Source organism: Gobio gobio, assembly GCF_949357685.1.
Source record: "Gobio gobio genome assembly, chromosome: 5".
Classification (NCBI taxonomy): Eukaryota; Metazoa; Chordata; class Actinopteri; order Cypriniformes; family Gobionidae; genus Gobio; species Gobio gobio.
In genome coordinates, this window is record NC_137101.1 from 36,686,472 (window position 1) to 36,830,650 (window position 144,179).

The following is a 144,179-nucleotide window of genomic DNA, read 5'->3' on the forward strand; positions in this document are numbered from 1 at the left end:
AACGACCAGTGAGCTCATCCCTCGCTCGCACTCTCTCTGTCTTCAAAATGAGCATTCTTAACTTTCTAATGTTTCACATTTTACGTTAATCAAAATCAAAATGTCGGAAGACCGAATCCATGTTGCACGTGGCGCTATCAGACAATGTTTTCCTTTAATTACCGCTGGGTGTGAAATGCGCTCAAAAAACATTGATTGATTCTTTGACCAGCTGACATAAAGCATACTTTAAATAAACAGGAAACAAATCCTATCCGGTTATGAAGTGTTTTCTGTGTCTTGACAAATCTTTCGCGATGTTCTAAAGATGGGATTCACACACAACGCGTCTGCTAATGTCCGATTCGCCACCTAATGACTCCTTTGAACCGAATCATTTTAGCGACTGGTTAGAACAACTGATCTGTCCAACACTGAACTCACGAATCAGTTTAATCATTTACTCAGAACAACACCTGAAATGAGAACACAAGTGTACTTACACAATTTAGCAAGAGTGGATAGTAAGAATTATTTTTAATTATCAACAGTCTTTCAGCTTATTTATGTGGACAATGTGTAGTAAAATAAATAGCCTAAAATCATTTAGTTTAGACTGGAGTGAGGTGAACCCAGAACAAATTTGTTGTTAGCTAGCTGATTGCATATGGCAGAAAATTAGGTTATTTGTTAATTTTTTTAATACTATTTTTTTAATATTGATATGATTACCAAAACAAGTATCAGTAAATAGTGTAAAAATGAGGAACAAAAACAAACATCAAGGTATCAAAATAAGATAAGCAAAAGTTACAAACTTTCTTTGAATTTATTGTCAGTATTGCGCTTGCAGATCAAGTGGGTAGGGTATTTTTTTTTTACCGTGCGTATGTGTGTGTGTATGGATGACCATGTCTGTCAGCCACCACCGAAGACCATTTTTGACCCAGGAAAAACCCTGAATATGTATTGTGAAAAGCGCTATACAAATACATTTTAATTGAATTGTTTTACTTACTTTTATTGGCATTAACTATATATTATTAATGTATTATTTGGCAGGTCGCAAGATGTATTTTATTTTGTGAGACTTTGCTGAGGAAGTATTCTTTGGCTCAGTCTGAAAAGGCCCAGAAAAGAAACACTATGAAGAACATCACACAGAACCGTCAGAGAAAGAGACGGGTAAGTTAAGAAACCGGTTAAGCTTTTTCCCTCCAGAATGTTACTATACTCCTCTCTGAGTTTTAGTGGTTAATTTACTGTCATGTTTTGCAGTTGCTGGAGACCAGGTCCAGGGTTGCACAAACCAACACAGAACCTGTGGAAGACCGCAACTATAGACCTGATGAAGATGAAGATGATGCTGTTGTTGATGGAAGGCCAGTGTGGATGGTTAGGCTAGCTACTACAAACCAGACTAGACTGACCCACACTACATGTCACATCACCAGCCCATCATGCCAGTTTGAAAAAATGTTCAAAACTCAAACAACATTGTGTTAGAGTTGGTCACAATTATTTTATAATTATAATTTTAATATTCAATTGTTCCATTTTATATTTTCTTTATTCCTATGTTTATATACTTATACTTTTATTGGTTCCCATATATAGAACATTTACATATATTTTATATACACTTTTTAATTTATAGATTTCTTTGTCTCGTTTTATATTGTATACTTTGTATGTTTGTTCCTTTTTAGATGTCCATGTTGCTTTTGATCTCCATGTTTTGTATTGTTGTTCCTCTTACGTCGCCTTCCTTTAGATACATTTTGTTCACTTATCTTTTCCCACATTCATTTTAATGTATGTTTATAATGCTCTTTGTTCTTTTTACTTGGTTATATTGTTTACTTGGAATATTTATGTGTATTTTATATACACTTTTTTTTGTCTTATAAATTTATTGTTCTCATTTTATATTGTTTAATTTGTATATTTATTCTTTTCCTTTTTATGTTCACTGTGTATTTTATTCCTTTACATCTGTCTTTTAAATGCATTTTGTTCATTTTTTTTTTCCCTTTTTGTTTCTTTACCAATTCATTTTTAACGTATATTTATGTTCTTTGGACTGGTTATATTTTTACATTTGTTCCTTTACATTTTCATCCCTTTTAAATACATTTAGTTCACTTGTTTTTGTTTCACCATTGTTTTAATGTTCGTTTATAATGCTGTTAAGAATGTTGCTGTTAAGAATGTTGTTGTTTTTTTATACCTTTTTAATAAATATTTCAGACTTTCTCAAATTGTTTTGTGTGTATTTTTCTTTTGGGAGGGAGAGGGGATTATTTTTTATATATTATATATTAATGAGCAAAATCTGCATAGCTGGCCTATAACCAATCAAGTCCCTATGCTACAAAACCTAGCCCACCCTTAGCCTTAGAAGTAACCAATAAAGTCACTTGACTGGGTTTTCAATGCGTCCTGTCCTCCAATAGCAGTCTGGATTTTGGGAGTTGTTTTAAAAAAACAACCAATCCAGTTTGAGATGAAGGACCAATAGGGGATGGAAGGCAAAGCTGTTTAGAGGTGTGAAAATGTCTCCTGGGAAAAACTTGATGGGATTATTTGCCATGGCAACAAATGGCTGTAGCATGGGAGTATACGGCCACAACATACATCCGATTTGGTACCATTTCGGATGAATACGGACATATACGGATCCATGGAATTTGACCTATCCGGCCAGTATACTCCTGGATTCTTCCGAATTTCAGCAGTGTATACAGGAGTATCCTGGTCCGGATACACCTTTTTTCATGCAGTGTCAAGCATCACAATTTTATAGGTTTGGCTGCGAGAGCAGCGTAGTAACTTTTTGACCTTACTCAGTTTTCACATGGCAGGGTCTGTGACTCTGCCAAGGGTAGGACTCTCACATGCCTGTCCTGTCTCGTGTAGCACATGTGGTGTTTTTGTTATTTACCTGTCTCTGTCTAGATCCCACCCCCCTTGTTATCTTGTTATTGGTTTCATTTGCCCCACCTGTGTTCCCTCATTCCCTGCTTGATTTGTCCCCTTTATAAGTCTCTTTGTGTTCAGTCTTCGTCGGATCGTTGTTATGTCTGTCTCCCGTTTCCCCCGTGATTTCTGTTTAGAATGTTTTCAGTTTGTTTTGTTATTTCTAGTTTATGTTGCCCCCTCGTGGGTTTTGTTTTGTATTTATGTTTATTTTTATAAATAAATCCTTTATTTCTGCTCTTGAGTCCTCGCACCAGTTTCTTCTTGTTTGTACGTGACAAGGACTCATGGGGTGGGATTTGTGAATTTTGGGATTTTGTGAATTACCATGTTTGCTGTAACTGTGACATCTCAAAATAAACAATCAAAAAGATAAGACACTCGTTGCAGGTCACGCCGGTATGTTATACTTTTTTTCCAGTTTTTTGTCGCGTTGCACGCCGGTATGTTGACGGAAGTTTGGGGATTTCATGTGTTGCGTGTATCTCTGCGCCCAAGTAGCAGTGCTTCACCCTAATATAGTCCCAAGTTAATATCTGCCTAGGAAATCGCCAAGTCTTAATCTGCATCGCTATTTGTATTCATTGTGAATACGCAGGCCACAAGAAGTAATTAGGTGGGGTTTTTTTTTTGGATCACTTTTACTCGGGCAACATAGGATTCCATTCATTATGCTAAGCTAAACTAGTGGTGACCCTACCAAACTAGACAAAAAGGCATTTGCCCACATATCTAAATGTAGGAAAGATAAGAATAAGCCCTATTTCTAAAAATGGTTGAGTGTTCCTTTAAATGCCACTGGGATTAAAATCACAGTTTTTTTTCAATGGGGACATTTTTGTCCAAAAGGCGCTGAGAGGAAGTTTTTAGTGTACCTAGTGCAAAATAGTTTTTTTTTTTTTGTTAAGGAAATGGGGGTGAAATATTAAAATTCCAATAAAAATACACACCTGTGGCAAATTTTATGCAGTTAGCATTAACACAGGCAAAGTTATCAAAAAAACTAAACTAAAAAAGCCAAAAATGTCCATAAGAGAGTCCCGGCAAGCATTATGTGTTCATTCTATCGTGGCACCATTGAAAGCATCTTGACCAGTTGCATTACGGTGTGGTTTGGTAACTGCACCACCTACAACCAAAAAGTCTTGCAGTGCATAATAAATGCAGCAGGAAAAATCATTGGTGCCACACTACCTTCTCTCAAGGACATGTACAATATACGATTAACCAGGAAGGCACCCACCCATCCCTCACACAGCTTTTTTAGTCTTCTGCCATTTGGGAGGAGGTTTCGGAGCCTCCAGGCCACTAGACTTAAGAATAGTTTCATTCACCAGGCTGTCAGGAAGTTGAACTCTCTTCACCCTCCGCATTGTACTAACTTTCTACCCTTATAATACACACACACATGCATACACACTGAAACCTGGACAGGTAGTCGGCTACCACATTGAGCCTGCCAGGTCGGTGTCGTATCTTGAAACGGTACGGCTGCAAGGAGAGGTACCACCGAGTGACCCTGGTGTTATGGTCTTTCATGGACTCGATCCAGGTTAGAGCTTGATGGTCAGTTTCAAGATCAAACTCTCGTCCAAAGAGGTAGTAGCGCAGGCTGTCCAGAGACCACTTGATGGCGAGACCTTCCTTCTCGATTGCCGAATATCTAGTTTCCCTGGGCTGCAGCTTATGGCTGAGGTAAAGAACTGATCTTTCTTCTCCAGGGGTTCCCTGGACCAGGACCGCACCAATTCCTGTGGCGGATGCATCAACTTGTACCAGGAACCTCTGCGAGAAGTCGGGACTCTGCAGGACCGGGTTGGAGCACAACTTCTCTTTTAAGGTGATGAAAGCTGCTTCACAATCCTCGGTCCACGGAATAGGGTTCATCACCCCTTTGGACAACAGGTTGGTCAGGGGGGTCGCGATGGAGGCAAAGTTCGGTACCAATCTTCGGTACCAGCCCACCAGTCCTAGAAATGACCTCACTTCTTTTTTAGTCTTTGGCTGAGGGCTCTTCCGGATGGCCTCCACCTTGTCCACCTGCGGTCTCAGTTGTCCGTTGCCCAAGTAATATCCAAGGTAGTCTGCTTCTTGCCTGGCCCACTCGCATTTGGAAACGTTCAACGTCAATCCTGCCACCTCTATCCTCTTCAATGTTTGTTGGAGATGTTGACAATGTTCCGCCCAAGAGTTGCTATGGACTACCACGTCATCCAAGTATGCTGCAGACCAGTCTTCACCTCCTTGGAGAACTCGGTCCATCAGCCGCTGGAATGTGGCTGGTGCCCCGTGCAAGCCAAAAGGAAGGATGGTGAATTGATATAGTCCTAGTGGGGTTCGGAAGGCAGTGTAGGGTCTGGACTCTGGGTTGAGGGGTACCTGCCAGTATCCCTTACACAGGTCTAGCGTGGTGATGTACTGGGCCCTTCCAATTTTCTCCAGCAGATCGTCTATCCTTGGCATGGGGTATGCATCGAACTTAGATTGGGCGTTCAGCTTGCGGAAGTCGATGCAGACACGCAGGGATCCGTCTTTCTTGGGTACGATCACCATTGGGCTACTCCACTCACTCGTGGAAGGTTCTATCACTCCTAGCTCTTTCATCACCTTGATTTCTTCCTTCAAGGGTTCCACCAGCCTCTCAGGCACCCGATAAGGACGTTGGCGTGATGATGTTGGATCGGAAAGGTGGATGGTATGTTGGGTCAGCTCAGTCCGTCCAGGCCTCTGACAGAACAAAGCGGGAAACTGGCTCAGGAGGTGCTGCAGCTCTTCCCTCTTGGAGTCTTCTAGGTGTACTAGGCTCACCACAGACGGCTGTCTCTTTACATCCTCCGATTCCTCTTCCACCTCCACCTTCCTCACCATAAGAGATGTTTTGGGTCTCTTATCGGGTGGCTCCTTCCACTCCCTCAGCAGGTTCACATGGTAGGTCTGCCTGGTCTTGCCCTTGTCCGGATGATGAACTTCATAGGTGACTGGCCCCATCTTGCGGACCACAGTGTATGGTCCTTGCCATTTGGCCAGTAGCTTGCTCGCCGAAGTTGGCAACAGGAGTAACACCTTCTGCCCCGGTTGGAATTGTCGTAGCCTGGCATGTTGGTCATACCATCTTTTCTGTGCTTGTTGTTTTTCCTGTAAGTTCTCTCTGGCTTGTTCTCTGTACTGCTCCAGGCGATCGCGCATCTCTAGCACGTACTGCACAATGCCACCTTTCTCCTCCGTCTTGGATGTAGGTTCCTCCTCCCAGCCTTTCTTCAGCAGGTCCAGGGGTCCTTGTACCTGCCATCCGTAGAGGAGCTCAAACGGTGAGAATCCCGTTGACGCTTGGGGTACCTCTCGGTAAGCAAAGAGTACAAACGGTAGCCACTTGTCCCAGTCTCGTCCTGTGTCTGCAACAAACTTCCGCAGCATGTTCTTGAGGGTTTGGTTGAACCTCTCCACCAGACCGTCCGTCTGCGGGTGATAGGGAGTTGTTCGGATGGCCTTGATGCCCAACTGCTTGTTCAGCTGCCCCATCAATCGCGATGTAAAGTTTGTTCCCTGGTCTGTCAGAATCTCCTCGGGTATGCCGACTCTGGAGAAGAGTTGAACCAGGACGTGGATGATCTTGGGTGTGGTGATAGAACGGAGTGGGAAGGCCTCAGGATACCTTGTGGCATAGTCGCTGACTACTAAGATGTAGCGATGTCCAGTACTGCTCTTTTCCAACAGCCCCACAATGTCCATGGCAATCCGCCTAAAAGGTGCAGAGATGACAGGGAGAGGTTGTAGGGGTGCTCTGCGCTGAGACACAGCACTCGTCTTTTGGCAGATAGCACATGTGTTGCAGTGTGTTTGTACGTCAGTGTATAGTGTGGGCCAGTAAAAGCGTGAACTAATGCGTACGTATGTTTTCTGTTGGCCCAGGTGGCCAGCCCATGGAACCGTGTGTGCTAGGTGCAGAACAAGAGGACGACAACAAGATGGTACAATTAGAGTCACATCATTCATCCTCATGTACAACACACCCTTCAGCACTACATACTCTTCATTGCACAGATTTAAGTTTTGTTCACATTCAGCTTTGATAAATAATGGTTTTAACGTTTCATCTTCCCTTTGAAGTTGTGCTATGTTCCCTGGGACCTTCCAGCCATTAACTTCAAGACCTCCCCCTGAGGCCTCAGAGGCTGGGGTACCCAGGTACTTCTCAAGCCGCCGTTGGCGTCGTGACTTCTTAGGGCCTCTAGTCCCGCCCTGCAACAGACTACCATCCAAGTCTGGCAGTGGCTGCAGACCTGCCCTAGCTTGAGCTCTAGTAAGAGCAGGACATGACAAATCAACCATGGCAGTGGCAACCGAATGTTCAGAGTCCTTGATGGTGGGTTGCAAGAGTTCATATAATACTGGCAAGTCTCTTCCCAGAATCATATCCGCTGGTAAATTGTCCACTATGGCAACATTAAGTAAGTACAGTTGCTCCTGTACCTCCACCATTACCTCAGCTCGGGGATACTGCTTTACATCCCCATGCACGCATTGAACAGAGGTAGTGTTCACATAATTGGCATTATTTACCCAGCATGATTTCAACATTGACAGAGAACTTCCTGTGTCCAAGAGTGCTTTTAGTACATGTCCATTGATAATTACCTCATATAGATTCTGCCCCTCCCCCACAGAGTCAAAATCACAGTCTCCCTCTCTAGGCACATAACAGAACCCTGTAAGCTTAGCTTTGCGAGCAGGACACACCGCTGCCTTATGGCCCTGCTGCTGACAATAAAAGCATATCAAGTCATTGGTCCTTGACTTTGGACCCTGTGCATTGTCAGACAGTTCAGCCTGCCCTCTTCCAGACCCAGCGTTATGTGGAACCCCACGTACAGTACCTTTGAGTGGTTGAGTACGGAGACTTCCTCGATGAGCATTCAGGTACTGCTGAGCCAATCTTGCTGCTGACAGTCCTGACCTCGGCTCGTGCTCTCTCACCCACGTGCGTGTGTCGTAGGGTAGGACCCGGAGAAGCTGCTCCAGGATGATGGCTTCGCTAATCTCCTCTTTAGAGTGATCCTCCGGTTGCACCCACCGCTTGTACAGATTCTTTAGCCGGTGGTAAGTCTCTGTTGGTGACTCCCCAGCTGGGAGTGTAGACAATCGGAAGCGTTGACGGTAAGTCTCTGGAGATATGTTGAACTTCTCCAGCAGTGCGTCCTTTAGGTCAGCGTAGACATCAGCCTGCTCCTCGTCCATTGCCAGGTACGCCTCCAATGCTTGCCCTGTCAGCAACGGAACCAGGCGGTAGCTCCACTCCTCCTCAGGCCATCTCCAGGTCCTGGCCAGACGCTCGAACCGCCGAAGATAATTCTCTATGTCTTCCCCCTGCTGGAAGCTCGGCATCTTCGGATTAGCCCACTGCATCGTCTCTCTCGGTGCTGGGACATTCGGGGAGGAGTTTTGGACATAGGCGGGTCTGTGTCTTGTGGATACCTTTGGGCCTGGAGTTGGTAGCTCCATGCGTACGCTATCGGCGTCCAGCGAGGTCTCCGCAGGACGAATCGCCTGCGAGATGGACTCACGAAGACCTCGGAGCTCCCGCAGATATCGATCCTCTCTCTGGTCTTGAGTGTTGAGAAATCTGCGCATCAGGGATATCATCCCCTCGCCAGCTGTAGCGTCAGGAGGGTTTGGCTTGGCTGGAGGTAGACTGGGCTTTGGTGAGACTCTGGGAAGGCTCGTGGCTCCCTCCTCATCTGTAGTCTCCGCATAATTCCAGGTCTCCTCCCCTGACGCCTCCTTCACTTGGGATCGTAAACCCGCCCTGGGTTTTCTACCTCTCGGCGCTGTCTTGCGAGTCGCCATCCCACCGCTGCCACCAAATGTGATGAAGACGAGCCCACCAGCTCGCCTTCGGGGAAAATGTGAGTCCGTAAAGGGATGTAAAAATGATGGCGCACTCGCAAAAGCACTTCGTGCAAGGTGGAATTTATTTACAGTGTCAGAGAGGTTCGTCCACAGTGAAGAATATGTACAAGTGTCCAAAAAAATGCCAAAACAAACAAATAAATAAATAGGTATCCACAGTATACGAAGGATTTAGGTTTTCCTGAGGCACCACAGTAGGACTCATCGACTTGGTAAAACAAGTCCTGTCTTTAGGTTTGGCCTGGGTTTATATAGGCCAAACCCCGCCCCTTTTGGGCCACACCATTTACAGGTACATATAACATTTAATGCCTACACAAGTACCTCATCTACTTGCCATCAGTTATAACCAATCACTAATAACCCATTCCCCATGTATAATTATAATAATAAACACATAATCCCTTCATACATAATACACTTAACACATAATCTTGACCATTGAATACTGACACAAACACCTATTCATACTTAACAATGGTTTCGTCAGCTTCCGGTTGCACTGCGCTAGCCGTGACGTCATAAGTGACCACCGCTCGCTCGTTTGGTTTGGCCAGCGCAGCTTCCCGCGGGAAGACTGACTACACCCACACAGACAAACAATACGGGACGAAACGATAAGACGGTGCAATGTAAGTGTATGAAATGACCGGGACATAGATATGGATGAGGGAATGGAGAAATGGGGGAATGTCCATGTGCTATCAGTATTGCGTGTGCACCCGCGCTTCTGATAGCGGCAATGGCAGGGAGGAACGAGACGGGGAATGAATGAAATCAGTATGTATGTGCGTATGTGTGTGCCAATGCTGCTTCCCCAGCGGTGGCAGCTAATGTCACTTTATCACACACACACACACACACACACACACACACACACACACACACACACACACACACACACACACACACACACACACACACACACACACACACACACACACACACACACACACACACGTTTGTTTTTGTAAAATGTGAGGACATTCCATAGGCGTAATGGTTTTTATACTGTAAAAACCGTATTTTCTATCCCCTTACACTGCCCCTGCCCCTAAACCTAACCCTCACAGGAGACTGTGCAGTTCACTTTCTGTAAAAAAAACCTTGTTCTGTATGATTTATAAGCATTTTGAAAAGTGAGGACATGGGGAACGTCCTCATATTTCACCCTCTTTTTGTAATACCTATGTCATACCAATTTCATTATACACATTTGTGTCCTGATATTTCACGAAAACATGCCACACACACACACACACACACACACACACACACACACACACACACACACACACACACACACACACACACACACACACACACACACACACACACACACACACACACATTTGATCATTTAATGCATGAGGCAATGTTACAACTGCTGCTGTCTTGTTAGAGTAATGTTGGCACTTAATAATATAAATAATAATATTCCTTTAACTTTCATGTTTTTTTTAAATACTTGTCTTTTATGTTGTTGTCGTTTTTTTAACACAGTGGGTCTGAGGGAAACGGAATGGAAATGGAGTCAAATTATAAATGATTATACATATTGATTTAAAATATGATAATATATATAATACTCTAGATACCTTATTATTCTACTTTTTTTTTTGAAAGCGCATTAAAAAGCACATCCTTAAAGCTGCATGCAAGCTGTGTGAAAAAGAAATTGGGAGACTTGCTGAATGAAAATGCAGTTTCAATGTCTGACAATAGCTTTTGGAACAGCAGAAATATATTTACCCCGGTTCCCTCTGTAAACAAAGTAGCACTGTGCTTACAAACACTACTTATTAGGCATTATTTGTTGGAACTTTAACTAGCCAATTTTTATGTAACTCGATACTGAGGCAAGCATCATTGAATTTGCACTTCCTTGGCACTGAGTTAAATAGCTTAATGCATCTCGCACATTTATCATGCAGGGCTTCCTGCATGTGATCACGATCCATGCACTTGAGACGCTTCCTCGCGTCACCTCATATCTACGTATTAATTAGCATCAAACAAATATAATCCTTATTCTCAGTGAATAAATATTACTTATCAAACAAAAAGATTGAAAAAATGACTGCACAACCACCAAATAGGTGGTGATGTGCACTAAGTAGGTTATGTAAATCGCCATTAAACCAAAGAAGAAGAAGGAAGTAGAATGGCGCGCTCTTTCTAAGCGTCTGTTTTCATGGGGAATTACTGATTCGTCGCTCTGATGAGAATGTCTTGAGTGTTAACCAGGAACATACTCTGAGTTGTCTGAACTTACACATGGACATGCTTTTGGAAACAGCATACATTGAGTAAGCAAGGTTTGAGTTAATCAACCGAGAGTTGAAGGTATATGTGACGGTAAGATAACCTTGCTTTCTGGAATACCCCCCAGGCCTTGAATCTGTTACGTCCAGAGCCGTAAGGTTCTGTTGTGGGCCAAGCTATGCTTTGTTGGTCTCTCTCCCCATAGCTGTTTCGCAATTCAGGGGATGCAGCCTACCTTTAAATGTAGCTAAGTATTGGGTTTCAACTTACTTGAATAATCGAATGATGCATATGAAAATAAAAAATACACATAAAGCAGTTTGAATGTTGACTTATACGTTGCAATAAATATAGTTTATTCTCTTGACCATGGTGAACATATTTAGACAGGTTTTCAATCCAGTTTTGTTTTTAGGCAATTGAACCATAAAAATAAAAAAATAATACAAATAAAAAAAATCCAGGACAAACATTACTGCAGCTTATTGTCGGCAGCTGTCACAGTTGCTAGGCAACAAGAACAGTCCTCCATAGGTTAGTTAGCAACAATTTGTTAATACATTTTGTTAGTTTCATTTTCAAAATAACCAGTGGTTGACTGTAAGAAACTACATTTGTTAAGTATTCACGTACAAATGTAAAGTAGGCCTACTGAAGTACTTTTTTCCCCCCTCACAAGACAGCAATACTAGAAAACATGCTATTTCACAATATGATGCATTGTTGTACATTCAACTACCCAACAGTATATAAAGTAGTTTAAATTTAACAACCTTCAACATATTCAGAAGTAAAATGCAACATACACCGTAGTGCAGCAGTAATATTAATGCTAAACCATCATTGATTTCTCAATTTCTCTTTTCCTTCTTTCCCCAAATCAGACCAGACCCCTGTACTGCAGGATTAACCTCAACGTCCCACTGCTGGATAGATTTTTTAGTGACTGTGACACTTTTTTCGGCTGAGCAGGGAGGCCCTGACAGTGCTGCTGGATCTGTTGAATGAATGGCAACATGGATGGATGGGGCTCCACAATCGAGACCTTGGTGTTTCTTTTCTGGCTGGCATGTGGTACATCATACAGAGTGGTCTCCAGAGCGTTTGACATGCCTCGTTCCACTGTCCACCGCATTGTCCACTGAGTTGCGGAAGAGGTGGTGGCCATTCACCACCAAGTAATTCACCTCCCCAACACCCCAGAGAAGCTGGAGGCAGTTTGCCGTGGGTTTGCAGGGCTGGCAAGACAGAGCTTTCTTGAAAGCTGCAGGAGCAATTCGGCGGCTGCCATGTCCGCATCAAGCCACCAAGTGGCTCCTTCATTGACACCTACGTGGGCTGGTCGGGGTCAGTGCATGACGCACGAGTGCTCCGCCACAGCCCACTGTACAGGGGTCAGTGTACCCTCCTCCAGGGCACTTCATCCTGACAGACGGAGGGTACCCGTGTCTCTGACATTACAGAGTGTGCTTTTGGGATGATAAAGACCAGGTTCAGGGCTATCTTCCTGCAAGCACTGGAGGTGCACCATACATCACTTTTGTACCTCACGTAAGTGAATTGAAAATACATTTTAAAAGTACTGAAAAAGAAGGGGATGGGGGGAGTGTGCTTTGGAGGCAGTCAGTGGTGCTCCGTGGTGTGACCAGCTGTCTGCAGGGGTGTCTGCCCTGGAGGAGGTACCAATTGACCACGACTATTTGTTACAGGCAAGTAAGAATTGATTTATTTTATTCTTCACTCTTTCAGAAAATATCTCAGTGACCTGGCAGCTGTCGATTGAGCTAAATAGCAAGGTGATCAGGGAAAAGGAGGAACAGGTGTGAGATGAGTTCAGCGTGGTCGCTGATTAAGATAGCAGACAGCTGTGCGAGAGCTCACGAGCAGTACAGAGAGAAGGAAAACCAGAGGAATGAACCAAACTCCTGACAGTAAAGATTGGTTCCACCCAAGGTGCGTTGGATTTCAGAGTATTGAGGATGTTGCACTGATTTCACCATGGCTGTGTCCTGACTGTTGCATAAAGAAAACAAGTAGACCATTACAGAGGACTCAACTTCATTTTGACAATCCTGATCAGTCTTTCAACACTGAAGCATTGGAAGAGGAAGAAAAACATGAGAGTGAAAGAAAGGTACAGACTTAACAGTGCCCCACTGAATTTCAAATAAAGCTATCAGACGATGAGTGGAGCAAAATAAAACCCACCCAAAGACAAGGCTACAGAATCCTGCAGCACGACTGGACAGATATGCTGTCAGAAAAAAATTGGTCAGATGATCAACTGTGTTCTGGCTTTCTCATATAATAAAGAAATGCAGTCTCAGTCAAGAAAGAGGCTGTGCCCATACTGGCATGGAAAGGCCAGTTGTTAATTTCCAGGATGTACCAAATTTGATTTATAAAAAATGCAGACTGCGTTTTGGTTAATGTGGAAGTTTCTGGCCAAATAGACCATTCAAAAAGCCTTAAATTTAGAAGACGCACTAGCCGTAGTGAAAAGGAAACATTAAAGGTGAAGCTGAGAGAATTCACACCTATGCACCTTCACATAAAAAAAACTTGCTGCTGCAGATGAACCAAAGTGAATTGAGGGAAACAAAAATGAGGTGCCTCCACTCACAATACTGCAAAAAAAATCTAAAGTGAGAGCAATCTTGAGAATAGAATGGACACAAATCCATTTCTGGATTGTGTCAAAATTCAGAAAGAATAAGACAACATTTCAGTCCTCTACAGCAGGGTTCCTCAAATCTTACCCTGGAGGTCCAATGCGCTGCAGAGTTTAGCTCCAACCCTAATCAAACACACCTGAACATGCTAATCAATGTCTTCAGGTTCATTAGAAAACTACAGGTAAGTGAGTTTGATTAGGGTTGGAGCTAAACTCTGCAGCGCATTGGACCTCCAGGGTAAGATTTGAGGAACTGTGCTCTACAGCATCAGTATGTACAGTTTGTGGCAATTTCCCCTTTTATAACCCACATGTACTCAACTGATCAACTCCAACTAGTAAGAGACATGTAGAAGACAAATACTCTTCTTCTGTACCTGATGCAACAGGTACTGTTGTGGCCAAACCTGAAGATTGCAAAAGTGAACTCTATTATGCACTTTGCTGTCCTGTTACATCAAGCACAGGAACAACAGTTGTCGCAGTATCAGAGATGCTCTCCTCTGATCAGAGCACACCTTCTATCCAGCACTGGCCGGCTAACCTGTTTTTCGTGTGATTTCTTTAAAATGTTTAAACAACACCTCCAGCCCCAAAAGGTTGATTCCAGCTGGGCAATGATTCATGCATGTGTACACGCTTTCTGCCAGAATGACATACACTGACCAGAAGACATCGCTCCCTGTACATGTGAAGGCAAACAACAACGCTCTTTCACTGTTGTGCACATTTGTGCTGCACACATGATTAAAATACTGTGCTGCAATGTAGCAAAGGTGAAGTGTGTGAAGCAAACAAAAGACCTATTTCAAGCTTGAATCTCATCACTAGATGAGATTCAAGCTTTGTTAACTGCCATGTGTGCAGTTTTTACTGAGGAAGCAACTGCAAACTGCCAGGAGAGTTTGAAAAACCTGCAGACTCTACTGTCTGCATCTTCTGTTAGAGATGTGAACCCATACCCTTTTCTGTTGCGGCCTCATTAAGGTCCTTAAAGGACATGGTGGCAAAGCTGCCAAATCCAACCAGCACCTGGTCTTCCTGGACTGGTGTGCCATAGCCCTTGCTGACCCGGCGCTTGCTGATGGCAGCCTTCATATCAGGAAACCGCATACCGCAGCAACGCATCCTTGTTGCAGTCCCATAACAGCAGACCGGGTAATGTTGCCGCCCTCACTCTCCCGCTGATGCGCAGCCAGCACCATGGCAGCGTAACCAATGTCATTGGAAAGCAACCATTTAAAGGTTTTACAACGTTACTGACCAAACTGCAGGGCGCTTTCACTCAGTACAAGCTGGTGATTGGATGTGTCCCCTCCCACACGAGCGATGGCATCCTCCTTCACCCTTGCAGCAGGCCATGAGCGTCCCAGAGTGAGATTTTTCCTCAGATGAGGGTTTAAGGGTGAGCTCACCAGAGGCCTCCATGCGGAACTGGGCATCTATCTTTAATCTATCTTCTACAAGACACAAAAGAAACAAATGATACAGTCCTATTAAAACACAAATACACTTGTCTGATCTACAGTAGTGGCCAAAAGGGATGTCAAAGGGGACATTTGCAAACATTTGCTTTTATTGACCCTACAAGTTTAATTATACCTTCAAAATATAAGGAATATGTTGGTTAAGGTTTTTAATTCAATATTTGGTAAAAAGGGCTAAAGTTTATCACAAAATATGGGTTTGTTCCACTACAGTATGTTATAAATGCATAATGTTTTGCTGTCTGTCCCCATAGACTGTAAAAAAAAATATGGATGTAGTGTCGGTGACATCACCCATAGGATTCTGAAGAGCAGTTTTCAAGAGTAAAGTAGGGACGAGCTGGCCGTTGCCATCTTTGCAGAGCGTCATCGCGCGTCACTCCTGGATAACAGAAAATGGGCAAAGAGGCGGGACGTGGGCGGAGCTGAAGTGACGCGATGACTAACAGAATGCAGATAAATGGCTATCCACCTGTCACTCAAAGTGGCCACGCCCTTAATTATGCAGAACTTTAAGGCTTTATATAATGTAAACGAATGAGTTATACAATTCACCCCGTCACAGTTGTCATGAAGGGCAAAATTAGCCGTATAGACCAAAACCACAATTTCACAAATAAAGTTTTTTATTCCCCTGATTGAGGACCTCAAAATTCTGGAGCAGAGAGGTGTAGTCACATCTGATGGCATTGTACTAAAGGGCTCTTTGGTTAACATTGCAGGAGACAACCTGGGATCCCATTCTATTGGGGGATGCTTGGAGAACTTCAGTCGGTCTACTTATTTTTGTCGTTACTGTGAGGTGTGTAGAGATGATTTCCTGACTAATCCTATATTGTGTGGTACCAAAAGAACAGCCCAATCATACGCAAGTAATTTGTAAGAGCAGGAAACTACTGCCACTGACTCTGTATGCGGCATCAAGTTTGACTCTCCTTTCAATCAGCTTTCACATTTCCATGTTTGCCAGCCTGAGGGAACGAGGGAAGACAGGTGGGGCAAATGAACCAATAATCAGGAAACAAGGTGGGCGGGGTTAGACAATAGACATGAGCACATGGCACAAAGAAACACTTGATAAGACATGTGCTCACACCAAACGTGACATGAACATGCAGCTAATGAGAACTCAGCTGCATGTTCACACAAAACATGACGTAGAACGTAGCCAGTGAAAAAACACCAACCACGTGCTACACAACATAAGACAAAACATGAAAGCACACGGCCGATGTAAACACGAACCGTGTGCTACACAGAACACAACACAGACAGAAGAGCACACGCTCACAGGACAAAACAAACACGCGGAGCATGAATGTCCGAATCCCAACACAAAACTGAAACCCAAACTAGACCGAAGTGCTGGGATCCGAACACCATGCCCGCACACAAAACACAAGGACAGAAGAGCACGCACCTCGAGCATGCTCAAAGCTGCGCGCTCACACAAGACAAGACAAACAATACAGGAGTGTCAGGGCTCTGTCACAAAACCATGAATAAACTAGACAGAAGTGACAGAACCCTGACAGCAGGAAGATCTACTGGACTACTATCCTCTTTCAGCATACAATGTGTATGACCAGTCCCTTATTGCTCTCCACCATTCTTTTCCAGAGGCAGTATGAGCAGGGAGTAAAGTGAGGATACACACATTTTAAGCGTGGTTCTTTCCTTTAAGTAATCCTTACATTAGCTGTATGCTTCTGTCGTAAGTGCCACAATGGTGACATGTTTTCTAATTATCCCACCCACATTTTCAGGAGCCATCCAAAATCATTTGGCAACATTGGCAAGCACGGTGATACTGCTGGAGACGGATGTTTCCCCAGCACCCCGGCACATAATAATAATTAAATTTGTACAGCCCTTTGTATCTTAAGCAGATTGCAAAGTGCTTATAACACATAATGTTGTATTTGTTCATTTCAGGTGACATGATGAAGCCCTCTGGATGGCTTATATCAGTGGTTCCCAACCACGTTCCTGGAGGACCCCCAACAGTGCACATTTTGCATGTCTCCTCAATCAAACACACCTGATTCAGGTCATCAGCTCATTAGTAGCTACTCCAAGACCTGATGTGGGTGTGTCAGACAAAGGACACATCCAAAATGTGTACTGTTGGGGGTCCTCCAGGAACGTGGTTGGGAACCACTGGCTTATATCCATCGAGGGACATGTCGTGATGGGCCCACACCCTTTCTTTTTACACTTTCTTCAGCAGCTATTATATATTCAATCTTGAGTATCCTGCCGCTGGATCTTCGACGCTGGAGTTCATTCAAAGGTATTTTATAAAGATCACATTTAATCTTGTAATTCACATTATAGTACAGGTTTCCAATTCAATGATTGTCTTGAGGTCGAAAATGCTGACAAACGAGGTACCTGAGGCTAGCCTGGTGAGACCATCCTGATCTCGCGTATTCATGCAATTTCGCTCTGCATATCAGTCTGGGTTTCCACATGTTATGCTGACAAATACCTGCCGGTCCAATCACAGCTATTTATTTTGTTTTGGGGCAGGATATGTGATGATGATTTCGAAACGTGTATTGCGAAATGCGAATGTATTGAATGAAGTAGATTAAATTTTCTTTAAAAGCAGAACAAAATGCTCTCAGGCCCTTAATTGAAAAGGATGTGTTTGTCATACTTTCAACAGGGTTTGGTTTTAATTTACCAACTGGCCAATTGCGTGAAGAAGCATTTCAGTGGCGGCGCATGTTGATATGGCCTCTCATAGTAGAAAATCAACCACTCTGCCTTAGGCAAACCTAACCTGAAGCACCATGGCTAAAAATGGCAAAAAAAAATTATGGTGAGAGTAAGATCTAACAAGTTTGGATTATAAATCTATTAGGGTTTAATGTGGGGAAAAAGCACAGCAAAAAGCACACCTTGATAAATGCTGTCTGCAATACATACTGTAAGTCTATTTAAAATGAAACTATTTTTGCTTATTAACAGGTGCTTGCTGGGCATCAATCCTGAAAGAGGCTCAAAGACCAAGAAGCGGACAACAATGAACCCTCATGTGAGCACCCTTTTGAGGAAACTTATTGACTTTGAGTGGGCATCATAGGTTTTTTTTGCAGCGATAGTTGTCAGGCTCAGTTTTGAGTAGCCTTGTTCCTTTTGTAATTTTTCAAGACAACTTTGCACTACAAGATTTTTACACAATGCTGTTGCGTGTGGACTCATTATAATGTTTGAGACTGAGAGGAGTGCCTGACCCCTTTACGACATTCCTTCATCGCTCTCTCCCTTGCTCGCTTATCTTGCCATGAAGGCCTCATTCCCATCCTGTCCATTACTGTTATTGTGACACAGCTAGTTGAATAGTTGCATTTTGAGACAGGTAGTTGAATTGCAAGTTTGCACAATTTCTCTGCATTTTAAGATGGCTTTTATGACTAGAAAGTTGAATTTCTTGAACTCTTGAAGTTCTTGGCATCTGCTGTACATTGAAAAATATTTATTTGTTAATAAATATGCCATTGGGCTAACGTTGACTTTACCTCAGAGTTGTTTGTTGGGGGGGGGGGGGGGGGGGGGGTTAATTGTACAATGATTGTAAATTCACAGTAAATGGAAGTTATTGGAAAATTTTAGCATGACTTCCACAGTATACATTGTAAATTCACAGGAAATTATTGTCAACTTGTACATTACTTTCACAGTACACCCTGTAAAAGTACAGGGCCTTGTTGTAATGCAGGGGTTAAAGCAAAGAAAAATCCTGCGCCTGAACTTTTTTTTCCAGTGGGGTTGGGGGCTGGGTGAGTGAAAAAATACGTTATTTGGCAAACAAAAGAAAAAAACAACAGTATAATAATGTCAGGGGAGATAATAATGTCAATATCTGCCAGGGGAGGAGCCAGATATTTTAAAGATTCGGGGCTTAGCCCAAATCTAGTTTGTTCAATGACATTTTAATTTGGCTTTATCAACTTTACTGACTTTGAGGAACATTGTTGTACTAGACTGGAGTAAAGTTCATAATGATCATGATCAGTTTTTCCCACATGATTTTGTAAAGCTATGTAGGGTGGCATCTGTCCCTCTATCGGGGTTCGGGGGAAGCCTGTTGTGTGTTGGAGAGCGCCAAAAAATGTTGATGACAAATAAACAAAAATCTCAGGAAATTGGATCAAAACAGGTCAAATACATTAAAGAGAATTAGCAAATATGACTAAAATGCCCAGGTGGAAACTGTCAAAACGGCAATCAAGAAGTTAATTGACTAAACCCTCAGAAAAACATCCTTTTCAATGTCAACAGTAAGAATAAGCCAATTTATGTGCAAAAAGTACAAAAATAAGAGATCGGAAAAAACAATGTAATTCGCAATTAACACCAGGGACATAGCCACGAGGCCCCTTCATTTACATGTCCTGCCCCCCAGATTACTGATTGCTTAAAATAAAATAATGGATTGAGTGCACAAGCACACATCCCTTTTTCACAGACATCGCTGGAAGTTTGAAGTTCAGTCGGATATTTTAAACATTAATTGCTTTGATGTCGTGCCTGTGGAAGCCGTTTAGCTTTAGCCTTCACAGAGGAGCAGCGGACATGCACGGAAGCATATTAAATTATTATTATTATGATTAGGCTACTTTTATTATTAAATTAATATTAGCTAGGCCTACTACAATTCATAAGCCCCACAATATTTCACAGCGCATCAACGCAACCAACATCCTGCTACTCATTTAAAAACAACAAGTTGAACACGAAATACTTCTCGATTCACGAAAATAGATTTTTTTCTCCACAATAGGCCACTAGTGAAATATAAAAAAATAAATTTGATTAACCTCTTGTCATCTCTAATAGAATATGTGCCTGTAATGCAGCGTCAGATAAACGGTTAGTTTTTTTACTTTCACTTTGAATAATTGACTGGCGTTTAAGGCCCTCACCGGTATAACTCTCGCCAAAGTTTGCACATTGCGATATGATATCCACTGGCCTGCCCTCATGGTTTAAGATGCAAACATTTTCAATATTGACGTGGCATTTTTCTTTATGGTCACGCAAAATGATGGACAGACAATGATTCACATTTCGAGCGCATCATTTCCCGTGATAACAAAATTAAGTAGGCTAATATATATGTATATATATATATATATATATATATATATATATATATATATATATATATATATATATATATATATATATAGCCTATATAATATATAGCGGTCCCCTATTTTTTAGATGGGACCCTTCAAAAATAAAATTATGGCTAAGCCACTGTTTCACACACGTTAATTCACACACCACTGCCAAAATGCGTCATGCATTGATCAGTCAAAACTGAATAATCATAGATTCAAACCTCTTTCAGCAGCTGTGGGGGATGAGTACAACGCAGTCTACGGTTTAAAACTTGCAGATGCCCTGGTCAGTGTTAGGCCTGTCACGATAACAAATTTTGCTGGACAATAAATTGGCCAAGAAATTATTGCGATAAGCGATAATATTGTCGTTCTGAGACCATTTTCATCTAAAATAATGATAATGGCATAATAATGCAGGTACACCTTTTCAAAGATCAATAAACTTTTATTTCTAAAGAATATTTAACACTGAAAATGGAAAGCATTTTAAATATCCACAATAAATGAACAAAACAACCAAAACAAAAAGCAATAGACTCTCAGTCTGTTAACAAAAAAATGCACTTGAATAAACAGCTGGGAAAACTGCAATGGATGATTGTGTTTAAGGTAGTGCTGGGAATCAATAAAAAAAAATTAACGAATTAATCAAATTTTTTTCTGTAATTAATCACGATTAATACGTTTTTAATGTTTTGATATTGTAATAATTTCAGTTACTCTCCAAATTAATGTAGAAACAATTTATTGACAGCATATTTTAAATATGTATTGTATGGTCATGTTTTTATGAATGAAGGCCAGTATCACTGATACTAATGTCTCTATGAAACATTAATGACTTTACATTACAGTATAAGTGAAGGCTACCAATTTCAACATTTATTAGGCTTTAAATAAACAACTTTTAATTTAAGTGAACTTGAAACAATTTTTACATAAACCCATTATAATAAATGTTATTTTTACCTGTGCCTTCCCTGTTAGACATGTACAGAAATGCAATAGTTATCAAACACCTTTCTTAACTGCATAAATAATAAATTAAATATAGATTTATCATCATTAAAGCTACAATTTTCTCTGTTCCCGTTGTTCTTTGATGAACATTAATGACAGGCATCATCAGTGCTCCTGTCACTTTAAGAACGGCTACTGACGAACATGACGCGGATCTGATGCGCTGTCCCGCGCTTCTCATTTCCTCACAACTCTTTAAGTTCATTTAAGACGTTATTGAACTAATTTAAGACTCCTAATATGAGAATCATCAAAATTATCGGTGTTGTTGTTATTGTTTGTTCATGAGCAAAAGAGAACTCGATGTGAGCAGGAGACTGACGCGAGTCTGTCTGTGCGTCGAGTGTGTTTGTGTGTGTGTGTGTCTGTCAGAGTGTCCCTCGATTAGCTGACATGAGACACAGCCACACAGATAGGACACTCACACAGACAGGACATTGACATACAGCGCATTCTCTTGTGTCTTGTCGCGCTTAGAAGCATTTACATGTATAAGAGTGTGATCATATGATGTAACCCTCTGCAAAAATGGATAAAAAAATGGACGCTGGAAATTATCGTGGCCGGAAAAATTATCAAGCTCATTTTTTTTATCGTGCGATTAATTGATTTATTGACTATCGACAGGCCTAGTTAGACTATTGACAGGCCTAGTCAGCACACGATGATGGACAGGAGTCATAGTCACTTATTCGTCATTCAATTAAAGCCATTCAACTGTGCTCTCTGAGTTGGTTATGTTAATAAAGAGGTGTAATCCACACTGGATCACTCTCCCACTCTTTACTCTAATACAGATACAACTTCTTTTTGCAGATACAACTGTATATTTATGCCACTTTAGCATTGCGATCACTTGAATATACAGCTACAAGATATTGCGCTAAAAACCCTTCAGTCATGAATGAGCGCATCTGCCTGTTGATCACTGATTGGCTGGAAGTGTGTGCTCGTCGGCGACGTCAACACCAATGCCAGATGACTCTGCATGTTACTCTCAAACCATTGGTAGGCGAACTCATGAACTCGAACGTGATATCAACACAGTTTTGTATTGTATATTTATGCCACTTTAGCATTGCGATCACTTGAATATACAGCTACAAGATATCGCGCTAAAAACCCTTCAGTCATGAATGAGCGCGTCTGCCTGTTGATCGCTGATTGGCTGGAAGTGTGTGTTCGTCGGCAACGTCAACACCAATGCCAGATGACTCTGCATGTTACTCTCAAAACATTGGTAGGCGAACTCATGAACTCGAACGTGATATCAACAGTTTTTTATTTATAGAATTTTTATCCGCAGCCAAACGCTGCACGCCGGAGATCCGGCACGGTGCCAGAATACTTTAAGCCCTGTGTAATGATGTACAGAAAAAGATTGTAATTCCCCAGTAATGTACTGTAATATCACAGTAATTGCTTTGTCATTGAAGCTGTGAAGTTACAGTATACAGTTGTGCTTTTACAACAATGCATTGTAATATCACAGATATAAAATTACAGTAAATTGCTGTGAGTATATTTCACAGTATATTGCTGTAATCCTTACTGTGAAAGTCTTGCAAAATGTATCCAATTATTAATTGTAAATTTACAACAAAAAATGTTGCAGTGTACTGTTTACTGCACTTTTCACTTCTAGTTATTTACCTATAGCAGTTAATGAATGAGAAATCTCGCACATTTAAAAAAAAAATGGCTTCCTTCCATGTTGTAAAATAAGGTGGATATCAACATCACATTAACAGTTGCGTCTTTCTCAACAGGCGTTCCTCAGACCACTTGGACCCTGTGGAAGATGGTTTACCTGCATCTCTTCCCACATATGAGGACGTAACGTCTCCCAAATGAAAATATATATTCCAGATTAAACTAGTTCAGAACTTCAGACTTCTGTTCTGGAAACGTGTGTATATTTAATTATTGTTCAAGAAGCAGTGTCACTTGGATATACGTCACAATAGGGAAGGAAACACTATAAATATATATACACAAAAAATAAAAAATACACAAAGTAACACACAAAAGTCCAAGTTATCAGAATAACTGTTATCCGTATGAGAAAGGTGTGCGTATTATCAGACACCATTTGAATAAAGCCCCTTGAGTCGTGTCTGTCCTAGCTACAGAAATCAGGGGAATATAATAATCACAGTCAACTGAAAAAAGCATCAAAAGTTGATCGAGAAACATCAACAAAGAACTAGCTTGAAGATGATCGCTTGCTGTGAATGCTTTCAAGCAAATGACTAGCATGTGTCATTTTAGCATCTCATATTATGATTCAAAAAGACATCGGACAAGGCGACTGCAGTGACAACACCATAGCCTCTTTGAAAACCATTACAGATCATTCAACATATTGGAAGAGACACAAGAACAGAAAACAGTAATATTTGTAGTTCAACACCAAAGACGCATAGTATAGATTCACTTACAAGTTGTAATTGCAAAAGTATATAAAATGCTTTAGAAAAGTCAGATGATCACTGATAGAGTATGTGTTGCGTTTATCAGCTATGGCATCAGTGAATAATCTATTAACTCAAAAGCATGATCATATCCACTCAAAATCAGCCTAGCCCATGATTCTAGCACTAAACTGAACCGCTGTAAGAAATCACCCGTGAAGCTTCATGATAAACGTACAGCCAAATGAGGTTATAAGATTTATATTTTTAGATTAAGGCATCACGTTATCACCATTTCTAACACATCCTGACCAGTTTAGCTTCGATTTCGACCCCCTTTTGGCCGCATTTGTGCTTTGGAAGAAACTGGACTGAACGGCATGGACTTTTACAAATTAACTTTATCTTCAACAGGACTATTTAAAATAATGTCCCATACCTGCTGTATCACACAATGCCTGCACTCCACCCAGTAATGGGTCCCTATCGGTCAAAAGCTGACTTCTAAACCCTCCAAACCAACTGACACCCAGACAAACATAAAATCTCATTCTTACTGCAGCAGGTGGAGAGTTGGTGGGCCTGTCGAATATTGGAGAAAGGAGCTGGCGGAGTTCAGGCGTACAGAGTTCCTGAGGGCATTCTGGGATACTGTTGGGACTAGGTGGACTGCAGAAGGACAACTCTTTTTCTCGATTGCGAGCACCTGTTAGGGAGATGATAGTGTCTCCAGAGTGAGGTGCCAGCTGCAGCAACTCCTCTGGGTTCTCCTTCATCTGGAGGAAGAGCTTTGCAGAGTTGATCTCCTCCATGTCGGAGTTCTCTTCCTTTTCTTCATCCTTTTCCTCATCCTCCAGCACATTTGCCTCTCTGCTTTGGGCTTTGGTTTCTCACAGGTCTGTTCCAGTGATAACACATCTGCCTCTTCCACGCCACTGCCAGAAAGAGATAAAAGAATTACTCCTCCTTTCACACCAAGGTTTTAAATTAAATGAAATAAAATAAAATAAACAACGGAAATAAAATGAAATATACAAAATAACTTAACCTATTATAACATAGCCTGTTAATGGTCACTTTTTTGTGCATTTACGTATTGCTTTTTTGGCAATCTTCATAAATTAGCTATAATTCGAAAGCTTTGTTGTGAACTTCTGTTGTTTCTTGAAGTAGAGACCAGGGGGGTATTGCACAAAAGCAAGATAAGGGATTAAGCTGGGATTTTCCAGTTATCCTGGCTGAATTTAGCCCTGACTCGGTTGCATGAAGGGAGGCTAAATTAATCTACACTAAGGGTGTACTCACACTAGCCAGTTTGAACCGTGCCCGAGTGCGTTTGACCACCAAAGCGCGGTTCGTTTGACTAGTGTGAGTGATCCGAACCGTGCTCGGTAGGGGTGTAACGATTCGTTTTAACAACGATTCGATTCGTATCACGATTTGAGGTTGTCGATACGATTCAAGGACGATATTGGTTCATTTAGAACGATACGATCCGAAACGATTCAGTGACTTGAAATCGATTCAGTAACTTTTTAGCCAAAAATTGTGTGACTGAAATAAATATCTGGATACTGGTCAGTGCAGGTGAAGTTTCCTAGATTCCTGTTGTTTCTTGTAAGGGAATCAGGTATCAATTAATTATGGATATAAACAAACAAGTAAACAACAATTAATGGCAAATGCATTCAAATTTTATTTGAATAAAATGCAACCAACAGTTTAGGTTGAATTAAAAGGAAGTTAACCTTTTCTGCTCTCATTTTCAATTTTCAATACATTTTCAATAAAAGCACAGTAAGTGCAACCAACATTTCAACAGTTAACCTGCTACTTCTGCTTTTGTTTTCCAACATAAAAATATTACAATATTAGTATAAAAAATAAAGTGCAACTAGCTACTCTTCAGGTTTAATTAATAGTAGGTTTACCTGCTACTTTTGCTGTTGTTTTACAACATTAAAATAATACAAATACAATATTAATATCAAAAATAAAGTGCAACCAACATTTCTTCAGGTTGAATAAACTGGCTGAACCTGCTACTACTCTCAGTTTAATAAACAAACAATATTTAACAAAGATAAAATGTAACCAACTACTCTTCAATGACTCTACAGATTTCTTTTTCAAAAATATCAACATGATCTGACCGCAGAACACTTCTCTGTGCGTTCACTATGTCGCCAGCAGTACAAAAACTCGCTCTGCAGGCACACTGGTGTCAGGAATTCACAGGTAACATTTAGCAAGGGTTGAAAGTACAGGTAAAACGTTACTAACTTAGCTCTTTCTCCTGGTGGCTTGATCATTTCTCGCACGTTGGCTTCTCTGTCATCCGCCATGCTATGTTTTGTTTTGTTAGCGCTGCTGCTGGTGCGTGCGTTGCGATGATGTCACAGATAGGCAGACTTAATCGAGTAACGTTTAATGGCTTTATCATTAAAAGTGCTAAGAAAAAATATCCATATAAAGTCTGACGTGCTTAAATCCAATGCGTTATTTCCCATGATCGATACAATCGATTGATTACCTTTTAAAACGATGTTAGATCGATATATGTCGTCCGGAAGGCCATCTTGCCGAGCACAGATCGATGTAGTTAGATCATAGGAAAATAAATCGATACATCGATGTAGTAGATGAATCGTTACACCCCTAGTGCTCGGGCGCGGCTCGATTAGCCGGCCCTGGCCCGCTTGGAAGAGGTGGGCCAGAGCACGGTTCAGTTGGACTCGGGCGCGGTTCGCATGCAGTGTGAGCGCTAACCGTGCTGGAGCACGGAACAGCTGCGCGCTACTATCAACATTACAACAGCAAACACCAAACTATTACTACTTGGATACACTTTTCAATTAATTCAATTATATTTAGGTTTATAATGGTTCTGGTTCTCACCTTATTGATGAACATGAATTTAAGTTTGCGGGTAAAGCTGCAAATTCCTTCGTCAAAGTCAGCTGCCTCCATAATAATCTTCTGATATGTGCAGTGCAATCAAGTGAAAATCGCTGCGCGGCATAAATTATAAATGTATTAGGCAGTCTATTTGCGAAAGCGCATTTCTTCCTGTCTTCTTCAAAACAAAAATTTGCATCGTGAATGACTTAAGCGTGCTCCGGCCCGGTACGTTAAGTGCAATGTGAGTGCAGGCCAGCGGGGGAGTGGGGAGGGGGGACAATCGCGCTCGGGCACGGTACAAGGCAATCGTGCCTAGTGTGAGTACACCCTAAGTTACTATGGAGATTTACACTTTGCAGCTAGCCTGCTCCGGAGCAGGCTAACAACCAGGCTAAGATTAATCCTAGTGATTTATCGGCTAGTTCCTCCCTAAATCCTACTAGATATTAATGTGTTTTAGTCATTTCATGGTCCTGCATTAAAAAATTATGATTATTTTAAAAAAGTCATTCATCTAATTATGCGTACTGTTATTTTAGTTATTATTGAAAACTGCTGTTCATTTCACTGTCAGAGGTTTGATGAATATATATATTATTCGAGATTTAAAGCGTTTATTGTCATACACCCAGTGAGGAAAGCAGATTTTCCTGAGCAATTATTACTTTGCTGTCCACAATGAATGCCAACACAGTGTAAAAGAACTATACTATAAAATATTAGAAATAGAATATAGAGTATGTATATCTATATATGGAAGTATAGAGTAGAAATGTACTGTTGAATGATAAAAAATATCAATATATTATATTTTATTGCAGTTGATGAGATAAGAAATGGCTCATGAAGTTGCAAATGTGGTTTCAATTAAGTCCGTAACGAGGTCAATATGTAGTATATATAGACTAAAGATTTGTGTGTTTACTATTCACAATGGCTTGCCCTTTGTTGAATGATGTAGTTGATGAGGAAGTTTTAATATTCAGACGAGCATTCAGGCATGAAAGAGTCTTCCGAGATAGGGCAGACCCATTGGCCTTTTCAGACGAATATCTGACTGAGAGGTACAGATTCTCAAGTGATGGCATCAGATATTTGTGTAGGCTGATGGGTCCAAACATACAGCACAGGACAGCACGGAGCCATGCTCTCACTGTCCCACAGATGGTCTGCGTAGCACTGCGATTCTTTGCAAGTGGCATGTTTCTGTATTCTGTCGGTGATGCAGAAAACCTCAATAAAGCCACTATTTGCCGCACAATAAGAAATGTAAGTCTGGCATTGAAATCTTTCGGGCCAGTAGAATTTACCAGAGACTCTCTCTAGGTAAGCCACCCCATTTTTTAAGCACCTTGAACATCAAGAGTACAGTACTTGTAAGAATTATGTTTTGTATTCACAGGTGAGTTCTCTGGTGTGCTGCTGGGGGACAAAGGTTATGCCTGTGAGACATTTCTGATGACTCCCCTTACAGACCCCCAAACCCCAGCACAGCAAGCTTACAACCATGCCCATGCCAAAACCAGGGCTCGAATTGAAATGACCTTTGGCCTCCTGAAATCACGATTTCAGTGCCTGCACCACCTGAGGGTCTCCCCAGACAGAGCATGCGACGTGACTGTTGCCTGCACAGTGCTGCACAATATTGCCAGTCTAAGAAAAGAAAGGGCTCCCAGAGTTGCTTTGGATGTTGATTGGGACAATGCTGCCATATTCCCAGATAACAGAAATGTTAGACTTGTTACAGAACAATACATTGCAAATTATTTCAGTTAATTTAGTTTTGATTTAGCCCATCCCTTAATAAAGGATAATGTAGGCTATATAACTTTTTCATGTGTACATGCATTTTATTTGGCATCAGTAGCACACACTGTGGTTATCTTCCCAAATTCTAGTTCTACTTCACTGGATCAATAACTATAAAGTGTACTTGACTTTTATTATTTTGCTGTTATCACTTGTCAGCTTGGAGCTCTGGAGAAAAGAAATTATGATGATTAATACATTGTGTTACAGTCATGGTTACAGTATGAACTGAAGTCACTTACTTCTCTTTCTAGTTTCTGGATTTCCAGTTCTAGTTTCCTCAGTGTCTTGCGTTTAATTTGCATCTCAAGGTCCATGTCCTGCAGCTTTCTTTTATTCACATCAATCTTGACTTCTGTCAGCTCGATCTGTCTCTTAAGATGTGTTGTGTAGAGATATCTGACCGTTTGTGAATTCTGTGAACACCTTTTAGTTAGCATAGCAGAATTTTTGCATAATGTAAATTTACTTTAGGCAATACTCACTATGTTACCAGGCTGCTTATCAGGCTGCCCAATGTCAGGATCCTTTAACAAATGATATTTTCTATTAGTACCACTTCCCTGACTTCTTATCTATTATAAACTAAAAAAATGTGTCTATTTCCACAAAATTGACATGATACCTCGAGCCTTCTGGAGTCCAGCGACACGGTCTCATCATCGGCAGAAGTGCACTCCACTGCTGTAGATGTGGCTTCCCTCTGCCATATTCATTACTGGTATTGATATTTTTGACAGAACATGCAAAGCCTATGATTTAATAAAGAATACTCACCGGCGAATCATAGTCTGGTGGCTCCAAAAGTGTAAGGGTGTTACCAGCCACTGCAAGGTAAGGCAAAGTCACACAGTCCACATAACAAAATATAAATGGATTTCAATATTTATATGTGCAGTAGTATGGCAATAATGTACATTGTATGAAGAGGCCAGTATCCCGTGCTGGGCCAGAGTCAGTGGCTGTCCCTCCCTGGATCCCTTCAATCACTGGCTTCCCTTTATTTAAGTCCAGGGCCAGCTCCTCTGCAGGGGTGAAGTCTTGGGTTGGAGGGCCACCCCCCGTACCAGTAATATGTTTTTTTTTTTATTGCTAAAATCAGCACAGATAATAAAATGTCAGCAAACATGTCACCTATGTTCTCAGCAAACAAGTCACTTACCAGCCTGCAAAATATTCTTGTATTTAATCTTGACTTGCTGCCAAGTCCTTTTTTGGCCAGACATGTTTGTTCTTTAAGAGGAATAGATAGATACAAATGATAAAATAGATTAGATGGATAAAAATAGAGCAAATGATCTGATTATAGATTACACCAAATCAATTAGAAACAAAACCTACATACAAATAGATAGTAAATAGTAATAGTAAAAAGATTAAACAGATTAGAGACATAAAATAAACTAAATATATCAAATATATGTACATAGTGGGTAAGTGTTTGCAATTATTCTTCATGTTAAATGCATGTCCACTGGACACATTTAAGGCAAAGTATACAATTATTTTTGAAAATGACAAGTAACTGAAAAAGAATTGTAAATACAAGTAAAATTAATTGTAATTATGAGGGTTTCAGTGGAGCACTGGTTATTTGGACTACTTACGCATTCAATCGGTCCGCTATTGTTTGCCAAGCATTCTCTCTTTGCTTTATTACAGCAGCTGTATTGCCTTTTTTACAAATTATATGTTTCACTTCTTCATACTGTCAGGGTTGCTGAATGACACAAACAGGTAAGTTGAAAGGATATTTATTTAACACAAACATATAATGGTCACGGCAGACAGGAAGAAGTGATGAGATAAACTGGAGCGGTAACTGATGAAGTGTTCTGAATGAGTCTCTTATCTGATGCAGGATGGAAGTCGGGATGGTGAAAGTTCAAGGCTGGTGATCTGAAGAAGGCAGGCTGGTTGAGGAAGGATCGTCGGATGAAGGAACACAGGTAAGTCTTCTGAAGGTAAGGATCGAGTGAGTGAGTCAGTATGGCGATGTAGTATCGACGAGACCTGACAATGACTGTAGGAACTGAAGGTGCTCATAACAGGAAGTGCAGTGATGGGGAATTAGGGACAGGTGATGAACACAGGTGCGATGAATCAGAACTCGGGTGAAGCGGAGCGGATGGGCGGAGTGTAGAGGTCTGACGCTGATGCATCTGTGACAGTACCCCCTCCTCCACGGCCAGCTCCTGAGGGCCGAAAGACCCGACGACGGGGCCGACCTCGACCTCTCGGCGCCGGACGATTGGGATGAGATGAGTGAAAGTCCTGTAGGAGCATAGGGTCTAGTATGTCATCACGATGAACCCAGCATCTCTCCTCAGGTCCAAAACCCTCCCAGTCCACGAGGTACTCCAGTTGATTGCCCCGTCGTCGGGAATCGAGAATGCCCTGGACCTGGTAGATGTTCTCGTCAGCGGGGTCCACGGGAGGAGGAGGTACCTCATCAGCGCCAGGCTCTGAGGAGAGAGGAAACAAAGGATCAGTATAGGGTTTGAGCAGGGAGACATGAAATGAAGGTGAGATGCGGTAGTGTGCAGGGAGTGATAACCGGTAGGTGACGTCGTTGATCTGCCTCTGTATTGCGAATGGACCTATATATCGGGGACTCAGCTTACGACAGGGCTGACGGAGACGGATGTCCCGGGTGGAGAGCCAGACCTTTTGCCCTGGTTGATACCTCGGAGTCGCAGATCTTCTAGCGTCGGCCTGACTCTTGTGTCTCCGAACAGCCCTTTGGAGATGAACATGAGCTGAGTCCCAGACCCTCTCGCTCTCCTGGAACCAATGATGGACTGCTGGAACATCTGAAGGCTCACCTGACCAGGGAAACAGGGGCGGCTGGAAGCCGAGTATGCACTGAAACGGCGTGAGACCAGTAGTAGACTGTTGAAGGGAATTCTGTGCATACTCGGCCCAGGGTAGATACCTGCTCCAGCAGTCTTGATGGTCATGGCAGTAGGATCGAAGATACCGTCCGACCTCTTGTATCTTCCGCTCAGTCTGGCCATTGGACTGGGGATGGTATCCTGACGTCAAGCTGACTGTGACTCCCAGAAGGTTGAAGAAGGCTCTCCATACCCTGGATATAAACTGAGGTCCGCGATCGGAGACGATATCTTCTGGTAACCCAAAGTGACGAAAGACTTGGTTAAATAATGCTTCTGCCGTTTCGAAGGCAGTGGGTAGACCTGGCATAGGGATGAGTTTACAGGCCTTCGAGAAACGGTCAACAACCACCAGTATACATGTTTGAGATTGAGAAGAAGGGAGATCGGTAACAAAGTCTATCCCCAGATGGGACCACGGCCTGGTTGGAATAGGCAAGGGTACTAATTTACCTTCTGGGAGCCGACGAGGGACCTTGGCCATGGCACAGACTGAGCAGCCCTTAACGTACTGGGACACATCCTGGCTCATACTGGGCCACCAGTACCGACGTTGAAGGAGCGAGAGGGTCTGTTGACTGCCTGGGTGCCCAGAGCCCAGCGAAGTATGGACCGAGTCCATGAGGGACGGACGTAGACGCGTGGGAACATAAGTCCGTCCCACTGGCCCTCCCGGCGGAGCAGGTTCGGTTCGGGTGGCGTCGGCTATATGGTCATCTATACCCCACTGGATGGGACTAACAATCAAGGCTGGAGGGAGGACAGGTTCTGGTTCTGGAGTGAAGGTATCGGGTTGATGTATACGAGATAGTGAATCAGCCATGACATTTTTGTCCCCTGGACGGTATGTTACCTTGAAGTTGAATCTTGTAAAGAAAAGGGACCAGCGAGCTTGACGAGTGTTGAGTCTTTTGGCCTCTCGAAGGTATTCCAGATTTCGGTGGTCTGTGATGACTATAAAGGGATGTTTCGCTCCCTCCAGCCAGTGTCTCCATTCCTCCAGAGCTAGCTTGATAGCCAGCAGTTCCCGGTTGCCGATATCATAATTCTGCTCCGCCGGGGACATCTTCTTGGAGAAGAAGGCACATGGATGGAGTCGAGGAGGCTTCCCCTGCTGTTGAGAGAGGATCGCTCCTACCCCAGTGTTGGACGCATCCACTTCGACGGTGAAAGGAAGATCTGGATTGGGATGCACAAGGGTAGGAGCGGAACTGAATGATTGCTTCAACACATCAAACGCTTGGGTGGCTTCAGAGGTCCAGGACAGAGACTTGGCCCCTTTTTTCAGGAGTGAGGTGATAGGAGCACTGATTTGACTGTAACCTTGAATGAATCTACGGTAGAAGTTTGCGAAGCCCAGGAATCGTTGCAGCTCTTTGATGGTGATGGGTAATGGCCAGTTGGCAACGGCATCCACCTTCCTCTGGTCCATGGTGACTCCCTGAGGAGTGATCACATACCCTAGGAAGTGGAGGGTTTCTTGATGGAACTCACACTTCTCAAGTTTTAGATACAGCTGATGATCCCGAAGACGTTGGAGAACTGACTTGACATGATGGCGGTGCTCAGACAGGCTGGTAGAATATATAAGGACATCATCGATGTAGATTATAACGAACTGGTTCAGATAATCTTTAAATATCTCATTCATAAACCCCTGGAAGACCGCTGGAGCATTGGACAGCCCGAAGGGCATGACGCGGTACTCATAGTGGCCTGCAGGAGTGATGAATCCGGTCTTCCACTCATCTCCCTTTCTAATTCTAATTAAATTATAAGCACTACGGAGATCAAGTTTAGTGAATACCTTTGCACCACGAAGCTGTTCCAAGGCGGCTGGGACCAGAGGAAGAGGATACCTATACTTGACGGTGGAATTATTGAGGGTCCGGTAATCTATACAGGGGCGCAAGCCTCCGTCCTTCTTACCGACGAAAAAGAAGCTTGAAGCAGCAGGGGAAGTAGAAGGTCGGATGTATCCTTGGTGAAGTGCCTCCTCGATGTACTCCTCCATGGCCTTCTGTTCTGGGATGGACAGTGGGTAGATTTTACCACGCGGTAGGACCGCCCCAGGCAGTAGGTCAATCGCACAGTCCCATGGCCGATGTGGTGGAAGTTTCGTGGCCAGCTGCTTATCGAAGACATCCTGGAACGCCCGGTAACTGTGAGGAATCTCATGATGGTCGTTAATAGCTGGGCTTTCAATGGAGGTGGTACACATGGAAATCTTTTGGACGGGTAATGAGTGATGGTGAGACACCCTTTTAACCTGAGATAAACAGCGTGAAAAGCAGTTACTTCCCCATTGACGAACCTCTCCCGTAGACCAGTTGATATCTGGAGAATGAAGTTCCAACCACGGGCGTCCCAGGATGATATCTGCCGTAGAACCCTCCAACACCAGAAAAGACAATTCCTCTTGATGAAGACAACCAACTTTCATTGTTACAGAGGGGCTGCGGTGACATATCCTCCCACGACCGAGCGGTCTGCCGAGGATGGAATGCACTTGAAGAGACTGCGGGATGGATTCATGGTGGACTTGTAGCTTTTGAAGAGTGGAACGGGAGATAAAGTTACCAGCGGACCCAGAGTCGATTAGCGCTTGTGCTGGAAGAGAGTGCTGACGATGTGAGATCTGAACAGTAGTGTATTTCAGTTGAGAAATGGGTGATGGAAGATGTACTGTACTCACCGCCGGTCGTGGGGGACGAACTGGACAAGAGACTAGCAGGTGGCCAGCGGATCCACAGTATAGACACAGGTTGTTAGAGATACGTCTCTGGCGTTCAACTGCTGATAAATGTGCAGAACTGAGGTCCATGGGTTCTGGTGTTAGAGGGTTGACTGTGGTGGAAGGACGAGGAGGAGGCAGTGCAGGTTGAGCGAGCAGACAGGCAGTGCGGCGTTGGTCCACTCTGATGGAACGCTGAATGAGACTTTCCAAACCAATGGCATCATCATGAATGGTGAGTTGTAACCGGATCTCATGATCTAACCCTTGCCGGTAGGCGGTGATTAAAGCCGGCTCATTCCATCCACTAGAGGCTGCTAGGGTTCGAAACTGAAGGGCATATGAAGAAACAGATGACTTGCCTTGTCGTAGATGAAATAATTGATCATGAACTGATAAAGCATTAGCGACTGGAGAAAATACAACCCGGAAGTGACTAATAAAGTTGTTCAGGGTCTCAGTCACAGCTCCTTTCGCTTCCCAAAGCGATTGTGCCCAAAGCAATGCTCTTCCAGTGAGAAGGGAAATGAAGAAAGCTACCTTAGATCTCTCGGAGGCGAATTGTGATGCGTTCATCTCCATGAACAGCTCGCACTGCAGGAGAAATCCGCTGCACTCCCCCTCCTCGCCAGAGAAGGGCGCTGGCCGGGCCATGGGACTGACAGAGGCAGACGAAGAAGAATTGATGGCGGGTGATGAAGTGACAGGTGAGGATCCAGTGGTGAAGATCGGCGTGGAAGCTTCTCCGTCGCCGTGACCAGATGGTTCGTGCATGTTTGGTCAGGTCTTCTGTCAGGGTTGCTGAATGACACAAACAGGTAAGTTGAAAGGATATTTATTTAACACAAACATATAATGGTCACGGCAGACAGGAAGAAGTGATGAGATAAACTGGAGCGGTAACTGATGAAGTGTTCTGAATGAGTCTCTTATCTGATGCAGGATGGAAGTCGGGATGGTGAAAGTTCAAGGCTGGTGATCTGAAGAAGGCAGGCTGGTTGAGGAAGGATCGTCGGATGAAGGAACACAGGTAAGTCTTCTGAAGGTAAGGATCGAGTGAGTGAGTCAGTATGGCGATGTAGTATCGACGAGACCTGACAATGACTGTAGGAACTGAAGGTGCTTATAACAGGAAGTGCAGTGATGGGGAATTAGGGACAGGTGATGAACACAGGTGCGATGAATCAGAACTCGGGTGAAGCGGAGCGGATGGGCGGAGTGTAGAGGTCTGACGCTGATGCATCTGTGACACATACGTTTCCATAAGAAGCTGTTGCTCATTAGGCGAAAAGTATGCCGCACGGGTTTTGTCCATTTTTGCATCGCTGATTCTGTGATCGATTTCGTGATCTTTTTAAGAATGCCGTGAACGCGCATTTATCCAAACTATATACACCTGGCTTGACATATCCGCGCGTTCTCATCCTGGCTCAGCAAACGTGCAACGGATTAAGCCAGGATGCACTCATTAAACTAGGTCAAGCCGCGACTGTTCTGTTATCCTGGCTTTCTTAATTCTACTTTTGTGCAATACCCCTCAGGGGCCCGTTCTTCGTACCTCGCTAACTCAGTTAGCTGGATTTGATTGTTGACGATTTGGCATGATCTTGGATTGTTTGGTTCTTCGAAGCTCATCCTGGACTTGCAGTCATAGTAACAGGTCCGTAAGCTTAAACCTACTCGGGAGCAGGCTTATTTCATGTAAACAGGATTAGATTGCATCTTCAAGTGATACTTAAAATCTCTCCCAGCCACTGCTACTTTATTACAAGAGTGCATTACTGAACCAGGGGCCATAATAATAATTTTAAATAATAATATAAAAATGTTATATTGTATATGTATATGAGAATGTATAATGTTGCGTATAATACTATAGACACAGCCACTTGATTGAGCGATTTATTTGTGATGGAATAATTACTTTATATAATTTTGTTTTTATTGGTTTACACACATGTTGTACAGTTAATCTGAGCCGTGCATTAAGTGATCACGGATATTATGGGAGTGGCTTGATGCAGCGCAAGAGAGGATAATTTGATCTTGACCCATAAGAAACTTAAATACTGTCACGTTACAAATCTGCTTCAAATTGAATTAAAAATTAAATTACAACATTGAAATAAAAATGTAAAGGGTGTACAAATAATGTATAAAATCGTGAATATAAATAATTGGTAATCATGTTAAAAAAAAAAAAAAACATTTATCATTTATCTATTATAACTTTTATGTTGGTTTGGTTGTTTAGTTGTTTCCTTATAAAGGTTCAGAAATTTGTGGGGGTTTTTTGTGTAATTTGTCAAGTTTTTTGCCAGGTGGCTTTTTAATCATATGATGTCATTACATTGCTGTCTTGACGCCAGCCAATCGCTGCATTGCTGATCGTGGTTTCGAGTATCGATGCATTTGCCCTCTTCAGGGAAAAAAAGAACACTCAGTAATCTTAGATCATTTAATCCAGATATTTTAATTCAATCCGCAAATTCGTTTGAAGAACCAAATTAGCCAGAGATCAGTTATCACGATTAAAAGATCTGGGATCTGTCAAATCATCTTAGATGTATTAAGCGAGGTACGAAGAACGGGCCCCAGGAGACGTCGGGATCAAAACAGAAGTGATTCTTTTAATGAGAACTCTCTGTGCTGCAGGTCGTCCGAAAACAGTCTGATTTAACAGTACAAAATAATGCAATTTATTTACATTTCAGGGGGAGGGGTTATACAGCAGAGGAGGAGACATTCAAACAATCCCAGAATATGTTGTGTAGGTAAAGGACACACCCTACTATGAAATCCCTACCAGTCCCATTGAATCAGCATAACTATTCGCATGCTGATACTGGCCAGGAACTCCAATTCCAAGAGCCATCCCAGAGCCATTAAAGACAAAAGGGGCAACGTCTGGGCTCCGAAAGGTGGGATCTCAGTGATATGACTCATTTAAAACACAATAGAGAAAAACAGGTCTGGCAGGAAAGGAGACTCTTGCTAGAGCCTCTGAAATCAGTAAAACAGGTCTGGAAGATTTGCATAGCAGACTAATTCTTCTGATATCATCATTTTTACCTAAAATGCTAAATGCAATGTACTTTCTAAAATGTGTAATCCCACAGCTTAAACTCTCAAAATTTGTCCTGTGAAAACCTTTTTGAAATTAGACATTTCGTTCGCAGGCTTTCAGATTTGTAACAACTTGCTTAGACATATGGCTTTCCGTTTCAAGAAATTTTAGGGTACGTTTACATGACAATGAAGTACTAAAAATGGAAACATTTTTCCCTTTTGTTTTTTTCGCATACAGACGACAACAAATGTCAAAATGATTCTTACTTATGCATACATAATACACATTTTGTATGTCTAATACACATTTAATGCACATTAAAGGTCCCGTTTTTCCTGTTCTTTTGAAGCTTTGATTGTGTTTAACAGCTTAGCGCACGTTGCCCGGAAAAGTCACGCCTCTTACCATAACGGGGAGATGCATGCGCTCAATGTACAGCGTCTCTGAAGGCCAAACAAAGGTGATTTGACTCCGGGATGAAAATAACAGCGTCTGGACGACATGGCGACAAACACTCTACGAACGCAACCGAACGCAACACTTCCTCTTCTCCACGTGGGAGAGCAACAAGACCACACCCCCTTTTTTGCGTATTCTTGTGGGCGGAGGTTAGTCAACAACCTGTTCTACTGACGTCATTAAAGCAGGATGTACAGGGATGTAGTCCAAACCGGCCGTTCGCTGTAGGCTTTGAAAGGGAACTTCTGTTAAATAAAATTTCTCGCTTGGCATTGAACTTTGAGCTTTATAACTTTACAGGTATTATTTATGCTCTAACAGCAACATTATACACTAACTAAAGTTTGAAAAATGGAATCACGAAGAACAGGACCTTTAAATGTGTCTTATGCACGTATTACGCATTATGCATGCCAGGCCAGTAGTTGGCGATGTCACACTTTGTAAAGAAAAACGGCGGCGCAGTGATTGTCACATGTCTGTCCTGTCTTGTGGAGCACTTGGTGTTTTGGGCTATGTGCTCGTGTCTCTGTCTGATCCCTCCCCCTTGATATCTGATTAGTGTTTAATTTCTCCCACCTGTTCCCTCCTGATTTCTTCCCCTTTATATAGCTCCCTTGTGTTCACTGTCTTTGTCGGTACGTTGTTTAACGTCTCCCTTCCCCGTGTTCCGCTCCCTCTCCTTTTCCAGGGAGGCCTATAGAGGCCTACTACCTAACAGCAAGCCATGCTGGCAACCCGAGCATCCTGGCTAGGGACTCCATCCTCAGGGAGGCCTAGTGAGGCCTACTACCTGACAGCAATACCGCCAATTTTCAGAGCGTTCAAGCTCACTTCCAGGGAGGCCTAGGGAGGCCTATCACCTGCCAGCGAAGCATAGTCCCTTGCTGAAGTTACGTCTTGTTTTCTCAAGGAGGCCTAATGGAGGCCTACTACTTGACAGTCAAGCTACGCAGGCTAGCCGAGCATCCTGATTAAGGAACTTGCCCTCAAGGGAGGCCTATTGAGGCCTACTACCTGATAACCAGCCTTTAGGGAGGCCTGGAGAGGCCTGCTACCTGTTTGCAATTCGTGCTAACTGTTTCTTCAAATGACTAGGTCCCAGGAACGCCTTAGGGAGGCCTGATGGGGCCTACTACCTTGTTCGAGTGACCACAACCTGTGAGCTCACCCTCAGGGAGGCCTAGTAAGGCCTTAGAGTTAACAGCAGGCCTTCAGGGAGGCCTGATGAGGCCTTCAACCTGCCTCTGGGAGTGACCACAATCTGGGAGCTCACCCTCAGGGAGGCCTAGTAAGGCCTTAGAGTTAACAGCAGGCCTTCAGGGAGGCCTGATGAGGCCTACAACCTGCCTCTGGTAGTGATCACAACCTGAGAGCTCATCCTCAGGGAGGCCTAGTAAGGCCTTACAACTAACAGCAGGCCTTCAGGGAGGCCTGATGAGGCCTACAACCTGATAGCCGGCAGGCTAGCTGTCCCGATGCGCACATCGGTACATACCTCCAGTGAGGCCTGGTCGAGGCCTTCCAACTGAAAATGCGCCTTGTTCAAGAGGCCTACAATTGACAGCCGACCTTCAGGAGAGCGTAATTGCCCCTTTTTAACCTGATAGCCAGCTAGGCTAGTAGTACCTTGATGCCTCAGCATCGGCACCTGCCTTACTGGAGGCCTGATAAAGCCTACCACTGTCACCGTACTCTTGAATCGGTGCAATCCTCCAGCGAGGCCTAACTTTAGAGGCCTGCTAACTGGGAACAAACATATTGCAAAATGTGGGTTGTAGTAATATTAGACCCTACGGCTCGTCTTCATTGAGGCCTGCTGAGGCCTAACACATGATAGCTACCCATTGCTATGGGGACCCGTTCCAGGGAGGCTTGTAAAGCCTACAAGCTGTACGAGTTTCGCAAAGACGAGAAATAACTGCCAGACAAACAAACTGGCTGCTACTTAAACCAACGACTCTCAATGAGAGGAGGCCTCCGATCCAAGTGGTGCACAACCAAAGGTGAATGTGCCTCAGCAACGCGCCTCCTTCATCCACATCCCAACTGACGCCGCAGCGCTCAGTCGTAACAGAGACAAACTAATCCAACCTGCAGTGGCTTAGGGAACCGAAGACACATAGTAACCCTAAGCGGTAGACAAGCACTCCATTCTATCAGAAAAGTGTGCTACCGCCTAGTAATCCGCAAACACTTCAAAGAAAAGAGCGGCGGCCTAAACACTACTCTCAATATGAGAGGAGGCCCATTTTCTGATAACCATGCGCGGTGGCCTACCTGGCGCCATCTTGACCAACCAGGGAAAGCCAACACACGCTCACCTACACAGCCCAGAGTCTGGCGCTGTGCTAAGCCAACTAAACAGGGGAAAGACAGTTCTCTCTGATGAATACCCAACTCTATACAGGAACCTGGGGTCTGTAAGAAATACATATTTTTAGTGTAATACACAAAAAATGACCACTCTCACCTGCGGCATGTTGAGCGAAGACTCATTGTGCAGTTCTCACCACCATGTTCTACCGCCCTTGAATGCCTGAAAGGGGCGTTCTCACTGAGTAAGTCCGGGCGGGCCGTCAGAACATAGTTCTACTCATCATGGGCCCGCCTCAGGCCTGATGTAAGAAGCGCCTGGGTAAAAAATCATTAAAAGACATTAAAAAGGAAAAAGGAGAGGGCTAGGATGTAACCGGCCTCAAGGGAAGTGATCCATCACCAACGCCTTCTTTGAGAGCGTTTGTCCTGGATCACCTCCCTCAGATCCTTTTTCCCGCGGGAATCCCGTCTCCTCTGTGCCCTGCTCCTCCATGGAGGGGGGGCACGAGAGGAGACGCTAGCCCTCTGGTCCTGCCTACGGTCCTCAGACCGTGAAGGACCAGGTCCCGCCTGCCTAGGTGGGGGCGTGGATCTCAGCGGTATGCATGTCTTAAATGCCGCTGAGCGCGCCTTCGCCTCCCTGAACTTTCCAACCACCGCCTCAACGGAGGTGCCGAAAAGTTCAGTAGGCGAAACCGGCGAATCGAGGAGAGAGCCCTTCTCTTTCTCCCCGATATCAGCCAGGCTCAGCCACAGATGCCTCTCCGTGACCACCATAGCCGCCATAGAGCGGCTGATAGCAGCAGCAGTCTGCTTGGTGGCCCGGAGAGCAAGATCTGTGGTGCGGCGCAGCTCAGCAACCGCCTCAGGGGACAGCCCGGCCCCCTGGTCGAGATCCTCCAGCAGGTCCGCCTGGTACGCCTGCAACACCGCCATCGTGTGCAGGGTCGCACCAGCCTGACCTGCTGCCGCGTATGCCCTGCCATTCAACCGCGAGGTAATTTTCAGCGGTTTGGATGGCAGAGATGGAGCTCTCAGCGTCGACGCCTGCCCAGAGACTAGATAGTTCGCAAACTTCTCGTCTATGGGTGGCATCGACACATACCCGTGCTTACCCATTCCCTCGACATCAGCGAAGCTTGCCCGCTGATGTCGGTGAATGCGGGCAGAGAACGGGTTCTTCCATGCCGCCTGGACCTCAGTATGCAGGTCCGGGAGGAATGGAAGGCTCATCTGAGGTGCTGGTCTATGACCGGGGAGAAATCGATCGTCGAGCCGTCCACGAGCGACTTCTCCCCCAGCGCGCCGCCAGGGCAGCCTCAGCCTGTCCGCGGCGCGCTCCATAGCATCCAGCAGCTCGGCGCACGCGGGACAGGGTGGCTGAGAGGGTCCAGGCTGGTCCTGGTCGCTATTACCATCCTCCTCAGCCATCTCCTGCCCGTCCCGAAAAGCACCCGCTGCAGAGCTCAGCGGAGAACTGTCGTTCTCCACGTCGACCTGCAGGTCGCTCTCGTCAGCCGCCAGATCGTCCGAGAGAACCACACCTCTCTCCAGACGATCAGCGAGCTCCATCTGGGAGCCCCACAATGTGCGCCGCCGCTCCGCCTCAGCGCGAGCGGGACTCACATCAGCAGCCCCAGATGTTGTGCCCTCTTCCCTCGAGAAAAGGGCCAGACGAGAACGGAGCGTTCTCACGGGGAACTGCTCACAGTTTGCACAGGCAGCTCCCTCGAGAACTGCCTGTGCATGCTCTTCACCCAAGCAATAAACGCACAGAGTGTGTGTGTCTCCTGGTGTCAGAAACCTCTGACACGGGTCGGCACACTTCCTAAAGCTCTGCTTCTTCTCTGTGCGTTTCATCTTCCTCTTAGTTTTATCTTACCAGATCCGCAGATACCGCTTCAAACAAACAGTCCCTGAAGACGAAAAAGATGTATCTGTGTTGGCACAGCGCCCTTATATACTTCCGGGTCGCATGGTGATGACGTCATGGGCTGAGGTCGGTCAAAGACTTTGCCGTGATTCGATAGTAGCTTCAGACACCAGTCACGCTGAGGGCGTTCCCCATAGCGTCAGCTAGACGCAGCGAGAGTTCCCATTCGAAAGGGAACTACAGGTCTGGAGACTTGATAAATGCTAATTCCCATTGTGAACTCATGTTTACATTTGAAAGAGTTTTCTTTCTTGGTCTGGTATTTAAAGGGTTAGTTCACCCAAAAATGAAAATTCTGTCATTAATTACTCACCCTTATGTCGTTCGAGACCCGTAAGACCTCCGTTCATATTCAGAACACAAATGAAGATATTTTTGTTGAAAGCTGATGGCTGAGAAAGGCTTCATATAGGCCTCCATTGGCATTCAGTACACTTATACTCCCAAGACGGATAAAAGGCTCTCAAAACATCGTTACAAAGTCCATCTCACCACAGTGACTCTACAATAATCTTACAATGCGACGACAATAGTTTTTGTGCGCAAAAAAAAATCTAAATAACACCTTTATCCAGCTTGTTATTGCCTTCCGCGTGTGCCTCCACGACGCATGCGCGAGAATATGACGTAGCGCCGGGGTTCGGGAATCCATGAAATGCACACTCTAACCCCATTTTGAGCTCTACGCCGAGACCTAAAGCACGATCATTGTAGAATCCAACAGCTTAGACACGCGCGTCTTCCTCTGATAGTAAACAAATCACTTCTGGGTCATCTGTCCGAACGCCGGATCTGCGTCATATTCTCGCGCATGCGTCGTGGAGGCACACACGGAAGGCAGTAACAAGTTGGATAAAGGTGTTATTTTGATTTTTTTTGCGCACAAAAACTATTGTCGTCGCATCGTAAGATTATTGTAGAGTCACTGTGGTGAGATGGACTTTGTAACGATGTTTTGAGTGCCTTTTATCCGTCTTGGGAGTATAAGTGTACTGAATACCAATGGAGGCCTATATGAAGCCTTTCTCAGCCATCAGCTTTCAACAAAAATATCTTCATTTGTGTTCCGAATATGAACGGAGGTCTTACGGGTCTCGAACGACGTGAGGGTGAGTAATTAATGACAGAATTTTCATTTTTGGGTGAACTAACCCTTTAAGGAGATGTTGCAGGAGGGTCAGGGCGCGAACCTTTACATCGGTCAGCCTGTAATGCTGAGTGTCTTCTAGATACCCAGCGTTACGTAATTTTTCAGAAGTCCGGTATCCATATTTTATTCTTTACCTCAGAGCATTTGATGTGATGTATGGATTATATTTGACTTGATTATGTAATTGGCATGATACATTTACCTGACTAATAATAAACTGTTATATTTGATTTATTCTGACTTTCTCTGAAATTTTTGATTTTAGTGCATTATCATGTATCCTTTGTTACCGCAAATCTGCGACCAGGGTTAAAGTACATACTAGATCTCGGAATGTATGGAGCATGGGGCACATCTGGCAAGATTCAAGATTTCTGACTAAACTGCTGGACTTTAATAGCCTGACGTCATCATACTCAGATTCTAGTCAGAATATGAGTCTGATACTGCTCCATTGGGCTGTGATTATGGGGGACCCGAACCGGGGAAAGAAAATGCCTCTGCATTCAATTGGATAGACCTACAAGCAATCAGAGCAATGGAGCGACGCATGGTTGTCAACAGAACTCAACTGCACGCACACTGGAAGAAGTAGAAGATGAGTGTAAACAATCTTTGCTTTGATTTTTTCATTAATGTAATGTTGATTCTGGGAAAGTTTTTCATACATAAATACAAATGTATGAAGACGAAACAGTCAATTCCCCCACACTGGAAATGCTTGACGTTACTTGTGGCGTAATGTATACCATCACTGATTTTGAAGCCCTGCGGATCTTGATTTATTTGAGAGGATGGGTAAAAGCAGTATTTACTACACACAATGGCATGTTTTGTGTAATAGTCATAGCCTATTTTGGTGAGTAAGTTAAGCTATAATGCATTTTATTTTAAAATTTTTATATCCTACAGTCAACCCTGGGCTGGCTAATCAGTGCCCCGTTTTTTCCGTGATGAATGTGATATATTTTTTCTTGTAAATTTATGATCGATTTTTTTTATTTTTATTATTATTATTTTCGTTATTAATATATTATTGACAACATTTTCATACTATTAAAATATAGTTTTGTGAGGTTTTAATGTAAAAAACTTTGTATTATCTTTGAACCTCACCTGAAATAAATTTGTCATACTGTTGGTAAGATTTTTCAAGAACCATTTATGCTGTTTTCTTTTGTGTAAAATATTAACAAAAAACACACAATTTGCTTTCCGTGGTCGGAGAACTCAAAAGGTAACGTTAGCCTATACTACACAAATGCACGGAAAACCCGGAGCGGATCGATGCTTCTGTTTGATGTATGTGGCGCAGCTGTGGCTGCAGTGAAAGGAGACTTGTTGAATTGTGTCAATTGTGTTTCCTGCGTTAATAACTCTTAAATTATTTAATCATTCATTCTCGCTCCATGAGAGACACAAACGCCCTGTTATACTGCATTTCTGTATAATGTTAATGGGTTCTATAGCCGTGGCGTCATGATTTTATTAAGAGGTGAATTAATTCAGGTAGGATACCACTGAAGGCCTAGGTGTGAAATGCACGGCCTGCCACTGCTATACACACACACACACACACACACACACACACACACACACACACACACACACACACACACACACACACACACACACACACACACACACACACACACACACACACACACACACACACACACACACACACACACACACACAAAAGAGCAATATATTTAGTCACCGCTCAAAAAATAAAAAGAAGAAAAGCACGTAAACATTGTAAATGGGCCGTTATTACGGCAGCAATTATATATGTTAAAATAACGAAGCAGCATTATGTTTACCTCATGTAAATAAGAGCCTGTATTAACTTATTTCCATGTGGAATAAAATGACATCCTTTATTTTGAGATAAAATACAAGCCAGAAAACTATTTACACTATAATGTGCATCTATATATCTTCCTATTTTTAAACAGATTTAAATAATTAAATAACCATTTAGGATATTATTTTCCTATTATTAAATTAAATATTTCAATTAAATTAAATAGTCTATAAACACATTTAGTATAAATACAAGTGAAAACTCCTTTAATACATTTAATCCGTCTACATTAATATCATGAAATTATATATGAATTTATGCAACAATACCACAGTTACATTTAGTGTTAGTAAATCATGATGAATGTTGGTGATTTGTGGGTTGAATCACTCCTGAAAAGGGTTTGCGAGAAACAGGGAAAGCACTTGCTTTCACTCGAGCACAAATTGTCAAATTGTACTGGCGTACTCAGTAAACAACTGAACAGAGCAGAGCATGTTTTTCGTTATTGTTCCCTAACCAGTCTCCTATCAAAGTTTCACTCATCTTTTGTGGTCTAAACTGACTGCATTCACTCCACAAGCATTGTGCATATGATAGGTTGCCTGGAGTGGGCTTCTTTCTCTGATGATGTCAGTTTTACAGCTTGGGTAGAACATACCCTCCAACTGTCAGTATGCTGCTAGCTGAATGGAATGGCTACTTTTCTAGAGGACGACTTGAGCAGGACGTTTCTCAGTTATACGCTACTCAGTTTGAGGTACATTATGAGATGTTGCAGCTGTAATTCCTCATTATCAGCAAAAACAAGTTTATGTCTATCAACAAACCCATGTGTATATTAATTTATTGCGGTGCACATGTGGGAACTGTATCAATAACAGTGCATATGTTAGCCGAGGACACTAAGGTGAATGACTGATGTAACATTAAAGTTTGCGAAAAAAATCTTGCTCCATCCTTTATATTTACTCAAAGTAGTTAGAACGACAAACAATCTGCATTAATAGACACAATTTTAGGTAATAGTGGGCACATAGTTGATTTGAAGAACTATTTCAGTAAGACGGTAATAACGGTTATATGGAGACCTACACAATATTAAACACAAAACAACGTATTTTGAACATCCGGTGGAAAAAATATACATCAATAATTATTCATACTTACAGGTTGTGATTCTGAGGAGCAAGCTGGTCCAAATAAACTGGGTCCTGACCCATCTTTCAAGAGCAAGCGTTTTTCGAATCCTGAATTAACTCCGTGATTTGAGAAGCAGGCGTCAGTAAAATAATATGTTTGAAGGCATGACAAGTTGTTCATGGACAGACAGCGTACAACATAGGTGGGGCATTATGCAAATGTCATTTCTAGTGACATGTAACTGTAACGCAGAAGGATTTCAAATACAGACAACTCGTTTAGGCGGTTCTGAGTCGATTCCTTGAGTCGATTCCTTCTTTTGTGAGACAATAACTTTATCTATCGTGCACTTTCAACTTTACAGAATGTTTACATTCACAAACAGCTAAAAACATCAAAAAACAGCTCTATTCGAAAAAATATTTTGAAAAACCCTAATACAGGCATTTTAACGCCATAAGAATGGCAAAATATCCCTGAATTGAGTCCACATCGCACCCAAAAAGACTTGAGGCAGCAATCGTACATGGCACATCATCTCACAGTAAATGTATTTTGGTGTGTTTGATCATTCTGAATGGATCCATATAGTAGCTATGTGCAGTCAAGTCAATACAGCAGGTTTAGTTGCTGACACAACCCTACCCAAACACAACCCTAGGTATTTATTCGATAAAGTAGCTAAATTAACCAAAAATAAAGCTTCAACTTCTGATGTTTGTAAACAACACAGCAGTAATGACTTTATGAACTTCTTTACATGTAAGATGGATAATATTAGGAAGAAAATTTTAATTAAAATTTAGCACCTAAACTCTGTAACACTCTTCCTAACATTGTACGGGAAGCAGAAAAACTCTGTCAGTTTAAATCTAAAAACACATCTCTTTACTATGGCATACACATAAAACACTTTCAATTAAATGATTGTTAGGCTGCATTAACTAGGTCAGCTGGAACCGGGAAGACTTCCCATAACACCTGATGTACTCGTTACAACATAAAAAGAATGACATCTACGCTAATGATAGTCTCTCTGTTTTATCCTGAAGTTTTCTGCAGTCAGCCGGATCCAGGCCTTATCCAGATCAGATGGTGGACCTGCGCCCAGACATGACCAACACATGACCCTGAAGTGTCTGCAGAGACCGGGTCAATTAGACTCCCCTGAAATTACCTCATCGACACGGCATCCTCAATAAACCCGTCTCCGGCGTGATGACTCAGATCGTTCGAATATTCCTATTTTATAATTGTTTAATCGATACGTCATCCTCAATAAATCCGTCTCCGGCCTGGCGGCTCTGATCTTTCGAATATTCCTATTTAATAATTGTTAAATCAATACAGCATCCTCAATAAACCCGTCTCCGGCATGATGACTCCAATCTTTAGAATATTCCGATCTAATATGACCTCTGACCTGTAAAGTTGCCAGAATAATAATAATACGGTGTTTGTTAATTGGCCAGAGGAGAGCTGGCACCCCGACTGAGCCTGGTTTCTCCCAAGGTTTATTTTTCTCCATTAGGTCACCTGATGGGGTTTTGGTTTCCTTGCCACTGTTGCCTCTGGCTTGGCTTGCTCCAAATCTAATTATTAAAATAAATTAACCATATAAACTAAATTACTGATCTAAAGCCCACATTGTCACTGTATTATAATTGAAATGAGCTGATGACATCACCGTTTTCTCCGGAACTGCTGCATAAAATTCTGTTGCATTATTTTCCTGTTTAACACTGTGAAGCTGCTTTGAAACAATCTGCATTGTTAAAAGCGCTATATAAATAAAGTTGACTTGACACTGCCTGAAAGAAAAAAAAAACATAATAGGGGCATTTTAACGCCATAAGAATGGCAGAAAATCCTTGAATTGAGTCCACATCACACCTAAAAAGACTTGAGGCAGCATCTCACAGTAAATGTATTTTGGGGTGTTTGATCATTCTGAATGTATCCATATAGTAACTATATGCAGTCAAGTCAATACAGCAGGTTTAGTTGTCTTTTGGCATTGTCATGTGGTCCTGTTTGGTATTGCACCTTGAACTTATTTGTATATAAGGTGCAAAATATAAAATTTTATACTTTTATTTGTATAAAAGAGCTCTAAACACGGAACCAGCTTACAATTTTAGTCAGATAAGCCCCAAAAGTAGCCATATTCAACATTTATACCTATATTAATTCACACAAATCAAATAACAGTGCAATGTTCATGGTATTATTAAGTTTATGTCCTTTTCTATTTACTTTAGTTATGGTCACATGCACAAAATATCAATACAAATTAATCCAACCCACATTCAGATTCAAAAAGTTCTGTTTATCCGTTTCCAAAACTTTAACTGTAATTCAATTTACATAATCATTTACATGTATATTACATGTGTTGTGAAGAAAGAAAAATCTATAATAAAACATTTTAAAAAACAGATCTGGGCCGCATTCAGCTGTGGAGTGAAAGTAGCCTTGGTTTCACACAGATACATATTTTCTGGTGCCATTTTAAACTTTTGAGCCATTTTAATCTCTTTCCACACAAGGAACACAAATAGGGTCTGACGTCTGCATGACTTTTCAGGTGAATTTGTAAGTGTGATGGCAAAACAAAATTTTTGTTACACTTTAGCTTTTTTCCAGAGTGAATGCTCGGGCGATTTTTAAAATTGCTCCTTTTTCTAAACCTCTTGCCACACTGCAGTTTCTTTCCAGAATGAGTTTGCAAATTATGTTTCAGGTCTGTTTGATGTTTGAAACTCTTTTTACACTGAAGACTTGTGAAATGCCTCTCTCTAGTGTGGATGTTAATGTGAGTGTCAAGATTTCCTTTAAATCTGAAAGACTTCCCACAGTGATGGCACACATAAGGCTTCTCTCCAGTGTGAACTCTCATGTGAGTCTTAAGGTTTCCTTTAAGTGTGAAACTCTTTCCACAGTGATCGCACATGAAAGGCTTCTCTCCGATGTGAGTTTTTACATGTTTCTTAAGGTGATTTCTATCTGTGAAACTCAATCCACAGCGATTACATTTAAAAGAGTTCTCTCTTGAGTGAATCCTCATGTGCTTATTAAGGGTCACTTTATGTCTGAAACTCTTTCCACACTGACAACATGCGAACGGTTTCTCTCCGGTGTGAATTCTCATGTGATACTTAAGATTTCCTTTTTGTGAGAAACTCTTCCCACACACTTTGCAGGTGTAAGGGTTCTCTCCAGTGTGACTTCTCAAGTGGATATCAAGGGATTCTCTATATGTAAAATTCATTCCACACTGGGTGCAGGTGTAAGGCTTTTCTCCAGTGTGAATTCTCATGTGAGACTTGAGGCTTACTTTATGACTGAAATTCTTTCCACAGTGATGGCATGTGAACGGCTTCTCTCCAGAGTGAATTCTCAGGTGATAATTAAGATTTCCTTTTTGTGAGAAGCTCTTCCCACACAGTTTGCAGGCGTAAGGGCTCTCTCCAGTGTGACTTTTCATGTGGGCATTAAGAGTTGGTTTATATGTGAAAGTCATTCCACAGTGATCACATTTGAATGGCTTCTCTCCAGTGTGAACTCTCATATGATTCTTGAGACTTGCTTTATGACATAAACCCTTTCCACAGCGATGGCATGTGAAAGGCTTCACTTCAGTGTGCATTCTCATGTGATTCTTAAGGTATTTATTGAATCGGAAACTCTTTTCACACTGCTTACATTTGAAAGGCTTCTCTTCATGCTTGTTAGTCTTTCCAGTCTGTGAGAAATTAGAAGTTTTTTCTCCAGTTATGAAATTGTGATCTTTCTCTTCCATTTCAGTCAGTACTTCGCTCTCCTCTTTCAGCGGCATCAGGTCTACAGCGGAAAAAGACAAACACAAGTTAACCCGTTTAATGGCTCAAAGCATGAAAGACATTTCAGAGTTTCCCATTCATTAACTAAATTGTGGCGGCCTAACCCTAACTAATTGAACCCAAAATATATATTTATACTTCTCACATAATACTATATTATACTATAGAAGTGAATGGCTACCGAGATCTGCTTGGTTACAAACATCTTCCTTTGTGTTTAGCAACAAATACATTTTACATGTTTGGAACAATTGAAGCGTGACAAAATTTTCATTTTTGGGTGAACTATCCCTTTAACCAGATCAACTCTGCGACAAGTCATATATCAAATGAAAGCTCTCACTCTCAAGAATATCCCTGTGCAGTATTTCACCGATCCAACACTTTACAGTAACGTTATTATCAAAAGAATCACAAAGATGGAAATGACTCCTTTGAACAAGCAAACATGAGTCATATTCCTGCTCGGATCACTACCTCCGTGTGGAGCTACTAGCCTCAAATGCTATATCAGTTAGTTCCTTAGGTTGTTTTCTTCAAAATGAGACTATTTTCACGTCTGTGAGCATGCATGGCCAAACAACACTGTAATATGTCACCGATGTCCAGATCAAAACATGCGATGCAGACCAATACTCTTATTATCCTTAGTTTTGATTGTCTTTGTTAGCCACGATTGTTGGTGACGACATCACGTATTGCATCATACGTCAAAAAGGCGGAGTATCTCAGCTCTCTATAGACACGTTGGTCATGCTTCTTGACCAATCAGAGCCAGAGATCTCCGTCTACAAAGTTGAGGAGGCGGGGCCTTCTTTTCGATTTTCCAGCGGCTGGTTTCAATCAATGCAAATGAGTTATTATTGAGTTAGCTGTTTTTTCGAGTTATTGCATGCTTTTTACAACTGGTTGGAGCGATTTGTATTTGGACAATGGCTTCAAGAAAGGTTTTTGTTGGTGTGGAGACGGTTTTGGAGGAGCTTGATCGACTGTGTGACAGTGAAACTTGCAGCGATGATTGTTTTGACTCGGTCAGACAAGCTGCATACGACGCCGGCGAAGATCCTGAATTTGAGTAAGTACACATTTCAAACTTATAAACGTTGTATTTGTGTATTTCATGAACAAATGCATGCAACAATACAAAATATGCATGCAACAAACATTAAGAAATACATATGCGTGCCAAAGTAATTGATCACAACCCATGCACAAACGCACGCGCTAATTCAAATTAGCAATGGGTGGTTTTGCTAAGCATCTGCTAAAATAATGTTACGTGCATATTTGTAGTTTTGTACGCATTTGGTCATCAGTTGCATTGATGCATGTGTGTGTGGCATGCATACACACATACACATACATACTAGGGGTTGAATGACTTCCGTATTTTTAAAGTCGACATTTATGTGATGAAAGTCAAGTCGACTAGTCGTTGATGACGTCATTAATAAACAAATAACCCTGAACCTTGACTTGGCATATGACACAGCGCTGCCCATAAGGTTATTGCTCCTACATAACAGCTTTTGTATCAGTTCTTTTGGTTGTCATATTTCTCTCAGATTTCTCCTCGATCTGAATCAGATACAGATAAAGTAGCACAGTAAAGATTACATGTATATGAATGCATTAGTGAGAGCGATTGCGTGTGAATTATTTCTACCTGCTAGCGCCTCTCTGCTAATAGTGAAGCTGTGAATTTTAGTTGTTATATATATATATATATATATATATAAAGGGATGCCACAATTCTCAATATAGTATTGAACCGGTACGGCATTCACGGTTCAATACGTGCTTGTGAATTGCGTTTTTTTCGGTTTCGCATTTAATTAATTATTTTTCTACAAATTCTATCATTTGCCTCCATCCCAATAATGAACAACGCAACATACATTCACATCACACGTTAGTGGTAGAGTTACACTCACGGAACACTATAGTTATTCACAATCATGAAATTCATTATTTGCATGCGTTTTAAAGCCTTGCCGGTTTCATTCGCGTGCACGGTTTTAACATGCGCTTTTCAGAGCGCGCGCACTAAACGCCTGTCAAACACGTGATTACTGGACTAAGTAGTCGTCTTACTGCGCTAATACTGTCAAATACACACAAGGTTAACATAAACACAGTCGGTTATGTGTAAAGTTAAATTAAAATCGCAATCATGTCTATATATTAGATGCACGCAGGTCTTAAATTGACAGCAGGGCAGTAGTGAACACGCGGTCCTTATATTAAAGGGACAGTTCACTTATAAAATTATGTCATTATTTACTCACTCTAATATTGTTCCAAAGCTGTAGTCATTTCTCAATGACAGAATTTTCATTTTTGAGTGAAATATCCCTTTAAATGTTAATACAACAAGTCAAGTCAACTTTATTTATATAGCGCTTTTAACAATGTAGATTGTTCCAAAGCAGCTTTACAGTGTTAAACAGCAAAATAATGCAGCATAATTTTATTCAGCTGTATAGCCATTCTGGAAAAAAACGCTGATGTCATCAGTTCATTTCAATTATCATACAGTGACAGTGTGGGCTTTAGATCAATAATTTGATCGGTAATTTAGTTTAAATGGTTAATTTAGTTTATTAATTTGATTTATTTCGATGTTTAGTTGAAAAATTTAGTGCAACAAAAAAACAACAACAAAAGACAAAGAGAAAACCACTCTTGACTGAAAAACTAATACAGTAGCTAAGAATCAGTGTATATTTTATAGTGAAGTCTATGTAGTTTTATTTTTACATTCATTCATTCAATTTCATACTTAAATGCTGCTGCACAGCTCTGAGCTGCCAGTGTAAATCTTTATATATATTTATTTTATATTATCCAATACACTAATAATGTGTACAAGGTTTTTTTTTTAAGTAAAGTTTTAAGTTTAAGTAAGGTTTTTCAATTATTTTAAGTAAAATAAAGAAAGAGTATTGCAATAAAAAAAATAGTCTTTTCTCTTTAACCTCTTGCTGTTCCTGTCACCTAAGAATAGAATAACAAAAAATGTATTCAACAAGCCATCAGAACCGAACCGAAAACCGTGGTTAAAAACCGAGGTATGTATTGAACCGTGGACTAACTTGTTGCATCCCTAATATATATTATATTATATATATATTCCCTAGTATATATGTACATTCTACATGTTCCTGTTACATTCATATTTGAATCAGTGCATGCAGTTCTGTGAGGCAACACAGAGCTAAAACTCCCAGCAAGCAAACCAGAGGGTTTCATTCTGTACAGGGGACAAAAAAGGACGGATGGAAAAATGGACGGATGGAAAAATGGACGTAGTGTCCGTGACGTCACCCATTGGAATCTGAAGAGCAGTTTTGAACCGTAAAGTAGGGACGAGCTGGCCGTTGCCATCTTGGCAGCGCATCACTCTAAGATAATAGAAAATGGGCAAAGAGGCGGGACGTGGGTGGAGCTGAGGTATAGACCAAAACCACAATTTGTACCAGGCTGTAAATATTGTTTTTTTTCTGCTGTAAAGTTGGGCATTTTAACATGGGGCTCAATGAGATTCTGCTCCCTTCTGGAGCCAGTCGATGAATTGCAGTTTAAGTCACTTCCGTATTGGCTTCAAGAGAAACTGCGGGAGGTTGCCACTTGGTTCCAGCGCTACCAAATTTCCTTCCAAAACGAAACCCCGGAACGCAGCTTGTAATGGACAGGATCAATTCCCCTTTGCAGATCTTCGTCACAGGCTCTGTGGTGGACACCATTGTGACGAACACAAGCACCTTGGCACAAATGAGGTCAGAGGCTGGAAAACGTTTCCTGTGGTTGCCTTTGAATACAGTTCCTGTGCATTCAAACATCACACTTGTCATCTATATGGGGCTCCTTGGCGCAAAGAAAACCATTGATTACTGGTCAGGTAAATAAATTTAAAGATTACCCAATTCCTAAAATCGGTCATGTTCAGGTCCAGATTTCAGGCCATTTCTTGGAACCTACATCTTTGTGATCCTGAGGATGATCGAGACAACTCAAGAAGAAAGGGGACTGAAGCCTACGACAGACTTTTCAAAATCAAGCCCATGTACAACGACATCATCACGGTATGCAAAACATACTTCCATCCAGACAGACAACTAGCAGTGGACGAGAGCATGGTGGCTTCAAGGGCGCGAATCGGCATCAAGCAGTACATGAAAGACAAGCCGACCAAGTGGGGCTACAAACTCTATGTGCTTGCGGATTCTGCCTGTGGTTACACATGGAACTTCTTCGTCTATGAAGGCAAATCTTCCCTGGCCACTGGAAAAGGGCTCAGTTATGATTCTGTTATGCAGCTCCTGGATCTGTCACTTCTCAGCAAGGGTGTAGCGAATTAGCTTAGAGGGAAAATATTAATAATTATTCATAACTCATGATTATTCATTATGATTAATTATGAATATTTTAATCAGTTAATGAGATTAACTTGATGTAGGTACATTAACATTACAATCAATCAGGTCCTCCTGTGAACGCTCAGTATTGATTATTAATTAATTAAATAGAAGAAAATAATATTTATCATGGCCACAGAAAAATAATTCTTCCGAATCATGATTCAACATGCTGATTCTTAACGCTCCAAAGCTTCATGAAGCAGTGTTTTGAAATCGCCCATCACTATACAAGTCGTTATTTGTTTTTTTTGGTCATTGCTGGCTATGCAGGTCTCACTGAGCCATCGGATTTCACCAAAAATATCTTAATTTGTGTTCCGAATATGAACGAAGATCTTACGGGTATGGAACAGCATGAGGGTGAGTAATAAATTACATTATTTTCATTTTTGGGTGAACTAACCCTTTAATTGGGAAATTGAGAGATGAAACCATGTTGATGGTTTGAGTCTGTGGTATAGTAGTGAGTTTAATGCGAAACTCAAGGTCGAGGACCAAATCTGCTCTTCCTGTCCGATTTTAGGTGAGAAATCAAATCTATTGGAGACGTCCTATAGATTACTTAGGCGTGCCGAAAGAACACCACAGACAGTACAATAAACATGGGAAAATCTCACAGTAAAACAAGCAGCTGTGTTCTACCAGATGAGAAGTTTATCTATGAATCATCTTTTTACTTTTATAACTGTATCTTTGTTTCTCTTGTAATTCCTTTCATAACCGTTTTAATTTTCCTTGCTTTTATTTTGTGTTTTTAATTCCCTTTTCTGTGTAAAGCACTTTGAATTACCAGAGTGTATGAAATGTGCTATATAAATAAACTTGCCTTGCCTAAATAATATTTGAATGGATTATATAAATGCTTCTTAAAGGGTTAGTTCACCCAAAAATGAAAATTCTGTCATTAATTACTTACCCTCATGTCGTTCGACACCCGTCAGACCACCGTTCATCTTTGGAACAGAAATGAAGATATTTTAGTTGAAATCTGATGGCTCTGAAAGGCCTCTATTGGCACAATGGCACTTTACACTCTCAAGACCCTTAAAAGGTACTAAAGACGTCGTTACAAAGTCCATCTCACTACAGTAGTTCTAAAATAACTTTATAAATCGGCGAGAATAGTTTTTGTGCGCAAAAAAACCCTAAATAACGACTTACATAGTGATGACGATTTCAAAACACGGCCTCATGAAGCTTCGAAGCGTTATGAATCAATGAGCCGAATGATGATTCGGATCGCGTGTCAAACCGCCAAACTGCTGAAATTTGGTGATTCAAACCGCTGATTCGACTCGCTGATTCATAACGCTTCGAAGCTTCACGATGCCGTGTTTTGAAATCGTCATCACTATGCAAGTCATATTTAGGGTTTTTTTGCGCACAAAAACTATTCTCGCTGATTTATAAAGTTATTTTAGAACTACTGTAGTGAGATGGACTTTGTAACGACGTCTTTAGTACCTTTTAAGGGTCTTGAGAGTGTAGAGTACCATTGTGCCAATGGAGGCCTTTCAGAGCCATCAGATTTCAACTAAAATATCTTCATTTCTGTTCCGAAGATGAACGGAGGTCTTACGGGTGTCGAACGACATGAGGGTAAGTAATTAATGACAGAATTTTCATTTTTGGGTGAACTAACCATTTAAGTATATAAATTTAGCTACATGCGTCTGTGGTATTTTTGTGTTAGAACTATCTTTGTGTGAAATATCTTCAAATCTGAGTGATGAATTATGGTGAGTTTGGGCTTTTTTAATCTTGAGAATCTGCTGTAAAAATGATATGCCACTTTCCATGATTTATGCAAGTTTCATTAAGTTATGAGCGAAATCGTGACAAAAATGTTGCATCGGTATAGTGTTTACACAAGGGTCTGGGGGCGTCTTTGCGTACAACAATTTGCTCCAGTTTAGTCAAAGCTAAACAGTTTTACTTATTGTATTCTACTCAATGAGACCTTTCAAAAGACATGACACTAGCTATCTGAGCCGTACGATATTTTTGACATATTACAGTACATTGTACAGCAAAAAATAATAATTCTGTAGAGAAAAAAAAAATTTAATCATCAAATCACTCAGCACGATTTAGGAGTTACTAAAATTGGCTACATGGATTGTAAAGTTCAGACTCTAAGCTTTCATATGACACCTATTTTTGATCAAGGCAGTTGTTTTGAAATTTTTTATTATTTTTTGTCCCTACACTCTGTAGGGACTACTCAGCACTCGTTAGGAGTTATTTTCAAAATGGTTACTAAACTTTAAAATGATACCTATTTTGTGTTCCATTCAGTGGTAGCTTAGTAATTTGATTATGAATACACTTTGGGCGTAACAACATTTGTAGAACAGCCTTCTTCCACTTTAGAACAGTGGCAGGAGCAGTAAATAAGCTCATGTTGGTTTCAAATGCAGTGGCTAGAATGCTTACTAGATGCAAGAAATACCAATTTGTGTCACAACTACACTGATTGCCTGTTAATTTTTTACACACAAAACTTTACACACAAAGCTTCTCAATGCTTATGCAACCTTATACCGTGATATAACCATCACAATCACAAAATGAATATTGGCAATTTTATACTTTGAATATCCAAATCCACAAATGGAAGTCTGCATCGTTTCATTTTGGATTCTCCATCTAACCATCTCGGACAGGCAAACATGCCGCTACACGGTACATGAAATTGACATTCATTGTTGACAAACTTAATCAACTCAAGATCTCAGATACAAGGACTTGGGAGTCCCTTGCAGAGGCAACACAGAAAGCATGCATGTACAGACAATTAGTGTTAGACTGATATATCGGCCGATACAAGGCTGCTGCGTTCGCCGATATTTTTTCCCCTGCATTATTTACAGACAGGCGTCCACAGGCAGCTCTCACTGTCTTCAAACGGTCTTGCTCTCCCTCCATTCGCGCATATTAATCAAAATCAATTGAGAATTGACACGATGGTAAAAGGTCGAAAGACTGAAGTTTCACGTGGAGCATTGGGAGATTTTTTCCTGAATTACCGCTGGTGTTGCTCTACAAGAGATTAAGTTAAGTGCACCTACACTCTAAAAAATGCTGGGTTAAAAATAACCCAAGTTGGGTTGAAAATGGACTAACCTATCGATTGGGTTGTTTTAACCCAGCAATTTAGTTGTTTTAAGCAAATATTTAACCCAACCGCTGGGTCAAAACAACCCAATTGCTGGGTTAGTCCATATTCAACCCAACTTGGGTTATTTTTAACCCAGCATTTCTTAGAGTGTAACCATTAAATGACTAGGTTGTAAATAGTTTGAAAATTAAGTATAGTACAGTCAGCGTACACTTTATTATGCTGCTTGCTTGTTGATACTGTGTGCAATAGTGTAATTATTTTATTTATGCTTAAATATTTATTTTCAGAATTTTTCACCACTGAACTCTTTTTTTCTTTTTCTACCTCACCTGTTTTTACTATTTGTTAAATATTGTTTTTTTAGTTCAATAAATGTTCCTTTTTTAAAATTTTAATTTTCATCATGATCATTGTGTCATTTTTATGTTGTAAATTGAGGGAGCAAAAGCAGTATCGGCTCCAAATATCGGCTCAAGAAAATCGGCAGCCCATATCGGTCATTGGCTAAGGCTGATGAAAAAAAAACGTTATCGGCATCGGCACTAAAAAATCCACATCGGTTAATCCCTACAGATAATGCAATGCCTGTAAGAACTGTGTATACACCGCATTCCAAATTATTATGCAAGTTCAATGTAAGTGTCATAAACATTACATTTTTTGTTTTTCAATTAAACTCATGGATGGTACTGTGTCTCAGGGCTCTTTGGATCACTGAACTGAATCTCAGACACCTGTGATAATTAGTTTTCCAGATGAGCCCAATTACAGGAAAAGTCCTTAAGAAGGACATTCCACGTTATTAAAGGGTCATGAAACCCTAAACCAAATTTTCTGAGATTTTAACAGAAGTATGTGGAATGGAAGACAATGTTACCTACCATCTGTTAGTTTTGAATGTGGGACAAAGCTAGTTCATTTTAAACCTTTTTGCTCCATTTTCAACTTCCTGGTTTAAATTCGTCTTCATGTCAACGTCATAGGCTGTAACGTTTTCTCGTACTATAGTACGGCGATGACTCATCGTGGTCTCATTATTATTCCTGAGACTGTGTGTCTTTATCCTATGAGAAGACGCGTTGCTTAATTCATAAAAGCATGCGCTTAATTATTCATGACAGCATGCGTTGATAGGCATTTTCCTCTGACTGGCGCTTTAAACAGTGAGATCCCACACAGTAAGTGAGAGATGCATTAATGGATCAAAAACGAGTGTTTTTTCCGCTTTGTATGAGTTTCTGCATTGCCTCCCTGAGTCTTCACACAAACGCGATTCATCCACACTGAGTATAACTGCTCTTTACGGCCATTTAACTGACCAAACGGTGTATAAAAACTCCACAAAATAAGCCTCAAAAGCTATCAAAGTTATGCAACAGCGTGTTCATATATATTATCGATGTAGAGAACAAATCACGAATGGCTGTGCATTTAATTGTCCATTGAATTCTAGGTGTCACAGGACATGTATTTGTGTAACGGTGAGCTTACAAATCTATATATCTATATATTGTGCTGTGTGACTTAATGGTAATTTGCAGCATGCATTTGTGGGAAGCTTTGATGCTTTTAATGAGAGCTAAATAAAATAGTCTGAATCAGAAGCCGTTGATGTCAGTCTCCCCTCATCCCCCTCCACTCCACCGCTAAACCACGCCCACTTTTATAGCATTTTTCAAAACTGTGGTGCTGAGAGGGGGGGTTTCATGACCCTTTAAGCAGGCCACAGGTTTCAAGCAATATGGGAAAGAAAAAAGGATCTCTCTGCTGCCGAAAAGCGTCAAATAGTGCAATGCCTAAGACAAGGTATGAATACATTAGATATTTCACGAAAACCCTTTGAAACGGCATTGATTTGGACCTTCAACATTTTGGTTGCCATGGAAGTCTATGATGTGGAGAAAAATCCTGGAATGTTTTCCTCAAAAAAAAAAACTTAATTTGACTTTAATTTCTTTTCGACTGAAGAAAGAAAGACATGAACATCTTGGATGAGAAGGGGGTGAATAAAATATCAGAAATGTATTTTTGCAGTGAACTTCAAAATGTCATTCTGTGCAGAATTCAAATAGGTCGGATACGTTTTGAGGTCTGCACCGAATCACGCACATGATCCGTGTCTCTGGACCGGAGCAGACTGTTTGCGTCATTTCGTGACACTAATGTGAAACCAGACTTCAGTCGCCCCAATGGAAAGCAGGTGTGCCCCGTGCTGGCAAAAGGAGTCGGAATGCGCATGGGATAATTTCAAGCTACAGGCAAAACAAGTGAACATTTTTTGATTGTTGTCGGTTGTCACCAAAAATGAGTGGATTAAGCCCTCGTCTAGCGATCCCAATGCTCAAAATAGCATTAAACATCTAAAAGTAATCTTAAGTATCTTTATTTGTACATTTTCAGAGAGGAGTACCTTTCCTTTGTCCATGTAAACGACATTTGACTGACAGGTCCGACGCGTGTGCACAAAGATGCCTTCGACAACGCGCGATCCCGATATATATATATATACACACACACACACACACACACACACACACACACACACACACACACACACACACACACACACACACACACACACATGTCTGGTGCGCTATCCTTCTGGGGACTCACCATAGGCGTAATGGTTTTTATACTGTACAAACCGTATTTTCTATCCCCTTACACTGCCCCTGCCCCTAAACCTAACCATCACAGGAGACAATCTGCATTTTTATATTTTCATAAAAACTTATTCTGAATGATTTATAAGCTTTTGTGCCCGTCCCCACGGTGACACGAGTCCCCATGAGTCTGTCTACAGTCAGGTTGAAGTCCCCACCAGGCTAGAAAAACATGTACACACACACACACACACACACACACACACACACACACACACACACACACACACACACACACACACACACACACACACACACACACACACACAGAGAGAATTACAGTATTTCAAAATATCTGTCTTGGAGAGTTTTCACACAAATATTATCAGTTATGTCTTATGTGAACGTTTGGTTCACATACGTGTTGGTGACTGGTGACAATCATAACTGGTGGGGGAAAAAAATCTGATGCATTACATTATTTTTGATCCGTGCGGTACTGTAGATCTTAATATATGGACTGTCTGTCTTAAATGTTAATCAAACAACTGTGGTATAATGGGGGGGCGGGGGAGCTGAATATATATTTTTCCTATTGATGTTTTGTTTTGATTTGATGTGTGCCAAATCTGTTATTACCAGGGATTTTAGAGTATAGTTGCCTAGGTGATTTAGTTTTTGAACCTTCAGAAAACTTTAACTTGATTTTTCTCAATTTCAATCAGGTGTAACTCAGTCAGGTTTTGTCAGATTTTTGTCTGTAATTTTGAAGGATTTTTAATAGCGAATGAAAATAACTAACTTATTTTTTTTAAATTTGCTCGTTGCCACTCATTTTCCTAGCACAGGTCACATATTTACACTGTCTAAATCGTTCCCTATCCCCTATATAGTGCACTATGTGTACTAGCTTCAGTGTCAATTTATAATGTAGGGGACGGGACGCTTTAGATTCTAGAGAGCATTTGACTGGACACAAAAATCTGATGAGAAGCTGAAGAGCAGAGTGATGTCATCCAAATCATTGATCCACAGCGGGATAAGTGATAGACTAAGTTTTGAATGCTTATTATCTTCTAAATGTGAATGTTGTCATTGTTTTTGGAGTAGATTATAGATAACAGTCAGGCTAACATTCATACTAAAAGCTATTTTGATTTTAAATTTAAGTATCAAATGACTGAGTTCAGCTTTGAGAATGAAACCAACCTGTTTGTTCCTCAGTATCTTCTTGTTTCACACTGAATGTTTCTTCAATCTTCATTTCTTCACTCTCCTCTTTAATAAACGCCATCTTTGTAATAGTGTCACATGTATCTCAGTCGCTTCACCAGGTTCTGTGTGTTTAAACATGATGAGAATTAACAGAAAGAAAAATAAATCCAAGCTAAATCTCTGGGTGAGTCTTAATCAGCTCCCTAGTTCAGTGCACTGCTAAGGGAGTCAAGTCAGAGAGATAGTCGTGTGGTGATTCGAATCAGTGAATCGTTGTACGAATCATTAGTTCAATTGACTCGAAAGCGTTGTTCCTCTCATCACTAATTGCTACTTTGCCAGTAACCATAATCGTGTTTATGATAAACTGATTCACTGCATAGGGAGCGAAATAAGATGCACCTTTTCTATACTCGTGTGTGGATGAGCTTTACTGACAAAAATAACGATAATTCAAACCAAATCTATGACGTTATCTCTTCAGCAACCGACACATCCTGAAGCTCATCACAACCATCTCTATTAAAAGTCGGGAGACCAAATGAGCTTACCAGTGCCGATGGTTGTATGTGATCTTGAAATTAGCTGACGTGAACACCGTTAAGTTTGCATATAGGGAATTGAAGATAGGATTTATATTCATTCTGCGGAGACACTTTTATGTAGCCAACAGCAAATGGAAGAGGTTTAACAGTAAAACGCAGTGACTAGGTGTAAACCATTACAGTGTTACTTTCAATGATAGATAATTAACTTTTCATCGCTTGTAAGAATTATACAATTGATCGAACGGTTCGGTTTTAACAAACTATTTTTTTTAACGCAAACCTTTCTCCAACCGGACCACAACAATTGCAGTACAGTGGCGCTGTCTTACGACGTCACACCACCAGACCAAAATAAAAGTCTTATTCTTCTTCTTTTTGTTCCATGGCCGTTGACTCCTTAGCAATACAAGTCTTGTCCACACGCAAAGATTATAAAACTGCACAACACCTGATTTAACTTGTGAATGCAGACATCCCAACCTGAAAAAAGTCATTTCAGGGAGGTACGCTCCGGAGGAGGCTCTGATCCTCGTTTAATTCTGAGTTTCCTGCAACTGTAACTGGATTTTGTAGGTATTTTATAATCGTTTCTAATAAACTGTATCTTGAAACTGAACACTATTCACTGTTATAAGGGTAGATGAGGAGTAACACGATTAAGAGACTTTATCCTTGACTTGAAATATAACAAATGGTCTGCGGTTATGAATAATAAGCGCTTGCACTTTAGTTTTAAACCAGAAGCTTGTAAAAAAAACAACTCCGTGGTATTGATTGCTCTGGGAATCGGTGAAAAGGAATCTGAATAATGTTTTCATTAGCTATTGTGTTCAATTTCTATCATTTTACTGTGTGGAAGACTTTTATTTTGGTCAGGTAACGTGACGTCACACGGCTGCACCGGGTCTCGCTCTTGCGTCTGTGATTCAAATGAAGAAAGGTTTGTTTTTTATTTAAAGTTTTTAGAATAGATCAATATAAACCCTTAAGACACCTTTACAGAGAACTGTGAAATAAATGGCCTGTATAAGTATGCTTTAACAATAATGAACGTTATTTGTTTATGAGTAAAACATCCACGAGTAACAGAAATGGTGCGTCTCATTGCGTCTAATTGTCTACTGGGTGATGGAGAAACGGAGCTTTTCAAAATTATTCACATTAAAACGGTGTAAATGCAACGAGAACACACACATGTGCAGTGACAACTTTTAAAAACAATCGTTTTTTTTTTGTAAAGTGGGATATATAATCTACATGTATAATCTACATATAACATTTTAAAGCATACATTTCTAAACGTAAAGTGTCCATTTAATATGTGTTCTTTATTAATTTGTGCTAATTTTGGGTGTTTTTAGGCCATTAAATCCTACTCTGAATGACTCCTCAGTGTGCTGACACTGAACTAGAGCTGATTTAGATATTTAGTGTGGATTTATTTTTCTTTCTGTTAATTATTCTCATTTTAATCATGACCGATTGTTCAAACACACAGAAAAACTCCTGGTGAAGTGACTGAGATCTACGCAACTATTACAAAGATGGAGTTTATTAAAGAGGAGACTGAAGAAATGAGGATTGAAGAGACATGCAGTGTGAAACATGAAGATCCTGAGGAACAAGGGAGGATGGCGTTTATTAAAGAGGAGAGTGAAGACACAAGGATTGAAGAAACATTCAAAGTAAAACATCAAGATACTGAGGAACAAACAGGTTGGTTTCATTCTAAAAAGCTGCAAGATTTCCGCTTCATTTGAAGGAGTAATGCATCTTTTTCCCCTTAACATGCTCATATTATGCAAGTAGATTTTAAAGGGTTAGTTCACCCAAAAATGAAAATGTCATTAATTTCTCACCCTCATGTCGTTCCAAACCTGTAAGACCTTTGTTCATCTTCGGAACACAAATTAAGATATTTGATGAAATCTGAGAGATCTCTGACCTCTCCATAGACAGCAACGTAAATTAACACTTTCAAGACCCAGAAAGGTAAAGGTAGTCCATGTGACTCCAGTGGTTCAACATAATGCGACAAGAATATTTTTGTGCGCAAAAACAAACAAAAATAACCACTTTATTCAACTATTTCGTTCTAGCCTGTGTCAGACTCCTACGCCGTTTACTGAGCCTGAACCCCCACTTTTTTGAAGTTGGTCATGTTGCAATCTAGACATGCACTACAGCTGACCATGTTATATTTCAAATCTGAAGACAAGTGTAAAACTCTAAATTTTATTTAAAGTTTTTCAAGATCATGTCATGTGATTTTATTTTGAGAAAATATTAATTGTCTTGCCAACTTCTAAGCGTCCATTCAGTGTATTGTCTCCATTGTTTTGTGGTGCAAACCGCTCCATTCAGTTTCAGTCTTCCCTGGACACATTCACACCTCTTCGGCCAGGTTATGGCTCTTATTATTATTCTTTTGTCTTCATTATTATTCCTGATGATTTCCTAATTCACGCAGATTTAATCCCTCATTTCGTTGATCAAACTTCTCACTTCACCTTCTTTGAATCCGTGTCAAATGCCCTTCTTGCTTTACTGTTCAAATGTATTCATAAAAATAACATATTTGCGCAGCTAGGTGGCAGGTGCATCTAGGGCTAGCTAGCATGTTAGCTTAGCACACCATCAATACATGACAATTTATGAGATTAAAACTGTTTTTGCTCCAAACTTTCGAGTGTCAAGTGTTTTAAATGACCTTCTGTGATCCGATTTTGGCTTTGGATCAAAATATCAGACATAAAATATATTTTACAGCTTTATGCACAAGGATAAAAGCTATGTCTAATGCTGCATTCACACCAAACGCGAATAGAGTGTCAAAATCGCGTCTAGTTGGATGCTTGAGCATTTTGAATCCATTCACGCGTCCACAGCGAATTGGATGCGTGTATAAATCGAGCGTTTGAAGCTAAATAAACGCGCGTTCAAGGCGCTCCAGGAGAAATGTCATAAAACACCACTCAGCCTCTTTTCGTTTTCATTAAAAATATATATTAAACATTAATAGCCACACAAATGTGGTCCAGGCAGCGCACTACCTACATAATCTTCACTGCGTGTATATTTAAATATCCTAAAAAATAAAGTTATGAAACTTCTCTTTGCCCTCAGTCAAAACGATTTGGCAGACAACAAATGATAGATTCATGAGACCAAAGATCGCCCGTTAGATCTTCACCAGACAAATTCTATCTCGTGTTTAACCACTACAGAGGCATCCGAGCCAGCGGCAAATGTCAGAAGGACTGGCCGAGGAAAGGCTGCTCTCCCGGGGTTAATGAGCGCTGAGCGCCCGGTGATCGCCTGGATCTCACAACTCCAAAAATGCAAGATTTTTTAATAGGCGCTCTTCATAAATAAACCACAAATTTGAGCTTTAAACAACTACATTCTCACCTGAAAAAGTCTTAAAACAAAATTTTGTGCCACAATAACAGTAGTATTTTAAAATGATGCGGGTTTCTCATCACGTCACTTTACCACGGGACAGCAGCAAGCAGGCTCCTGATTGGTTAACGCGGCGCGAATAGATGCCAAAGTTCAGATTTTTCAATTTGGGTGTCAGACGCGAATTCGCTTCAAACGCGCAATGCACAAAAAGCAACAAATAAAATCACTTGCGCAAGCGGTCAATTTGTGTCATTCGTGCGAACTGGACTCCGCAGGACCTCCAGACACACGTCAACGTGCCTTTCCATTGACTTAACATTGAAATGTTAAATGAAACGCTCTATTCGCGTTTGGTGTGAACGCAGCATAAGATTAGCATTGCATTATAAATATAATCTATTGAAAATACCTACAAAAAATGGCTGAATGGATTCGAAAACGGTACGGTAAAACTGTTTAACTCTAGGGGAGTTAGGAAAAAAATGTCTATATATATAAAAAAAAAAGTGGCGTATTCCTTTAACCTCTTTCTAATGTGAGTGAATTTCGAGTATTCTAAATTAGTGGTCATGTGCATGAGGTTAGTCATTTGCATAAAACACCCAAACCATCTCCATATAAGGGCTTTCAGAACACGTTTTCCTTACAGCCTTTCGTCAAACTTGCCACTGTTGGATCCTCGAGCAATGCCAATCGTGCCATTCTCACCAGTTCTCACAATAAACACCTTTTATAAAGACCCAGATTAGACTCTCATTAGCTAGCTGTACATACCCGTATACCTGCGTTATTCAGAGAAACCTCGCAGCTGAAGCTATAACGCATGCTTTTCTTACTCCTTAAAGCTATGGTCTACGATTTCAAAGATTGTTCATTATTAATAATCTCGTTTAGATGCTGGTTATGGTTCTACAGTACAATCCTAACAATATGAAGAGAAAAAAGAATGAAAAAAATCCATTCACTCTATTGGGTGTACACCCGCAGAGAAATTGACCAATGTAAGCTGTCCAGCCGGACAGCTTACATTGGTTAACTGCTCTCATCCAATCCCTGCTCCACTCGCGTTTCCCCCCGACCGCACCCCACCCCGCCCCCTCCTGCGACATGAAATTTTGCTGGCAAGTAGGCAGCGTCAACTCAGCAATGGAGAAAAACCAACAAACAGACAGCAGCAAGCGGCCCCTGCTCGCCCCAACAGTCAAGGTTGGAATAAAGAGAAAGTCAATTGAGGAAAGAGCAGATATTTAAAGTAAATGTGAAGAACGCCGGACTCAAAGCCGAATCAATATAGGGTCCACCGTTGCCCGTTGGAGGAAGCTTCAGAGAAACCTTTGGACTTAAAACCGACGCTGATTATTTGTTGAGCAGGTAAACATTTATTTATACTTTTTTGGGTGTGGTGTATTACATAAATAGCTTTTTATCAGCATGACAACATGATCATGCTGCCGGTCGGCATTGGAATGTTAGCCGTTTAGCATCGCCTATCACGGGTCAAAGTAATTATATTTCTTGAAGTGCTTGACTATTTCAATAGGCCTAACGTTAGCGGTTTTCTGTTCGAGCCGATAGAACATTGCATGTGTTGCTAATCTTGCGTGGGCGTGAACTCAAACGTGTGCCTTTGAGCTATCAACATCTCTGTTCCAATGTTTACTCCTGCTTGACTGAGTGACGTTGTTCAGGTCGTTTCCCGGTGGGAGGGATCAGGTAGCACAGAGGGGAGGGGTGTGCGTGTGGAGGGGCGGGATGAGTTTTTTTAAAATGCAGGCTTTCTCGACTGATTTTCAACATCGTAGACTACAGCTTTAACTGTACATGATCAAATGTATTTAAGATTAAATTAAATTGTATTATTGAATAATTACATTATATAATTTTATATATGCGTTATATAACTTACTCTGTATGGCTTTATAATCAGGTTAAGTTCTTTTTGCGTAAGTGTGGTTTCAGTTGTTTCTATATTTTTTTCGTAAATTTAGAAAAAAATAAAATATTACGAAATCTTTGGTGAATTATGATTTGTTCTTAAAACCGTTCCTACGCACACAAATGTGTGCGTGCGTACGTATGTTTGGTGAATGAGACCCAATGTGACATACTTGCTCTTGAAATAGTTTTGGATCAAGAGATGTGCTTGTTGTTGTGGTTGTTTGTTATTGTTGTACAAGCAGAATGTTAGGGCTGGTCGGTGTGGTATTTGTCCCGCCCCTCCTCCACTGTGATTGGACAGCTGGGTAAAAAGTGACCGTGATGAGCGCTGCATTTTAACCAAAGCTGAAGATTCTTCAGTTCTCGGCGACTGGTTAAAAAAAAAAAAAAAAATGCAGAGCGCTCAGCGTGAAATGGACACTCATCTCATCATGCTCTTTTAAAAAAACAGTGGCAGTGCCTTTCAGCTGTCTCTGTTCGTGGGCATCTAAAACAATACAAAAATGCATTAAAATATGATTTCTAACACATATTTGTCAGTGCTAAACATTCCTCATCAATCTGTAATAAAAATGAGATGCTAAAATTGTAATTTATACAGTGATACTGTATTATGGATGACAGTGGTGTAACAGAGATGTTTCATTACTCTGAATTACTTTATCTAAACCTCTGTCTCGCACATCTGCCAGGTTTGTAGTTTCTTTTTATTTGTGTTTGTAGTTCTGAACCGAATCCTCCTCCAAAGAGCAATCCACACCTTGAAAATCCAGGGCTATCCGGGAACTTTTGGCATACTTTTTTCAACATACTATGCTTTAGATCACCTCACATACTATTTAGGATATAGTATGCACATTGGGACTAGGCTTGCTGCGATAGTTGGTGTGAGAAAATGCCATCAACGACTAAATCAGCTCATGAACGTTGACAGAAAAGACGACAACAGCTGTCACTTGCAAGAGCTAGTAAAAAGAAAGTAAACAACAACAGATTAGACGATGAAAGCCCGTCAGCGAATTAGATTCAATTAGTTATAGATGGACATACAACAAACGGGGACAGTTCGTTTGCAGTTTTTGTGACTGTTGTTAGAGGAGAGCGGGGCGAAACTGTTGTTTATGATTAGAAATGTCAAACAAATTTCGCCTACGTAGGCGATTGTAGCCCATGAAAAAAGGTTGAAAATTAAACACAAAATTCACTCCAAATCAGACAGTGGACTAGAAACATCTATCCCAGTCTACAACAGGGATGCATTTATGATTTAGGCTATTCAAAAATCTCAAATTATTTTAAGTAATGATTCAATCCATTATAGACAACTGTTCAAAAAATAAACTTTAAATGGACTTGAGAACAGGCCATGTGTTGTTGTGTTTTAATTGAACGTAACCGACACTTTGGCTAGGCAGGCGTATAATGAAACGTGCAAATAAGGTTAGGCCTATTGCAAATTATTGGACAGGAAAACAAGTCATTCAAAATTTTCGGGGTCCAGAGCAGAGCGTTTTTGGTTCACTATGTGACCAGCTGTTGAGACCGCGCTCTGACCGCACTGATGTCCCAAGGACACTCGTGTTGCCAGCTGCGCACGGTGGGGGTATTTCGTAGTTTCTTTTTAGCTTTCACAATGCCTACTGCACTTTCGGAATTCTTTATTTTCTTTTTCTGCTTGTTTGTGAGTTTTGTTACGTCTATCTTTTTTATTTGTTTAATTCGTTTAATGATTTGGAGGCAAGTTTTTCATTTTGTGTGATGTGCTGACTGGATATGTGCTAGACATGGTTATTCATACCAGGTCCACTGCCGACATCCACCACTAATGCTGCGTTCACACCAAATGCGAATTGAGCGTCTGGAGCGAGAGATTTCCATGTTAAGTCAATTTAAACGCAGGTTTGGAGGTCCTGTGGCGCGTTTAGAGCGGGGCGATGGATGCAATTTCTCCACAGAGGCGAATTGAGTGTCTTGCGAGTGTGATTTTATTTGGTGCTTTTTGTGCATTCACATGTTTGAAGCAAATTCGCTTCTGACGCCGAGTTGAAAAATCGCCAATTGAGTCACTCATTCAGACTTGGCACTTAATCTGGACTGAAGGACCTTGGCGTATTATTGCATTATGATATGACAAAAAAAATGATTGTTACTGTTCTTTTCATGCATTTAATAACAATAAATTAAAAAAGTCACTCATTCAACATGGAGGAATGACTGATATTGGCAGTGAGCAGTGCGGAACAGGCGGCAGTACCGCTGAAAACGGTTTTCATCCAGGCGTAGCTCCTGGAGCGCCTCGAACGTGCGAGTGGATTCAAAATGTTCAATCGTCCAACTGGCCGCAATGGAAGCGAATTTGACACTCAATTCGTGTTTGGTGTGAACGCAGCATTAGAGGGGTTAGGCATTTCTGGTTCGGCTGTAATGACCTTTCTTGCACGTTACCTGGGAAAGGGCCACGTCCTCTATGTCGACAACTGGTATAGCAGTCCATTGCTGTTGGCCAACCGGAGAGGAATGGCAGTCTTAATTTGCCCTTTTGTCATTTTTGCAGTGAAGTGCAGATAGAATGAAACATAGCTGGTGGTAAAATGACTAGATAAGAGATGTTCTTATACTGATGAGAGGAAGGTCAAGCCTCACTGTGAATACAACAAAAAGATGGGGGCAGTTGACAGGGCTGACATGGTAAAAAGCTTTCTTGAGTGTGCCAGGAAAACAACAAAGTGGTGTAAGAAGAGCTTCTTTTATCTACTCAACACTGCTGTGCTGAACAGTCATTGTTCACCGCCATCTGTCAGGTTAGAAATTTACACAGCCACATACACAGGGTTTCCGTGGGTCTTAAAGTCTTAATTTGACCTTCCAAAATTACAGGCCTTAATGTTTTAAATTGGATCAGAAAGTCTTAAATTCATTATAATGGCATTAAATTAGGGCCCTATGATTTCTGTGATGCAGAAAATGTGGATGGAATTTACTGTATAATGCAGAATGTCACAGAATCTGAACATGAAGCCTATTTTTTTTTTTTTTAAGTGTAGTGTTCCTTTTAAAGTGTTGTCTAAGTCCACAACCATACTGTCCAATACCTTAAATACATTCTTTCTAACTCCCCACAAATATAATTTACTATCAACAGGACAGGTCATCACTTCCCTGGAGATCAGGACAAACATGATGAGAGGGCTGCTGGAGGAGTGTGGCACAACTCTGTGTCCACCCAAAGGAGGCTGCCCTGCTTTGGACACTACTCTGCGGTTAACAGGGAGGCATTTCCCCGCTGATGTCCCGCAGACCATCGCCCAGGGCAGCAGGACCAGGCGGCACTGCAAGGTCTGCCTCTCCAGTTATCGGAAGAAAAAGGAGAGGCGTCTCACAAAGTACATGTGTGTTCCATGCAACGCTCCATTGTGCGTTACTCCATGTTTCGAGGAATACCACACTTTAAAAAATTACTGAAGAAAAAGGAAGGTTTTTTCTTTACTCCAATCATTTGTTAATATTTGTATTGATATTGTCTTTACTATACATGTAAATAATCTGTAATTTATCAATCATTTCATTTAGTTTAAATGAGTGATACAATTTGTATATATTTTTTTTTATATAAATTAGTTTTTATACAAATAGTTTTCTGTTCCCTGTGGTTGATATTTAAATAAACATGGTCACCATGTCATGCATTGTGTTTCTGTTTTGAGTATTTATTTGAGTAACTGAATATAGTATTATTAATATAAAGAGCTGTCGTCAATTAAGTCATGAAATAACTAAAAAAGCAATTAAAGTTGCGTCCAAACTGTGTATGCATGTTACGTATTTGTTAAACATGCGTCACGTCTCAGGAATAAAATATTCTATCATGTGAGATCACAATATAAGACACAAGCTGATATGTTTTTTTTTAAGGCATAAGTAATTGTGAGCACTATGCATTTGTACTGGAAGTTAGGCACTAATTTTGCTTTAATTTGTAAAGTATACAAACAACAATGGATCATATTTTAAATGCGGTTCAAATAGGTACGGTTCAGGATCTGCACCAAAGTAAATATCTTCTGAATCATCTCTCAAAAATTATATATATTAATATATATATTATATAAATAATAAATTATATAAATGTAAATATATATAAATATATATATAATAACATTAAAAATGTCTCCATGGTTACAAGCACACTCCCTGTGCAAGCAGGTTGTCACGTTGGTTTCGTTTCTGTGCTAGGATGGGGTTTAAATTCTCACTGAAATTGTTCACAAATACCTTAACTCTGCGAAACTGAACATAACATAGTCACAAACCAGTTCTCCTGAGTCAAGCTTTTCATAAGGTATTTCATAAGTATTTGGAACATATCCTAAAGCAGGGGTGTCCAAACTTGGTCCTGGAGGGCCACTGTCCTGCAGAGTTTAGCTGCAGTATGACTCAACACACCAGCCTGGGCTGAGTTTCCCAAAGGAATCGTAGCCCCAAGTTGATCGTAGAACCATAAGATCGCATAATGTGTACAATCAAAGGCACAATCTGAGAGAAGCTCTGATACCTGTGAAATATTTAGCATGCTAATAAAGATCTGGGTCTGTCTGTAACTCCTGCAGTGAAATGACATTGCGACGACCTACAGCCAATAAAAGAGGGTTACCTTTTTTTAACAGGAAGAAATCCAGTCTCTTGATCTTATTTCCTGTATCACTTCTAGTGTGTGTTTGGTTGTGAAACATACTTTGTATACCAGACGGCGTTGTTGACGATTCTTCCTATTGAATTTTTTTTGTAACATGTGACCCCTTGTCCCTCATCCATCATGCAATGTGCACACAACAGCAACTAACCCTTAGACGCATACAATCACACAGTGTGATCAGTCTTGGCTTGTCCCTAGAGCATACGATCACACCGGTGGGATTAGAACATTCACTGCATCACGTGATCAACTGTTAAATTCAAATGTGCTTTGCACGTTGGCTGAGCCAGAGACAGACGCACTCAGTGCTTGTCATATACACAATAACTATTCAGTGTTTTCAACCACAATGTTTATTTTAGGTTTCAGACATTTAAATAGACATAAGTACCAGTAAAACAATACATTTAGAGTTCGTAAAATTCACACTGATGTCCATGGAAGCGGCAATAATAATCCTTTACTCTATTCTTCTCCCAGTTCACCGGTCACTTACTTTCATGCATTTTGGGAGAATTGGATGAATTCATGTGCTGTAAATCCAATAGATCCAATTCTCTGAACTGCGGCACAAACTACAATGGCGGCACGCATATCAACTAATACGGTTGTTATAAAGGTGTTTAAACAACAAAACACATCCACTTGCCCATATTTGACAACCGGAATATCAGATTTCATGCCATAGTTAACAAATATGTGAATATTTTAATACAAAAGGAAAACTGAATTAAAGCAGATCATCAGTCATACAGCACTATTGTGACTACGATGTGTCACGTGACAAGCAATGACACGTCACCTTGGAAACAGTGATACATTCTAAATAACAGTCGCCTTGAAAACTCACGCTGGAGGGTCAGTCTGAATATTTTAAACTTACATGTAGGGTTGGGTATCGTTTGGGGGTTTTTTTTGATACCGGTGCCAAACCGATACTTTTAAAACAGTACTGGTGCCTGAACCGATACTTTAAAAAAAAGAAGAGCCATAAAACGAGGTGGATGAGATTAAAGAATGGCTTTTCATTGATTTTTTTTATTATTATTTAAATTTAAAACTTTATTACAAGTTTAAAGTATACTTAAATATATAAATAAATACAAAACACAATTTACTTAACAAATTCACAGTAAAACGTAAGCCACCTAACCCAACTAAAACAGGCCTAATTTAACACTAACTAGCAGTTATAGTAATAACGGCAGTAGTCTGTATTCTTGGTCTGCTACAAACTAGCTTCAGCTTTATGTTGCAGAAATATGACCATATTCTCTGGCTAAATATTTTAGAACGCATCGCCTTATTGTTTCCATGGTGACGAGACAAAACAGACAAGAGCTAAAAGTTTTTTCACTTGCCAACAGTGTGGAAAGAGTTTTAATCGAAAAGGAACCCTTAAAAGGCACATGAGACTTCATACTGGAGAGAAGCCATTCACATGTGAAAAGTGTGGAAAGAGTTTTATTCAAAAAGCGAGCCTTGACAGGTACATTAGTATTCACACTGGAGAAAAGCCATTAATATGCCCTCAGTGTGGAAAAAGTTTTGGTCAAAATAGATACCTTGTAGTCCACATAAGAGTTCACAGTGGAGAGAAGCCTTTCACCTGCCAACAGTGTGAAAAGAGTTTCACTAAAAAAATGAAACCTTGAAGTCCATATGAGAGTTCACACTGGAGAAAAGCCATATATATATATATATATCCTCAGTGTGGAAAGAGTTTTGATCAACAAGGAAATCTTGTAGTTCACATGAGAATTCATACTGGAGAGAAGCCTTTCACCTGCCAACAATGTGATGAAAGTTTCACTAAAAAAAGAAGCCTTGAGAGCCACATGAGAATTCACACTGGAGAGAAGCCTTAAGCTTGGAACATACTCTGCAAGAACAAAGAAATTTGTTCGTTTTTTCGAGGTGGCAAGAACAAGAACAAATTTCGTTCTGGCCAGGACATTCCATACTTCACGAAAAAAGCAGGTGCCGAACATCTCCGTTTCTCCGCATTAACCCCGCTCACTTTAAAATTCTGACCAATCACACAATAGTTCTCGGACACCCACAAGAAAAAAGTTCTGCTCAGACGATGTGTCGAGAACGAGCAGCGAGAACTCCCAAACTAGGGCTCCGAGAACAAAATTACGTAATTTTGTTCTCGCAGCCCTGAGAGCGAGAACTTTTTTCTCTGTTCTTACAGAGTATGTTGCAGCCTTAACACATGCTCTCAGTGTGGAAGGAGTTTCGCTCAAAAAGGAAGCTTTAACAGGCACATGAGAATTCACATTTGAGAGAAGCCTTAGATTTCAATCGTCCTCATGTTATTCCAGACCTGTAAGACTTTTCTATTTAAGAGATATTTTAATGAATTCTGAGAGATTTCTCTTGCAATAAGCTTTTTGAAGATAATTTTAATCAGCTTTCATATTCATTGTGAAATACATACAATAAATGTATTTTTGCACTCTTTAATGTGGCTTGACAGATTTCTGTTGCAGTAAGTTTTGCTGCTGATACTTGTGCATTCTTTTTTTTTATGTCTGTGGTAATTATGAGTGAAGTAATGGTGAAATTCACTTATTTAGTAATCAGAGATTCAATTATTGTTGCACAGAAACGTTTCGGTTACTAACGTAACCTCGGTTCCCTAAGATGAGGGAACGAGTATTGCGTTTTGCTAAAACGCTATGGGGGAATTCCTTTCCTCGAGATATTGAAGCAAATTTTTATCCAAAAATACCTTTTATACGCAGTGCAGCTGCACAACTCTCAGCAGGAAGCAGCTGCGTGCTGATTGGCTGTGCCGCTGCAACTGCAGCAACCTATAGCGAGACCGTGGGGCGGGGCGGACCAATTAGGTCCTTCCAAATTCCCGCCACAAGGGGCAACAGAATTTGCATAGCCAAGGGTATATAAGACCCACTCTCGCAAGGTTAGTCAGGTTAATCGACTGAAGCGACTCCTGAGCAAGTAAGCAAGCACGGCAAGCAAAACGCAATACTCGTTCCCTCATCTTAGGGAACCGAGGTTACGTTAGTAACTGAAACGTTCCCTTACGAGAGTACTCTCGTATTGCGTTTTGCTAAAACGCAATGGGGGACCAATGCAAAACGCTGTGCTTGCTTAACGGCTCTAAAGCCGACGACACCAAACCCAGGCCAACCTAGGTGGGCCCGTAATATGATATCAATAACTCCGAATGAGCCAGACCTGAGTCGGGCCCTAAGAGAATGAACACGATGTACGTGCAATTATAAGTATAGACCAGACATAGTCGGGTCAGGAATAATGAGTGGCCAGATAATTCGAGCCGTATAAGGAATATGCTTATGACTTATACAATATTCAACCCAGGCCGGACTTATCGAGCCTTAAGGGGTTAAATCTTTTTACACAGCAAGAAGCCCAGCTTGTAAAGCCGGAACATCTAAATTATAGAATCTGATAAAAGTGGACGGGGAAGCCCAGCCTGCCGCCGCACAGATATCATTCAGAGAAATGCCTGTAGACCAAGCCCACGAAGAGGCCATGCCTCTAGTAGAACGGGCTCTAATGCCTAAGGGGCAGCTGAGATCTTTAGACTCATAAGCCAGTGAAATAGCATCCACTATCCACCGTGACAAGGTCTGCTTTGTAACCGCGCACCCTCGGGTGCGGCCGCCTAAGCATACAAAGAGCTGTTCAGTTTGCCTGTAAGCAGCGGAACGCTCTATGTATATTCTCAGCGCTCTGACAGGACAGAGCAAATTAGCATCTATTTCATCTAATGGTGATGAAAGTGCCGAAAGTGAAATGACCTGTGCTCTGAACGGAGTTGAAAGCACTTTAGGTACATATCCATGTCTTGGTTTGAGGACGACTTTGGAGTCGTTTGGCCCAAATTCCAGACACGAGGCGCTCACAGAGAGCGCGTGCAGATCACCCACTCGCTTAACTGACCCGATCGCTAACAGAAAAGCGGTCTTTAGTGACAGGAGCTTTAAGCTCACCGAATGCAGAGGCTCAAATGCAGAGCTCTTCATGGCATCCAGGACCGTGGACAGGTCCCATATAGGGACTGAAGGGGGGCGAGGTGGGTGAAGCCTTCTAGCCCCTTTAAGGAAGCGAACAATGAGATCGTTCTTTCCTAGTGACAGTCCGTTCACTTGAATGTGATACGCTGCAATAGCAGCCACATAAACTTTAAGCGTGGAGGGGGAACGACCCGCGTCCAGAAGCTCTTGTAAAAATGTAAGCACCTCTGACACTGCACAATCATGTGGGGTCAGACTTTGCGCTTTACACCAGTCTGAAAAGACTGACCATTTGCCTGAATAGAGCCGCCTAGTCGTGGGGGCTCTAGCTTCAGTAATAGTATTCAATACGTTTTCAGAAAGGTTCTCATGTACCCGTTGATGGGCCAAACATGAAGCGCCCATAGATCGGGCCCCAAATTGTCTGAATTATATGTGGGTGAAGAGACCACTCTGCAGGGGACACTTTGCCCCTGGACAGCATGTCCGGACCCAAATTCAGAATGCCTGGCACGTGAGTCGCTCTCAGCGAGCTCAGATTGTGCTCTGCCCATATTAGGGCTTCTTCCGCCATTGAGTGCAGATCGATAGATCTCAGACCGCCTTGGCGATTTATATAGGCTACCACCGACCTGCTGTCTGTTCGGATCAGGACATGGGGGTGTTTTATGTACGGAAGGAAAGCTCTTAGCGATATCGTGACCGCTTTCATCTCTAGACAGTTTATATGAAGGCTCTTCTCCGAGTCTGACCAGAGACCGGAGATTGGCCTGCCCTCGTGAAGGGCTCCCCAACCTAGGTTGGATGCATCTGTCGAGATAACTTTCCACTTCGTAACAGTGCCCAAACTCACGCCCGTCTTGTACCAGACGGAATTTTTCCAAGGAGCCAGAGCTAACACACCGCTGTGGTCTACCTTGATTTGTAATCGGCCCGAAAGCCATGCGTGAGCTGGAACGCGGCGATTCAGCCAGTGCTGTAGGGGGCGCATGTGCAACAGACCCAGTCTGAGAACTGGCGCCGCCGAGGCCATGAGACCCAACATCCTCTGAAAGTGTTTGAGAGGAATGTGTGCACCGGACCTGAGGGAAACCGCTCGGTTCCGAACAGAGCGCGCGCTGTGAAGTCAGCCGCGCACTCATCTGCAGTGAGTCCAATACTGTTCCCAGAAACAAAACTTTCTGTGTGGGAGACAATAAACTCTTTGCCACGTTGATTCTGAGTCCCAAGCATTGTAAATGGTTGAGAAGCCAAGATCTGTGGTTTAATAACTGTATCTCTGACTGAGCTATTATGAGCCAGTCATCGAGATAGTTGAGAATTCTCATTCCCCGAAGCCTCAGCGGGGTTAGCGCCGCTTCCATGCACTTTGTAAACGTGCGGGGAGCCAGAGATAGACCAAAAGGTTGCACCTTGTATTGGTATACTTTCCCCTCGAAGGCGAATCTCAAGAATGGCCTGTGATGGGGGGCTATTTGTATGTGGAAATAGGCATCCTCTAGATCCACAGTGAAAAACCAATCTCCCGGGCGAATGTGCGCGAGGATTTGTTTCATTCTCAACATTCTGAACGGGCGCTTCATAAGGGCTTTGTTCAGATGTCTGAGGTCTAGGATGGGTCTGAGACCACCGTCCTTTTTTGGTACAAGGAAGTAACGGCTGTAAAAGCCCGACTCGCTCTGTGAGGGGTGTACGGCTTCCACCACTCCCTTTATTAACAGTTTTGATATCTCGGTTCGAAGCACGTGACTTTTGTCGCTTCTCACCGTTGTCTCTTCCACGGCGCGAAAGCGCGGTGGTCTGCGAGCAAACTGTAGCGAGTAACCTTGTTCTATTATGTTCAACACCCATTTCGAAATGCCGGGAATGGCCCGCCAGGCCTCGGCCTTCGAAGCCAGGGGCTGAATTAATCTGTGGGGCGAGTCGCTGAGTAACAGGGACTCGGTGGCCCTATAACCTTGCGCTAAGTTGGCGCTTATGAGGGAAATGTTTCCCGCCGCCTGAGTGCAGGGGGCCGGGGGACATAGAATATTGGTGCTTGTGTACAGGCGAGCGCGTTTGAGTGCGGGCTCGTTGACTGTGAGAATAATGTTTCCAGCCACCTGAGTGCAGGGGGCTGGGGAACATGGGGGAGTGCTTGAGTGTAGGGGTACATGCTTTAATGCTGGCACACTGCCTACAGAGAAAAAGCTCTTTTTGTGACTCATATGGGTCGCCGTGAAAACGGGCTCGTTGGCTGTGAATGTGGTGTTCCCAGCCACCTTGAAGGGAGCTGGGGAACATTTTAGAAGAGAGCGAGGCGGTACACCGGCCGAAGCGGGCACTATCCGCCTTCTCTTTATACCTCTGGCTAGGACGGCTTCGGAGGCTCAGATTTCGACACATTGCTGGGTCGGGGACCTCGACGCTCCAGCGGTCTGCTGCAGCTCGTAGAGCGGGAACGCTGTCCGGGCTTAGAAGCTGCGTGAGGCTGGCGAGCTGAAGGCGGCGCCTTGGTGGGCTGGGCTGGTCCAGCTTTAGCGTGACGGCTAGCGGAGGAGCTGGAACGCTTAGGCAGGAAATGTCGCATTGCCTGCGAAGCCTTCTGTGCTTCAGTGAAGCGCTCCGTGAACCCAACCACGGCGGGACCAAATAATCCTGAAGGCGACATGGGCGCGTCCAGGAAAGCGGTCTTGTCCATGTCCTTCATCTCGGTTAGGTTAAGCCACAAATGGCGCTCCAACACCGTCAGGCTGGCCATACATCTGCCGATCGCCTGAGCGTTGGCCTTGGTGGCGCACAGGGCCAAGTCAGTGGCGCCGCGCAGATCCTTCAGAGCCTCGTTGTCAGGAACAGACTCATCCAGGGAACGGAGGAGTTTGGCCTGGAAGACTTGAAGCACCGCCATCGAGTGTAGCTCGACCGGCGAGGCTGGACGTAGTGCGGCAGGCCTTGGAAGGGTGCACAGCCTTTGACTGCCATCCTCTGGCGGAGGGCGGGCAAAGGTGTGCAGCGACGGCTTCCTCGAGGGGAGGAAGGGCTTGGTATCCTTTTTTCTGAGCGCCATCGTCTACCGAGAGCGCTGGAGAAAAAGAGGATTTGGGGCCAGAAGAAAATGGCGCCTTCCACGACTTTGTTAGCTCATCGTGGACTTCTGGGAAGAAGGGAGCGGGTCTTTGAGGGGTCGGTTGACGGCGGTTCTCGAAAAACCACTCATCCAGTCGACTTCTCGTGGGCTCCTCGGGCTGAGACCAGTCAATGCCGAGGTCGTCCACGGCCTTGGTGAGCAAACGCATAAGCTCAGCGTCGACTGAGGTTATAACGCCGCTAGCCGTCCGCGTCGAAGTGGCGTGCTCCGAGGCGGCATCCGACCACCCGCTTCCGGATGCAGCAAGGGAAAGGCTGTCATCCTCTTCCTCCTCCGGTCCGCCGAAGGAAACAGCAGCAGCCGCCATGCGAGTGGAGCTGTGCTGTTCCTCGATGAACAACACGGGCGATGGTGAGGCACGGGGGGACATGCCCGGCGTGTGCTCGTCAGAGCGCTCCGGTGGCCTCTGGTCGCGACGTTTTTTCTTCCGTGGCTCGAGAGGCTGGGAGCAAGGGACGGGATCCGAGTCGAAGCTGGCGAGCCGAGCCGAGCCCGAAGGGTCTGCAGCGTCAGCTCGTCGCACTCCGGGCAGCCGCCCTGGTTGAGTGCAGCCTGCGTGTGGTCTCGTCCGAGACATGACACACAGATGATGTGCCGATCCTCGTCCGCGATAAAACCTCTGCACGAGGCGCAGGAAAGAGACATTTGCAACAACGTCTCGGCTCTTTTTGGATGTGTAAAACACAGAAGGTATTTGAAAAGGATATGTGCCGGATGGCGCAGCCAATTTGGAAGGACCTGATTGGTCCGTCCCGCCCCACGGTCTCGCTATAGGTTGCTGCAGTTGCAGCGGCACAGCCAATCAGCACGCAGCTGCTTCCTGCTGAGAGTTGTGCAGCTGCACTGCGTATAAAAGGTATTTTTGGATAAAAATTTGCTTCAATATCTCGAGGAAAGGAATTCCCCCATAGTGTTTTAGCAAAACGCAATACGAGAGTACTCTCGTAAGGGAACAGACTTTTTCTATGTACACATAAGGCCTATTTCTCTCAACTATTGTTCACAAATCTGTCTAAATCTGTGTTAGTGAGCACTTCTCTTTTGCCGAGATAATCCATCCACCTCACAGGTGTGGCATATTAAGATGCTGATTAGCATGATTATTGCACAGGTGTGCCTTAAGGCCTGTTCACACGGGGCCGATTTTCGTGCGCGTTTAACACCTTGTGACTAAATGGCGCCAATGAGAGTGTGAAGTTACAGTAAAACACTACCTGTGCTGCATTCCAGTTCGTTGTTATTATGCCCTTCACTCGCTAACTTCACTCGCTAACTTCCCTCCGTCTTTTTCACTCGGATGTAGAGGTCTACACGGACCATCCGGGACCCGTACGGGTCAATCTATCAATCTATCCCAATCTATTACTTCGGGTCCCGAGTCTGTTTAACATTGATCGACTCCGGTATTACAAACAGACTCGGAGAACACCTGGCCGTGATCAGAGTCAGTCAGCACTCCTTGTGTGTTTTGTGTAACTTGCAAATTGTAAAATTAGGATAAGAAAAGTGTGAGCCGGGAAATAAGGTTTAATAAAGAGAAGAAAACAAACACGAGTGATCTCTCTCTCTCTCTCTCTCTCGCTCAGCCATTAAAAGCAAAGCGGTCAGATTTAATACAAGCGCACTGTAATAATGTACTCGTATTTAAATAATATATTTCAAATCAGCAACACAATCTCAGGTGAACTGTTACATAAATGTTTTCTATGACGCTCAAATTGCGTAAAAAGATCATATTTCAGGTTGCTCCAGCTAATGCACAAGTGCAGTCTCAAGCGCGTGTCATGTTTCTATGGCAACCCGAGCTTCTGCAGTGACTAACTTTAATAATAATATGAATGAACCGTCTTGTTTAATCTTAAAGTTTTGGTGGTCAGACTCGGCTCACAGAGATTATAGCAAATAAATAATGGTAACGTCAGCGGCCATAGCACAGAACGAGCAATCGTTATTAGTTAAAAAGGGCAAACAGTCAAAGTTATCATGTGAGTTAACTTGAGTCGAAATTTTTCATCCGTCACCGTGACATAAAATTGACATTTACCGCTGAAAACAAGAGAGGAATAACCTGGATATAACTTTTTTCTTGGCAAGGATTGTAGCTAATGCATCACAATCAGGTACAAGGAAGGGAGACAACAGCTTTAGGTAGGCTGAGACAAAAAGTTATATTTTTTCGCAACTTGTTTATTGACTTGTTAATAGCAGTTTATTGTGGAATATGAGACAATCGGGTCCAGTTGGATCTGTGTCTTCCCGCCAGGTTCGGTTCCAGCTATCAAATAATAGATAGGTCTAGGTCAGTTCCGGGTACTACATTTTTGCCATTTCTTGGATCTGCACGGGTCTGGGTCCAGCTTTTGAAATAATAGACGGGTCTCTTCAGGTTCGGGTACGAATTTTTGGACCCGTGTAGACCTCTACGTCATTGCTTACGTTGCATGAGTGCCCACTACTGGCGGAACCTTTGCAATGGACTGAACTGGAACGTCCTAAGCCCTTGATCACTTGGAATCCACCATGGAGTTTATTTATTATTATGTTTTTCCCTTACAAAATTGTTTAATGCAGCATTCTATATGTATACAGGTGTGTTTGGGTTGTTTTAAATATTTAATAAAAATAATTAAAATCAGTTGTTTGTGGTGGGCAGAGTTCCAACACTTCTTGAAAGTACTTTAATTTCAGACACATGGATTAAAGGCCTGGAAAGTACTTGAAAACAAATATAGGTCCTTGAGAGTGCTTGAATTAAATTTGAAATTAATTTAGTTTAGAATGGTATTATTTCAAAAATTGTCTATCAAAGACAGAACAAAACGTTGCTTATGTTTGGGGGGTGGAGGGGTAGCGGGGAAAAAAAACTTGAACCGATGGAGAGCAGTACATACACTTGCTGAAAGTGAAAAGTTGCGATTTTCTAGGCCGATATGGCTAGCTATAATAAGAACTATACTCTCATTCCTGCGTAATAATCAAGGAACTTTGCTGCCGTACCATGGGGGCAGCGGAGCAATGATATTACGCAGTGCCTAAAAATAGGCTAACTTCCGTCAACATAACCAACGTGACAACCTGCTTGCACAGGGAGCGAACTGGGGACTATTTTCAGGCGCTGTGTAATATTGCGCTCTGCACTCATGGTACGGCTCAAAGTTCCTTGATCATTAATCAGGAATGAGAGTATAGTTCCTAGCCATATCGGTCTAGAAAATCACAACTTTTCATTTTCTGTTGGTCTTAGTACACGATGTAACTATACACATCATAACATGTGATCATGATTCGGATCGCGTGTCAAACCGCCAAACTGCTGACTTTGGCGATCCAAACTGCTGAATCGACTCGCTGATTCATAACGCTTCGAAGCTTCATGATGCCGTGTTTTGAAATCGTCATCACTATATAAGTCATTATTTAGGGTTTTTTTGCGCACAAAAACTATTCTCGTCACTCCATAAAGTTATTGTAGAACCACTGTAGTGAGATGGACTTTGTAACGACATCTTTAGTACCTTGGGTCTTGAGAGTGTACCGTGCATTGTGCCAATGGAGGCCTTTCAGAGCCATCAGATTTCAACTAAAATATCTTCATTTGTGTTCCGAAGATGAACGGAGGTCTTACGGGTGTCGAACGACATGAGGGTAAGTAATTAATGACAGCATTTTCATTTTTGGGTGAACTAACCCTTTAAGTCAGGCAAAAAATTTAAATAAATAAAACAAAAATTATTTATCTTAACCAGGCTTTCAGTGACTCAGCAAGAGTGTTCCAACTACAGATTGTCTTTTCATTCGCACCATTAACTCGAGCAGTAGACAATTCTAAAAAGATCACATCCAGAAATGAAAGAATCCAACATTTAACAGAAAGTGAATGAGGAGGTTTCCATATCAATGCAATCATCTTTTTAGCAGCTGTGAGGCCAGCTAGTACTGTGAGCTTATGCTGAATATTAGTGTTCAACATTGTTAACTTATTCAATAACAAAATGGGCACTGTTACGGGTACTGTTACTGAAACTAAATCAGACAATCTGGATGCTACCTCTGTCCAAAACTGAGCAACAGGCGGGCATTCCCACATCATATGTAAGAAAGTACCTGGTACCTTGAGGGTACATAGGGTACAAGCTGGGTACAAGCTGTTAATCTCTTCAGTAAATAGAGCTTGTGAGGAGTTAAATACGTTCTATGTACAAAGTTGAAATTAATCTGTTGGTGGTCAGGATTACGAGAGGCCTCCTTTATATTTACCCAAACATCCTTCCAAGTAAAATCTGGATCCAAATTCGGGCAGTCGCGTCTCCACAGTCTATCTTAGGGCAGTTTGGCATTTGAGGCCTCCAAAATAAAATTATATAATATGGACACCAAGCCTCTATTATTTCCTTGAGCAATAATCAAATTATGCAATGGGTGTACACACAAAGGTTGTCCACCATATGCTTTGAGGGCCGATATAAACTGTAGATAAAAGAAAAATGAGGAGGCTGGCAGATTGAATGAGTTTGCAATATCTTGAGAAGAGCACAAACCAGTATCATTATAAACGTCTTTCAAGTGACGAACACCACTCCTACTCCAATGCGAAGGAGGAATGGGTCTGCCACCAATTGTCAGACCTTTATTAATGAATATGGGAGACTGTGTATGCCACCTACAGGAGATCTTGCATCTAGATTCAACCAACCTCCAAATTTGAATAAGATGAGAAACAACGGGACCAAAGCGCAGCTGACATTGCTTATTTCACGAGTTCGCACTAACATATAATTTATAGAGAGTAATTCAATGCGTATATGGCGTGCTGTCCGGGGGGAGGGCTTCGAGCTCAGAATTAGGCCCGAATCCAGAGTACCCCCCGTACATGTAAGTGGTTTTAGAGTTAAAAGGGGTGGCGAAGGGGTGGTGGAAGGTTTGCTGATAACTGTCAACAAACGGAGGTAGGACTGCTGCCTGTATATATACCTCTATTGTTGATTAGCTGAGTGCTCTCCACCTGTGTCAATTATCTGAACGTGCTTCTCCCGAACTTTGTTTATAAAACATCATTTGATACATTAGAAAAAAGAACGTCTTCCAAATTCCATGGATGCACAATATGTTCTTCAATCTTACGCCAAGAGACAGGGATATGAGGGTTAAACTATATAAGCCCCCATCTACCCTCTTCCTCTGTAAAGTAGCCAACTTCGAACTTCCTATTCCAGATGAATTGTGAGATATTACCATGGATTTTATTCCAGAAGTTGACGGGGGGGACAGGGGTATCATAGAACTAAAAAAATTCAGTCGAGTAAATAGTATTTTCTTGATATTCTTCAAGGATGTTAAAGATATAGGCTAGGCACTATGTTAAACAGCTATGAATGTGCTTTTACTTCATCTAACTTAATAATAGCTTAAATTATCAAATCTTCTAGCCCACATTGTTAACAGTGTTTCAAATAAGACAAGTCCATCATACAAGTTGCTGCATAAAAGTATGTGCGTTATTTTGAAATTAGCCATGGCATGTTATAGCCTGGATGCCAGCCGAATTTAGCCCCGCCCATAATTTTTTTTGCTCGGGCAATTCGGTCTGGACTCGCTCCATAGAGGAGTAATTATGCCCGAACAGAAACTGTTCGGACCAATGAAATTGTCAGGGCGGGCTTTAGACGATGATGGACAGATGATAAACAGTAACGTAATCATCCACGTCATCGAAGGCTCTTGGGTTGAATTTGCTCTTATCCTAAACTGGAGAACTTGTTCGTATATGCATTCACCTTCACTATTTCTCTCAGAAACGATGATCGTGTTGGTAAGTACTCTGTGTATCCTTAAATAATTTTATTACTGGCAAAGATCGTTTACACTCATCTTTTTCTTGTAACGTGCGTGCAGACAGGGTTTCCAAGTGTTTTTGCAATGTCGCGCACAATTGCTACTCAAAACTATAGCCCAAAACAATAACTTTCCGGGGTGTTCTCCGGGAAAAAATGGCGTTTGGTTGGCAAAATATAGTATTTTGGCAAGGTTGCCTGCTAAAATTCGCATTCCTGGGTTTATATAATCACATAATTGGGGTCGCTTCAACCCGTGGACATGGAGAAAAACACGGACTTGGCAAGTCCAGTGCAGTTGAGTTCTGTTGACATTTGACAATTAACGTTACGCGTTGCTCCGTTGCTCTGATTGGTTGTGGGTCTATCCAATTGAGGTCTTTCCTGGCTCGGTTGAAACACGCCCCATAATCAAAGCTCAATGGAGCGGTACCAGACTCAAATTCTGACTAGAATTGAGTATGGCCACGCCAGGCTAGGCATGTTAAGCATGGCGTGCAGACGTTCGCCACACGCAGCAACACGTTATTGATGTGTCTATGTGACGTGATATTTGCTTGTACGTCTCCATATAAAACTAATGGAGACGTATACGCACATATACATGTGTTATCTGTCGTGCTTGACAGTCTAGTTGCCAAATGGACCATTTCGAGTGCCATACTTACAAATGCCTCTCTCATCTACTACGTGATCTCACAGTTTGACACTTCTGTCATTGGAAAGAACCGCGTGCTGTCATGAATAATTAAGAGAGGGTGTCTTCTCATAGGATAAGAAAACTCAGTCTCATTAATAATTATGAGACACTGACGCGTCATAGAAGTATTATCACTGTGATGTGGACACAATGTAGTTTTTAAACCCGGAAGACAAAAATAGCTGAAAAAAGCTCAAATTTAACCAGTTTCCCCCTTCAATTAAATCTAACAGATTCTAACATTGTGTTGAATGATGTTCAACACACATACCTCTGTTAAAATCTCAGAACATTTTGTTTAGGGTTTCATGACACTTCTATTTAATCCTCCTCACACAAGATGACCATCTCCTCAAGACCTACACTGCAGACTTTTTTTAAACTTTCTTCTAAGACCCATTATTATTATTCCGACCGTGATTTGATTTTCTTTTATCACGCTGGACTAAATGAACAATTGAGAAATAGGATTTATATTTCTGCCTTCGATCCTCAAGGGAGCAATATTCATTTTGTGTATGCTGCTAATGGTTCAACATTCCCAAGACCAGAGAAAGCAGTTCCAGAGCCTGCTGCAGTTTGCAGTCCAGTCCAGAGTTTGTTCAAGCCCCTAAGCATAGTCCAGTGTCCGTTCCAGTGAGTGAAATTCCTAAGTTCATTCCAGAGACTGTAATTCTTAAGTCTGTTCCAGAGAGTGAAACCTTCCGGCGAGATTCTGAAGTGTGCATACGATGGACACTTTACCATCCCATGACGAGACGAGAACAAGATCCTTAAAAATTTATCTTGAGACCGGCCTTGAGTACTACAACACTACTCTCTTGTAATCTAATACAAAGGACTTTTAACTAAACAGAACTCTTAATTTAGAACCTCATGACATTTTACTGTTTTCAAAACCCACTTTTTTTCCTGAAAAACTAAACTATAATATTAAAGGGTTAGTTCACCCAAAAATGAAAATTAGCCCATGATTTACTCTCCCTCAAGTCATCCTAGGTGTATATGACATTCTTCTTTCAGACAAATAAATTGAAAAAGAGTCTGACGACATTGCACACCAGTTACGCTCGTCAGATGTAGTGTAAGCTTTTTGAACTGCTAGAGGCACTACACTTTTTCCTTAAGTTGAATACGGAAGGCGATCGGCCGGAAGTTAGATTGTTTACTTTATTAAGTTTTAATTATGGATATTTTTCTTACACAAACACGCCACTTCGCTTCAGAAGGCCTTTATTAACCCCCCGGAGCCGTGTGGAGCAGATATATGACGGACAGATGCACTTTTATGGATTTCAAAAACATTCACTACCATTATAATGCTTGGATTAGCCAGGACTTTTTTAATATAACTCCGATTGTATTCGTCTGAAAGAAGAATGTCATATACACCTAGGATGACTTGAGGGTAATTAAATCATGGGCTAATTTTCAATTTTGTGTGAACTAACCCTTTAATCTTTTAATTGTTTTGGCTAAGTTTTATATTCATAAGACAAGAATTACTCAAAAGAAACCCTCATATATTACCTTTCATAATACTGATCTCACAATATACATTGAAACCCTTTCAAACATGAGATCACAAAAACAAAAAACGTATTAAAACAATACAAATTTTAAAGCTTTTCAAATTCATGTAACTGCCCTAATATTATACTTTTATTTCAGTATTTTATTTTTAATTGTTTAATTATTATTTTTACATACGTGTTCATTCTATATTTTAGTTGTTGTTATTCTGTTCTACATACTCTGAACTGTACCACAATGTCTTATATTTGCTTTGTACTTGTCTGCAATTGAAATAATACAAAGAAAAAAAGAAGGACTTTTATTTTGATCTGACGACGTGATGTCATAGGGCTGCGTCCTGCTGTGATTCGGCTGGGGAAAGGTTAGTATTTTTAAGCCTTTAAAGTGTTTTAAATCGATACAAACCGTTCAGGCAGTCTTGTCGTTTTTACAAGCGATATAAAATGTATTCATTATTATTGAATGTAACATTGCAGTGCCTTATTTAACATTAATGCCAGTTATTTTGTGTGGGTTATCTCATTTCTCTCCCTATATCAGTTTATCGAATTCAGTCACTTGCAAGTAGTGATGGAGAAACATATTTTAAACTAAGTCAACTGAACGATTTCCTTCGCAAAGTGTTTTAAATAAATAATTTAAAATTATCATGTTTAACTTTAATGATAGTGTACTCTAATAATTCAATACCTAATATTAATCATAACTAAATATGAAGTGGCTGTGTGTATTTTTTTATCTTATTCTTGTTTGTTGTGTGCTAGTTTTGAGGTGTTTATTTATTTATTTTTTGCTGATCAGTTCATTTAAGTCTATTAAATCTCACTCTGACTTACTTCCCTATCCGAGTGTGCTGACTACTAAACTAGAGAGCTTATTGAGATGCACACAGAGATTTAGATTTTTTATTTTTTCTGTTAATTATTCTCATCTTGTCTAAACACACAGAAAAACTCCTGGTTAAGCGACTGAGATCCATGTGACACACTATTATAAAGATGGCGTTTATTAAAGAGGAGGGTGAAGAAATGAAGATTGAAGAAACATTCAGTGTGAAACAAGAAGATACTGATTTACAAACAAAGATGCCGTTTATAAAAGGGAGAGAGAGTGAAAACCTGAGGATTGAAGAAACGTTCGGAGTGAAACAAGAAGATACTGAGGAACAAACAAAGATGTCGTTTATTAAAGGGAGAGGGAGTGAAAACACGAAGATTGAAGAAACTTTCAGAGTGAAAGAAGAAGATCCTGGGGAACAAACAGGTTGGTTTCATTCTCAAAGCTGAACTATTTTGTCCTGTACATATTCTCAATTATTGTGCCATGCCACGTCTAGGACAACTCGTAGGCATTGCACACTATTGTGCTCAACAATATTGTTATTTAAAGACATGAGGAAATTCAAAATTGTGTCTGCTGTACATTGTTATGATGACTATACAATTGAACACAATCGTTGCTATCCTCAGTCACTGAAGTTTTTACCTCAGGGCTTACGTTAACGGAATTGATTGAGAATCTCACCTAAAAATCTGGGCTACATTTTTTTTTGCACATACTGGTGTAACAGAGGTTAAAAGTTTTGAAGCACATGCCACACAATCATAGCACAGATATACCATTTCTGTACAACCACAAGTAGTGCAGTTCATTACTTAAACAGGACAACGGATAATAATGTTCTAAACAGGGCACACAAAATACAAACCTCAACAAATTTTTACACACACACGCGCACACACACACACACACACACACACACACACACACACACACACACACTGGAAGCCGGAGGGCGCCTTCGTGCAGAAAGTTAAGATAAAGGAGTTTGAGTGAGAGCGACTAATAATCAAAGTTCAACCTGTTAAAAAAATATTTATTTAAAGTTATGTTATATTTCATCTGCATTAACAATGTGAACTTTTATAAAGATCAGTTTGGCCATTAACTTTTAAATGCATCGTTATGCAAAGGTGCTGTATGTGAGCTTTTCACTTTACTAAGGCCTTGTCCACACGAACACGGGTATTTTTATAACCGTGACTTTTTTTACACGGTTCGGCCGTTCGTCCACACGGAAACGCAGTATCAGGTCACTGAAACCGAACATTTTTGGAAACCCCTGCCAGGGTGAGGATTTTCAGAAACGCCGGTTGCAGTGTTGTCGTGTGGACAGTAAAAACGTTGTTTTTGCCTTGCGACGTCAGAGTGTGCACCGTTATCCGCTGTGTTTGACGTCAGATTGTGCGCCGCTGACTGCTTTGTTGACGACCCTATGGTTGACGATTCTGTGCAATGGCGGACATAGCCCACATATTGCTGATAGTAACTGTGCTAACAGGGCTGCTTGTATCATGTACACAGATACATGCTCAGGTATATTATTATATTGCGGAACAGAGGCGTCAGAATGAAATTCTACGCAGGGCACTGGTAATGACAATAATCCCGCGACACAGACCCCGCCGCGGCCCTCCCCGGTTTTGGAAGAGACCAGGTCGGACCTCTAGTTGGTGGGACAGCTTTGAGAACGAAGTGGTTGTTGCTGAAGAATGGAGAGAGAATTTTCGTTTGTCGAGGACATCGCTGTTGACTTTGAGTGAGCTGTTTCGCCTGTACAACTGTAATGAGATCGCCTGTCAGTGTTGTCAAAAAAGTTGCCTGCACACTGTACTATTAGCAGACGAGGGGAGATTACGCAAGACTGCAAACGCCTTTGGATTATCAAGACAGGTGGTGTCTAAAATAGTAAGGCATGTATGTGAAGCAATTACTGTCCACTTGGGCCCTGTGTATATACAGTTACCTGTCACTGAGTCCAGAGTAAACAAACTTGTAGCGGGATTTCAACGAGCCCATGGCATTCCTCAGTGCATTGGTGCTGTGGATGGGACCCACGTAGAAATTAAGCAGCCATCTACAAATGCTATGGATTACTTGAACAGAAAAGGTAGGTTTTCTCTTAACATACAAGCCACATGTGACTATAAATATTAATTTATTGATGTAGTAGTCAAATGGCCAGGTAGTGTCCATGACGCCCGTATGTTTGCAAATTCAATGATGAACACACATTTGAAAAATGGCACGATCCCCTCCTCAAAAAACAAAAACAAATTTTAGAACATGAGGAGTCCATTCCAGTTTTTCTTCTTGGGGACCCAGCGTATCCTTTGCTTCCCTACCTGATGAAGGAGTATGCAAATGGTGGAAGCACTGTTCAGGAACAGTATTTTGGACTCTCCTTATGTCGAGCCAGAATGGTTATTGAATGCGCCTTTGGCAGATTGAAAGCACGATTTGGAGCATTGAGAAGGGCGATGGACAGTAATCTAAACGACCCTCCCTTTGTCATCTATGCCTGTTTTATGCTCCATAACTACTGTGAGGCCACTAAGGAGACGATGTACGAGAACAGAGTCAATGAGGCAGTTCAGCATGACAAGGACAACCAGCCAGACACACAGACTTATTTCAGAGCCGACTGCATCACAGCAGAAGGGAAAAGGGTCAGGAGAGTTCTTACTGAATTTCTTGATCCATAAAGGGGACTTCTATCTGCTGGACACTGTCTTCTCTGCCTTGCACATGAGGGTGTGTTACATGCCAGTCAAACCTGCTTATGGTCTATAAAGTGTAATCCTGAACATGTGAAAAACTGTTAAGTGCCTTAAGTTAAAAGTTGTTGTTTTGTTGCAGGAAATCAATTAAGGCAATTTTATATGAAAATGATGTATGTGGTTGTCATGTCCTTGTGAGTTTAAGGCATCTACAGTTCACACATGGCATTGTCTTATGTTAAATAAACACTCACTCAGACATGTACAATATTCAAACTCTTTGTATTGAAAACATTCTTCACATTGTTGGAACTGAATCAGCCACTGCACAAAAAGTCACAAGTTCACAACCTGCCTGAGTTTCAGCACAATTTAACAAATTAACTTAATGAGCATTACCAGTGTCAAAACTGGTAACTTAAAGAATACTACTGGCATGACCTGACCTCATAACTTAAAAGTAGGCGGGCTTCCTTTACAGAAAATCTTTTGTACTACAAACTTAAAGGGTTTGACAGTCCATTAAAAACAAAACCTTTTTTTCCAATAATTGTTTTCTACGTACAATATTGAAGCCGCCTAACAACAAATGTAACATTTAACACCTCAAAAACAGGTGTACTTCAACAGTCTTTGAACACAAAGTGAAAGTATAATAAAAAATGAAATAAATATAAAATATAAAGATGCAGCCCAAACAACAGCTTTCTAATGTTTTTTGTCAAGAACTTCAAATGTCATCCTGGAAAAGTGCTTGTGTGAATGAAAACGGTCTGAATCCCTGCACAGGTGAGGTAGAGCCAGGTGTGTGTGGTGACACACTTACAGTAGTGTTGGGTGGAAATGTGGCAGGTGTAGTGTTGGGTGGAAATGTGGCAGGTGTAGTGTTGGGTGGAAATGTGGCAGGTGTAGTGTTGGGTGGAAATGTGGCAGGTGTAGTGTTGGGTGGAAATGTGTTGGGTGGAAATCGGACAGGTGTAGTGTTGGGTGGTGGTGCAGATGCATACACGTGCCCATAAGGACCCCTGGTTTGGTATGGTGACATGTTTAATGGTTGTGGTGGTGGAGGCATTAGAACTTGTCTCAGCAGTGAAAATCCATCTGCAATTGAGCTTGTCAGACTCTCAAGACTAGTAGATAATTTTCTGAAATTTTCAGATGCTTGCTTCTCTGACGTCTCCATCATGTCCAGAATTATTTTTTTCATCTGGATGTCTTCCTCGGCTGCATGCAGCAAATGTGTCTCAGCTGGAAGCTTTCTTTTAAGTCCGTCCTGTTTGTGTCCTTTGAGTTTTGCCTGGAAAAGAGTAGATTAAAATAATTATTTCAAACTTACATAAGAAAGTTTCAACTACATAGCCAAAATGCTAAAATGTTACAACCAAGTTAGCCACATGACCAACACAACATTGGTGTTATAAAGCTTAGTACATTAACATTGTACTTAAGTCCAGTTTTGTGTAACTTATGTTTTGAGTATTTCCAATGTCCAGTACTGCAGTTTTAGATCATCAATACCCACCAGTATATAAAGTACTTAAAGTTCACTTTAAATGAAAACATTGACTTCCATAGTAGAAAAAAAAATACTATGGAAGTCAGTGTTTCCAGTTAACTAGTTGGTTACTGACATTCTTCAAAATATCTTCCTTTATGTTCAGCAGAAGAAAGAAATTCATGCAGGTTTGAAACAACTTGAGGGTGAGTAAATGATGACAGAATTTTCATTTTAAAGTGAACTATGCCTTTAAAATTATCCCTGCCTTTACCAGTTGTAACATTAACATGATGAACACATTAACACATTGATAAGTTCTCCAGTAATAAAATATCTGTTTTCTGAAATGACTTCATCATTTTTTATTTTGGTAGTTTATTTAAAGGTGAACTATGTAGGATTTTTGCAGTAAAATATCCAGAAACCACTAGGCCAGTGTTATATATTTTGTTCAGTTGAGTACTTAGAATATCCCAAATGTTTCCAACTATTTGTATATCGTGAGAAATTGCTATTTTAAGCAAGGAACCGGGACGTGTGAGCTATGCGTTTGAGGGAGTCGCCTGTCGATTGCGTCATATCTGCTTCACCCTCGGTTTCCGGTTTTATTCAGTGAAACACTTTACTCTCACTGCAGTGTGAACAAGTGTCATAGCAGCCGCCGAGCGAACGTCATAACTTCCTTTTCAACACACTCAGATATATCTAATACGATAAACAGAGTTGCGTTACATCATACTCATGACCGGAAAAGAGGAAGTGGCGCTGGTGTTCTGTCGATTTGTCCTACCTTGTCAGATTTTGCTACCTCCCATTAAAACAGTAGGTAGCACGATTCGACAGCAAAAAATGCTGCCTATCAGATTGTGCTAGCAGCATCATATTCATCTGATTTGAGGCTTTATTAATATCCATACCTACTCCTAACCTGAACCTACCCTTAAAACTATGTAAATATTTTAAATAAATAAATATTAAATATGGTTGTAAAATGCTACCTATCAGATTGTGCTACCAGAATCATATTAATGTGATTTGCTTTATTAACATCCATTAATATCCATACCTACCCCTATCCCTACCCTAAACCTACCCTTAAAATGTAAATATAAAAAATAAAAATGTGCAGTATGCGAAGTAAGCCTTGGTAGGACAATCTGACGGGTAGGATGAAATGTCAGGACACCGGCAACCGTGTCATAATAAAAGTCCCGCCGGCGACTATGCCATAATAACAGTCCCGATCTTCAATCGCTCCTGCGGCCTTGCTCAGCTCCACAACACTCGGTCCTGCCCTGCTTCAGACTACAGTAATGTTAATAATCGCATCCATGAACATGATTTCTGCCCGAGTCCTATCCTGACTGTTTTCCACCGGCTGTGAGGTGAAGACCACATGTCCCAAGATTCTGCGCTCAAACGTGGCGTCATCAAACTACGCCTTTGTTTTGAACAGGCGACCTCTAGTGGACGGAAAAGTTACATAGTGTAGCTTTAAGTCTTTTCATGCTTTTGTTGAAACATATATGCTTATACCTTTGTACTTTTACGATTTTTAATACAGGACTTTTACTTGTAACAGGGTACCTTTCTACTGTGCTATTGCTACTTTTACTTAAGTAAATGATCCGGTACTTATTCCACCACTGCAACAGACACACCGGTACCGGTGTGTATATAGAGTTAATCTACATTCTACTTTTATAAACAAAATGCACTTCTTAATGGTCAACGATTAAGGATACATACATTAAGTAGAGCTCTCCTCTCCTTCACCACTGAGGGGGCCAAAGTGCTGCCATCAGAGTCTTGAAGTTGATCAGACACAGGAGACATTTCCGCAGCCGAGAGATCAAGTGTAGAAGATGCAGAATCTGAACTGTGATGAGAGGCCGTATCAACATCCGTCGTTTCCATACCGGATGGAATGGTTGTCGTTGCAGGAGAACAACCCCATATCTGCTCACATAGTTCAAAATAAAGTAGAACCACTCTGCCATGGCCGCTTTTCCGACCGGAATCCACCGCTTGCCTGTATTTACCCCGTATCGCCTTAAGCTTGTTGGTGATGATGGTCCTGGTTATATCCTCTTTAAGATGAGGAAACTTTTGGGATGTCTCAGAAGGGTACTGCTCTAGGAACAGCGCTAGGATGTCGGCGTACTTGGACTGGCAAGACTCCCAGTCCACGTTTTCCTGAGTTTTGCTAACTTTATATTCAAGTGTGACAGTAAGGAACAATATTGAACTTCATCATCACTCCAAATATATGACTCCCCCTTTCCTCTGTGCGCCATGTTTGTTAGCCTACCGGAACTGGTAATAACTTTTTGTTAGGCTTCTGATTGGCCAACATGCCTTTATGATTAGGGTGATATCGCCACCTGCTGGTGTGGCATGCTCTTGACAGCGCTTGATAGCGGGTTTTTGCGTTTTCATGTAGACAGAGATTTCTTTAAAACCGAGCATGTGTGGACGGGATTTTTTTTAAAACACAGGAGAAAAAACTCTGGTTATAAAAATACCCGTGTCCGTGTGGACTAGGCCTAAAGCATAAAAAATACCATAATACGCTAGCAGATATGTATAAATTCCCCTGCTTGTTTCTCAGAAAAACAAAGCTACAGCCAGTTATTCTACTTTGAAATGTGCGTTCCGTGTCGGAATGTCTGTTTTTGTTTTGGTCTGTGCAATAACGCACGCCGCCAGTTTACCCAATAGTATTTCGACTAGGGCTTGACCAGAATATTCGAATATTCGTTCGATGGGATGGTATTCGATTTTCAAATTTGTTATTCGAATATTCATTGTTGGGTTTTTTTTCTGGGAACACCTGGCATCCCGCTCGAAACGGCTCTCATTCGTGCTTGCATATTTGCATATTTTTTAGTTGTATTATATTTTCTTTTTGTACTATTTATTTTTCATATATATGTGTGTGTTTATGTATGTATGTGTATGTACATGTATGTGTATGTGTGCATATATATATATATATATATATATATACACATATTGTTATATTCTGTTGTGATTTTATGTTCTTATGTACAGCGCTTTGAGAAGTTGCCTTTAAAGGCGCTATATAAAATAAATGTATTATTATTATTATTATTATCATATGTTTACACTATAAAATCACTATAAAATACAATACTTTTTTTCCAATTATCTTATAGCCAAGCCATTTTTAATAGCCTTATTATACTTAATAAATATATTTGCTTCTTCTTAGTGTTCCCTGCACCAGAGTGCACAACTGCACGAGCTTATATGGCAGAAGATGTCTGAGCTTGCATTTTGGGTTAAACTGCGTTCGTTTGACATTGTGGAAAATAGAATAATAGAATCAAAATGTATCATCCTTTTTACACGTTAGAGATGTGACGGTGAAAAAATTTTCCCTCACCGTTTCCATCTCTCAGCGCTTGTGCACTGAGCGGCTGAACGCATGCAGATGTGCGCAGTATACTTTCGGTTTGCCAATTCAGGGGCGAGTTGCTTGAATTGTGGGTCCATTAGCTATTATTCTTAAAGAAAAACATAGCAACAAAACAGTACAATGACAAACTCCCTTAAATAGGCGCTTTTACATCGCTTTAAAACCAAATATTCTGCGATCATCTTGTAATTTAGCTCCTCGCTCTCGTGAAGAATATGATCTGACTGCTGCTGCTGATGTGCTGAGACGCCCGTTAGTTTGGCTCAAGTGGCACGTTCAGTTTTTTAATTGTAGTTAGTCTTAGAGCCCTGCACGGGCCTCAAATCTAGGCCCTAGCCCGGCCGTGTCCGACAGCTTACCAAAACTATTGGCCCGGGTCCAGTGATTTTTTAAAATGTTTAATTTAATTTTTTATCCTCCCTATTAGGCCTACACATCGTTGCAGCCATTAAAATAGTTCAGTTTTGTTTTTAATGTCAAAGTAGTTATAGTTTGTTTCGTTTCTTTATTAAGTTAATTTAGAAAAATGTTTAAAGCATTTTTTTGTTTGTTAAATTAAAGTTTAAATTTTTATTTAAAGTAATGACCAAGCGGTCAGCAGCTGACAGTGAGTTAACCGCATGTTTGATTGTCTTACTTATAATAAAATCCATAGATATAAAACACTTCAAGCATCACAATGTTAGTTTAAACATTTAGCCTACTATCACCACCACCACAGTAAAAAGGCATTTTTGACAAGCTGAGGCAGGCAGATGCTGATCGCAACGGCGCAAATGAAACAAATAAAGTGAAGTGAAGTGATTTTTTTAATTTTAATTTGTTTTTATTTTATAATTTTTTTGTGTGTAAATATTCCTCCCTATTACACATTGTTGCAGTCATTAAAATAGTTCAGTTTTGTTTTTAATGGCAAAGTAGTTATATTTCGTTTTGTTTCGTTTCTTTATTAAGTTAATTTAGAAAAATGTTTAAATAATTTTTTTGTTTGTTAAATTAAAGTTTTTGTTTTTTAAAGTAACGACCAAGAGGACTGAGTGAGTTAACAACACATGTTTGATCCATTTATCCTCTTAAATCAACACTTAACTTGTCTTGCTTATAATAAGTTTTTTTTTGAGTAAACGTGTTAAAAAATAAATAAATAAAAAAGAGGCAGGTTGTCTTAACTTACACTCTCCACAAAATTTATATAAATCCGATCTTCAATTATTGTGCTAGCCTATGCACATTTAACGGAGTTCACGTCAACGAAAGCAACAGATATGAGCTGCATTATATTCATCAGCTCATTTCAAGATCAAAGACCGCAATATCAGAACAAGTGACCTAAGCACTGTAAGAGTTTTAGTCTCATTCGTTTTAATGAAGATGATTGTGGTTTTGAGCATCTAAGACGTTCGGCAGTTTGCGTGTTGGCTTGCTTTACTCATTTGCGGCGATTCTCTAAACACTGCGAGCCGTCTTGACAGTCGTGGTGTCATGGTCTCATGTTGTTTCCACCAGCGCAGCACATCTCATTGTTTCTTTTAATTAATGAATGTCTAAAATATAAAATTAAGGAAAAAGCCCGCGTTTGAGGTATGATGTGAAAATGGGCCCGAAGCCCGGCCCCAAGGGCAGAAATAGGGACTCTAGTTAGTCTGTTCTATAACAGAACAGAATTATTTTTACTAGCTACTATAATATATAAAAACTGGGACATAACAGACCTGTGTGTTTTGTATCACTAGTTCATTGCCCGTTCGCGGAGCATAAAAGCCCTGCCCGCTTGAAGCGCGCCGCTTCTCCAGATTCCAGCCTTTATTAGAGAGAAGGATATGTTCAGCTCCTTCCCTCCGAAGCTTCGAATATTCGATGTTGATTACTACCAAAGCTTCGAAGCTCAAAAAATGGTATTCGGATCAGCCCTATTTTCGACACCACAGGTAGCCAGTTGGCTGAAAACACAGCATATTATAGTAGCCATGGAAGCCAGCAAACAAACTGGGTCAGAGATCGCAGATTCTAGCTGACCTAAAAAGTCTCAGCATCCATCTGAAAATCTCTATGAACGAGAGCATATTAAAACTCAGAAAAATCAATTCATCAACTGGCAGTGTGGCTTTCATTGTCAATTGTTTATATAGCCAATACTGCCCTACAAAGGCTAAGTGCAGTAACTACGCAAACACTGAAACTGAGAAAAATGGCTTTAAAGTTTTTACACCAGCCAGTCAAATATGTTCTGGGTAGATTAGTGGTAATGCATTCATGTATTGCCTTCTTAGGAAGAAATTTTTTATAGATAAAAACCATGACCACCGATGTGATCTTTGACCCCCAAAATGCAGATACTGCACTCTGCCTTTGGACAGGGGCGTAAATCACGAGGGGGACGGGGGGGACAGGACCCCCCCAATCTGAGGGCTGCCCCCCCCCTAAAAACCATGCTGAGTATTGTCAATAATATAATGATATATACTTAAAATAAATGTGTAAGTAGTAAAACAATACAAAAGCAAACGGGACAAAAAATGCGTTTAAGTTTAGAAACATTTTGAGTCCCCCCTCCCCCTTACCCCACAGTGGTTTGATCCACCGCACACCTCACCTAACGTTACCCATAGAACGTAAAAAAACTACCACACAAGTTTGGGGAGAGAACAAAGCTCTTCAGACAGCAGTTGTGAAACTCCAGTAAGCTGTCAATGCTATTTTATTCACTTTAAACATCAGATGAATTGACTCTTTTCTCTTTAAAACAGATTAGGCAAAACACTGTTAACATCACTTGCCCACCGCGGCACCGCCCCGGGCCACCGTCGTTTTCATTTTTATAGTAATAAAATAATTTTGTTTAGTTAGAGAACAGACACAACAATTAAAAACTGAACGAGCCGAACGAGAGTCAGATTTCATTCATCACTAGAGCAAACAGCTGACAGACAAGATGATCGTGGAAGATTTGGTTTCAAAGCGAAATGTAAAAGTGCCTATTTAAGGGAGTGTGTCATTGTACTGTTTTCTTGCTGTGTTTCTCATTAAGAATAATAGGCTAATGAACCCATAATTCAAGCAACCCGCCCTCGAATTGGCGCTAATTCTAAACCTAAAGTAACGTTAGCCTATATGCGCACGGCGCTCTGTCAGATCTGTGTTGGGTTTTGCTCAATATGATAATAAGTGGCATATCAGAGGGCTTGCTGCAGTTGAATATGTAAAGATCTGAATATCATAGTATAAAATACTATGTGGAGGATGTAAGATAATTTTATATAATATGACTGTGTGGTGAACCTACTCATATTTAAACAACTATTGCTTTGTGTTGTTGGTCAGATAAAATGACAGAGAAAAGAAAAACGGACATTAGATAATTTTTCAGTGCACCAAGACGCCAAATAAGCACAAATTGTTTTTTTATTTTTATTTTTTTATTTTTTGTGGTACACATATCCTTACAAGTACGATTTTGGCTGTATTGTTTGTGTCCCCTTCAAAAATTGCTCTTGAGAAATTTCATGTTTATCGTCCCCCCCTACTGTTAGATAAAATTTACGCCCCTGCCTTTGGATGACCTTAAACAACTAAAACACTATTGCAAAGGCAAAGTGCAGTATCTACAAACTAAATGTGTTCATCCAACTTTTTTTCATGCATCTTAATACATGTGTATAGTAATAATAAACTTTATATAATACAGAATTTTCATTTTCGGTTGAACTATCCCTTTAATATGGCCATACATCATTTCCTAGAATTAGAGGTTAGAGAGTAAGTTAATTTACGTATTTCCTAACTTCTAAGCTATTCTCAAACATGTACATTTCCTATTTATGCTATCTACACCCTTAAAGCTATAATTAATAATTAAAATATAATTATTATGTATTCTTAGCTAGCCTATCTGTGAAATCCAAAAAACTGAATGGCACTTTTTTTTGTATATTAAGTAGCCTACGAAATTAGTGCTTGAAAATAGAGTACTTTCAGTACATTATGCAAGTGTACTTTTTCACCTAGTGTGCTTGCTGTCGGCCCGGCTGCGCTGCGCTCGACCGGTTGTCACCTGCTGACAGGCGCCGCTAACTTTTAGAGTAACTTTGTCTAACAAGATAACTTTACCAGACCCAGCTAACTTTTTAAGGAGTAAACCCTGTCAATAAAATTGGATTAGCTGCCTGAAACGGAGAGATGTCCGAATCAACAAACACCAACGTGATTAAATCGGATTATCTTTACGTTGTCAGAGGATATTGCCTTTAATAGAGCAGCACAGGTTAGTCAAAATTTGCTAGCGGCTGGCTAGTAAATGTTAACTGATTATAAAGCTGTCAGTTGCCTTACTAGGAGTTATTATTTTGCTATCTTCCTTACCAGTCTTTGAATATTTGCGTTTTAACGCGAGTTCAAACATCATATGGCTGCAGGATTGTTTCTGTGTGTTACGATCGGGGCAAACCGCATACAATCCCCATCGTGACAAGGCTGAAACCGCAGTATCTGCTGTGTCAAGAACGGGGAAACAAAGCTAGAACGCAGTAACATCACTTACTGCGGTTTGCCTTGGTATTGGCTTGGATTTTGTAGTTACTGCAATTTTGACACGCTCGTTTCTCTAAAACTGGACAAAATTGAACCTGCAAACTTTGTCACAAGACAGAACAGATGTCACAAAGCCCATTTCAAGTCTTAACTCACTTTGAACACTGTTGAGCAGAAACGTAAACACTTCTGGGGTTTATCCCTGTGTGCACCAAACGCATCTTAAGTGTTTGCTGCCAAAAAAGGGATTATTTTTGTTTTATCTGACTATGGAACCCGTCACGTTTGAAGTTCCAGTAGTGTCAGTTACTTTTCAAATGTTCTAAGGACCGATGAAACAAACAAAAAAGAGCTTTTCGTTTCGGCTTAGGGCAAAGTACTTTATATATTTAGGCTATTTAACTTTGCCGTTGTAACCTGCTAGCGGTTTGCATGTTTGACTGAATTGTTTGTTATATTTCTTATTGTATAGCTTCTTATACCTTTTACTTATACTTTTATAATGGCTATTATTGATAATTAACAAAAAGAGACTGGGTTGTGTTTTATGTCATATTTAATTTTATTACAGTGAAGAAAATCATATATATATGCTCACATATTGCCTGAACCACATATTGATATGTTTAATATTTTTAAAATGTAAATGAAAAGAGGCAGGGTTGTTTTATATTTCGGTTTGTTATAAATATACATGCAGTGAAGATAATCAATTGTCTGTACCACATTTGTGTGGCTATTAATATAAGATTTTTTAAATGAAAAGAGGCAGAGTGGTGTTTTATTACACATTTTGTTTTATTGTAGCCTTTAATATACATACATAGATAACCGGAGTAGCCAGAGTGAGCTGAGTGACGCTATCAGAACGGTGCTGTTCCATTTGCAGAATTACCAGACTTGTGTTCTCCCGTCCTCAGGAGTTCGTTCTCCTGAGTCGAACTTGGCAATTCCAAACTATGTAGTTTGCATACTTGGTATTGAGAAACAGCTAGTGGGTCTCCAGGACCTCTGGCTTAATGGTCTAGTCTACATGTTGCTTTACAAGTCTAAATGTCTTGATTTCTGTTGCTTTGTTCCGTTAAACTGGGGTTAACTTGTATTGGTCTCTTTTCACCTTAGACCTGATGCCGCTAAAAGAGGAGAGTCAGGAACTGAATGAAAAGGAAGAACAAGATCAGTATGAGAAACATGAATTCATAACTGGAGAAAAATTGTTTAGTTGCTCACATACTGGAAAGAGTTTTGATCAACATACAAACCTTAAAGCCCACATGAGAGTTAACACTGGAGAGAAGCCTTTCACCTGCCAACAATGTGGAAAAAGTTTCACTCATCATGGAAGCCTTAAAATCCACATGAGAGTTCACACTGGAGAGAAGCCTTTCACCTGCCAACAATGTGGAAAAAGTTTCATTAAAAACGAAATCCTTAAAATCCACATGAGAATTCACACTGGAGAGAAGCCTTACACCTGCAAACAGTGTGGAATAAGTATGTCTACAAAACGAAGCATTAACAGGCACATGAGAGTTCACACCGGAGAAAAGCCGTATACCTGCAAGCAATGTGGAAAGAGTTTCACTGAAAAAAAAAGCCTTAAAAGCCACATGAGAGCTCACACTGGAGAAAAGCCTTTCATTTGCCAGCAGTGTGGAAAAAGTTTCACTCTAATAGGAAGTCTTAAGGCACACATTAGAATTCACACTGGAGAGAGTCCTTACATCTGCCAACAGTGTGGAAAGAGTTTTACTAGCAAAGGAAACCTTGATATCCACATGAGAGTTCACACTGGAGAAAGGCCTTTTAGCTGCCAACAATGTGGAAAAAGTTTCATTCAAAACGGAGCCCTTAAAAGCCACATGAGCATTCACAATGGAAAGAAGCCTTACACATGCCCTCAGTGTGGAAGGAGTTTCTGTCAACAAGCAAGCTTTATAGACCACATAAGAATTCATACTGGAGAGAAGCCTTTCACCTGCCAACAATGTGGAAAAAGTTTCAGTAAAAACAAAGACCTTAAACTTCACATGAGAATGCACACTGGGGACATTTGCAAACTGTGCGGGAAGAGTTTTGACCAGCTTAGAAACCTTAAAGCTCACATGATAGTTCACAGTGGAGAGAAGCCTTTAACCTGCCAACAGTGTGGAAAGAGTTTCACTAAAAAAGGAAGCCTTGAAGTCCATATGAGAGTTCACACTGGAGAAAAGCCGTTCATATGCCCTCAGTGTGGAAAGGGTTTCACTAAAAAAGGAAACCTTACAGTCCACATGAGAGTTCATACTGGAGAGAAGCCTTTCACCTGCCGACAATGTGGAAACAGTTTCACTATAAAACAAAGTCTTGAACGTCACATGAGCATTCACACTGGAGGAAAGCCTTACACATGCCTACAGTGTGGAAAGGGTTTCCTTCAAAAAGGAGGCCTTATAGTCCACATGAGAATTCATACTGGAGAAAAGCCGTTCAGATGTGATCAGTGTGGAAGTAGTTTCAGACTTAAAATATTCCTTAATAAACACATGAAGATTCACTTATGAGAGAACTCTTTTATATGCCATCAGTGTGGAATAAGTTTCAAACACTGAAAACAATTGTGAATAATAACTCAAATCTGAAAGAAGCCTTTCATGTGCAACACTGAGGAAAGAGTTTCAGATGTAAAGAAAACCTTAACAGTCACATGAGGCTTCACACTGGAGAGAAGCCATGGACGTGTCTTGAGTGTCATTAAAAAGGCAAACATTTGCAAACTCATTGTCACGTTTGATTTTGGGTTTTGTATTCGCTTTCATGTTTTCATGTCTTTTTATTTGGTAATTCTCCTGGGCCCGTATTTATCAAGTCTCTTAAGGCCCGGGTATACTTCACTTACCACGCCCGGACGCGTCACGCGCGCAGCCCTGTCCGCGCGTCTTTCAAAGTATACTACACAACGGATGCGCGCGGATGATCGCGTTCGACACATGCGCAGTAAAAAAAGTCTATGCTCTACCAGACATCGGAGGGCAGCACTGAGTCCTGTCATCAACGGGACATTTCGCTGGGCATGATCGGAGAAGAACTGTAGTGCATCCACCATTGCAACATAGTTTGGAAGAAACACTGAAGAATCAAAAATTCTCTCTTTTTTTCAAGTGTGTTGTTTTTAAACCGGTCTTTGCACACTCTTCTTCAAAGGCTGAACACTGTGCTCAATACTGTGCGTATTGCCACCTAGTGGACTCTTCTGTACTGCTGGCGCATGCGCTGTTGCACGCGGACCGTCCGCGCGGTCTGAAAATTTGGGCTGCGCGCGGACGGGGTGTGCGGCCGGCTGGGAGCCCTCCGAGTGACGAAAATTACGTCATGCGGGCGGTGCACGAACGCGGACGGCCGAAGTATACCCGGGCCTTTAGAATTACTCACAAGAACACTGCTAAGAATTGACTTAAAAGAGTAAAAAAAAATCTTGGCTTAAAGTCGCGCTTAAAAGTATGTTATCAAGCATCTCAGTCATACTTTAAAGGGTTAGTTCACCCAAAAATGAAAATGATGTCATTAATTTCTCACCCTCATGCCGTTCGACACCCGTAAGACCTCCGTTCATCTTCGGAACACAAATTAAGATATTTTTGTTGAAAGCTGATGGCTGAGAAAGGCCTCAGATAGGCCTCCATTGGCATTCGGAAGATTCACACTCCCAAGACCCATAAAAGGCACTTAAAACGTCGTTACAAAGTCCATCTCACCACAGTGGCTCTACAATAATTTTACGAAGCGACGACTAGTTTTTGTGCGCAAAAAAAATATCAAATTAACGACTTTATTCAACTTGTTCTAGTCAAAAGACGCCATTGGTGAAGAGCTAATGAAAGCTCATATGGACAAGCTGTAACATATGTGGGCACTAGGTCTGGTTGGCAATACCATATAGTATGAATGAATAATATGTTTTTAAAGGGGTCATGAACTGGCTTTATGTGTGTGTTTATATATATATATATATATATATATATATATATATATATATATATATATATATATATATATATATATATATATATATATATATACACAGTGAGGAAAATAAGTATTTGAACACCCTGCTATTTTGCAAGTTCTCCCACTTAGAAATCATGGAGGGGTCTGAAGTTGTCATCGTAGGTGCATGTCCACTGTGAGAGACATAATCTAAAAAAAAAAATTCCATCACAATGTATGATTTTTTTTACACTATTTATTTGTATGATACAGCTGCAAATAAGTATTTGAACACCTGAGAAAATCAATGTTAATATTTGGTACAGTAGCCTTTGTTTGCAATTACAGAGGTCAAACGTTTCCTGTAGTTTTTCAGCAGGTTTGCACACACTGCAGGAGGGATTTTGGCCCACTCCTCCACACAGATCTTCTCTAGATCAGTCAGGTTTCTGGCCTGTCGCTGAGAAACACAGAGTTTGAGCTCCCTCTAAAGATTCTCTATTGGGTTTAGGTCTGGAAACTGGCTAGGCCACGCCAGAACCTTGATATGCTTCTTACAGAGCCACTCCTTGGTTATCCTGGCTGTCTGCTTCGGTCATTGTCATGTTGGAAGACCCAGCCTCGACCCATCTTTAATGCTCTAACTGAGGGAAGGAGGTTGTTCCCCAAAATCTTGCAATACATGGCCCCGGTCATCCTCTCCTTAATACAGTGCAGTCGCCCTGTCCCATGTGCAGAAAAACACCCCCCAAAGCATGATGCTACCACCCCCCATGCTTCACAGTAGGGATGGTGTTCTTGGGATGGTACTCATCATTCTTCTTCCTCCAAACACGTTAAGTGGAATTATGACCAAAAAGTTCTATTTTGGTCTCATCTGACCACATGACTTTCTCCCATGACTCCTCTGGATCATCCAAATGGTCATTGGCAAACTTAAGACGGGCCTGGACATGTGCTGGTTTAAGCAGGGGAACCTTCCGTGCCATGCATGATTTCAAACCATGATGACTTAGTGTATTACCAACAGTAACCTTGGAAACGGTGGTCCCAGCTCTTTTCAGGTCATTGACCAGCTCCTCCCGTGTAATTCTGGGCTGATTTCTCACCTTTCTTAAGATCATTGAGACCCCACGAGGTGAAATCTTCTAATCTAATCTCATCTAATTTAGGAAAATAAATGGAGTGGAGGTGGACATTTTAAAGGCAGACTAAAAGGTCTTTGAGGGTCAGAATTCTAGCTGATAGACAGGTGTTCAAATACTTATTTGCAGCTGTATCATACAAATAAATAGTTAAAAAATCATACATTGTGATTTCTGGATTTTTTTTTTTTTTTTAGATTATGTCTCTCACAGTGGACATGCACCAACAATGACAATTTCAGACCCCTCCATGATTTCTAAGTGGGAGAACTTGCAAATTAGCGGGGTGTTCAAATAACATTGTGGTTGTGACAACTGATAGTGACAGGTGGCCAGAGATAACGCAACAACAAAGATAACGGAAGAAAAGTGATTTATTGTACAAACGTTTAAGGATGAATACCAAAAATTATAGCGATAACTCACAATAATAATTAATAGAGAAACAATCAATATAAGAAAGAAAAAGAACCTACAAACCCAAGAAGAAAAAGGGACATAAGTAGTGATGCCAAAGGAAAGAAAATAACAAAACAAAACAACCTCTAACTTATAATTCAACCACTAACCTACCTAATAAAATAAACAAAAGAAAACAAACATCTTCGGCGTAAAACGCCCTAACTTACTTAGGGGTGGCGTTCACTCTCTCTTACCTAGGGTCTCTATACACTGAGTTATCTGAATGTTGCGCAATGTAAGTCACGTGACATATAACCTGTCCTCTCTTGTTCTTGGGAATTCACACGCCATCAAATAAACAAAGAATAACTGAATCAAAACTAGATGGCCAAAATCATCTCTTCATAATCATCATAAAGGTTACTAACCACAAATCAACAAAATATTGGCCACAAAATCAAACACAACACGGAGCAACAGAAAAAGCAAGCTGCCTTCGCGTTCACCATCGATCCTTTTAAACGCTGGCGGGGAAACTGTGTAAAGGTGAGGCCGCCATTACCTCAATTAAATGACCTACTTTCAAAAGTTCGAGCGCCAGACAGTTTTTCTAAAACTGCCAAAATTTACATAACCCAAGATAGCAATAAAAAAAAAACCCAGTTACATAAAGGCACAGAAAATGTCACTTCATTTTTCACACAGGAATTTTATTCCTTTCAACAACTTCAAACAATCATCATGGTTTCAGATAAGACACATAAATCAAAGAGAGAAAAAAAAAACAATATATCAAGGTGACAGGTCAGTCTGTGTTAATCACATTATTCGACAACATTAGAGGTGAAATCTCGAAAGAGCGTCAGCCAAAACATTATCAGTACCTTTTTTATGTTTTATCTCCAGGTTGTAGTTCTGAACAACCAAAGCCCAATGCATTAAGCACTGATTCTGGTTGTACATTCGAGATAAAAACACAAGTGGATTATGGTCCGTGTACACTATGATGGGCAAACTACTAGAACCAAGGTAGACTTCGAAGTGTTGTAAGGCAAATAATAGAGCAAGAGCTTCTTTCTCAATGGTTGAGTAATTAAGCTGATGCTTATTAAATTTCCGAGAATAGTAACTAACAGGATGATCTATGCCACCTAGATCTTCCTGAATAAGAACAGCTCCAGCACCAACCTCAAGCTTAAAATAATCTGGTGCAGTGCATAAAAGTGTCTTCACACAATCAAAAGCATGCTGACTCTCCATAGTCCACTCGAATGGTTTAGACTGACTTAAAATAACGCAGTAAGAGGACTAACCACTGTCAAGAAATTTCTACAGAAACTGCAATAATATCCTGCCACACCCAGGAATCTTTGCATCTCCCATCGGGTCTTAGGAACAGGAAAACTTGTAATAGCTGTGACTTTAGCCCCTACCAGAAGTACTTGACATTGTCCAACCTCTTTACCGAGGTAGTACAAGTTACCACAAGACGTTGGAAAGTGTCTGGATCGTTTTGGAGACTGAAAGCCATCGCCGTATATTGTAGGAAATTGTCGGGAGTTACAAATGCTGAAACCTATGATGCGCAGGGAGTGAGTGGGACTTGCCAGTATCCTTTCAACATATCAAGTTTACTAACAAAACGTGCTGATCCGATGTTATCGATACAATCGTCCATTCGGGGTAACAGATAACTGTCTGGCACCGTCACTGCATTCACTTTACAGAAATCGGTACAAAATCTAAATGTGCCATCAGGTTTAGGTACAAGCAGACATGGAGAACTCCAGGGACTACAACTGGGTTTTGCCAGATCTTTTAACTGTATTCACACAGTAAGCATGTTGCTTAATAGGACGAGCACCATTTGTAACAACATCATGCTGTAATACATTTGTTTGTTTTGGAACATCACTAAACAGACAGTTAAAATCAGATATTCATTTAACAATGTCCTTTCTTTGGTCCAGAGCCAAGTAATCAAGATAAGAATTGAGATCTCTTAAAACCTCTGAATTGGCTAACCTTGCACATTGCTGAGGAGCATTGTGCAGTACAACACCATCTTCGTCAGACACCGAGCTACCAGGAGATGGCGCCAGCTCCACAGCTATGACGACAGAAGTGATTGCGGTTCCAAAGCGTTTATTAGTGTTTCTTTGGCATGGTAAGATTTTAACATGTTTATATGGCAAACTCGTGTTTGTCGTTTTCTATCAGGGGTGTGCAGCAAATAATCAGTTTCACTCATTTTTGTTTTTACCACATAAGGCCCTGAGAAACGAGCCGACAGATGATCCTGGAACAGGTAAAAGTACAAGCACTTGATCACCAGGCGAAAAAGATCGCACCACCGCTCTCTTATCCAATTTGTGTTTCATACGTTTCTGCGAACTGGCTAAAGACTCTTTCGCTAGTGAGCAAGCAGCATGCAAAAGATCACGAAATTTGCAAACGTAATCCAATAAGTTGAATCAGTCGCCAGAATCTGTTCTTTTAAGAACTTTTAAAGGACCTCGCACTTGATGTCCGAATATGAGTTTGGCTGGACTAAAACCCAGAGATTCTTGCACAGTTTCTCTTACAGCGAATAATACCAAGAGAACTCCCTCATCCGTGCTGGTCATATAATTAGAAAATCATCAAAAAGTTTATTTATTTCACTAATTCCATTCAAAAAGTGAAACTTGTATATTATATTCATTCATTACACACAGACTGATATATTTCAAATGTTTATTTCTTTTAATTTTGATGATTATAACTGACAACTAAGGAAAATTCCAAATTCAGTGTCTCAGAGAATTAGAATATTAAGACCAATACAAAGAAAGGATATTTAGAAATCTTGACCAACTGAAAAGTATGAACATGAAAAGTATGAGCATGTACAGCACTCAATACTTAGTTGGGGCTCCTTTTGCCTGAATTACTGCAGCAATGCGGTGTGGCATGGAGTCGATCAGTCTGTGGCACTGCTCAGGTGTTATGAGAGCCCAGGTTGCTCTGATAGTGGCCTTCAGCTCTTCTGCATTGTTGGGTCTGGCATATCGCATCTTCCTCTTCATAGTACCCCATAGATTTTCTATGGGGTTAAGGTCAGGCGAGTTTGCTGGCCAATTAAGAACAGGGATACCATGGTCCTTAAACCAGGTACTGGTTGCTTTGGCACTGTGTGCAGGTGCCAAGTCCTGTTGGAAAATGAAATCTGCATCTCCATAAAGTTGGTCTGCAGCAGGAAGCATAAAGTGCTCTAAAACGTCCTGGTATACAGCTGCATTGACCTTGGACCTCAGAAAACGCAGTGGACCAACACCAGCAGATGACATGGCACCCCAAACCATCACTGACTGTGGAAACTTTACACTGGACCTCAAGCAACATGGATTGTGTGCCTCTCCTCTCTTCCTCCAGACTCTGGGACCCTGATTTCCAAAGGAAATGCAAAATTTACTTCCATCAGAGAATATACATTTGTACCACTCAGCAGCAGTCCAGTCCTTTTTGTCTTTAGCCCAGACGAGACGCTTCTGACGCTGTCTGTTGTTCAAGAGTGACTTGACACAAGGAATGCGACAGCTGAAACCCATGTCTTGCATACGTCTGTGCGTAGTGGTTCTTGAAGCACTGACTCCAGCTGCAGTCCACTCTTTGTGAATCTCCCCCACATTTTTGAATGGGTTTTGTTTCACAATCCTCTCCAGGGTGCGGTTATCCCTATTGCTTGTACACTTTTTTTCTACCACATCTTTTCCTTCCCTTCGCCTCTCTATTAATGTGCTTGGACACAGAGCTCTGTAAACAGCCAGCCTCTTTTGCAATGACCTTTTGTGTCTTGCCCTCCTTGTGCTAGGTGTCAATGGCCGTCTTTTAGACAACTGTCAAGTCAGCAGTCTTCCCCATGATTGTGTAGCCTACAGAACTAGACTGAGAGACCATTTAAAGGCCTTTGCAGGTGTTTTGAGTTAATGAGCTGATTAGAGTGTGGCACCTTCTTCAATATTGAACCTTTTCTCAATATTCAAATTTTCTGAGATACTGAATTTGGGATTTTCCTTAGTTGTTAGATATAATCATCAAAATTTAAAGGGTAACTAAACCCCTGCTCAGAGCTTAACTCCACCCACTGGCAATTTTCAAAAAATGCTGGAAAAGTGGGCAGAGCCCGGCGGACACAGAGGGGACGAACCGAGGGCGGGGCTGAGTGGAGGGCGTGCACCTGAGACCCGCAGGGACGGGTTGATTGACAGCTGTCAGACTCGCGAGTCGCAATGATGGAGAATGACTGGAGTGACGTCAGCTTTGCAACAGAGCGGTCATTTCTCCTACCTTCACCTGAAGTGGAGGAGGGTGGATTGTCTGTAGACATAAACCCGGAGCCTTATCAATGCGAGCCGCTGCTCAAACTGCGTTAACTCCCGATGCCGACGATGCCAGTGAAGCAGCCGCGCAAGAGAACCGACCTAATCTATCTGCGTCCGCGGCAACCACTTGCGTGTCAGGGTTTGAAAGCGCGTCTCATGTATGAAAATTATCTGTACACATGACGGGCGGCAATAAAATCGCAAGAAAAGCCTGACGTGTACTGACAACTGCATTATTTAACCGTATTTTCTTCAATACAATGTTAAAGCATGTGTCAAGTGAGTTTCATTCATAATGTTTCCACTTCATGTAACATGACAGTTCATACTGGAGTAAAGCCGTTCTCATCATGTGATTGGGGGAAACATTTCTGAGGGCGTGGTGAGCTCGTGCTAGGGGCGCGGATAGTGAGCCGTTGGAGGTACCATCCTACGTCACGATGTACCGCAACGTCCAATAGGAAAATTCAACTGCAGTAGCCACCGTTCAACCTTAAGAGGGCAGCACTTTGGCGGTTTTACACCATATTTTATAGAATTAAAACACTTTATACTCAAATGTCAAAACATTTACTCGAATCAATGAACAGCATTAATAAAGCCCCAGTATTACAGATCATTAACTAAAAAAAGTTGCTTTAGGGTTTAGTTACCCTTTAAAGAAATAAAAATTTGAAATATCTGTGTGTAATGAATGAATATAATATAAAAGTTAAACTTTTTGAATGGAATTAGTGAAATAAATCAACTTTTTGATGATATTCTAATCATATGACCAGCACACACACACACACACACACACACACACACAAACACACACACACACACACACACACACACACACACACACACAAACACACACAAACACACATACATATATATATATATATATATATATATATATATATATATATATATATATATATATATTATTAGTGCTGGGAATCGATTAAAAAAAACAACAACTAATTAATCACATTTTTTTCTGTAATTAATCGCAAGTTTTTAATATTTTGATATTATAATAATTTCAGTTACTCTCCAAATTAATGTAGAAACAATTTAAAGACAGTATATTTTAAATATGTGTTGTAATGGCATGTTTTTATGAATGAAGGCCAGTATCACTGATACTAATGTCTCTATGAAACATTAATGACGTTACATTACAGTATAACTGAAAGCTACCAATTTCAACATTTATTAGGCTTTAAAAAAACTACTTTTAATTTAAGTGAACTTAAAACAATCTTTACATAAACCCATTATAATAAATGTTATTTTTTTACCTGTGGCCTTCCCTGTTAGACAAAACAGAAATGTATTAGTTATCAAACACCTTTCTTAACTGCATAAATAATAAATGAAATATAGATTAATCATCATTAAAGCTACAATTTTCTCTGTTTCCGTTGTTCGTTGATGAACATTAATGACAGGCATCATCAGTGCTCCTGTCACTTTAAGAATGGCCGCTGACGAACATGACGCGGATATGACGCGCTGTCCCGCGCATCTCATTTCCTCACAACTCTTTAAGTTAATTTAAGACGTTATTTAACTAATTTAAGACTCCTAATATGAGAATACTCAAAATTCTCTGTGTTGTTGTTATTGTTTGTTCAAGAGCAAAAGAGAACTCGATACGAGCAGGAGACTGACACGAGTCTATCTGTGCGTCGTGTGTGTGTGTGTGTGTGTGTTTCAGAGTGTCCCTCGATTAGCTGACATGAGAGGCAGCCACACAGACAGGACATTGACATACAGCGCGTTCTCTTGTGTCTTGTCGCGCTTGGAAGCATTTACATGAATAGGAGAGTAATCATGTAACGCTAGGATGGATATGAAAATGGATATAAAAATGGACGCTGCGTTATTTGCGTTAAATATTTTTAATGTGTTAAGCTAAAACAATTAATCGCCCGTGTTAATTTGCCCAGCCCTAATATATATATATATATATATATATATATATATATATATATATATATATATATATATATATATATATATATATATATATATATATATATATATATACACACTCACCTAAAGGATTATTAGGAACACCATACTAATACTGTGTTTGACCCCATTTCGCCTTCAGAACTGCCTTAATTCTGAAAACTTTCTTTAAAAATATTGGCCCATATTGATAGGATAGAATCTTGCAGTTGATGGAGATTTGTGGGATGCACATCCAGGGCACTAAGCTCCCGTTCCACCACATCCCAAAGATGCTCTATTGGGTTGAGATCTGGTGACTGTGGGGGCCATTTTAGTACAGTGAACTCATTGTCATGTTCAAGAAACCAATTTGAAATGATTCAAGCTTTGAGACATTGTGCATTATCCTGCTGGAAGTAGCCATCAGAGGATGGGTACATGGTGGTCATAAAGGGATGGACATGGTCAGAAACAATGCTCAGGTAGACCGTGGCATTTAAACGATGCCCAATTGGCAATAAGGGGCCTAAAGTGTGCCAAGAAAACATCCCCCACACCATTACACCACCAGCCTGCACAGTGGTAACAAGGCATGATGGATCCATGTTCTCATTCTGTTTACGCCAAATTCTGACTCTACCATCTGAATGTCTCAACAGAAATCGAGACTCATCAGACCAGGCAACATTGAGTCTTTGTAGCCTCTTTTTCCTATTTGTAGTGGAGATGAGTGGTACCCGGTGGGGTCTTCTGCTGTTGTAGCCCATCCGCCTCAAGATTGTGCGTGTTGTGGCTTCACAAATGCTTTGCTGCATACCTCGGTTGTAACGAGTGGTTATTTCAGTCAAAGTTGCTCTTCTATCAGCTTGAATCAGTCGGCCCATTCTCCTCTGACCTCTAGCATCAACAAGGCATTTTCGCCCACAGGACTGCTGCATACTGGATGTTTTTCCCTTTTCACACCATTCTTTGTAAACCCTAGAAATGGTTGTGTGTGTGAAAATCCCAGTAACTGAGCAGATTGTGAAATACTCAGACCCATGCCACGCTCAAAATTGCTTAAATCACCTTTCTTTCCCATTCTGACATTCAGTTTGGAGTTCAGGAGATTGTCTTGACCAGGACCACACCACTATAAATGCATTGAAGCAAATGTGATTGGTTGATTAGATAATTGCATTAATGAGAAATTGAACAGGTGTTCCTAATAATCCTTTAGGTGAGTGTATATACTGTTGTCTGAGGTTAACTTCTGAAGTTTGCGTGGTTTTTACATTCAAAAACATCCTAATGAATAAGTAATAGGCTATTTTCTGCCCTGGTTTTGAGCCTCTCTCACGGAACGCTCGGTTTTTATGGGTGTGCCGCACTGAAGACTTGGAAGTAAACGCCCACTGCAATGATTGGATAAGCTTTGCATATTGAATGAGCTTCTGCTCCCCCGTGAGTACACGTGAGGCATTGTTTTGAAAGCGTGTGGGGAAACGACAACCGGAATGATTCGCCCGGAATGGCTCGCAAAATGTCTTTATCAAACAAACACAAAGATTTCTCTCTCATCCACTCTAAAATTAATTGGAATGTTATTTTTATATTACTTGGCCCGCCCGATCGGTGGATATAACCGCAAACCATGCATTACAAACACACACACACACACACACGCAAGCCAAGTACGTTGCAGACGGTGGAGAGAGGCTGATGAAGGAATGCTGTCAAAGGCTTTGAGTAATGTTGCTGTGGTCTCTTCATCCTCAGTGAGTCCAGAGTCAGCGAGAGCTTCAAGAAAAAGACCAAAAGCGACTTACAGTGCTCTTATTACAGGGATGATCCCCCTGGAGCACCTGAAGTAAAGAGCTTTGCACAAGGACACACTGGTCTTCTGCTTATCAGTTCAGTGCTTTAGCCCACTACAACACAAAAGTGATAAAGCTACAATAAAAATTAGCATGTAATTGTAAAAAATATGAAATTAAATATGGCAAGAAATGGGATGCTGACAACATGAATTGTAAAACGTTTTAAGTAGTCATGCTGATGGAGAGCAGGCATATGGCAGACAGATTGTCCTACACATGTTCTACCACTCTTGCTTCAAGGTTGTGGGGTTCAGGAGGGACATGATGGACGGCTAGGACAGGCGAAGGTGTTCCCGGTGGTCAACTGCTTCATCAATATAAAGCCACAGAATTGGCACAGCTGTGTTGAGATGGCAGCAGATGTGGGGTTCACCGTCTGTAAATGTGGGATAGTTTGAACAATAAGTTTGAATAAAGCTTTGTTTCATGTGTTGTTGACTTTTATTCATGTAATGTGTTGTTTACTTTTATTAACTCTTTTACTCATTTATTCATGTTTCCTATTGTTGTCAGTTAATAAAATATTTTATTAACTAAATAAATAAAAAATTAAATATTTTATTAACTCAAGCATTTACAATACAAATATGACTTTGTATACATTATATACACAGAAAAAAAACACAATAACAAGGTTAGATATCTTTGAATAATTCATCATAATGCAACTTTTGCTTGTGGATGAAATTATTTGCATATACAATAAAGAAATTAACAACATATTTAAGAGATCACGATTTTGGGTTTTCACAAGGATAAAAAAAAGGATATAACTGTGGGTCAGGTTAGTAGGGTTAAAATGTATTGCTTATACTACAATCACAAAATAAATGGGCAGCTGCTTCTTCAACAAAACTACAAAATTAGCAAGCTTAATCAATGTTAAGATATTTATAGATAGATTAATTAAACCTGTCACTCATATCTTTCAAGTTGTTGTGCTTGTGATAATGTCGTAGGTCACATAATAACGTCAACAATGCGCATAAAGTGCGGATCGCATTCATACTTAACGGGATCAGGCAATATAGTACCTACTCTTTTAGCGCTAGTTAAGTAAGTACTTAAAGGGTAACTAAACCCCTGCTCAGAGCTTAACTCCACCCACTGGCAAATTTTGAAAAATGCTGGAAAAGTGGGCAGAGCCCAGCGGAGACAGAGGGGATGAACCGAGGGCGGAACTGAGCGGAGGGCGTGCACCTGAGACCCGCAGTGACGGGTTGATTGACAGCTGTCTGACTCGCGAGTCGCAAATATGGAGAATGACTGGAGTGACGTCAGCTTTGCAACAGAGCGGTCATTTCTCCTACCTTCACCTGAAGTGGAGGAGGGTGAATTGTCTGTAGACACAGACCCAGAGCCTTATCAATGCGAGCCGCTGCTCAAACTGCGTTAACTCCCGATGCTGACGATGCTAGCGAAGCAGCCGCGCAAGAGAACTGACCTAATCTATCTGCGTCCGCGGCAACCACTTGCGTGTCAGGGTTTGAACGCGCGTCTCATGTATGAAAATTATCTGTACACATGACGGGCGGCAATAATATCGCAAGAAAAGCCTGACGTGTACTGACAACTGCATTATTTAACCGTATTTTCTTCATTACAATGTTAAAGCAAGTGTCAAGTCAGTTTCATTCATAATGTTTCTACTTCATGTAACATGACAGCTCATACTGGAGTGAAGCCGTTCTCATCATGTGATTGGGGAAAACATTTCTGAGGGCGTGGTGAGCTCGTGCTAGGGGCGCGGATAGTGAGCCGTTGGAAGTACCATCCTACGTCACGATGTACCACAACGTCCAATAGGAAAATTCAACTGCAGTAGCCACCGTTCAACCTTAAGAGGGCAGCACTTTGGCGGTTTTACACCATATTTTATAGAATTAAAACACTTTATACTCAAATGTCAAAACATTTACTCGAATCAATGAACAGCATTAATAAAGCCCCAGTATTACAGATCATTAACTAAAAAAAAGTTGGTTTAGGGTTTAGTTACCCTTTAAGTAATCAGTACCTACTTAATGAGTATGCGGTTTCGAACGCAGCCTGTGTGTGTGTGTGTGTCTCAGGGTGTCCCTCGATTAGCTTCCTAGGTGGTGAATCAGTATAATGTGGACGACTCCCTGATCAGTGCCCTGACTACTGAACTAGGGATCTGATTTAGATGCACCCACACAGACTGGACATTGACATACAGTACATTCTCTTACATTTACATTTAGCAGACGCTTTTATCCAAAGCGACTTACAAATGAGAGCAAAAGAAGCAACTCTTGTGTCTTGTCGCGCTTAGATTGTTTAAAAGCATTTACATGAATAAGAGCGTGATCATATACTGTAACGCTGGACAAAAATGGATATAAAAACAGACACTGCGTTAGTTGTGTTAAAGGTCCTGTTCTTTGTGATCCCATTTTTCAAACTTTAGTTAGTGTGTAATGTTGCTGTTAGAGCATAAATAATACCTGTAAAATTATAAAGCTCAAAGTTCAATGCCAAGCGAGATATTTTATTTGACAGAAGTTCCCTTTCAAAGCCTACAGCGAACGGCCGGTCTGGACTACATCCTGGTACTTCCTGCTCTAATTACGTCAGTAGAGCAGTTTGTCGACTAACCTCCGCCCACAAGAATACGAGAAAAAGGGGGGGTGGTCTTGTTGCTCCCCCGTGGAGAAGAGGAAGTGTTGCGTTCGGTTCGGTTTGGTTGCGTTTGTCGCCATCAGACACTGTTATTTTCATCCCGGAGTCAAATCACCTTTGTTTGGCCTTCAGGGGCTGTAGTTTGAGCGCGTTCATCTCCCCGTTATGGTAAGAGGCGTGACCTTCCCGGGCAACGTGAGCTAAGCTGCTGTCGAATCACAACACGGGAATCGCTGGCACAATCAGAACTCGTTACGTATTTCTGAAGGAGGGACTTCATAGAACGAGGAAATTCTCAGGCAGTTTTGAGGACAGTGAAAACAGCGGTATACAGATAAGTAAATTGTGTGAAAAATACTGTGTTTTTTTACACATGAAACATGAACACGTTATATTGCACACTGTAAACACAATCAAAGCTTCAAAAAAAACACTAAAAACGGGACCTTTAAATATTTTGAATGTATTAAACTGAAAAAGTAATCGCCCGCGTTAATTTTCCCAGCACTAATAAAAATCTATTATTAGTAGTAATATGCCTTGCTACCCACCCAGCACCAGACGTCTTTTGGACGTTGTTTTTTGGGCTAAATCAAGTCGGCCCGTCATAGCCTTCATTTAGCCCAAAAAAAGACGTTGAAAACTGGGCTCTGTTTGGTCCGTCAGATTTGGTCCAAATTTAGCCCAAAAAAAGACGTTGAAAACTGGGCTCTGTTTGGTCCGTCAGATTTGGTCCAAATTTAGCCCAAAAAAAGACGTTGAAAATTGGGCTCTGTTTGGTCCGTCAGATTTGGTCCAAATTTAGCCCAAAAAAAGACGTTGAAAATTGGGCTCTGTTTGGTCCGTCAGATTTGGTCCAAATTTAGCCCAAAAAAAGACGTTGAAAACTGGGCTCTGTTTGGTCCGTCAGATTTGGTCCAAATTTAGCCCAAAAAAGACGTTGAAAACTGGGCTCTGTTTGGTCCAATGGTCCAATTGGTCCAACTCCAATGTGCGTTAAATCGTGCATCCGCGTGCCGCGCACGAAAGCAGAATGTAAACCCTTAAAATTAAAGGTGCCAGGGAGAACCAAAAAGGGGGTTTCACAGTGATGCCATAGAATAACCATTTTTGGTTCCCTGAAGAACCGTTTTGTGAAAGGTTCTTTAAAGTACCATTTTTTTCTAACCATTTTATAGTCTAAAGAACCTTTCTGCACTACAAATAACCTTTTGTGCAATGGAAAGTTCTTTGGATATTATGGTTCTTCATGGAACCATACACCCCGCCAAAGAACCATTTAAGAACCTTTATTTTTTTAAGAGTGTACGCGCGTCTGCCCCTCTGTCAAGCGTTAAATAGCGCAATGTTGCTGATCCAGATTTGTTGTGTGGTGAAGCAGTCACGACCATGTAAACTGCATGACGATTAGGTCTGTTGTTTTGGCAGAAATGTATATTAAACATGTTGCTGTTTTTGTAGGCATTGGGGAAGATAAATCTGTTTCATTGAGGTTGTTTTCGTAGTTTCTACATGTTTACACTATTTATTATTACAAATTATATAGTTTATTATTATTTCTTTATTTTAAACCTTGGTAACGAGGAGCATGGTTTTATCTGTGACTAATAGTTGAACTTTTAATGGTTAATGAATTTTAATTGAAGTAAATGTTAATTAAATTAGAGCTTGATAAAGATCACTAGGTGCGTTTACATGGAGCACTGTCATCGGTTTAAAAGTCCAATCCGAATGAAAAACGACCTGGGGTGTACAACGTACAACGATGTAACTCACTGCTTAACTACCATAGTAAGATGCATCGTTGAAGAAAGTTAAATCCACAAATAAAGGTACAATTACTTGTGTAACAAAAGGAGTAAGCCAAAGTGTACGAAACAGTAAAAGCTTATTAGGCTAAACATCCACAGTGATATGATCTGAACAATTCAGTGAACAAAAATGTATTAAACCCAAAATAGATTAAACACAGCCATTGAACCCCAGAAGGTACAAATTTTGCACTTTTTTTCTGACAGTGTGGCTACAGCATCTCCGGCCTCTGTCCGAGGCTTCAACTGCGCCTGACAGAAGAATTAATTTTTCTGAGGTGATACTTTACAACAAATAATAAATAGCTTTTATAAAACTGTATAAGTCCTGGTGGCCGTTGAGAGTTGCCAGTGCAACGGGGAACATTCAAGCTATGGATATTTCTATATGTTTCTCGTAGGCCAAGTTATATAAAAAAAAGCCTATCTCTTTGCATTCAAACAACAAAATGTTTTTTATAATTAACCATTTTGTAAATGATGTGATACAAATATGAGAAATGGCTGGTCTTTTTAGACACGTAGAGCTGTTGTGGGTTTGCTGCACAAAAAGTTCTAATGAATTGTTCTGATATTTTACCAGATCTTTATAAAGGAACAAGCATATTTGATATAGCTTTTATATTAATATATACAACAACAAAACAACTCGAAATCAAAAGGTCAGTCCCATTTTAACAAACATTTTCATTTAATATTTAGAATTAATATTTATGTGCAGCTTATTGGTTATTTTAGTTCTTGCCCAGAAAATGATAAGCAAAGATACAAGGCTACCCTATAAGAGTTTGAGGTGCACAGAATTACACAAATATGTTCTTTTACACATTCATGTAAGTTGCAGTTTCTAATGTCATGTAGGGCTAATAGGTGTATGCAAACTTTTGGACAGGCTTTTGTGTAAATTCAGTTGGCTTTTGGTATGTAAACATATGTTATTTAAAATTGATTATTTATTTTAAAATAATAATAAAAACAAATTGCAATTTGAATTAAAAAATTTAAAATTTTGTTAGGGAAAACTTATGACCTCTACTCTACATTTAATGTCAATATTTAATGTTGTCATTTCAGATTAATTTTGGTGCAAAAAACAATCCTACATTTCTTGAATTTGCAAAAATTGCTTTTTAATTAAACCAAAACCGAATCATGATTACACCCATTTCTTAACATAATCACTAGTTCAAAAACGTTTGATCAAATATTTTAATATGCCTATAAATAACCGTAGCTGTAAATGGAATATATATTTATATAAACATGTTTAAATTATGCCATATAGGCTACATATAACTTAACGTGACTGATTTTTTTTCATGCACACTGATGTCAACTAATTCTTAGGAGAAGTTGGCAGGGTTTTGTTGCTAAAAGTTGCTAAATTATGTTGATATCATTGCTGCAGTAAGTAAAATACACAGTGATATTATTCAAATTGACTGACCATCTTGGTGAATCTTGTGTGGGGGTATTTTAGCATTTGCAGTAATTGGAACATAATTTTGACATGCTGTTTCTGTGATTTTTATGACAAGTTATCGGTTTTATAGTGCCCATTATTTCCCATGGGGTCAAGAGACCCTGAACATGTGTCTTTTACAACATACAGCCATATATTTGATATATATATATTTTTTTACATTTACGGTCATTCGGCTCTCTTAGAAACACCGCACTGTTACTTTATTTATTTATTTTGCCATTTAATGTTGGGGTACAATATCGCAAGGTATATTAAATGTATACATAACGTTTTCTTTTAAATAAAAAAATATATACATTTTATAAAGTCATATACTTTATAAATTCTCACTCACGTGCCAAGCCCGCGAAAGGACCTGGCAGTATATAAGCTGCGATCGGCGTACAGCGCGCGCATAGCGGACGTCTCTTCTGACTGGATCGCCACAGAGGACCACAGACCACAGAGTTTCCCTGAGGTAAAGTTGGCTACCTATACTTATAAGTTTATTTTAATGACATTTAAAACAGCAAATATAAAATTATAAATATGACACATCAAAATGACCAGAGTGAATACTAAATTATATTAGGACATAAGTGTGAACAGTTCGTTTTCCTCAGCTATTATAACAACTAAAAATAAATAGCCTAAAAGAAGTTTTCTCATATAAAACGAATTAAATGGTGAAAATGTCGACGGACTTCCTTTTCCACACACAAACAATGACTTTACGTCCTTTATATAACCATCCACTCGTCAGTACCGTTAAATGCCGTTAAATATGTGACGTCATTTTTGCATGATGCGCTCTGAGACGATTTTGTTTCAGAGCCTTTTGTTTCAGTCATGTTCTTACTTATAAAGAAATGTATTATTAATAACAACAACAACAATATTACTTATAACTTCACTTAGTAGGAAAAGTAGCGCGTTGTCTCAGTCTTGGCCGCAAGCGCGCGATCTGTCACTCAAGCCCCAACCCCCTCCCGTTCTGTTTCTCTCTGAAGAAAACTAATGATGAGGAGAAATCTAAAATGAAATCGGCCACCCGTTGTTATTTTGTAATAATAATAATGAATGGTTAAATAACGGAAATAAAACATTTAGACGTATACATCAGACAATGTTCTATTGTCCTTTACTGTCACTGCATGCCCAAAGTAACTTATTGCTTACTATAGAGTTAGAAAGGATCATCAAATGCATTTCTCTATGTATTATGCATTTCATGAAAATAATTATTCTCTTCTCTTTTTTCAGCTTCAGTTATTAACTGTTTGTTGGTAAGTGATCATCTTGCAGTCATCCTGCATCTGTAATTTGCCATGTGCATAACATAATCATAACTACAACAGGGTGGCAAAGCCCAGTTCCCTCAAGATTTTCCTATTGGGGTTTTTCAATTTATGAGTAAAATAAAGCATGTGGTAAACATAACATGACACTATGATGTTTTGTTCTATAACATAATTTACACACAGCCATACCGAAATGTTTTGAAAATGTTTTAAAAAGATTAACAAGTAACTACATAAGGCACTCTTGGAGTGTGACTGTGTGCAGTTTACATTGTGGAACAAAATGTCAAAGTATATCAAGTTTGCCACAGGCTTTATTTTACTCATACACTGAAAAATCCCTTATAAACAGTGTTCAAACTATATCGTGGCCTTTGGGGGAACCCACTTTTTTTTGTCAGGAGGGAAATATTCATTTTTAGCATTTTTTCAACAAATCTTTGAGCTAACATGTACTAATGTGAGTGGAATTTGCCACCACACCTAAATGCTCATGACAAGAATAGCATGCATGTCTTTATTGAATTAAGTTTAAATTGCCGTCATGCATTAATTATATTTTCTGCAATTATGCACATAATCCACAATGATCACATAACACAAAACTGAAATTGCACATCAAAATAACAGTCAATATTTTTGAGACCCTCCCCCCAAAAAATTTCTCACATTTTCAGGAGAGCCCATGTATTACTAAGCTCCCTGCTTATAAATATAGGAAAATCGAGGAAACCAGTGGCAAATTAGACTTCCAGGTTCTGACATCATCCCTGCACCACTCTTTAATCATTGATGAATAAACACATTTTAATGCATACAAAACACTTCTTTTTTTCTTGCATCAACAGCAGCTAAATCCACCCAAAGGCTCTTTTAAGAGCCAAGACATTGAGCATCTTTGGCTTTGTAAGTATGTTTTTACTAAGTGTCAAACACCTTCTCAGCATCTGCGTTTAGATTAAGTGCAGCAAGTTATGACCATCTGTGAAGTCTTAATAAAGACATCAAAAGGATTATTCAGTTTTCTAATTTATAATGTTAAAAATAGAAATTTCTCAATTTTACTTGATTCTCATTTTTATACTGGCTTAATTGAAGCCGTCTGTGAAACCAGGCCTTTTAACACTATTTGGGCTCCTATATGGTCCCATTCTATATACAAATTACACTAAATTGTATAAGATCAAGAGTCTTCAGGCAGATGTATAAATTCCAATGTTTATTCAACAAATGGGCAAAGTGGCTACTTTAAATATATGCCAGATGTGTAGATGTCAATTAGTCAGTCACATTCATGAGGTGTTGCACAGAAATTTAAAAAAGTTAATAAAACACAAAAATTGCAGCCAGGCACTTTGTTGACAATTATGCGGCATCCATGAATGCTGTTTCCTTTGTCCTATCAGGTATATGTGGTCTCTTCAGTGCAATCAAGGTGTTCTTGTATGTTAATCCCTGCCTAAAGATCAAAGACAAAAAATACACTCAAAGTCCAATTGGCATATTAATTTTCCATAATATTTTGAGGCAGACAATAGGTAGTGACAGAAATGTCCAAATTTACCTTTTTGAAGATGGCATGGTGTTTTTCAGGACATCTTTCCAGCCTTGTGGTGAAGGTGGAATCAAATGAAGTAGGAGACGAATTGATGCCCTATTCTAAATAACAGATATGACAACTTCAGCAAAAAATGCATGAACACTAGGGATGCACCGATATTGGCCAATACCGATATCCGATAATTCTTTATATTTGAAAGCTGATAACCAATATATGGGCCAATAAATCTGTTTCTTCTGTGAATTTTTTTACGTTTGCCATTTGCTCATTTTATTTCTCCATGAAAGTTTCTCACAAACAGTCAGAGCCTCAACAACAGCGCGACACTGATACCAAAAATACACTATCGCTGAAAGTAATAAAATCAGAAGAATCATTCTCGTGATATGATGCTGCCATCTGTGTAAACTTGCATGAACCCATTTAAACTAGTTAGGAGGCTGGTCAGTTCGACTGGATTCTGCCACCACAATTCTCTCTGATGACGACGCTGTAACGGGGAAATCTGCGGTTTGTCCAATGATAACGGTCACGTGTCCGTCACTTCAATAGGATTCAATAGTCCTGAGGGAAACTTAATCGAAGATGGTCACCCTGTCTGCAAACATGCCAGAAGAAAGTCGCTGTAATAGGGGGAACACTTCAAAACTACAAACGCAAGGCAAGTGGACTTTGACCTTAATAACACCAAAACTATGTCTGGAAAATAATAATGTGAAGCGAGCGAACAAACAAATTCAGACAAGACGGGTGACATTTAAGGGATAATAATCAGGGCTTGACATTAACAACCACCATTTGCGGGTGTAAGTTAACGTTATTTCGGCTGCACACTAGCCACTCTGGCGGTTGAACTTATTATAGTCTTCTCAAAAGCCATCTGTTATAATCGCGTTGCGCATTATAACCATTTACACGTGTTTCTATTATGAATGCAATGTCTCATAATTAGAGGCGTTCAGATCAGCCGGAGTTTTGTTCAGAGCGCGCGCCGCTCACTCTTGCTGAAATCTGCACTCAAAGCAGAGATAAACGTGCGATGCACGCAGGAGATTCAATCATCATACAGTGGTTGACTGTTTTTGTTCTATTTCAGCAGCGAAAAACACAGCAGAGCCACAGCGCATCTGATATGATAACGCTGGCGAATTTAGGGACCGTCTCTAAAGTTAAATACAACATTGGTAACGTTATACACGTTTCAAACTTCAATAGCATTTGAAGAGAATGACAGTCATAAAACGGACTGTAAAGTGATCATTTAGGTGTCAGGTATGATGCACATATTTTGATATTTAATAAAATAAACTGTCAAATCATATGGAAATATGGATATGCATTATTTCACTAGGATACTGTTTGGGCTCTTACACAAAATAGTATGCTAGCTAGATTTAAATGCAACACTGAGAATATTGCTTGAGTATATTTACAGAGATAATATAAGAGATTTTATTTACGACAAATTATTATTATTTATGCGTTATGTGTTGCTATTGACGACGGCCATTATAAGGAAGGAAATCCCACAGAATAGAATCTAGCTTAAAAAAGTGCATAGAGCTGCTTTAGTTATTTGTTGTTTGTTGATTTTCAAATATAAAACTTGCTGAAATGTTTTAAGTGTGTACGTGCATCTGTTCTTTTGAACACTTTCATCTCATTTGAAGACAACCGTGATAATATTGATAACTGTGATAATTTGGGTCACTATAATTGTGATGTTAAATTTCCATACCGTTTCATCCCTAATCAGCAGTTTCTCAGCAATATATTGTCAAAATATAATAATTTATATTTTCCAAAAATAAAAAATGTTTGCTAACAAATGATACCTACCATTTGACTCTCCTTACTATAGTTTTGGAGTTATGAGTCTTTAAAGTTGTATATGTCACTCAGACAAAAAAACTCTAAAAATACCTTCAGGGCTTAAGGGGTTAAAGCTAGATAGCGTTAGCTCACCACTGGACCTTTTATTGTCATGTGTGACTATTGTGCATCTAACATAATATGGTAAATGTGGAATCCTAATTAAACATTTTTTACGATTAATCATTTTTTAAAATGTGCTCGATTCAAAATCGATTCTCAAAGGCCACGAATCGATTTTTTTAGAGAAGATTAACGTAAATCGAATTACTACTCTCCTCCGCTAGATATCCCCCTCTTATTGGCTTGGCACGATGTTACAAAGGAGCGAGAGGCGTGCGGCCGGTCATCCCTGTCATTCATCATTCACTGGTTAAATGGCGAAATAATTTTCCTCGATAAAACGATAACAACAGTTCGATACATGCTCGATAAAATGCTTACTCGCTATACGTAATGTCACAGTGGTCGACAGGCTGACAGGCTTGGAGGAGTGTGGAGGGAGAAAAATGAGTGATAGTGAAGAAAATTCAGCGCTCACGACCAGCTCGGAGGACACAGATATAATTGACAAGAAAGGTCACTCAACTTCAGTGGTTTGGAGATATTTTGGCTATTTGCAATCGGACATAAAACAGAGTAACATGCACTGCTTATAGGTTTACAGGGCTCCAGACTAACTTTTTTCACTAGGAGCACAGTGGCCCCCAACTGAAAATTTTAGGGGCACAACCAGAAAATTTAGGGGCGCACACCGTAAATCAACATGCTAACCAAATCTACTAATTTCCACTGTATTACTAATAGGGATGGGTATCGTTAAGGTTTTAAGTTTTAACGGTATTACTACTCTTACCGATACTGCTTATCGATCCGGTACTTTAACGGTATTCTTATCAGTTATTTTTATTATACTGTATATATTTTTTTAATGAAAAAAACATAATTAAGAACATAATTAACATGGCTTTATAATCTGAAAAGTAAAATATCTATAGCAAAAGAAACAGAAATGTTTGAACAAAAATATAAAACATCTATTTGTAAATAGACCAGTGTGCAGGCATTCGGAAGATCTGCTAACATTAATATTACTTAGAAAGAACAAATCTACAAAGAAATCTAATAAAGTAATAAAATGTAAAATAACACTGCATAGTTTTCACTGTATAAATTGATAGATTAATGCTTATAACAGCTAAAGTAGGGCTGCTCGATTATGGAAAAAATCATAATCACGATTATTTTGGTCAATATTGAAATCACGATTATGTAACACGATTATTTCACATGACTTTGGGAATGTGTTGTATTTATTAAAAATACACCTTTCAACAATTCAATTGAAATTGTAACATTTGTTGTACTTTTTGAACTATTAAAATAAATAATATAACATATATTCAAATCAAAGTATAAAAGTATTCACGTAAAAATGATAATCACAAATAAATAAGATCAACAATATGGTTCGGCTAGATATGCTTTTCAGGTACGTCTAACATTAGTTTTCAGGTACAGAAATGTATCAAATGTAAGGTAGCATTGCATATTTGAGTGCATAAATTAAAGATGAATCCTATTAAACTTACAAAAGCTATTCAATCCGGATCGGATATGCGTCGTCTTTCTCGACTGTACAAAGTTCACTTAAGGCATATACAGACTATGTCTGCTAGGATACTCATCAAGATGGACATGTTGACATACGTTTTGTGTGAGTTTGTCCGTTCCAGAGCAAGACTTGAAAGAGAACTCAATATTTGCGCGCTGAGAGACGTGTGCGCGCTCTCGGATGAGGGCACAGAGATACATTTCCTCACAGCGCGCGCGGCTTCTCATTCGCGTCTTCTGGCACTAAACCCGGGTGACGACGGTGAAAACGACTGGTCATATTCAAACATACGGCAGCACTCGCATGCATTGAACAAAGTTTACAAAGAGAGAATTATTTGAAAAATATGAGGGGAAAAAATGACGTTTACACGGCACCCCTGCTCTCGTCAGTTTTTGTTTCTTTATTAGATTATCATAGGTCACTCTGTGTTTAATTTTCAAGTGGTAAAACAAATTCGTGATGTTCCCTTGCGTTGCAGCCACTACCATGTAGCAAATCTTGCACGTAGCATGTTTCTGCTCGTCGTCTGATTCCTCGAAGCCAAACTGTTCCCAGACAACGGAGTTGGTTTAGCCTTTTTTGCTCACCAAACGCTGCTGTAACTGCCCTCCTTCTGCCATCTTTACTCGCGCCGAGTTTTTAAATTCTGCACACGAGACTCCCGATCTGAGAAAGTTTGTGGCTTCGGGAGGGGCGGATGAGCGCGTGCGCGTTTCATTCAGAACGCAAGGCAAAATAATCGTTTTTTCTCGATTGTACTATTTTGGTGATCGTTGGGAGGCAAAATCGAAATCGAAATCGAAATTCGATTAATTGCACAGCCCTAAGCTAAAGTTATTCATTCAAGAGATGTGAATATTTTCTATTTGCCTTTTGTTTGTTTTGAATGAATGGCTCAATGGTCAGCAGGTGTATTAGACGCTGCCCCTTTAAGACCGACTGCAGAGCTAATAACATCATATTCTCCTATTTCTCCAAACTATTTACGCCCATTTAAGATCTAAACGGTTATAGTAACTACTCTCCAATCCGGTCATTTTGACACAGGCTATTTGTTGTTTATTTGATGGTTTAGACGCGAACACGAAGCCTAAAATATAAAGTGCAATTTTGTCGGTCCATTTCGCAGCACACACACATAAGCCGCCTTGAAGTTGGAAACAGCGTCTCTTGCGCGGATTATTGTGCATTTAATAGCTCTTTATTATCAAACATCACGCAGTTTAACAACAGTAGAGACTGCAGTTTACAGCAATCAGTGATTCTGACGTAAAGTTTAGGGAGAAATGACAGCGCAACTGTGAAGGGAAGGATGAGCTCGACGGAACACGGCTATAGGAATAGTTTTACCTAGGGCTGTAATCAACCAAAGAAAATCTTGGTCGACTGAGGTCCTGAAATTTTCGACTAAAAATCGACTAAAAAATGACGTTAGGAAAAAAAACGGTAAATTAATTAGCTGCACACTGTGCGCAGTACTTGGTAGCCATGTTGTCTGCCTAAATGAATTATAAATAAACATAAACACTAGTAGGCTATTTGCAGTATATTAAATCGTTTTTGACCTGATTATTTTGCACTGAAATGAGTCTGACACACGAGTCTGTCGGCTCTGATAGCGTTGCATCACGAGCACCATCATAGCCTATGATTTCCGTTGTCAACTAGTGATATCATCACAAGAACTTTTGAGGAATATGCAACATAATTTAGACAATTGTTTTTGTCATATGTATTATACTAACTGACAGACTATCATTTCAGCCGCTCTGTGCAGCTCGAACACAGCTCGAACACAGACACGAATAGACTATTAACTTAAAGCTTTTACTCTTAAACACAAAAGGCACGTCCACTTTAATAAAAAAGGAATATTTATTAAACAAGCCAGATCAAGAGCAGAAAAAACGCTCTCCCAATTAAATAATATACAGCCTTCTTCAATCTGTCTCTCTTCTCTAGCGGGTTGGGCTAATCCAAGTGGAAACAAGGGGGTGTTCTGAAGACAGACTGTTACCTGTGAAACAGGGGTGCTCTGAAAACACCCCCATTAGCAATTAGTGCTCTCCACCTGAAATGAACGCGGCGCGGCAAAACTGATGAAATGAACACGGTAAAACTAACGAAATGAACGCGGCAAAAAATCGACCAATCAGAATTTTGGTCGAGCCAGAACATATCGACTAATAATCGACTAATCGACTGGGAGATTACAGCCCTAGTTTTACCTCATATCATTTTTTAATAATTCTTGGAAGCCGAAATCGAAAATAAAATTATTTTAATATCACAGCACATCCCTAAAGTTTAAGCAGAATAAACTTTTGTTTAGTTCTCTTGGCCATCGTCACTTATTAAGCTGACTGTGGTGTTGTGTTCGCTGTAGTAATAAATAATTGCTCACTACACTTGACTAAATAACTTTGATAAGGATTAATTTCCATGATGTGGAAAACGCAGATGGAATCCAGTCATAAAAATTTTATTTAATGCATAACACGGAATGTCGCAGAATTTGTCAAAGTTTTGATGATTAAATAAAACGTAGGTCAGTACACTTAAATTAAATCGCAATATATACTAGTGTCTGTAAATTTGCGATATATTAGGTTATACTTATTGGTCCTGTGCTGTTCATTGATTTAAATAAATATATGTATAGTAATCTCATTTTGAACTATAGTCTAACCTGAATCATCAGTTTCATCCTCCTTCACAGTTGATTCCACAGTTAATCAGGTCCTTGGAGGTGTTGGAAGAAGCCAGGAACTTGGCTGACATCTTACCCCAAAAAAACAAAAAAAAGAGTTACACAGTGACAGCATAATTAATGACAACTATATCTCTCAGGAACCAATATGTTAAAATGATTGTGTAGTCACACAATTGCTCTGTTCACACCTTGCATTACCATTAGCGGTGTACCGATTCGATTTAACAACGATTCGATTCGTATCACGGTTTGAGGTTGTCGATACGATTCATGGACGATATTGGTTCATGTGGAACGATACGATCCGAAACGATTCAGTGACTTGAAATCGATTCAGTAACTTTTTAGCCAAAAAATGTGTGACTGAAATAAATATCTGGATACTGGTCAGTGCCAGTGAAGTTTCCTAGATTCCTGTTGTTTATTTTAAGGGAAACAGGTATCAAATAATTATGGACATAAACAAACAAGTAAACAACAATTAATGGCAAAGCATTCAAAAAATTTTTAAATAAAGTGCAACCAACAGTTTAGGTTGAATTAACAGGAAGTTAACCTTTTCTGCTCTCATTTTCAATATTCAATACATTTTCAATAAAAGCACAGTAAGTGCAACCAACATTTCAACAGTAGGTTAACCTGCTACTTTTGCAGTTGTATTTCAACATTAAAATAATACAAATACAAATACAATATTATTATCAAAAATAAAGTGCAACCAACATTTCTTCAGGTTGAATAAACTGGCTGAACCTGCTACTACTCTCAGTTTAATAAACAAACAATATTTAACAAAAGATAAAATGTAACCAACTACTCTTCAATGACTCTACAGATTTTCTTTTCCAAAACATCAACTGTTCAACATGATCTGACCGCAGAACACTTGTCTGTGCGTTCACTATGTCTCCAGCAGTTCTAAAACTCACTCTGCTGGCGCACTGGTGTCAGGAATGCACAGGTAACATTTAGCAAGGGTTGAAAGTACTCTTTCTCCTGGTGGCTTGATAATTTCTCCGCCATGCTAGGTTTTGTTTTCTTAGCGCTGCTGCTGGTGCGTGGCGATGATGTCACAGATAGGCAGACTGAATCGAGTAACGTTTAACGCCTTTATCATTAAAAGTGCTAAGAAAAAACATCCATATAAAGTCTTACGTGCTTAAATCAAATGCGTTATTTCCTATTATCGATACAATCGATTGATTACCTTTTAAAAAGATGATAGATCGATATATGTCGTCCGGAAGGCCAACTTGCCGAGCACAGATCGATGTAGTTAGATCATAGGAATATAAATCTATACGTCGATGTAGTAGATGAATCGTTACACCCCTAATTACCATACATCTTTGGGTCGTGGCGCACAAGTGAACAGCTTTTAAGGGATAGTTCAACCAAAAAGTAATTTTGTCATTAATTACTTTCCCTCATGTTGTCTCAAACCCAAACCCGTAAGACCTTCGTTCATCTTTATGCAATCCGAGAGCTGTCTGACTTCTCCATAGACAGCAATTTAATTAACAATTCCGTTTAAGCCTGTCTCAGTCTCCTATGCAGTTTTCATGCAGCGCTTTCGAGGTACAGCAGCCGATGCTGTTCATGTGAGCACCATGACGCAATCGTGGATTGTGTTATGAAGATGAACGAAGGCCTTACAGTTTTGGGTTACATGAGGGTGAGTAATTAATGACAATTTAAATTTTTAGGTGAACTATCCCTTTAAGTACAGGTTAAGCCATACACAAGACACATTGAGTCCAGAGACAACTCCAGCCCCTGACCAGAGCCCAGAGATGACTCCAGCCCCTGACCAGAGCCCAGAGATGACTCCAGCCCCTGACCAGAGCCCAGAGATGACTCCAGCCCCTGACCAGAGCCCAGAGATGACTCCAGCCCCTGACCAGAGCCCAGAGATGACTCCAGCCCCTGACCAGAGCCCAGAGATGACTCCAGCCCCTGACCAGAGCCCAGAGATGACTCCAGCCCCTGACCAGAGCTCAGAGATGACTCCAGCCCCTGACCAGAGCCCAGAGATGACTCCAGCCCCTGACCAGAGCCCAGAGATGACTCCAGCCCCTGACCAGAGCTCAGAGATGACTCCAGCCCCTGACCAGAGCCCAGAGATGACTCCAGCCCCTGACCAGAGCTCAGAGATGACTCCAGCCCCTGACCGGATGATCACCGGAAATAACATTAGCGCCTTTAATATATATGCGCCAAAATGTTTTTATCAGACTGATAACATTCAAAATGAGCATTTAATCGGCCGATAACAATATGTTGACAATATGTTGTGTATCCCTACTTCTGTTGTTTGATTAACATTAATGACACTCACCTAATGTACAACATTATAATAGATTGTAAGACATATTTTGAATTTATTTAACCATTCATTTATTATGTATAAAGTGAACAGAAAATATAGATAGATGCAGACATTAGGGCTGTCACAATTATACAAATTGGCTGACGATTAATTATCTAAACAAAATAATACCGGTTATGCTGACTTATTGCCAGTTTTAAGGCCTTTGACGATTATGTCTGTTTTAGGACTTTATTATACATTTGTGTGCTTCATTCATTAACTGTGATTAATGTAATCCTTTGTAACTTATAATTTTTTGGGCCAAGTAGTGCTGGGCGGTATGACCAAAAATGTATATCAAGGTATTTTTCAAAATTATATCGGTTTTGCGGTACATGACGGTATCTTTTTCCCCTATGCATGACTGGGTGTTAACCACATTTTCTACTAATTGAGGGAAGAAATACTGCAGGAGATTAATGACTAATAATTAATGACTAGAATGCCCTGTTTAACTGTCATGATGAGTGAATATTGTAGAAAAACTCCACACTAGAATTAATACAGGTTTACAAAGCCCCACAAAATGCTGTGGGGAGACAACCACCAATAAAACACACATTACAGACACATGCATATTAAATTAAAATATGACCATGGGGAGAAACAAAAGAGTTGAGGGCACCTTCTAACCCTATATAACAACAAACTGACAAAACGAGGGAGAAACATTTAAACTGTCTATCTAAAAGGATATTTTCATAACATTTAATTGTCTCTGAACAAACGACACACGTCAGTTTAACACAGAAAGAATAAAGCGGTTATATTTTTGCCCATTCTTCTTTGAATTGTCAGTCTATTTAATAACTTACATCATTATCTTCTGTGTTTTGCGGTCGTGATCAGGCCTACAGTTCAGTGTCCTTTGCGTATGGCTACATTTCATTTGAAGAAGACATTATGAAATATGTGCGCATACACGCTGCCGGTTCATTTTTAGAGCACTAGAGTATATTAAATATGTCCATAAAAAACTTAAACGCGCTCGCTCCGGTCTATATGCTATAATATGATCCATGTGGTGAGCGTTGTTAATCTCATCGCGGCGCTCCACGCAGAAACCGCTCTCTCGCGCGCGCCGCGTGTAGTTTGAATTCTACGCTGAAAATCCAGGGCTGAACATAAAATCTCCCCCTACAACCTCAAATAGGGCATTATTTGTGGGGACAGTCATCTGTAGTGGTGTCCGAAACCAGTAGATGTTATTGAGTGCACTCATTATATCCCGCATTGCACCGCAATAACGAAAAGACTGCATTATTGTTTGCAATGTGCGCAACAAACACTCAGGCACTAAGTTGTTGACAATGCCACAAAAAAATGAAATGCGTTAATATATAACAGTGGCACTTTTACCGTTTTCAATACATAAAAACAACGTAATGCCACACTTATGCTTTCTATATATATATATATATATATATATATATATATAAAAAATAAAATTACCATCTGATGAATTCTCATCTGCGCAGATAAACGCCGAAATGTGCTTCTGACCTCCTCGTCAACTTTTTTGTTGACAGCCTTTGTGAAATAAGGCATTCCCGCCAGTCACGCCGAGGCCTGGTTTTAGACCAACAACGAGTTTTCACAAAGAGTCTGACACTCGTTGTGAAAACTCGTTGTTGGTCTAAAACCAGGCCTCGGCGTGACTGGCGGGAATGCCTTATTTCACAAAGGCTGTCAACAAAAAAGTTAACAGTATATATAACAAAGTATAAGCACAATACAACACATTTATTTAAAACGTAAAATCACCTTTACCCAGGAAACCAAATAGGCATGAGAAACTTTAACATTTTTCTGGAGGCACATCTCATGAACTTAACGAACTTAGTAGTTAATAGTTAATAGCGCAGTTAATAATTTATAAATGTTTTCAACTCTCTATTTTCACTGAAAATGTACACAAATGTATTTCATTTCAAGAAGAGACAAACAACTTACCGTCTCGGTGGCATGAAGATAAAATGGCGTCGTTATCTTGAGAGCAGGGCTGGGAGGAATCGTTTCAAAAAGAATCGATTCCTTGATTCCAAGGCGTTAGGAATCAAGATTCGAATTCAAAGTTTGGAATCGATTCCAGCAAGGGGAATCGAGTCCTCTTTAAGAGCCATTTACTTCAACAGAGTTAATCATTAAGTTGCCTTTGCTCACTAATAGTACATTTGAAGTATTGCATTTTGAAATGGAAAATGTGTAGGAACACTGCCTTGCAACAAAGCAAACAAGTTTAAGAACTCACACTTAAAAACACTATTTGGAGCTCCTTTCATGCATTTACCTACACGCAGCACAAGGAAGCTTGCTTTCAAACTGAATTTAATTTACAAAAAAGATGTAACTGTAAGTCAGTAATAAAATAAGAACAAATAATTTACCAGTTGACAATTATGAATATCCAATTAACACTCACCCTGTTTCTCTGTTTCTCTGTCTGTCTCTTGTCTTATTTTTTTTGCTTGTGTGTCCACAGCAACCCAATACATCCCAAAGGCTCTTTTAAAAGCCAAGACACAGTCCGTGCTTTGGCTTTGTAAGTACATCTTTTGACTAACTATCAGAAAAGTGTGGGTTTATATGAATTATGCCCTGCAGCAAGTCTTAATGAAGACATTAAAGGGTTTGGGGTTTTTTCCTCTCAGATTTGCCATATTCCTTACGTTCTGATTAGTCTGTAACCATTGATGAAACATTGTAACTCGTAGAGGCCCATCACACTCATATTCAACCGTTTTTTCTTTTCTTTTCTTTTTTTTGCTTTGTATGTCCACAGTAGCCCAGTACACCCCAAAGGCTCTTTTAAGAGCCAAGACACAGTCCGTTCTTTGACTTTGTAAGTACATCTAACATGACTAACTGTCAGACAAATTTTCAGTATTTATTGGCATAATGCTGTATACCTGTACATGAAACATAAGGACTGTTCCCAGGTTTGATTTATAATTAATTATTTGGATTTCTTTGTTTTATTAGATTTTGGATTGTCTTCCATTGCCTCCTCAGTTTTTATTTCAAGGTATGTAATATTACTTAGCTGCTCTAAAGGTGTTCTCAGTAATGCATGTTGTTTATTTTATTTTGGTCAAACTGGTCAAAATAGCAAAAAAGGTGCCATGTTTTCAGACCTCAAATAATGGGGGAAAAAATCCTTTTTTAAAACAAGACAATACTAATGTTTCAACTAAGGAAGAGTTCATAAATCACTAATGGGACTGGATGATGAATTATTTAAATTTTTATTTCAATTTCTATCTCCTGGTGATTGTTGACTTTTGCCATGATCATCACGAAAACATTTGGGTGCTCCAGCTCATCCCAAACCTGCTTCGAAGCTTCCCAATCCCACTCCAGCCCTGAGCCTATCCCCAAAAAACGCTCCAGATCCTGAGCCAATTCCAGCCCATTCCAGAGACACCTCCAGCCCGAGCCCGATCCAAAAAACGCTCCAGCCCATGAGCCCATTCCAGAGACACCTCCAGCCCAAGCCCGATCCAGAGACCGCTCTTTTAAATAATAATAATAATAATAATTAAACCGATAACTATTAAAGACTATTAATGTTTTATCCTTCTTCATCATCTGTCTTGCTGACACATACTAATACAAAATGATTAAGGACATTTTCTGAAAAAGCTTTTGCACTTTATTCATAATTAAGATATTTTATTTAATTTAAATTTGCTGTTTTTTTGTTTGGCAGCCATAGCTGTTATTTTACAATTTTTCTTCTACAGACACGTGTAGCATTGTTAAAATGGCCTCAGACTATCTTAAAAACTGGAGGAAGGTCAATTATATGGTAAAGAAACTAGCTGAGGATGACAGTGAAGAGTTCATGGATGACCAGTACATGCCATGTCTGGATGATGACGAGTTTGATGGCGTGGATGACAGCAGGGATCGAGAAAGATACAGTGTTGAAGGTCCTGACACAGAAGATGAAGTAATGGAAGAGGCACCTGAAATAGCCAATACACACCTAGATGAAAACGGATTGGACCTTTGTAGTGACTTGGCAGATTGGGCAGTGACCAATAATCAGACACACAAATCACTCAATGACTTGCTCCAAATTCTACATAAATATGGTCACAATGAACTGCCAAAGGATTCGCGGACACTTCTTTGTACTCCAAAAGTAGTGGAACGCCAAGTAAGATGTAATGGCGAATACATCTATTATGGTTTGGAAACTGGTATACGCCGCACACTTCTTCAGTGCCAAGCTTCACCAGATCACATTTCAGTCACCATTAATGTGGATGGTGTGCCATTATTTAGATCTAGTGCTGCTCAATTCTGGCCCATGCTGGCAAAGGTTGAGGGATTTGAGCCTTTTATCGTCTGCCTGTTTAGTGGTGTAACAAAACCTGAACCACTGGAAGATTATGTCCAAGACCTGGTAGAAGACATGAAAAGGCTCAGGGAAAATGGAATCCAACACAATGGAAATGCCATACAGGTGCAGATAAAAGCCTTTATTTGTGATGCTCCAGCAAGAGCTTTCATGAAAAACATAATTTACCACACTGGATACCACAGCTGTGAGAGGTGTGAAGAGGAGGGTGAATGGTTGGGCAAAGTAGTGTTCAACAGCAAGGACCCATCCCCTAGCAGGACAGACGAAAAGTTCAGACAGATGGCCTACAGAGCAAAACACCAGAATGGGGAGACACCACTGATCAGAGCAGGCATCCCATGTGTCAGTTCATTTGTTCTTGATTATATGCACCTGGTTTGCCTTGGCGTAGTGAGGCGTATTCTGTATTACTTGTGCAGGATCCCCAATCCTCGTAGACTTTCTCCGAGACAGAGAGCTGAACTCTCCAGCAAACTAATTGAACTAAGGAATGCAATGCCCAGTGAGATGGCCAGGAAGCCCAGATCCCTTCAGGACTTGGATAGATGGAAAGCCACTGAGTTCCGACAGTTTCTGCTGTACACCGGACCAGTGGTACTCCATGGAATTGTGGACCCGGATTTGTACCACCACTTCCTTTGCCTGACAATTGGAATGTCGATCCTTCTTTCTGCAGATCGCGAGCGGAGAAACCACTTTTTGCCATATGCAGCAGACCTTCTCAATCATTTTGTCATCAATAGCGCTGAGGTCTATGGCAATAAATTCACTGTCTACAATGTGCATGCCATAAAACACCTCCACGAAGATGTTGCACATTTTGATTGTTCGTTAAATGATATATCTGCTTTTCCTTTTGAGAACCATCTGAAAACCATCAAGAAGCTTGTCAAGACCAGCCATAACCCTTTGGTGCAAGTGGCAAAGCGTATGGCAGAGAAGGACCGTGCACAAAAAAATACAAAACAGAAACAAACTGACCTGCAGCCAGTGTCAGGAAAGCAGAGGGACAGCTGCTTTTTGCTCCAAGATGGCAGCGTAGCTTTTGTGAATGAAAAAAAAACAGATGGCACGTTGGTTTGCAGTGTCTTTCCATATCACCAAACCGCCAACCTCTTTGAAAAGCCTTGCCAGTCCAAACTCCTGGACATTGCTTTTGTTGGCAGTACCAGCAGCCAAGCTAAAACACAGCTACTACAAAGCCAGGACTTAAAAATAAAAGCTGTATGTCTACCACACAGTGGAGGATATGCCATCTTCCCTTTGTTGCATGATGTAGAATGAAATTTTTTTTTTTTTTTTTTTTTTTTTTTTTTGTAGTTTCAGACATGGTTTTTGCAAGGGCTGTTTGGATTGAGGGTGAGAAACATTTTGAGGGTGTCATTCCAAAGAACTGGATACTTGAAGATGAAAAAGTTGTCAGATGGCCAAAGGCCCAGGTGCAGTCAGCATGTAAAAAAAAATTGGACCCAATGGAGGACTGGCTCACTTTCCAAATGGTGAAAATAAAAATTACATCAGGTACAAACACACATGACATAATACACTACATTTGATGTTGTTAATCCCCTGTGTTAGTTTCCTGGGTTTCCAGTTAGTTGGGTCTCATTCATTTGTGCAGGTATATAGGTTGAGAATTTACCTGTGGTGGTGGGCAGGGTGGAGTGGCGCAGCACAGCGCAGTGCTTGATGAGCGGGTTCAGAATAAACTAGTCAAACAAAAGAAAGGTGTAAGAATTGATATGCAGATACAAGTAACTTTTATTAAACAACAGTAATGTGTAAAAAAAAAAATAATTAAATAGTCTACTCTTATTAAATGCACCGTTCTTCTATAGAATCACACTGAACTGACCGTCAACTTCAGTGATTATAAAAGCACTCGTTTTCTGTGTAATTCAGTCACAATTCACGGTAAAGTTTTCTACTTTTTTCCATATATTAAGCAGTGGAAATGGTTAACAAGTCAATAAGTGCTCCTTTTCCTCCATCTACTTTTATAGTGGTAATTTCCTGTCTTTTTTAAATAAAAGTGCTACACCTTTAAACTTTTAGTTTTCTATTTTTTTACGGACTCTCTCGATTCCTTACAAGTCAAGATTTACCTGAGTTAGGTCCTGAATGAATCAGCCGTTTAAGCATGTTTTGCAGTTGATCCTGTTTGCAGCGTTGGATAACGAGCCGAGGTCGCGTGCATCAGTTCACGGTTCTTCTTCTTCTTCTTTGGGGGTTTACGGAAGCTTGCATCTTATGTTGCATTACTGCCACCTACTGTACTAAATTTCCTTTACACTATATTCTCTTGTCCAATCTGGTTTCTTACATAAAAAAAACCCCTACTAAATATTCCCTGCCTTTCTGTTTCTCTGCTCTAAAATACTTTTAACATTTCTCTCTACTCGTCGTCTCGTCCTAAACTCTGTAACTGGGTCATCATGTCTTGTCTTTTTTCCTTCCTCATTTCAACCATCAACCCTAAAGGTCCATTTAGCAGTTTCAGGGTTACCACCCATAGACTGTATAAAATAGGAAAGCAAAAAAAAAATTTTTTTTTGATTTATGCAATTTACACGTGTTTCAGAAAATACGGAAATTCGTACAGTGGAATTTGATTGTATCTTCCTGGGTATGACACAATTTACCTGGGAAGGTAGAGCTTATGTATGGGAAACACTGTTGTACATATACCCCATGTATGTCTGCTCTGTCAGTTATGATCATTGCTTATGTGTAGTATGTGTTAACTTTACCCCTGCAAGTCCCCAGTCCCTGATTTATTGAAGACTGTTTATTTATCTCACCCCCCCCCCCCCCCCCCCCCCCCCAGAAAATGAGAAAGACTGTGAGCTTTATGACTACACATCATCAGCCCAAACTGACCACGAAAATATCACTATGCCTGATAAGAAGAGAGTGGTAAAAAAGAGGAAATTTGAGGATTATATGGAATGTAAGTGCATAAATGTTTTCTAAAATATTTTATATTATTTTACTTGCAAAAGTAGGCTTACTTATGTAACAATTGCAGGGCCATCTATCTCAGAAGATGATGATGATGTCTCAAAAGTCAAGAAAATGTCAAGTGAGGGGGAATATATTTCTTGAACCTATTAGAAATAAGGATTTTCTACAGATTTATCACAACATAGTGTGCAGAGTGATGTATAAATACCCGTTTGACTGTTTTATATATAGATAAGAATACAGGTTTGCAGGCATTTCCAAAGCCTCCTGAACTCAAGAAAAACCCAACCCCTGCAATTACTGTCCAAACTACTTCTGGAGGTAAATCGAGAGAACAGTATTGCTTATTGTTGTGTAAATAATCACATTGCATATATTTAAGTTCTAGTAGCCTACAAAAGGGTAAATACAAACCAAGTAATTTCACATCACATCAGTGTAAAAGTTTCATGTTTGATTATTGGTGTTTTTTCCCAGAATTATCCATGGATCAGAATGACCAGTTGGCCTATAGTAAAGATTCATTCTCAGAACACTCTGAAAGTGAAATTCCAGGTAATGTTATGTGTATAACAATCATGCATGTTCTGATGGGATAAGCTGTTGAAGTGAAGCTAAGCGACATCACATGAGAGGGAGTGCTGTTAATCTGAAGACCACCATTATGATGTGAATTGTTTGTAGATGTTGAAGATAATCTCACCCCAATAAGGGAGCGTTCCACGTCTTCCAGTCATAGATCACAAGGAAGTGATAGAAGGCACTCCACTTCTACTTCTAGACGTGGTAAGATAATCAACTTGTTAGATAGATTTGTTGGCAAGAAAACAGTGTTGTGTGTTTCATATTTATCCCAAAGGGGAAACAGAGAGAAAACACATGTAAAATACATAAGTAACAAATGCACTGTAAGAGATACATATGTTTCTTATGTTTAAAAAAGCTATAACAATTACAACGTTGTGACAGGGTTTTTGGTGCATTTATAATTTAATACTTTTTTATTAAACTATGAGCTCAAGATTTTATAAAATTTTGAGAAAATTATCACATTTACACTTTATAATACTTCATTATAGGCAGTTATTACATTGGGTTATTACATTATGAGTTATAAAAAACTAAAAATCTTATGGTGATTGATTATACCACAAAAACAGAAATCAATGTACTCAAATGCCAACAAACTTTATTCTTAGTTTATAATGTAAACATTTTCCTGTCTTCCTGTAACATTTCCTTTCGATGTTACAGTGCATTCCACCCCAATAAGGGAGCGTTCCGGATCTCAGAGATCACAAGGAAGTGATGGAAGGCACTCCACTACTTCTAGACGTGGTAAGATAATCAACTAGTTATATTACCTTGTTGTGTAGCTAATTTTTGGGGGTGGACAATTTCAAGTAGAGGAGTTAGTTAGATCCTGTCTTGAAAAATACAATATGAAGTGTGTAGCTATTTTTTTTCTCTTTCTCGAACTGAGTTTTAAATGTTTATTTCAGAAACACCAAGGGCTCCAACTGGCCACAGCATGGATGCATTTCCAATGCCCACGGCCAGTAAGTAATTACTTTGTCTTGTATATTTGAAGATGGGCAAAAAGCCGGCTGTTTTTGTATTTATCTGCATATGTTGAGACAGCTGAATAAAGGTACAAACAAAAATCATGCTCAGAATATGCCTTTTTGATAATTTGTTTTTCACTTGTTAAAATTGATAATTCTTTATATCAGGAATGGAATTTCTAGTAATGTTTTTAAATTATTGATATGAACAGTGAACAGTAACATCACTTGCAGATTCTTGCAGATTATATCTGAGGAGTATGTTGATGAGGGACAGTTGTGCAGGTGATTAGTATTCTGTGTCTGTGAGGATTAAATGAACAAATGGATTTCAGATATTAATAAATTGGAGAGCAATTGATAGTAAGATAGTAAGAAATTGGAATTTCAGCTAGCAAGAAATACATTTTTGATATCTATATTTGAATGGCAGCCTATTGTGATAATTAACACAAAAAAATACAATTACATATATCAAGAATTACAGTTTTTACTATTTGAAATTTAATTTCCCAATGTTTGATACCAAGAATTCACATTTTTACAAGCCAAATTCCATTACTGATAACAAGATTAATCATTTTATCAAGTGAAAATTGAAATAATGATAATTAATATTCATGTCAAATGCTTTTAACATTTTAGAATTCCAGGCATGTGTCCTAAAAAAGCTGGTGGAGATATTGCAGGAGATCAAGAGAGTTGGAAATGCAGAACCTAGCAATTCGTCATACCACATCAAAAGGATGGAGAGGATAGAGGATCTGCAAACGTTGGAGGAGAAGCTTCACAATAATGAAGAGAGAGATGTTCTGGTAAAACTTAATTATTTACTAGTTAGCTTATTCTTTTCTTCCAAAAAAAAAAAAAAAAAAGCTTAGAAAAATTAAGACTAAGCACTTAGGTACTGTATGTAATTTATTTAATCAGTCCTGGATTTTAATTTTGTTTTTATTGCAGCCTAGAATTACTGATTTTGCTGCAGATTTTCTGAAAAATGTACAATACTTGCAGCATTGTTGTTTTATTTTATGTACAGTGAAAACCCACCAATAATCATGATGTATGTATGTAATTAGTACAGTCAGAGTACAATTACCTGTAAATATTTTTGTACATAATATTATTTAAATTATGTTGCTGGCACAATGATGACAATAGAAAAATACTCATAATCTTGCTTTGCTGAAAATACGGAGTTGTAAATTCAATGGATGAGGTTTATGCAAGGACTAAAAATGTTTGTAACCAATATTGTATAGTAATAAGTATGATATTTTACTCTTTTTTCCCCTCTTAGATTACACAGTTGAGTAAAGTAGGAGGAAAAAACACCAGGGACTGCTCCACAAAGATTTTGGACAGGTACATTTTTTGAAAAGCAAACATTCACACATTCAAATCACAGGCAGATGATTTTTGATTTCTTTCATCATAAAAGCTTTGATTTCTGATAATAAAACCTTTACTGTTTTTGGTGGGGTGTAGAGGAGGTGACTAGAGGTAATACAAATACAATATAAAATAATGGATGGGAGGCAATGTATCTATCTTATGTAATAATTATGTATCTTTATCACTGCTTCTCTCTGCCTACCCATCTTAATCAAATTGTCAAATTTGATTTGTTAATCAAATCTCCATCTCTTTCTCACTTCCCTTTCTTCCCCTCTCTCTTTCAGGCTGATGACCAACAACCTTATGGCACAGCTCAACATGAAGGGCCACGGCTCAAAAAAAGCATTTCAGTCAACAGCACTGTACACCACCATGATAGGTATATTCTGATATGATTATAATCAGTGGAGGAGAAACTGTACACAACGCTCATGATTTCAGTGCATAAAAAGCATAATCCTTTTTTTTTAATTGTCTATTGTATTGTGGCTCTGTCTTCAAATAAAATAAATTATAATTAAAAATTTTAATAATGAATTAATAATTATAAAATTAAAAATTGTATCAATTTAATCAATTAAAAATAAACATAATTTTAAATTGATTAAAAATTCAAAATCTAAGTTAATGCTGTAACCCTCTGATGTTCTTCAGTCACTTTTAGCTGAAAAAGTTTAAATTTTAAAATTTCACAATTTTAAAAAATATAGCTTCATCAAAATGGTACAAAAATGAAGGAATGACACTAGAAATCAGGAGTGCAAAATAGACCCCCCACCCACCCACAATTTTGCATGATAGAAATAAATTATATTTTAAAGTATATTGTAAAAAAGAGAACCATTATTTTAAAGTGTAATAATATTTCACAATTTTACTCTTGTATTTTTTATCAAATAATGAGCATAAGACTTCTTAAAAAAAACCATAAAAAATCTTACTGATCAGACAGAGACTTTTAAACGGCAGTACATGAATTAAGACATCACAATGACAGCGTTTCCATTAACCGATGTTATAAAAAAATTTTTTCCTCTCGCAATAAGGCATTCCAAAAATTATGCCACGGATGTTGGTAGTTGTATATCCCAGCCACCGCACTCCATTATTTTTAATGGTAAGATTAAAAATGCTTAATGCTTCATGCTTCCTGATGGCAAGAAAAGCACCGTATACTTGAGCGGCCCAGGGCCGGGTTTCCCAATAACGATGTATCTTAGCTCTAAAGAGCGTGTTCTATGAGCGAAGTTACGATCACTCGTAATTTCACAAAATTTCTTTTAAGCACAGAAAATGTAACAGTATATTAGTCACTCATTTTAACTAGGTTAAACAGTGATTTGATAACGTTTTTAATTTAAGGCTCACCCACAATTGGTCTGGCCAAAAACTGGAATCCTGGCACCGTGCGAAATGTATCGAAAGACCCGTACCGTTACCTCTCCAATTAATACTTTTGAATAGCCTATCTGAACAGAACACAAATGTTTTTCTTTGTCATTACAGATGCCATCAAAAAGTGGAACAGCAAGGCCACTGAGCATGAGATTTGCAAAGCCGTGGGAGACCACCTCAAGCATGCCCCTGGTCGATCTGGCGGCGGGGGATATAGTACTATATAGGGATATATATACTGCAATAACCACTTAATTAGTTTTTCGTGATGAGTTTTTAATGATGTATTTGAGGTATGAATAAATGTTTTATTGTTACCTTTTTGTCAGTTGTCCTATTTTGAGAGTATAATAATATAATATTAGTAGTAGCCTATATAATGAAAATATTACATAATGAATAATAATACATTTATGATTGTCAAGCCTGAAAAAGACGTCACATTGTAGCCAAATTTAGGCTTTAATAGACGTCTTTTCAACGACATGAAAAGGACGTCTTTTTACCTTTCACTTTTCAACCAAATTTAGACGTAAATGGGACGTCCTTGTATAGACGTCTTTTCAACGACCTAAAAAGACGTCTTTTCACCTTTCACTTTTCAACCACATTTGAACGTTGTTTAAACGTCTGGCAATGTCGTCTTTTCGACGTCTTTTCAACGTATTTTTGCTGGGTGGGTAAGGACTTAATTTGGACAACTTAAAGGCGATTTTCTCAATATTTAGATTTCTTTCTATATTTTCAAATCTCGGCCAAATATTGTCATATCCTAACAAACCATACATGAATTGAAAGTTTAGTTAAAGCTCAATTCAAGATAGAGATATATAAAATAAAAAATTACCCTTATGACTGGTTTTGTGGTCCAGAGTCACAAATGTGGTCTAGCAGAATCAGTAGAACACGTACTTATAAAATGTGATGCATATGAAAGAGCAAGATTTCAAGCTTTAAGATTGTTGGGAAAAAACTTATTTGTTCTTCAGGTTCTCTTAGAAAATTACCCAATGCAATCAAGAATATTTTATGAATTATTTATTTTCTTAAAAGAAAGAAGACTAATTTATTGATTGATAGACTTTAAGATAGATATAAGTAGTTTTTAAGTACATCTGTCTTATACCGACTTCCCAACCTTTATGCGTTCCACACTCCTATCCAGTAGGTTGCGGGAATGCACCATTTCATTGGTATGCCAACCACCATTAAACACCAGAAGAAGAAGAAGGACTTTTATTTTGATTTGGCGACGTGACGTCCTACAGCGGCGTCGCGCTGTGATTTGGCTGGAGAAAGGTTGGTTATTTTAATCGTGTTTTAAAGTGTTTAAATCGATATAAACCGT

At 40.3% G+C, this 144,179-nt stretch overlaps 4 protein-coding genes across 6 annotated transcripts; 3 read left to right on the plus strand and 1 right to left on the minus strand.

The window, feature by feature from the left end:
- Positions 1 to 48,160: 48,160 nt before the first annotated feature.
- Positions 48,161 to 62,183, minus strand: LOC307126194 (uncharacterized protein). Of its 2 annotated transcripts, XM_079816619.1 has the most exons (4): positions 61,839 to 62,183; positions 61,282 to 61,409; positions 55,262 to 55,298; positions 48,309 to 49,925 (listed from the first exon to the last, which is right to left on the minus strand). In XM_079816619.1, the coding sequence occupies exons 3-4, from the start codon at positions 55,296 to 55,298 to the stop codon at positions 48,535 to 48,537; spliced, it is 1,428 nt and encodes a 475-aa protein (XP_079672745.1). In that variant the 5' UTR covers positions 61,282 to 61,409; positions 61,839 to 62,183; the 3' UTR covers positions 48,309 to 48,534. The 2 variants fall into 2 exon arrangements, with proteins under 2 accessions (XP_079672744.1, XP_079672745.1); XM_079816618.1 differs by lacking the exon at positions 55,262 to 55,298 and having other exon boundaries at positions 48,161 to 49,925.
- A 533-nt stretch (positions 62,184 to 62,716) lies between these two features.
- Positions 62,717 to 70,863, plus strand: LOC307126663 (uncharacterized protein). Its single transcript, XM_079817302.1, has 3 exons — positions 62,717 to 62,775; positions 63,334 to 63,551; positions 70,321 to 70,863. The coding sequence occupies exons 2-3, from the start codon at positions 63,380 to 63,382 to the stop codon at positions 70,638 to 70,640; spliced, it is 492 nt and encodes a 163-aa protein (XP_079673428.1). The 5' UTR covers positions 62,717 to 62,775; positions 63,334 to 63,379; the 3' UTR covers positions 70,641 to 70,863.
- A 16,517-nt stretch (positions 70,864 to 87,380) lies between these two features.
- LOC307126662 (uncharacterized protein) lies at positions 87,381 to 102,861 on the plus strand. 2 transcript variants are annotated; one of them, XM_079817300.1, is made up of 3 exons: positions 87,381 to 87,436; positions 88,024 to 88,338; positions 101,225 to 102,861. In XM_079817300.1, exons 2-3 carry the CDS (start codon positions 88,074 to 88,076, stop codon positions 102,643 to 102,645), a joined length of 1,686 nt encoding a protein of 561 aa, XP_079673426.1. In that variant the 5' UTR covers positions 87,381 to 87,436; positions 88,024 to 88,073; the 3' UTR covers positions 102,646 to 102,861. The 2 variants fall into 2 exon arrangements, with proteins under 2 accessions (XP_079673426.1, XP_079673427.1); XM_079817301.1 differs by lacking the exon at positions 87,381 to 87,436 and having other exon boundaries at positions 87,991 to 88,338.
- A 35,543-nt stretch (positions 102,862 to 138,404) lies between these two features.
- LOC307126285 (uncharacterized protein) lies at positions 138,405 to 143,058 on the plus strand (the record flags this gene model as incomplete). Its single annotated transcript, XM_079816750.1, has 10 exons — positions 138,405 to 138,459; positions 138,705 to 138,794; positions 138,951 to 139,028; positions 139,158 to 139,259; positions 139,728 to 139,811; positions 139,976 to 140,032; positions 140,684 to 140,853; positions 141,339 to 141,403; positions 141,721 to 141,815; positions 142,943 to 143,058. 10 exons carry the CDS (start codon positions 138,405 to 138,407, stop codon positions 143,056 to 143,058), a joined length of 912 nt encoding a protein of 303 aa, XP_079672876.1.
- Between the last annotated feature and the right edge of the window lie 1,121 nt (positions 143,059 to 144,179).

Excerpts from the sequence above, each read along its gene's own strand:
- LOC307126662 (XM_079817300.1), top strand. The coding sequence starts at position 88,074 with ATGGCGTTTATTAAAGAGGAGGGTGAAGAAATGAAGATTGAAGAAACA. Across the intron at positions 88,339-101,224 it reads AGATCCTGGGGAACAAACAG|ACCTGATGCCGCTAAAAGAG; the intron begins GTTGGTTTCATT and ends TTTTCACCTTAG.
- LOC307126663 (XM_079817302.1), top strand. The coding sequence starts at position 63,380 with ATGGAGTTTATTAAAGAGGAGACTGAAGAAATGAGGATTGAAGAGACA. Across the intron at positions 63,552-70,320 it reads AGATACTGAGGAACAAACAG|GACAGGTCATCACTTCCCTG; the intron begins GTTGGTTTCATT and ends TACTATCAACAG.
- LOC307126194 (XM_079816618.1), bottom strand. The coding sequence starts at position 61,366 with ATGGCGTTTATTAAAGAGGAGAGTGAAGAAATGAAGATTGAAGAAACA. Across the intron at positions 49,926-61,281 it reads AGATACTGAGGAACAAACAG|ACCTGATGCCGCTGAAAGAG; the intron begins GTTGGTTTCATT and ends TTTCCGCTGTAG.